The sequence below is a fragment of the Ceratotherium simum genome, chromosome 6 (assembly GCF_057802395.1).
Source record: "Ceratotherium simum simum isolate JZ-2026a chromosome 6, ASM5780239v1, whole genome shotgun sequence".
NCBI lineage: Eukaryota > Metazoa > Chordata > Mammalia > Perissodactyla > Rhinocerotidae > Ceratotherium > Ceratotherium simum.
In genome coordinates this window covers 68,232,371-68,376,549 of record NC_141905.1, presented here as the reverse complement: position 1 = coordinate 68,376,549, position 144,179 = coordinate 68,232,371, and the positions used below count along the sequence as shown (strand labels likewise).

The 144,179-nt window shown below is 37.4% G+C and overlaps 1 protein-coding gene and 1 long non-coding RNA gene across 2 annotated transcripts; one reads left to right on the top strand and one right to left on the bottom strand.

The window, feature by feature from the left end:
• Positions 1–51,814: 51,814 nt before the first annotated feature.
• Positions 51,815–74,464, bottom strand: LOC147916892 (uncharacterized). The gene is made up of 3 exons (XM_087432975.1): positions 74,226–74,464; positions 63,676–63,738; positions 51,815–52,215 (listed from the first exon to the last, which is right to left on the bottom strand). Exons 1-3 carry the CDS (start codon positions 74,350–74,352, stop codon positions 51,935–51,937), a joined length of 471 nt encoding a protein of 156 aa, XP_087289101.1. The 5' UTR covers positions 74,353–74,464; the 3' UTR covers positions 51,815–51,934.
• LOC147916891 (uncharacterized) lies at positions 73,851–118,370 on the top strand. The gene is made up of 3 exons (XR_015552580.1): positions 73,851–73,956; positions 116,313–116,361; positions 117,972–118,370. It is a non-coding gene; the product is annotated as an uncharacterized LOC147916891 (long non-coding RNA).
• The last annotated feature ends 25,809 nt before the right edge of the window (positions 118,371–144,179 follow it).

Below are 144,179 nucleotides of genomic sequence, written 5' to 3'. Positions count from 1 at the left end.
GATTTTAAACCAGGAAATTTTACTCCAGGAATGCTAAACTATTACACTCTTCTCACGTTCTCCTGGCACGTATTAGGGGAATTAGAAATATCTTTATATACATCAAAATACATATATATGATTATGTCAATTTTTTTCTATTTCATAGGATTGACGTAAATTTCACGTTAAACGGCAAATATGAAGGTGCTTGTAAAAGTATGTAATATTATTCCATTGCGGCATGGCAAATTTAAATGTCTGCAGAGACTATGCATGAAATATAAGCCCAATCTAAAGGCAGGTCCAGCACATTGTTGCTATGAAGGAATGCAGCCCCAGATTTGCAAGATTTCTAATTTTTCAGGAAAATCTATGAATCCTTAGTTCGATTTATATTTTCTAACTATTAAACAGGGGCTTAGATTAAAACAACAACAACAAAAAAGAACTGAGCCTATGAAGGTCAACAAACACGCCTAGAAGCCGCTGGCTGGAGACATCTGTACCATATAAGTAGGAAATCTTTCTGTCACAGTTATTGTACCAGAAAACAGGAGATATATACTAGTTATATAAACCTTGGTAAGGCATATGACCTCCTAGGGCCTCAATTACCTCTACTATAAGCTATTCTCCTAATGTCCTACACACCTACTCCTGCTCCAAGTTTAAAATCTCAGATATTTATAACAAAACTCAGGGTATTGAATTTGAGCAGTTTGTAAGATGGCTGGGGAGATGGAAAACACTTACATAAAAAAGACATGAGGATTCTCTTGTAACAGGTGACAGATAAGTTCAAATGGGCCCTCATATGCATCTTTGGTCTCATTTTGCCAAGTGAAAACAAAATTAGGTTAAGTCAATGAAAAATTCAAAAGTTTATCCAGTGATCAGAGCCCAGGAAGTGTGCAGGCAGCTGGAACTCTAGCAGTAGGAATATATCTGGCAAGGATTAAGTAAATTTAAGCTTGGGATTTGGGGATTGGCAATACATTAGTCTGCATGAGACAAGACTTGAGGAAGAACTGTGAATTCAAATAGATAATGGCTATCAGACACACAGGGAGGTTAATTTCTTTCTACATGACTCTGGAGGTTTGAATTTGCATCAGTGAATGAGGGGTACTGGATCCCTACTGCTTTGGTAGAAGAAATCACTTTTTAAAACTGTTATATATAGACAGAGATGCTTCAAGAAGTATTTTGAGTTCACTGTTATTTTGAGTATTTAAATAGAGGTTACAAAAATGCTTAGCAACAATATGGCAAAAGGGACTTCAGCAATGGAATTTAGGATGGGGATGAATAAGACAGTGGTTCACAAGTTTGATTGCCCATCAGACTCACCTGGAAAGACTATTAGACATACTGGGTTTACTGTGTAATAAACACAGTATTTAATTCACTATGTATGGGATAGAGAATAAAAAACACCTATTTCTCATCAAACAACTCCAGATGATTCTACTGAATCCATCTATCCGCAGAAACACTGGAGCAGATTTCCTTAAGCCTTTTATATCTCTGGGATTATCAAAAAGAAAAAAAAGTGACCATTAACATCTCTTGAGCAAATGCTTTGTTCCAGGTACCGGGTACTTGCGTTATATTTATTTCGTTTTATGCTTACCCATCCCTACTGTTTTATAGATGATGAAAGTGAAGTTTCAAAAAGTTAAATAAGTGGTAACCGTGTGATTATCGGGTAAATGAAGGAGCAGAAATTTGAATTTGGAGGTTTATTCCAAAACCTCTTAACTCATGGATGTACCATCCACAGTGTGTTTCACTGTGCCTTAGAATCTGCTCTTGGAGACAGGGATCTGGCAAGGTGTTGGGTGGGGCGACACTCTTAGGAAGAGACTAATGCCCCAGGTCTTCAAGCACTTGTGTCTGTAATGTTCTCTCCCTTGATCAGAAAAATTGCAGCTGCCACCTTACCCTTGAGCACTGAGGCGCCGTCTATGAGTATGTGAGTAAATTAAATCGAAGAGCAAGGGCAAGGAGAAGATGAAATAGGCAAAAAAACGATACTATTTTCTAAATAGAATACTATTTATCTGATTAATGCTTGAGGCTGACTCCCACATTTAATGAACACTCTCCTTAGAGCAACGCAGAATTCTGTAATGAATATGGAAAAACAAACGCAGCAAGCAAGATGACCTGTTTCAGAAGGAAGTGGGGCAGGGCCTGCAGTCTTAAACATTTTGATTTTCAGTATCTCCACAGCTGCAGCAAGGCAGAACAGTTATCTATGTGATAAGCAGAGACTTTTGTTTACTTCTTTAATTTATCCTTTTCTCTCAGAAAGGACAAGGAAAATGTGAAGGGATTCCTATTCATAACAAGGAGACCAAATTTTGCTATTAAAATGGTCTTCAGGTTGTTAAAATTGGCCTTGGACTTGGCTCTTCTACTCATTCTCAACAAATCGATGTCCAATCTTTGTTGCTTCCAGCTCTTATAACAGAGATACTTGAAGACGCCATGAGAAATGGCCAATGATGCATATGTGTTGCAGAATTGCGAATAGCTGACGTAAGTTCAGCCCACACACACACACACACCACACCAATTACGTTGACTAAAAGCACTATAAATATACTTCACATGATTAAATAAACTATTGAATTTAAAGATAATCATCTTTTAAGAAACAACAATGGGACCATTGTGTTGTGCAATTTTGCAATTGTTGATTATTTTAGGGCCTGCAGTTACAGGGGTATTATCAACAAAGAAACCATATGACATCTAAGACACGCCATGATATTTCCTTCTTTACTAAGGCCTTAGGATATATTGATGTACTATTTATGGTGCAAAATAGATGTTAGCTCTCCAGATAGATTGACAAAATCCCTCCTAATAAATGTAATATACAGGGAAAGAGAGAAAGGAGACCGGGAGACCAACTAGGAGATTGTTACCACAGGGTAGTCAGAGTAGACGGGAATATATGACTTTGAGGCTCAATTCAGAGACAGGGTTTCTCTTGTTACCATGAAAGACACAATAATCTCCCAATAAGTGTTTACTGAACTGAATTAAGTCTGGCAACTATTAGATAAGGGAGAAGTTAAACCTGATTTTAAGTTGAAAGCCAACATATTCATGATAGAGGACCCAGGAGGGGTGGGGATTTGGGGGTACGTGAAAGCTGGTAATTTTGCTTTTGACTGAATGACTTTGCCAACACTTGTAAATGCTACAAAGACTCAGATAAAAAAACATGAAAGAACGTAAGAAGAGACAAATTGTGAGTTGTCAATACTGCACCAAGAAGGTGATCTCCACATGTATGGAATATGGACTTTTAAAATTTGCTTGGCCCTCCAGTTGTACTTAGGAACAAGGGAATGAAACTTGGAGCCACTCTGGCTTAGTAGTCTCAGTTTCCACAAGAGTCACCATTGCTTATAACAACCATCACCCAATGCACTACGTTGAGGGAAATGCTTTCTGTCCTGGAAGAGAAAGACATAGAAGTAAAAGTTGAAAAACATACATATGCATCTTAAAGTCAAGAGTCGATTTTACTGTGAGTAATGATGCCTATCAGCAGAATGAGCGTTTCATTTTATTGTCTCCATTGACATGGTGCCTACTAACATAATTATCATTCCTTAAAAAAAGTCTCAAATTTTCCAAACATATGGACTCAGAAACGTTACCTAAGGATAGATTTACATAAAGATGGCTAAAGTGTTTTGCTTATTTCTTATTTATTTGAAGTCCTTTCACCTCATGAACTTTAATATTTTAATTAGAACATAGAAACAAATTGATATATCTCATCATCAGGGATTTAATGCTCCTTTATTTACTTTTAAATACCTTTTATCTTAAATAGTTATTTCAGATTTTTAAGCCTGAAAGCATAATCCTACCTCTGCCACAAATATCGTGTCTGTAGATTGCCATGTCTGTTTCTGTGTCTCAGCACGGTTTGGTTTCCAGCCTTCAGCCTTCCACTTAACAGAAACTGGATTTCTGGTAAATCTAATTCACGGATGGTGAGCAGAAGACACAGCTAACTCTCTTTTATTGGTCCAAATTGGCCTCATTGAAAATCACATTAACGTTTTCTCTGGACTTAGCTCTTGCCCTTTGTTTCCAGAAAAAAATCCAAGAAAGTGAGTAATATTCAAGTCGTAGGAAAGAGGATTTATGTTTCCTTTAAATCATTTCTCTAGTTTAGCATGCCTGGTATGTTTATTCCTTTGGGTGTATAATAAAATGATATCTGTTCCATTGTACATTGTGTTGTTCCAGAAAGGAAATATTATTGTTTCATGCCAGTATGGACTTTATTTCTGGATACCTAGTTAATTAATATCTTTGCATTCACAGTTAGGTCATCTCTTTCCATGGTTTTTCATGCTGTTCTCAAAAGGGGGTGTATGCTTTCCTATTTTGGTCATGGAGAATGTTCTTATCTTAAACTTAGTCATCCCATTTCTTATACTTAAAAGACCACATTGTGATATCAATTTTGAACCCTCCTCTCCATGTCCTGTGTCATAGAACATAATCTCAATTTCAAAGACTCTGTGAAGCACAGGTAATTTGACTGCAGAGAATACATACAGACTGAAGAGAGTCAGGAATGCTGGTGATAAAGAGATTCCCTTTTAATAGTTGTTTTTCTTGCTTTTCCGGAGGTAAAATGCAATTTTTCCTGAGAACCTCCATCAAAGTTGAGATTCTGGGAGCACCCCTCAATACCCTGTCTGTGTTTAGTCAACTAGCCAATGCATGCCAACTATTACCAACTATCTCATGTTTTTTATGACCTTTAATTTAACAATGTTTCATGCTGAGCAGATGCTCTGCATTCCTATTCTGTACTATTTTTATCCTTGCATGGTGAAATAGCTCCATGTCCTCAAATACCTGATTGGAATCAGGCACTTCTACCACGAGTAAGCCTCGCTATGGCACATTACAAAACAAAGACACAACACAACCCGAAATGGTGAGTTGCTGGTAGTTTATTGAAATTACTTTATAAGTGGTTTACCTTTCTAAATGGTTTCATTATTTACATTAAAATGATGTTTGGAATCCAAGTGAATAAGGCATCCAATTTATCCATGAATTAATGAGCAGAACAATTTGGAATTTGTTACTTGAGTATTTTACTGCTTTTAGTGTATAGGATCATCAAAATATCCTAGGGGCAGTGATATACGTTTGCATAAACAGCAGCTCAATTATCTCTGTCCAAGAAGTAAAAAGTTTTACAAAAGTTACATATTATGTATTACCTACATCCTCTGAATCAAGACAATATGGGAAAGGGGATTGTTCTAGAAGTGGTTTAATTCAGATAAAAAGGGAAGAAAAGAGTGAGAAGGAGATAGGTTGTGAGAGGTAAACTGCAAACTGACAGTCAAAATCTGAGTTTTACTTGTGTCCACAAAAATTGCACTAGTAACTGCCAAGTAATCCTGAGCAATTCAAAGAGGAATGCTGTTGTCTAGATGCAAAAGGAGGAGTTTATGAAGATGACCCTTGCTGGGATGAACAATTTTGCCGAGAATCTGGGAAAATTATATATTTATATCTATATATCTGTATGAATTTGTGTGTATGTCTGGGTGTATTTGAACCTCTCATGTGTATTCTCTAATTGATTCTTAATTTTAGACTATTCTGAGAGAAAATTAAAAACAAGGGAAACAAAACTCCTCTACAATGGAAACAGAGCTTAACACTGAAGAAGTTGCCTCAGGGTTAAGAATATCATATTCTTAATTCTGGAGGTAATCATCTTTTTTGAAAGAGAAATGTGGCCAAACTAATGAGAGACTGTTCTGAAATTCCAGATGGGAAAATAGAAATATGTCTCACATTCATATTTGTTACTTTTGGAAAGGTAGAAAAATTGGCAGATTCATCAAAATGAGGCCTTCAACATTCCATCACAATTTTGATGTGGGTAACCCATCATATTCACCCCAAATTTTGGCTTCTTAGTGGCAGTGTCCTCCACAATAAATGATTGGTTAGCATTTTTGAAGAAAAGTACTATGTAGAATTCTTTGAGGGAAAATCAGTTTTTAACTACATGAAGAGGCTGGAATCGAAATCAGATATTCTTGTTATGAGCCAAGGCTTGGCTAGATCACAGTTATTTGGGTCCAGGATTCTGGTAGGGTGCCTGGATTGCCAGCTCATGATGTTAGTCAGAACTCAGCTGGCTGGCAAAATATTCCAGTCAGTAATAGAAGACAATTGAGTAAATAACCTTCACTGAGCCAAGAACTCTCCATTCTTTACAACCTTTCCCTCCATGACTATTCATTCTCTTCTCTGCTAAAACTGGGCCTTCCTTGATGTTTCCAAAATTCACAGAAGGAAATGTGTTCTTTGAACATCTTCGGTGGACTAGATGCTGGCACTAGTGATTCCAAAGTGAATTAGGCCCAGTCCCTGTCCCCAAGATGCTTACACTCCTCTGAAGGGAAACAAAATAGATAAACTACTATAATGTTATTGGTAAGAACTACTATAAATGGATGTTCAGGTTATAATGGGAACAAAGTGGAGAAATGAGAATACAGTGGGATGTGGCAAGGACACTCAGCAATGGGTCTCTGAGAATGTGTGGCCTGTACGTTGAAAAATGAATAAGAGCTTTTAAGAAAGTAGAAACTCAGGGGAGGGTAAATGATGGACAGAATATTCAAACTCATTCTATTTACAGAGAGTCTGTTCTTTACCAAAGCTCATATATAAAAACAGAGAGGAGGGGAATTGACTAAAGGTGACAAATTATAATTGTTTTTTGCATTTTTATAGTAGGGATATATAAGAAAGTAGAACTATCACATAATCCAGCAATTCCACATCTGGGAATATCTCCAAAGGAAGTGAAAACACTAACTCAAAAAGATATCTGCACTCCCATGTTCATAGCAGCATTATTTACAACAGCCAAGGTGTGCAGACAACCTAAGTGTCCGTCAATGGATGAATGGAAAAAGAAGATGTGGTGTATATACATATATACAATGAAGTACTAATCAACCATAAAAACCAAGGAAATCTTACCATTTGACAACATAGATGGACCTTGATGGCAGTATGCTAGGTGAAATAAGTCATATGGAGAAAGACAAATATTGTATGATCTCACTTATATGTGGAATCTAAGACAAAACAGAATGCCAAACTCATAGAAAAAAATATCAGACTCGTGGTTACCAGAGGCAGAGGGTAGGGGGATAGAAGAAATGGAAGAAGGTTATCAAAAGTTATAAATGTCCAGTTATAAGATAAAATAAGTACTAGGGATGTAATGTACCACATGATGACTATAGTTAACACTGCTGTATGATATATGGGGAAGTTGTTAAGAGAGCAAATCCTAAGAATTCTTATCACAAGGAGAAAATTTTTTCCTTTTTTCTTTCCTTCTTTCTTTTCTTTTTATTGTATCTATATGAGAAGATGGATGTTAGCTTAGCCTATTGTGGTAATCATTTTATAATATATGTAAATCAAACCATCATGCTGTATGTCTTAAACAGTGATATATGTCAATTATTTCTCAATAAAACTGAAAAAAATAGAGAGAAATAAGAGAATAGCAACTATAGCAAAGAGGTAGGAAGGGGCTAAATCAAGTAGCATCATCCAAACTGTATTACAGAGTTTGGATTTTACCTGGAAAGCAATGAAGTGTCATTGAATAGTTTTCAGCAGTGTATTCCATTGAGGTCAACTGGGGTTTGGCTACATTATTCTACTATTCTTGGATGAGTTGGCTCACATGTGTGGGGACAGATGGCTGTTGGCTGATTTAGGCCAGCCTTGGCTGGGACAAGAGTAACCTGAATGCCTTCTCCTGCCTCTTATTCTCTAGCAGCCTAGTCCAAGCATATTCTCATTATGAAGGCAAAGATACAAGGGCACAAGCGGACATGCACAAGTGCTTTTACAAGATTCTGCTTGCGTCACATTTTCTAACACTGTCCAAAGCAAGTCAAACAGATGAAGACAGAATTGAAAGGTGAGAGATCATACTTTGCTTCTCGATGGCAAAGATGTTAACAAAAGGTGGGGTAAATAAAAGGGGCCAACAATGACATTGATATGCTACAGTTTTCCGAAGTGAACACATCAACTTGTTTTCTCTCCATTATTGTTTAAAAGTTATAGTTACTCCACATTCTTACCAACACTTGGTATTTTTTGCTATGTAAAATCTTCTTCTTCTTTTCTTCTGCCTCCTCCTTATCCTCCTCCTTCTCATCATTATTATTATTATTATTATCATCTTAGATCTTCTGGGGGATATGTAGATGTTTTGCATTGCAGTTTTGTTTGCACTTGCCTAACGATTAATGAAGCTGAACACATTTTCATAGCTTTATTGGCAATTCAGGTATCCTCTTTTATGAAATGAAATGTCTATAAAAGTTGTTTTTTGCTGTTTTTTGTTTTGTTTTTGTTTATTTGTTTTGTTCAGTTGAGGTTTTTGTCCATTTTTTTCCCCATTGGGTTGTGTGTCTTTATTTATAGGACTGGCTACAAGTTTTATTTATAGGGCTGGATATAAGCTGATATTCTCACTTTAGAAAACTTTATATACACATATTTATGCATATTTCATATATATATAGATATTTATACATATTTCATATATATATGAAATACAAACACATGTACTTCCTCTCTCTTTCTCTGGGTTAACTTTTCATTCTCTTTATGGCATCTTTAATGGCAGAAGTACTGAAACAAGTCCCTTCTGCAGTGCGTCAGGCATTGTTTATTGTTTTGCTCAGCCCTGTGCTAGGGGGAGATACATGTGACCCTGAGTGGAAGAGAGCATCCTTTCTCCATAAAGATTTTGTGGTCCAGCTTAAGGGTCAAGCATAATACTCCTGAGAGGAAGCAATATAAAACCAAATATAATTTTGAGCTACTGGCATTTAAAAGCCTAATTTAGAATCCTGGCTCTACATGGAATAGCTGTTTGAATTTGCATAATTTATTCATCTTCCTTGAGTTTCAAATTCCTTGAAGAAGGCATTTTGTTCATTCCTGAGACCTAGGACCATGTCAAGCAAAGGGGATAATTCACCTCTTAAAGTCCTGTCCCAGCTTGGGAGAAAATCTCTCCATCTTAAGAAAAAAAAGTGCTAGAGTGAAAGGGTAATATTATCTGTATTATTCTTTAATAGTTCAGAAAGAAATAGAAACACACATAAAGCTATTTAGAGCTAGGCTGCGTGTTTTTGCTTACTGTTACAATTTCCCAGGAAGCAAAATTGAATCTGTTAAAGTGCCTTGTGTTTTTGATGAACATCTATACATCTGTTTCATATTGCAGAGCAGGGAGAGAAAAACCTCTAGGGGAATATTATTAAGAATTTTATACAATGGCAATCTATCAGGAAAGGCCAGTCCTCATTAAGAAGAATGAAACCTGAGAATTGTTGGAAGTCACTTCACAAGGTAAGGTGCACAGAGGAGAAAATTAAAACCAAGAGTTCCTAGAAAGAGGAACATTCTAAATATATGCACAACCATCTCACCCTCAGATGTTAGGTCTTGTTCCAAGGTCAATTTCAAAGTCTTATTTTGAATGAAATTTTTATTCAATCTGTAATGCATTGAGATTGCAGCAAGTAGATCTCATAGAGAGAAATGTCTTCCTTCAATGACATGGAATTCATTCATTCACATCTCTGAGCTATTTAAAGGAAATTGTCCATGGCTTTATATCATTAATTTAAAGCTGCTCCAATTTTTTTGTTGTTAGTATGTTTTTAAGCAATGTAAGAACGAGAATAAAAATGCATTTGAAAAGGTATATAATACTTCTCATATTGTTGAAATTGGGACTTGAGAGAAATTTGTCTCTTGATATGTATGGTAGACCGAATAATGACTCCCTAAAGATGTCCATGTTCTAATTCCCAAAACCTGTGAATATGTTACCATACATGTAAAAGAAACTCTGCTGATATATTTAAACTAAGGATTTTGAGATGGGAAGATTATCCTGGATTATCCCGTGACCCCAATGTAATTGGAAGTGTCCTTATAAGTGGGAAGCAGTAGGTAAGAGAGAGGAAAAGGCGATGTGAAGATGCAAGTGGAGATAGGAGTGAGGTGGCTACAAGCTAAGGAATGCCAGCAGCCTCTAGGAGCTGGAAGAGACAAGGAAGTATTCTCCCCTTGAGCCTCCAGAAGGAACCAGCCCTAATAACACCTTGAGGTTAGCTCTGTAAAACTCATCTCAGACTTATGATTTTCAGAACTGTAAGACAATAAATGTGTGTTGTTTTAAGCTACTAAATTTGTGGTAATTTGTTACCAGGAATATGAAACTAATACAATATATTACAAGTTTTATGGATGAGATGGAGAGTCAATCCTCTCTTACACTTATCAAAACCTGTAGTTCCCCAGCCTAAATCCTCCAGTGGGGATAGTAATCAGCTCTAACTGGTGAATATTGAGCCACAGCTTTGTGTAACCAGGTCATAGTGAAAGAGAAAATGTCTCCAACACCCACGCTAAAAGCTGCTCTGTGGCTGGTCACCAACATGTGTCAGGGAACTCTATAAAGAAACTACATTATGCCTCAAATAAAAAACAGAACTCAAGTTGTTCCTCTGAATGATATGTTCCTGTTAAAATATGAGCACATGGCCTTCTGCTTCTGAGAACAATGGAGTAATGGCTATCAGAATTAACCTCCCACTATAAGTAAACAGGATGCTGTATACAACATGTGAAGAATTTTCTTTCAAGCATTGTACAACAAACAGCTCAGAGATGTGATCCTTGAATGAAGAGTAACACACAGGTGAACTCCACATTTGTGTGAGCTTTGTGTCTGGGACGATCTCTAAACATGGAGAGGTGAAGCCCAAAGGCAGAATAATGGTCTTGCTGGGCCAAACAAAGATAAGAAATTAGGACTGAGATACTGGCTGCACTTTGCAGGGAGAGGAGTTGGAGTAGAGGGGTTATCAGAGAAGTAGCCCCAGATGTCTATGTCAGGGTCTCCTTGCATCTCTGGCTGAACACTGAGCTTCACATGCGTAGGACAAGATCCTATGAGGCATCATAGGGAAGAGCTACTGAGGAGCTGTGAACCTAATGGAGATTCTGTGGTTTGCACAGTGCTGGTGATATTAAAACTCCAATCAGCCAGGGTGGAGAGACGTCACTGAGTAACCTAGGCATTTATTTGAAATTCCAGAAAAGCCACATTTTAGAAGGAAGCTTTCTCTAACCCTATATTAGCCCTACACTAGACCTACCCTAACAATGCCCCAAATTAATCTTCAACAGAATCAAGCTAAGCCACCGTTTATTAACTGTTCATCAGAACAAAACTTGAAATTCTTTAGATAACAACTTAATTCAGACTCTCAACAGTATGGCATCCACAGTGTTGAGTGTGGCAGTCTTGGAAGCTCACCATTCAGACTTCCCTTCAAGAAATAACTTGCTGTCCAGCTGCAACCAGGAGAGTTAGCTGTGAGCCTCAGGCTGCAGCACCTTCACGATCCAGCTCAGCTTTTGATCCAAAGCTGAGCTCTTCCAGGTCAGCCCTCAGCCAAAATAAGGGTCTCGAATAAGTGCTTGGGCTTGTAATAATTGTCTGGGGTTGTAGATCAAGCACAACTAGTCTCTCTACTTTGGCTAGTTGGAATTCTATTATCTACCAGCACTGTGCAACTTCTGCATCCTCCATAACCTAGAACCATCTAATCATATTTAAATTCTCACTTTTCATCACTGTGATACCAGATAATTTCCAAGTATGGTTGCTTCTCCTTCCCTAGTATCTTCCTCTCTGACTGCTTCCCTTGACATACAAACCTTCAGTTTCATGTACCTTGCCCAGGTTATGCCCTCATTGTTTCTTTCCCAGATTATTGTGAAAATATCATGCCTGGTCTTTAGAAATGTCTGCTGTTGTTTTGTACTCCAGGAATTTGCGGTTTTCTAGTTACTTTGATCCAATATTTTCTCATGAAAAATTTCAAACATAAAAAAGTTGAAAGAATTTTGCAGTGAATACCTATATATCTACCATCTTTATTATGCAATTAATATTTTATAGAGCTTCTTGTACATCCATCTATTCATCTGTTGATCCATCGCTTTTTGCTACACTTCAAAATAAGTTGTGGTTTTCAGTAGTTACATCTGAATGTTTTATTGAATGCATATCATTAACTAGAGATCAATATTTTGCAGTTCCTTGTTTCTTATGAGATAAAATTAATGTACAATGAGGTACACATATTTTATATTTTTTATCTACATCGGGCAACAATGATGGCTTTGGCAGGTGATGGGGAAAAAGTAACAGCAGAAGAAAGGAGCAAAAAATAATGATTATTCCTTTATAAAAAAATCATAGTTCACATTTACTCACATAAGCACCTACATGAAATTATTTGAAATAGTTATGAAATATTAGTTATAATATTGGGGTAGTAGATTTGGGGAGGATTTTAAATGAATTAATTTACTTAAATTACTATTTTATGTTATTTTTGTCAGAGTCTAACATAAAACTTTTTAACAATAAATTAAAATAAGAGATATTGTGTGCTATTGGCTGTCTTTAGGGTATCAAGGGACAAAATTTGACACTGACTTGAAGGAAATGAACATAAAGATTGGAAACACAAAAACCAGGAGCTTAACAGAGACCTTAGGATGAGAGACACAGAATGGGGACATGCTTTGCTTATAAATGCCAGGAAGTAGTGTTGATGGTTAATTAATACATGATAATTTGGCTTTACTAATTTAGTTTTAATGTACTGACTTTGGCACTACATATTGAATATCTGGAAGATGAGGTAGGCAAAATATTACACATACCACAAATACCTGGAGGTAAAACAGAGGGAGTTCTCAATTACATTTAATTACTACAATACTATTATTAATATTATCATCACTGCTGTTACTATTGCTATAACTTTTATGTCAATATTTATTGCATCTAACAGGTTGTCAGTTTTTGGTGCCAAATAAATCTATAGGTATTATTTATAGGTTAATATCTATAGATAAAAGATTGTTTCATAGAGCCCACCTTCTTAAACACTATAAATACTATTTCATTAATAGGCTGCTTAACTTATATTAAGTGACCCCTAAGAAATACTGTCTTATAAATAACATATGCACTTTTAAAACTCAACAGATTTGGGGTTTAATCATAATTACTGGAAATCAAGCTGCCAGATGTTTGAGATGAGCTAGCCAAAGTTATTTCATAAATAAAACCCATAAGTTCCCAAGTTGTGAAGTGCCTTACCCAGTTAATAGAGGAACTGGCGTAGAAAAGTTTTTCAGTTCTGAAGGTGCTCGCCTTTCTCCTGCTGCAACTTGCCTGCCAAGTTCAACCTTAGAAGATCTACGTTTCTTTCTTCCAAGAATGTTATCACAGGCCCGGGGCATTCTGAAGAACTTTGGAGACAGGGTCATGGTAAATGCCTCTAGTTTTCTTACACTTGAGGATGTGCCCATTGACCTTTGCCTTTAAGAAAGGCAGAGCGACAAAGAGGGAAATGTGATGGGGGAAAAGTACTTTGGAAGGAAATATATTCTCTTTTATTTTTAAAATAGCATTAATTGTCTTTAAATGATTATAAATGTGATGTTTTGTTTAAACAATTTGGAAACTGCATAACAAAAGCACATAGAAGAAAATAAGAATCATTATAACCTCCTCACACAAAGATGAACACCTTCTGGTGTAAATATTTCTGGTTTTGTACATATGCATAACAAATAACGGATAATGATATGGAGGGATATATAATAATACATATACTCTCCAGCTAGCTAACTAGCATTTTTAGAGAAAAAAAGAGCATAATTTACATTATTAATAGAAATTATTATAGTGATTACTTTGAATTCCATTGAAAGAATGCTGTACCATAATTTCCATATACATATATGCCCATGTACATGTGTGCGTATCTTTTTCTTTTTTTTTTTTGTGAGGAAGATTAGCCCTGAGGTAACTTCTGTTGCCAATCCTCCTCTTTTTTGCTCAGGAAGATTGGCCCTGAGCTAACATCCGTGTCCATCTTCCTCTACTTTATATGGGGGACGCCTGCCGCAGCATGGCTTAATGAGCACTGTGTAGGTCGGTGCCTGGGATCCGAACCTGAGAACACCAGGCCGCCAAAGCAGGGCATGTGAACTTAACCACTACGCCACTGGGCCAGCCCCTGTATCTTTTTCTTTTAAGACTTTATTTCTTTACAGCAGTTTTAGGTTTACAACAAAATTGAGAGGGAAGTACAGAGATTCCCCTTACGCATAGCCTCCCCCTATTATCAACATCTCTCGTCAGAATGGTACATTTTTTACTAAGGATGAAACTACATGACACATCACAATCACCCAAAGTCCACAGCTTACCTTAGGGTTCATTCTTGGTGTTGAATATTATATGAGTTTGGGTAAATGCATATATATATGTATATATATATGATAGATATATACCTATCATTATCATATCATACATAGTATTTTCACTGCCCTAAAAATCCTCTGTGCTCTGCCTATTCATTTCTCCACTACCTTGCCCATGCAGCCAACAAACACTCATCTTTTTATTGTCTCCATAATTTTGCTTTTCCAGAATTTCATATAGATGGAATCATACAGTATGTAGCCTTTTCAGATTGGCTTCTTTCACTTTATAATATGCATTTAAGTTTTCTCTATATGGTTTCATAGTAAGATAAGACATTAATAATAAATTTTGATGTTTAAATTATATCTTAATATTAGTGAAAATTAGTATTTAATATATTTGCTTTTACATATATTTTGGATGTTAATCTATTATAATATTTATTTTCCCTTATTGATAGTAGGAGCTCTTTCTGCATTTAGTATAATAACTCTTTTCTCTCATATGTATTTAAAATATTTTCATCTGATTTTTTTTTATCATTCATGTTGGCAAAGGTTGTGTTTCTATTTGTTTTAGGAGTGGAGAATGACAGAATCATTCTTTCTAAAATCAATACTTTTGCAACATGAAAAATCAAAATTCGTCTGCCCAAATCACTATCTTATTAGAGAATACATTCCCATAGAATGGAATTGGTGTTTGATTGTTTGTACCCTTTCATCAGGCATACCTGTTTCACAATTTAAAGTGCTCTCTGCCCAACATTTAAAGAGGTTGATGTTCTTGCATACCAAGCAGTAAATCTACAGGAAAACTGCCCATAAAGTCTCTTTCAAGGTGCTTAGTGAGATAGGCTTTGGAGAAATAGAAAATCTGACCTATATTGATTCTCTGTCCTTTGAGAAATAGGCAGCTTGGGCTTGATTAACGAGCATTTCCCACCTCATTTGTGTCCAAAATCTCTGAAATTGACATCTGAAAATTCTCATACATTGTTCCAAAGTAAATTACGATGAGTACCTTATCTGGTTGTGGTATCTCTTTGCCTCTGACGGCCAAATGCTGTATTCTTAGCCATGCAGAAAACAGCCAATTTGGGGAAGAAGAAAAAGGAACAAAAACAAAACAAAGCAAATCAAACAAAAGAGTAAAATATGATAAATATGCTCTGAATCTTAGACCACAGCTATATTTGAGATTATTTTTCTTGGTTTCCTGGCCTCCCAAATGCCTTTTTTAATGTTTACAAGAGAGTAACAGTATCAATATAAGGTAACCAATAGGAGAGAGGGGATTTTGTGTCATTACTCTAAGATTAAAGTTGCATGCTCTATTTCATGAATTTATACTTCAATATCCACACTGATATCTAGAATTAAAGAACCTCAGAAATGTAAAGAATCTTATAGTTATGTTAATAGAGTGGTTTCTATATAAGGGTATGCATTAAAATCATCCTGGAATATTCTTTTTTTCCAAAATACACATGTCAGGCTTATACCCTAGAACAAGGATTAGTAAACTTTCTCTGTAAAGAGTCAGATATTACATATTTTAGGCTTTGTAGGCCATGCAACCTCTGTAGCAATGACTCATCTCTGCCATTCTAGCCCCAAAGCAGCCCTAGATAATACCTAGACAAATGGATGTGGCTGTGTTCCAATAAAACTTTATTTATAAAAACAGGTGGTGATCTAGATTTGGTCCATAGCTGTGTTTTGCTGATCTCTGCTCTATAAGGTCAATTTGATGTGCCAGTGATTTAATTGGCGGATAAAAAACAAAATCATTTGTCTTCAGTGGATGATTGCAGAAACCAGAGTCGCTCTGATGCATCACCCACATTGTCTCGAATAAATTAAAAAAATGTTAGATGCAAAAAGAAAACAGAAAATATCAGCCACAGTGAAGAGGAATATTACTCTAAAGTAAGAGAGTCACAAATTGCTCAAATGTTGAAATTAACAAAGCCTTTAAAATAACTTGATAAGTAAGTTAACAGACCACTGAAATGATGACTATATAGGGAAAGATATTAGGAGTTGAGGAAAGATAATGAAACATAAAAAGGAACCAAATTTAATTAGAATTAAAGAATACATTTTTCCCAAGTTTCTCCAAGACCAGCAACTCTGAGATCTAGGAAGTTCAGTTGAATCCAAGCAGAAGAAATAAACATATGAACAAACAAAAATCTATCAAGAGACATCTTAGTCAACTGCTGAGCACTGAAAATGGAGAAAAACAGTGAAAGCAGAAGGAGAATGAACCATATATAGTATAGAAAGAAATAAAAATACAAATTCCAGCAACTTCTCACCAGAAACTGGAGGCCAAAGACAATAGAATGACATGTTTAACGTGCTAGAAGGGAAAAAAATACCTGCCGACCTAGAATTTTATACTTTGAGTGCTTTATACAGCTAAATCTACCTGAAAAGATCAGGAAGGACATATGTTACGACGCTGTTGGAGCTGAAACTTCAAATGAGAAAGGTTACCAAGTGGGTCTTGGATGAAAGGGAGGAGGGCAGTCTCAGCAGAGGAGACAACATAAGCAAAGTCATGGCAGCATGAAACGGAAGCGCATGTGATACAAATGGCAAAGAGGTGGAGTGATTTGTCCAATACGTGCGAAAACTCAGTGACAGAGCTTATTTTCAAGTTCAATGTCCTTTCCACATCTTCCTCCCTGGTTGTAAATATCCAGACTCTGCCTGACACACTGCTTCAAGCTTCTTCTTCTTCTTTTTTTTTTTTTTGTGAGGAATATCAGCTCTGAGCTAACATCCATGCCAATCCTCCTCTTTTTTTGCTGAGGGAGACTGGCCCTGGGCTAACGTCCATGCCCATCTTCCTCCACTTTGTATGGGACGCCGCCACAGCGTGGCCTGGCAAGCAGTGCATCGGTGGGCATGGTGGCGGAGCGCACGCACTTAACGACTACGCCACAGGGCTGGCCCCTGCTTCAAGCTTCTTGAATGGAATGCTGCCTGATTGATTGCCCTCCAAATAGGTGCTCAGAGCAAATTATCATCTTTGTTTTATATTTGTGCCCACGGTTGTTTTCATTTTGTGTGCCATTTATCCACTTGGAAAATTAAAACAGTTATGATAATGGTAATAACATCATTTGAATAATCAAATGCAATTGAAAAGTAAATGCACCAATTTAGTCTGGACTTGAGCTATTGTAATGTGCATTTACATTTAATGCCCTTTATGTGTCCCTCAACACTGTGATGGGATAAGCTCTGTAATTTAGTTGTATCGGCAAATTTTCTTCCCACCATCACTATCCCTATATTTGAAAGGGAGGGAGAACAATCAACTTGATGTAAACTGATTATAAGCAAATTATGCTAGGGCTCAGGTAATGAAGGATGGGAAATTATAATTGCGTTCAAACTATTATCACGGGAAGGGCTATATTGGACTAGTGTAAGTGGATGTGAAATAGACTTGAAACTGGATTTAACAAAGCAAATCTGTCCTTTTGTACGCTTCCTGTGGTCTTGCTGCATACTACAGTATATTGTGAAGTTTGGATATTTCCATTTTGGCTGCTCTATAAATTCTCATAATATTAGTTGAAGTTAGCGTCTGCTAAAATTTTTAGTTTTTTGTACAGAAAAAACACAATATGCTTGGAAGTTGGAACTCTAAGACTTGTATTAAATCTATGTTTGCATGTCAAAGATGTTGCTTTCATCTACATTGTGTATTATCTGAGATAGTTGGGGACCGGAGAACAGAGTGTGACTTGTAGTTACGGTTCTCCCAGGTCACCCTGTAAGTGTCACCAGTTTTGGAGACTGGCTTACTCTCCCTCCAACAGTAATTGAGCTGAATGTAGAAATATTTTCAAATGATCAAATGAGGGATGGCACTTGGTTCTGGCACCTGGACAATTTGCACCAATAAATAGGGACTCAACACTTTCTTTCTATCTTCATTGTTCTGTATAGAAAAAAATAAATAGAATCCTTCTATATTTGTTTTCCACTCAAGATCTACTAGACATTTCAAAATGAGTGTACTGCAATAACTAATTTTCTATCTAACCACTTTACACAGTGAAGATATACAACTTGAGGCTATTAGAATAACAATTCTGCAAACTGAAGACTTTTTCTCTTGAATGTATTTATATACAATTGCTAAAAGTATTGAGTGGTGTTAGCTAAAGCTATTTAAAGCTCTTGTGCCTCTGAGCAAAGGATGTGTTCTCTTATGTAACCTGGTTGTTCCTGTGGGTGGAAAGGATGGACTTCTCTAGATTTCTCACCCTGTAGATTCTTGATATAAATAACAAAGTGAATCAATTATACCTGGTCCACGAATGTGTCCTCAGATGCTCTACTCTCACCAACTTTAGACAAGTTTTTTCCCTGTCTGTTAGAACTAACAGGGCTGAAACAGTAATTGAGGTTTAAATATTTGGCATTTTATTTTTCTGGAAGATTCCATGGAATAAAAATATCTTTGTGCCTGGGCTGATTGACAATTAATCCACTAAATTAACTCCTAAATCTATAGTCAACAGAGATGGAAACCCAAAATAGTGATTATTATCAACATATGTTATTATGTACCTGGCACCAAGCTGAGTATCTTATAAACATAAACTTACTTGATCTTCACAATGGCCCTATGACATAGTTATTACTATAATTCTAATTTTATAGATAGGGAAATTAAAGCTTATACATGTTATTCAGGAATTCAGTTGCTTAAGAAAGTAATGGAGACAAGAATGCCAACATCAAAATCCATACTGTAAATCAGGGCTCTGCAAACTAGACTGAGGGCCAAATCTGGCCCACTGCCTGTTTTTGCATGGCCTGTGAGCTGTTTTTAAATGACTCAAAAAAAACAAAGAATAATAATATTTCCTGATCCATGAAATTTATACTAAATTTAAATATAAATATCCATAAATAAAATGTCATGCAATACAACTATGCTCATTTATTGCCCATGCCTGCTTTCCTGCTGTAATGGTGCAGTTGAGTACTGGCAACAGAGACCATATGTGGTTCTCTCATCACTTTGCACTGCTGCTTGGCACTCTACAACTTGGCGTGATACCGTTATAACTTGTTAATGTTTTGGTGCCTCATATATGGCACTCAAATATGGAATAAAATATCAAGATATTTTATTTATCTTTTTGATTGCTAGTGCATACTCACAATGTGAAATAAGAAGAAGAAGAAGAAATAATGTTGTGGTTTAAAGGCACAATAGAGTGTGCATTATTTTGTTATTGAATTAGATGTCAAAGTTTTGTATTTATTATGCAATAGCATTATAGCTATTCTAAAAGAATACCATATACATTGATATTACCAAACTAAGCACCTATCCCAATATCCCTACACACTGGGAAGCAGTGTTTAGAAAAGCAAGAAAACTCAAAACAGAATATCTCATCACAGCGGAATTTCTTCACAAAAATAGAAATGAGACTGCAACTGAAGTGTCTGAGTGACTCATTTGTTAGCCAAGTAAAGAAAACGGTTTACCAATGGTGAGTTAATTAAATCCTGTTTGATTGCAATAGCAAAAGAGATGTGTCCAGAGAGAAACAAACTTGTTAAAAACTATTTGCCTTCTTTGAAAAAAATTAACTAAAGAGTTGTGGAGATTGAGAGCAATATCAATGGTCAAATAAAAAATAAAATGGATGATTTTGAGTTGTTTTCCATGACTCTTGATGAGTTAACAGATTTTACTTTTTCCAGGAGTCAATACTGAGTGTGAAGTGATTGAAGAATTAGCCCCTATGAATAGCCTGCATGGAATAACTACAGGCAAAAATATTTTCAAAGAATTTGAGAAAATACTAACTGATTAAAAGCTGAAGTGGAAACTACTATGATGTGTTACAACTGATGGTAATGAAAGTATAGGTAAAGCATAAAATGCTTATTTGGGCAGATTTACAAAGCCCATGAAAATGTAAGTTGTTTAAAGCTTATGTTTATTATATTATTCATCAGCATATGCCATATGGAAAATATTTTAATCTATTGTGTGGTGTTGAATCAGTACTGTTAACAGTGAACTTCATCGCTCTAGTGGACTTAAACCTTGTTCCATGAATTTTTGTCAGAAATAGAAGCTGATTTTCTTAACTTGCTTTACCACACAGCAGCTTGATGGTGTACCAGTGGTGAAGTTTTATTACGGTCTTAGATGTCAGGGCCAAAATTGAAATTGTTCTGAATGAGATCTGCCCTCAATCATTACTATTAAACGCTGACTGGCTGTAGAAATTAGCTTCTCTTGCAGACTTGATAATATTTCTTAGTGATTTCAACCTAAAATTTCAAGGCAAAACAGAGCTTATATGCAAAACTTATATTGGCTTAAAGTCATTTCCATAAAAACTAATGTTGTTTGAAGCACAGGTAGTATCAACTGCCTTATAACCTTCCGTGCTGACAAGAGTTAAAACAAGAAGTAAAATCATCATTCTCACACAAATTTTCGGTGCTCAGTCTACAAATTTCCAAGTTTAAACTATAGTTCCAACAGCGTGCGTCAGACCTTAATACAAGTGCAACAAACATTTCTATATTTTCAAATCAATTTAACCACAAAATTGAGTAGCTTCCACCTAACCTTCATATTGGAAATGATTAATCTGCAATATTATGGAATGCTAAAAGGCAATTATCAAGAGAAAAATCGAATAGAATTCTATAGATGCTTTCCAAGAATAAAATGTACTCAATTAAAATTATATGGAGAGTGACATCACCAAGATGGCAAAGTAGGAGACCCCAGCCTTCGTCTCCCAAAAAAGGTCTACAATTAGACAGCTATCCATGAACGAAAACAGCTCTGGGAGAGCTAAGGGGTCCACTTAAGAAACTTTAGCAATACAGTGGAACAAAAAACCTGAGAATAACCACACAAAAAGTGAAGGAAGAAAAAGCTTCATTTTGCGTGCATTATCCCATCCCCCAGGCCGGCACTGCTCAGCACCAAGAGGAAACTCCCCAGCTAGAAAGAGTTCCCCTCACTTGGAAAGAGAAAGCAGAGTGAGTGAGCAGCTTCCCCAACCTTTTGGGTCACCAAACAAAGGACCTACTTTGGTTTCACCCTACCCAGAGACCAGCAGAGCTGAGATGTATGGAGATGGCTAGGAAGCAGGAAGAAGAGAAGGGGCTACCAGTATCAGCCATGCAGCAGGAGCAAATGTGATTTCTGGTGATGGGCACTGCAGGCAATCTCAGCAGCTTTCACCACTGAAGAAATGAATGGACAGCACAGCCACCATGGGCCCCCTGCAGATTTAACCAGTTTTTACCCTAAAGGCATTCACGTGCACAGACACCAGCCATGCGATTCCTTGTCCACTCCCTCCTCGTTACCCCCACCAGAACTCAAGATCCACACCTGCCCCAGCCCAGGCTTCTGTGGCTGCATGAATGCAAAATGCCAGCCTAGACCCCATGGCTGACTCCCACTGCTGTGTGTGCACTTGGGGCTAGACCCTCTAGCTGTGCACCTGCACGCCGCCGGCCTGACCTATATTACCATCTTCTACTGCAGTGTGTGCATCCGTGGCAAGAGCCTGCAACCATGGAAGTGCATACCCACAGCCAAGATCCCCACAGCTGCTTGTGAACCCAGATTCATGACTCCCTTCAGTCACTTGCCTGCACCACTAGGCTCACCTGTAGCTAGGTCCCCTAGCTGTGCACCTGTACACCCCTGGCGTGACCCTAGTCACCAGCATCCACTGCTGTGCACCCACCCATGGCAAGACCTTGCAGCCACAGGAGTGCATGCCGACAGCCAGGGCCCCCACAGCTGCTTGTGGGCCCAGATTTGGCCCTATTTCCAGTCACTGGCCTGCACCACCAGGCTCACCTGTAGCTAGCACCTCCAGTTGTGCACCTGCATGCCTCCAGCTGGACTCTCAACACTGGCCTCCACCGTCGCGCACCTGTGGCAAGACCCTGCAGCCATGGTACAGTAGTCTCCCCTTATCTGTGCTTTCACTTTCCTCGGCTTCAGTTACACATAGTCAACCGCGGTCCGGAAGCGGAAGATCCTCCTTCTGAGTATCGTCAGAAGGTCAATAGTAGCCTAATGCCATATCACAGTGCCTACATCATTCATCTCACTTCATCTCATTCCATAGGCATTTTATCATCTCACATCAACACAAGAAGAAGAGTGAGTACAGTACAATAAGATATTTTGAGAGAGAGACCACATTCACGTAACTTTTATTACAGTATATCATTATAATTGTTCTATTTTATTATTTGTCATCGTTGTTAATCTATTACTGTGCCTAATTTATAAATTTGACTTTATCATAGGTGAGTATAGGGGAAACATAGTATATATAGGGTTCAGTACTATCCATGGTATCAGGCATCCACTGGGGGTCTTGGAACATATCCCCTGTGGATAAGGGGAGCTACTACACTGCACACCAATAGCCAAAGCTCCCACAGCTACTTGTTGGCCTTGCTCAGGCCCTGTCTCCTATGACTGGCCTGAACCACTGGACTCACCTGTAGCTAGTCCCTCCAGCTGTGCACCTGCATGCCCCTGGCCCAACTCCCATCATCGTCCTCCACTCCTGTGCATGCACCTGAGGTGAGACCCTGCAGCTACAGATGTGCTTACCAACAGCCACGGCCTCCACAATTGCCAGTGCACCTGCAGTTGGCCCTGGCCCCCACCATTACACATGTGTTTGCAACCAGCTCCTGCCACTACACAGGCTCCTGCTGCTGGCCCCCACAGCTGAGTAGGTGCATGCCACTGGCTCCAGCAACCACCGCTGCCTGCTCTGGCCGCTAGCCACTGGACCCAGAAGCACCTCACTTTAAAATGTTGATACTTTTGGGGACAGCACCCTAGAGGTCCTGATTCATTGAAGATATAATTGATACTCTCAGAGCCATTCCCCATAGTGGGGATTGATTAGAGACTAAGGCACTTTTCTCTTGTGATAGAACACGCGAGTTGCTGGGCAAATAAGACTTTAGGGTAGAAAGAGGAGTGGAGGGCCAATGCTTAATTCCAAATGTTCTGTCCTTCCAAGTTGAGGCTTTGTGCAGTTGCTGAGACCAGGCCAGGCCACCACCTCCACCAGGTGTTCACTGGGAGCTGAACAACATTTGGAAACCATCTGTATTGTGCTTTGCTATTGAACCCTAGGGGCACCATGTCTCACTTTCCCAAAGCACCTTTGATTGATTGTCTCACCAGGCAGTGCAAGCAGATGAACCCAACTCCTATCCACTAGATCCCAGTTGGTTCTGATTATACTTTTTTGTTAAATACGATCTTATCCATCTACGTACCTCAGAACCTCTCACTTTGGTATCAACTTCTGGCTGGAGAGGTTGTATGGACTCCGTACCACAAGCCAGATGGCCCTCCCACTATTAAGAGACAGAAGTTTCTTTAAATTTATGTTTTCTCTTCTTTATTTCAATCGGTTTATAAACTAGCCTATCATAGAATTTTAATACCTGAGTTGTGAGGTGAAAGACAATATTCCCCATAGGAAGAAGTTTATGATTTTATTGGAAATTTAATATTAATTCCTATACATTACACAATTAGAGAAGGATTCCAGGAACTGTCCTATGTGCTAAAGGAAACACTTTTTCTGTTTCCTACACAACCCACCCAACCTTGCCTCCCACATTTCCTAGAACTCTCCACAAATCTCCTACTTACAACAGTGCATCTTGATCAATTCGCAATTGATTGGAAGAGGACTGGACATTTGAACCAAACTGAGTTAATACGAGTTTTTGTCCCACTAAACTGGAATTCCTGTGAATTTCTGTTGGACACTTGAACTGCAAGGATATGGAAGGGGCAAGCCTGGGTCAAGGGCATGGTGTAGCACAGAAAACATGTGTGAAAAAATGGAATAAAAAAATGTCCAAAGGAAGGTAGAGATGAGGGAAGGGGGGAAGGAAGGAGAGAGAGAGAGCGTGCGAGAAAGAAACATTTTTAATTCCTGAAGCCTTCCAGATCATGTTTCAAGTCCCTCATAAGATCCAAATGCTTGACCTGCTCTTGGATTTGAGGAAATATCCTGATGTCCTTCAAGTACATTTGCAAAAGCTAGTTGAGTGGTGTGTGTTACCTTTAATCAAAGGAGATGTGACTAAGACAGATGCCAACCTGCATGGCTTAGAGCACACTAGTAAGCATTCATAGGAAGGAGATATTTACCCAGTCTGGAGCAATGAGGGAAGTCTTCTTGGGGAAGAGGAGGGGGCTAGAGACGGACCTCAAAGACTGAGGAAAATTTCCACAGAAGAGGAAAACGAAAGGACATACTGTGAGAACAGTATAACCAAGAGAAAAGAGCCAGGAATGGATATGCTATGTACAGGATGATTAACGTAGACGATTTATTAACGGGATTGTAGTACATTTAGGCTTGAAAAGCAGAATTTGTCGAGGACTGTGTTTGTTGCCCCATGTAATTTTTACTTCAAAAAGTCAAGGATGCAGCAGTGAAAGACATAACTTTTTAAGAACCATTTTTCGTTCCCAACTGGAGAACCCTCTCTATCTTCATAACTCTTACGGAATATACTTTACTTCTTTCCCACCATTGGTAACATGTTCGACTGAATTATAAGTATTCCTGTACTTTTCATATCTTCTCTATTAAACACTACGTTCATTCAAGTCCAGGGGGATTTTATTTTCATAGTATATGATATTAATGGTTTGAACCAAGCTTCTCTAAACTCTATGGTGCCAGGAGAACCCATATTGTGTCCTGTTTAGAAAGGCATGTTTAGGTACTGAACAGCCTTATACAGAGTAATTGATCAAAATATTTGCTGAATTTTAAAATTTTATTTCTTCTACCCTCCCACAAATTATGGTATAACTGAGGATTTCTATGAGCATTTTAATGGTATTTCTTTCTACAAAACAATTAGGAGAACTGTGAGCCACACTCAGTGTGTCTTCTGATATTTCACACAAGATAATTTTTGTGATACGTTTTAAAAACCATCAGATAAAACATGTTGAGCTAAAAGAAAATATTTTCATTTTGCTGCTTTAAATCAATCTTTTGTTTAATACTAAAAAATATACTTAATCATTATACATTCAAAAACCATGTTATATTTATAATGTAATTTCTGAGACAGATGCATATGCCATATTCATTTTATAGTACAATAAATTATAGATATAAAAACTCAAATTGATACTTTCAAGTTGTCATAGTGCAAACCTTTTCTTTAAAAAAATTCCTTTTTTTAAAATTTTTATTTTTATTTTCATTTTGGAAGATGCTATTTTCTACACACCTTTTAGAAGACATAAATATATCTAGGCTGTAACATTTCCTGACAGGCATTCAAGCACATTCGCTCTTTACCTATATCATTTCTGTACAGATAAGGCTATTCCTGCCCTCCCATAAATGATTTTAATGATTAGCCCATGAGAAGGTATATCTAATTATATATTTACTACATGAAAGAGATATTTTCCAATTTGACTTTCACAGCATTTTGAACAACTTCGCACTTTTCTTTTAGCATCTTAAAGAAAGTTCTGGTGACATCAATTAATAGTAATTCCTGTGTAAGCATAAGAACATAGTAGGAGGATAATGTCAGAATGATGGAGTATGGACTTACAAAATTTCTATACTTCATAAAATCAAAGAGAACACTGGCAAAAATTGTGAATGTCAACTTTTTGAGAAGTCTGGAAATTAGTCAAACACTTTCAACAATCCATAAAGCATTTGTTCAAGAAAAAATAATGGTTTTGTCTCAGTAAGAATAACAAGCTTTGTGGTGTTTTAACTTATTCTATCTCCATCCTTTTCTACCTGGCTCAGTGGTAACCTTGAAAACCAACAGCTCTATAATCACAGTGAAAACCAGGCGCCTAAGGGCCACTGGGGCAAAACTGAGTTGAAGTTCCTCCAAAAAAACTGGGTTGAGGTTCCTACAAAGCTCCATTCCCAGAAAAGTGTCATTATTTGACTTATCTAGAAATTCCCCAGAAAACTCCATTTGCAGGATTTTTCTTTACTTGACCTCATGCAGAGCCTACCTAGTATGGACAGCTTTTTCTCCTGGGATACTTGTCAAAAACAATCAGTGGTAATTGTTTAACATTTCAGCTGCCAGATGTGATGATAACAGTTAGAGCAACAACAAAATGGTCAAAAAAACCTAAAAGGGAAATCTGGGGAATGAGATGTCCATAAAGTTCTGACATATTCCTGAGAATCTGAAAGGCCATGAACATGGATAGGCCTATATGCATGCTCAAGAAAGACCTGAGAAAGCCCTAAGATCTCACCTCTGACTGACCTTGAAGGTCTGCACAAGCAGGAAGTGAAGACTAAGGCAGAATTGTAAACTGCCTACCTGAGCATTGAAGGTATGCCCCCCCATGCACACAGAATCTCTTGGCAAAGTCTGGGGGACTTATTCATTCCAGGCACTTAAGGCAACATCTACCCAATCATTAACTGACACTAAGCTAATTGAGCAGAAACTACATTGGCCACAGAAGACAAAGTGTACAGACTTTACAAAGTTAGATCAGCAAAGTCACTAAGCAAACAAACAGTATCAACAAGAATAAAAACAACAAACAGCAACAACAACATATCCAGAGGAGGAAAATCTGATTTCCAGAGGACTCACGTTATTCTATTTAAAACATTCAGTTTTCAACGAAACAGTTATAACACATGAAAAGAAACAAGAAAGTATGACCCATACACAGGAAAAAATAAGCATTCGCTAGAAATTGTTCTTAATGAAGCCAAGATACAAAATTTATTGAAGAGGGTATTTGTTGCCCCTTTTCATTTTACTTCAAAAAGTCAGGGATGCAAAACCAAGAGACTTAACTTTCTAAGAACTGTTTCTTATTTCCCAAATGAGTGTGTTCTCTGTTTCTGTATTTTAAATATATTGAAACAACACAGTAAACCATGCATAAAGGACTACAAGAAAATATGAGAACAACATGTCACTATGGAAAGAACATCAAAAGTTGGAGACTTTAATACTCCACTTTCAATAATGGGTAGCAAAACAAGAGACAAGATCTACAAGGTAATAGAAAACATGAAAGGCACTATAATCCAACTAGACTGACTAAATATCTATGGAGCACTGCCATGGCCTGGATGTTTGTGTCCCCCTAAATTCATATGTTGAAATTCTAAACCCCAAAGATGATGGTGTTAGGAGGTGGGGCCTTTGGGAGGTGCTTAAATCGTGAGAGTATAGCCCTCATGAATGAGATTAGTGCCTTATAAAAGAGACCCCATAGAGATCTCCAGCCCCTTCCACCATGTGAGGACACAGCAAGAAGAAGCATGCTATGAACCAGGAAGTAGGCTCTCACCAAAACTTAACCATGCTGGCCACTTGATCTTGGATTTCCTAGCCTCCATAACTGTAAGCAATAAATTTCTGTTGTTTATAAGCTACCCAGTCTGTGGCATTTTGTTATAGCTGCCCCCCAAAAAACAAAGACAAGCACTCTATCCAACAACAGAAGAATATGTATTCCTCTCAAGTGCACTTGAGTCATTCCCCAGGATAAGCCATCTGCTAGGATATAAAAAACGACTAAGTAAAATTAAGTGGGTTATAATCATACAAAGTATATTCTCTAACCAAAATGAAATAAACTTAGAAATCAATGACAGAACAAAATTTTGGAAATTCACAAATACATGGACATTAAGCAAACATTCTCATTAATAATCAATGGATCAAAGAAAATAAATTAGAAAATACTTTGATATGGACAAAAACAAAAGCACAACATACCAAAACTTAAGGGATGCAACTAACGTAGTGCTTAGGGGGAAATTTATAGTGTAAAATGATATGCTAAAAAAGGAAAATCTGAAATTTATAATCTAACATTCTACTGTAAGAAAGAGAAGTGAGTACTTTGTTGCAGCAGTTAGGGGAAAGTAATTCAAATTTTGGTATCAGAAGTGGATGTGTTGCTGTAACAAATATCTCAAAATGTGGAAGTGGCTTTGAAACTGGGTAATGGATAGAGGCTGGAATAATTTAAAGTGTGTATTAGAAAACCCCAGATGGCCTTGAAGAGATTGTTGGTAGAAATATGGAGGTTAAAGTTGCTTCTAGTGAGATCTCAGATGGAAATGAGAAACATGTTATTGGAAATTGGAGGAAAGATGATCTTTGTTATAAAGTGGCAGACAACTTGGCTGAATTGTGTTCTAGAGTTGGGTGGAAAGTATAACTTGTTTGCAATGAACCTGGATATTTAACTAAGAATATTTCCAAGCAGTGTGCAAGGTGTAGCCTAGTTTCTCCTTGTGGCTTGTAGTAAAATGTGAGAGGAAAGAGATAAATCGAGGAAGGGACTATTATCTAAAAAGGAACCAAAACTAGATAACTTGGAAAATTCTCAGCCTATTAATATTGCAAAAGATACTAAAGCACACTTTGGAGAAAACACCAAGGATGTGGCTAGAAAACCTTATGCTGAAAATATTAGGCCTGTTGCATATGACTCCAATCAACTATCTCAGCAGAAGCCAGCAACAGAGATAGGATTATCAGAAAAGGATCTGCAGAGTACCCTCAGTTCTAATAGTGTGGATCCCCTTGACATCCATAGAAGACTAACAAAGTTTTTGAAAATGTCATATCAGCAGAAACACTGCCAGCTTGGATGGAAGGGGACAGAGACAGGACAAAATGAAGGGAGCCTGTCAGACATTCAAAATCCTAAAGGAGGAAACAGGTTGAGAGGATGAGGCCATGTCTGCCCTCGCAGGTCCAGAGGGCAGAGCCCCAGCCGCTTCCATAGGCAAAGAGGGTGGGGCAACCAACACCTCCGTTGTTGAGAGCGCAGTGCCATCTCAGAGTGCTCAAGGGAATGGGCTGCTGCCATAGGCCAGAGCAGTGGGGCAACTCCTCAGGACCCAGAGGACAGAGCATCTAGCCAATAAGAATTGTTCTCAGGACTTGAAATCTAATGGAATTTGCCTTGCTGAGTTTCAAACTTGTTTGGGACCTATGACCCTTTATTTATTCCAATTTTTCCCTTTTGGAATGTGAATATGTATCCTATCTGTGCCTGCTCCACCATTGCATTTTGGAAACAGATATCTTGTGTTCTAGTTTCACTGGTTCACAGATGGAGAGAGATGTTGTTTCAAGATGAATCACACACAGAGTCTCACCTATACCTGATTTAGACGATGAGACTTCCGAATTTTTGAGTTTATGATGTTTAGATGAGATTTTAGACTTAGAGTTGATGCTGCAGTGGAGTAGGACATTGGAGAATGTTGAGATGAGTAATGCATTTTGTACGTGGGAAGGATGTAAATTTTGGGAGGTTAGAGGGAAAAACTTCACTGGGCTGAATAATGTCCGCCCAAAATTCATATCTACCTGGAACCTGTGAATGTGAACTTATTTGGAAATAAGATCTTTGCAGGTGTAATCAAGTTAAGATGTGGTCATAATGGATTAAGATGGGCCCTAAATCTAATAACCAGTGTCCTTACAAGTATAGGGAAACCTGGACATGGAGACACACAGAGGAAGGAAGGCCATGTAAAAATGGAGACAGACATTGGAGTGATGCAGCTACTAGCTGAGGAACACCAAAGATTGCCAGCAACCAAGCCCTAGAAGGTAGGAAGAGACAAGGAAGAGTTCTTTTCTAGGGTCTTCAGAGGGAGCATGGCCCTGCCAATAGCATGATTTTGGACTTCTAGCCTTCACAAGTATGAGAGAATAAATTTCTGTTGTTTTAATCTACATGCTTTGTACTACTTTATTACAGCAGGCTGAGGAAACTAATACAGTCTCTAACAAGAAAAGCAATTGAATTAGTCATCAAAAACTTACCAAAAAGAGATGCCCAGAATTATATGGCTTTGATGAGTTCTACAAAATGTTTGATGGGAAATTAACACTAATCCTTCACAAAGTCTTCCAAAATTGAAGAGGAGAAAATTCTTCCCAACTTATTTTGTCAGGCCAGAATTACCCTGACACTAATAAGCAGACAAGGGTATTATAAGAAAATAAAGCTACAGACCAATATCCCTTATGAATATAAACTCAAAACTCTTCAAGAAAATATGAGCAAACCAAATCCAGCAAAATATACAAAGGATTATATACCATAAAGAAGTGAGCGGTAGTGCAAGGATGCTTCAACATACAAAAATGAAACAATTCATATACTGTATTCATAGAATAAAAGAGAAAAATCACATGATCTTCTCAATTGATGTGGAAAGAATATTTGACAAAATCAAGCCCCTTCCACGTTAAAAAACCTCAACAAACTTCAAATAGAGGGAAACTTCCTCAACCTAGTAAAAGGCATCTATGAAAAAACTCACAGCTAACACCACACTTAATGGTGAAAGACTGAAAGCTCGCCTCCTAAAATCAGAAACAAAACCGGAATATCCATTCTTCCCCGTTCTGTTTAACATTATACTGAAGGTTCTAGGTAGAGCAACTAGGCAAGAAAAATAAATAAAATTCATCAGATTGGAAAAGAAGTAGTAAAATTTTCTGTATTCACAAATGAAATGATCTTGTATACAGAAAATCCTAAGAAATTCACATACAAAACTTTCAAAGGTAAGAAACTATGGGGCTGGCACGGTGGCGTAGAGGTTAAGTTCGTGCATTCCGCTTTGGTGCCCCGGGGTTTGCAGGTTCGGATCCTGGGCGTGGATCTACTCACTACTCATAAAGTCATGCTGAGGTGGCATCCCACATAACAACTGTACAACTGTGATATACAACTATGTACTGGGGCTTTGGGGAGAAAAAAGAAAAAGAGGAAGATTGGCAACAGATGTTAGTACAGGGCCAATCTTCCTCAAAAAAAAAAAAAAAGACCTCAGGTACATTATGTGAAAAGAAAAAGCTAGTAAACTACTTCAGCAAGGTTGCATGATACAAGATAAATATACAAACATCAGTTATATTTCTATATACTAGCAATGGTTATTCCAAAAAAGAAATTAAGGATAAAATATTTTTACAACAGCATCAAAAAGAATAAAATACTTAGAAATAAATTTAGCAAATTTATAAGACTTGTACACTGAAAACTACAAAATATCCTTGAAATAAATTTAAAAAAACCTAAATAAATGGAGAAACATATCATGTACATGAATTGGAAAATTTATTATTGTTAAGATAGTATTACTACTCATGTTGATCTATAAGTCCAGTACATTCTATATCACAATCCCAGGTTCTTTTTTTGCAGAAATTGACAAGCTGATCCTAAAATTCATATGTAATTTCAATGAAACTAGAATATCTGTAACTGTCTTGAAAAAAAGAGCAAAGTTGAGAGACTAACATTTCCTCATTTCAAAAATTACTAGAAACGTCAGTGATTAAGACTGTGTGGTACTGGCATAATTATAGATGAAAAGGTCAGTGAAATGGAATTTTGAGTTCAGAAATAAACCTTCACATTTAAAGTCAACTGATTCTTGACAAAGGTGGCAATATAACTTAATTAGGGAAAGAATTGTTTCTTCAACAGGCGTTGCTGAGACAACTGGATATCTGCATGCAAAATATCAAATTGGAACTCAACCTCACACTATGCACAAAAGTTCACTCAAAATGCATTAAATACATAATGTAATTACTGAAACTATAAAATATGGGCATTAATCTTTGTGATCCTGGATTAGACAAAAGTTTCTTAGATATGACTAGAAAAAAAAAGATATATTGGATTTCATCAAAATTAAACCACGTGCGTTTCAAATGATATTATCAAGAAAATGAAAAAAAATCTAATAGAATAAAATATTTGGAAATAATACATTTGTAAGGGACAAGTATCTAGAAGATATAAATAACTCATACAGCTCAACCATAAAAATATTACTCGATTGAAAAATGGGCAAAGTATTTGAATGGATATTTCTCTAGAGAAGTTATCCAAATGACCAATAAGCACATGAAAAATGCTCAACATTATTAGTCATGACGGAACTGAAAATTAAAACCAGAAGGTATTACTTTGTATCTACCAGCATGGCTGTAATAAAAGAGATGGATAATAACAAGTCTAGGACAGGAAGTGTGGAAATTGGGACTGAAATACATTGGTGGTGGGAAGGTAAAATAGAGCAGCCACTTTGGAAATTGGTTTGGAATTTCCTCAAAAAGATAAACATAAGATTACCATATTTCCCTGAAGTTCCATTCCTGGGTACATAACCAAGAGAAATAAAAACAAATGTTCACACAAAAACTTGTACATGAGTGTTCATAGCAGCATTATTCGTAATAGCCAAAAAGTGGATAAAACCCAAATGTCCAACTGATGAATGGATAAACAAAATGTGATATACCAATATGATGGAATATTGTTCATCCAGAAAAATAATGAATTACTGATACATGCTACAACTTGGATGAACTTGAATAGGTTAAACTAAGTGAAAGAAGCTAGACACAAAAGGCCGTATATTGTCTGATTCTATTTATTTGAAATATCCAGAATAGGTAAATTCATAGAGGCAGAAAGTAGATTAATGATTATCTGAGGCTGAGGGAAAAGGATTACGAAGAGTGACTACTAATTCATAAGTTTTTAATGGGCTGATGAAAATATTCTGGAACTACATATTGTTGACATTTGCATAAGTTTGTGTATGTGCTAAAAACCACTGAATTTTATATTTCAAAAGGATGAATTTTATGGTATGAGAATTATATCTCAAAAATAGCTTAGAAACATATATGGTATGAGGCATGACTTAAAGTAAGCACAGGACAGGACCCTTCTCTTTGTAAATTACTGAAACCATTAATCTATTGCTTTTGTTCAAATCATTTGACCATAAAGACACTGCCTCTGCCGTGGTTTCCTCTGTGGTGGTTCTATTTTCTTGTGATTTCACTATCATAATTCTTCCTTTTCTTTTTCTCCCATAGAAACATTGTTAACAAATTCAGTTTTTAGAAGTTCAATTCTATTCAACTCGATTAAATGTTTAGAAAATTTTTATGAAACTATATGTCAGATATTTTACCAGCAACTGACGATAAAACAGTGAAAAAAACCAACCATATTCCTTGCCACCATTGAGTTTTCAGTCTAGATAGGGATAGATAGATGTTATTTAAGTCAGTAAACAAAACCAGTGGAACATTTTTGGAGACTATATTATAAAGGATTAAAACAAGCAGGATTGCATGGGTAATCTTGACTAGAGAGTAATGATAATACATTTTGCTTTATTTATCTCTTATTATATGCCTCCCAACCACTATATTCAATTGAGATGTCAATTTCTAAAGAAATAGTCCATTTTAAATTAATACTCAGTTGATCATTGCCAGTCAACCACCTGTACTAGATTTTGGACCTTCAGAGATATTAAATTTGTGGTGAAAAAAATGGAGAAAAGTTTATTGGTAGATGTTCAAACAGTTGAACTCAGTGGGAAGTGTGATACAAACACTGTGGTAAGTAAATTCATTCAGCTATAGTCTAGAGATCTAGAGATGTCCTGGTGGTCAGATCCATTACCACCTGGGTTAGTCAGTTTCACTCAGTTTCCAGACTCCACTCTGGATCACAGCTGATCATTGCTAGAACATCACTCCTGCTCCAAAATGCTACATATATGAGTAAAATATATAAGTATATCATATATATGTAAATCATGTATGACTTATATCTATCTATATATATCATATCTATATATCTTTATATCTATACAGAATCTTTATATATATCTATACAGATATATCTATATAGATGTCTCAAGAAAGAGAACATCAGAAAGAGACAGAGAGAAAGCAAGCAATTTTTAAATTCTAAGCCAATAGCATAAATTTTGCATAGACTGACTAGATGAATGGTCCATTTCTTTAACATTTAGGGTGTTTTAATGACAATGAAAGCTCATGATTCATACTATAGTCCTATTTTATAATTTAGAATATTCTCATACTATGTGATATTCTCACGTGTGATAAAGCACTGTAATTAAGAATCTTATCAAGTTTGTGCATTTAATCCTCATTGCATGGGTTACAAAACAAATATTTGGACTACCATTTATTTATGAGTATTCTTCAGTACCAAGGGCCTTCTAATCAAGACTCTGAGCCTATTACTTTTAATTATACTCTTCCTAATTAAACCCAATCAACTATCTCCTGAAGAAGCAGTTTAATTTTTTGCTAGATCCACCATACTAATGAATCCAAATAAAACTCATTACTAACGAATCCAAACTAAATTTGTTGTCCTTTTTCATAGTTGAAATCCAGTATAATCGTCATAGTCCGTGTCTCTAACAAACCTTCTTCCATTGGACGTTCCTGATGACTGTCACTCAGTTGCCATTGATCTTTTTTTCTTTCCTGAGTTCCCCAAATTTTCTGTGTCTCATATATGGTACAATTTGTCTTCTATAACATTATTCTACTTTCACTGGACTGTAACCTCCTTATAGGCAGAAATCTTCTTGCCATTCATTCATCCCTCAATCTTTAAATTATTTAGGTCCCTGCCCCTAAATTTGAATCCTAGTCCTCCCAGTTAGCCTCAGCAATGCAGCAAATGGTCTCCTCTAAGATTTTCTTTTTATCATGGTCTTAATAACTATTATATCAAGAAGAAACCTTGAAAGTGTTTGAACAGAAATTACTTTGGGGGAAAGCGCTAGGGGCGGGAGGCTCTTCCCCTTGATGTCTTCCAAGGTGCCTCTGGAGTAAACAGAGGCACAGAGATTAAGTAACTCTTTTAAGTAGATACAGCAAGGAAGGAGGGAAGCAGAAATTCTGGCTCGGGTCTGTCAGAATCTAGGGCTCAAGCTCTTAACTTCTAAACAATCTATCCTTGACAATAGGGTGTAGAGAGCATTTTTTAATCATGTTCATTGTTTCCACTGTTTGAGAGAGTTCTGGTTCCCAGTCATTAAGAAATCTTCAGTTAAATTGGTGCATTAATTACATTTTGCTACTTTTTATTGAGCTGAATAAATCAAAACTTCTCAAACATTCACACATTTCCAGTAATTTTAATAAAGATAAAAATTTATGTGCAAGATGAAGAAAATGACTTAGATTATATAGCTAATTATCTCTAGCTGGGTTGCTTTTAAACCCAATTCGTTTTAAAATAGCCTGTTACACTTTATAAAAATCCTTTTTTTTCCCTTGAAGACAAGTTTAGAGGACTTATATTTTTATTTTTATATTTAGGAAACAGTATGACTCAACACTTCACACCTTCATCTTTATAAGGGAAATATCATGAGACAGGTGTGGAAAAATCTGTCTCTATATGTGACAAAGATAATTGCTTAACCAAACTTCAGTCAGGATCCTGAACCTCCTCCTAGGCCCATCTGTGCAATTCCTTGTAAAATATAGTTTTAGCAAGAACTCTACTGAGTCGGTTTAACTAGAACCCCCATCCTCAATATCTGATCATGCTTGATATCTGATCAGGTTCCTCGTCTGCCACCATTCCCCAGGTGATGTCTGATCACTCTGGCCTGTCTTCAGCAAGAATCCTGTTAGGTCAGATCGATTTAGCCAGAACTCTCCTTATGTATCCACTGACCCTCACGCTGCTCCCTGGCTATAGATTCACACTTGCCCACAATGTATTTGTAGTTGAGCCCAATCTCTCTCACTTACTGCAAAATCCCGTTGCAGTGGTCCCTATACCTATCATGATGATCCTAAATAAAATCTGCCTTACCATGTTTAACAAGTGTCATTGAATATTTTTTTTCTTTAACACACGTCAAGGTTCAGTTTTGGAAATTGCAGCAAGAGTCATTATTGCTTGCAAGAAAGAGAGAGGTGAGCACAGTGGTTCTCTCAGCATGAAGGGCTCAGCCTCTTGGGCAAGGGCTAAGGAAATACTGCAGCTCTGCCAACTTGCGCCTCTCATGGGCAGCTTTAAATCTCTCCAGTGTGGACCAGGTGTGTAGAAGAACCTGGAAAGGGGAAGAAAAGGTGAACGTTGAGAAACCAGGAAGAACTGTATATCATAGCTCACAATATTGACAGTACTAAACAGACAATAATTCCAGAAATAGTAGGCAACATAAATATGCTGACCCCTCTCCCAGAACTAATTAAAAATATTGACGGATTACCAAATAACACAGCTACTCCCAAAAGACTACAATACTCTGGGAATAGTAATAGGTAGAAATACATCTCATACTTTCATTTTATAGTTTTAACATGGAAGCCACAGGAGGAAGAATTAGATGAGAGAAAAATTCATTTATTGGCTCCAAAGAATTTTCCATTTCACTAATACAAGAGAGAAATGAGACCCAGATCTGTCAAAATTCTGAAGAAATAATATGCAAATTTCCTACCTTATTAAGAATCTTTTACTAGACAGCAAAAAAAAAAAAGAATCAGATAAAATGTAATTGAGTTTGCTGAGCCACTGTAGGGATTTTGAACTTGCAAATAGGTCAATTGCCAAGAGAAAATTATACATGAAAGAAAAATCTAGCGTATTACTATTTAATAAGTCAAGTGAGAAAGTCTTTTGCATGTAATATCATTATATTTACCCCACACCTTCTCTGGATACTGATTCATTCAATTTTATTCTTTAAAGACATTTTCCTGTTTTGATTTCTGCATAAGCAGTGATCACAAATCCACTAGCAAAATAAATTTTTCAACTAATTTTAGCCTTGTATATTATGATAATTCCAGCAGTCAAACAGTAGATGTCACCTAAAAACAAGAATAATTGAAGTAAAACACTTTGGCAACAGCTCCCAATTTGTTTAAGGTGGAATTTTCTCCCTTTCAAAATTTAGAGCAAATATTTTCTTTTTGCTAGTGTAATTAGTGATCAAAATTATTGTCATCTGCTTTTTTAACATGGCTTGATTAAATGAAATAAATACACAATTATAGGAACTGTGAAATTGTGGAATTGGTGGCAGAGGATTTTTGCTGATCTTCTGTGCATGAAATAGTGAAGGGAAGGATATGTCATCGAGATAAGGAGAAAAATGGAGTATGGGAGTCGAGTGTGAATAGTATTGAACCTCCCTCCCAGCTTGGGTTGTATTCTGGAATATTTCAAATAAATCAGTGTTCATTTGACACAATTTTATAGTAGCCATCTTAATCCCATTGCATCCTACATTGGGATGATGATGATTATTATTTGAGCTGCACATCTACCTTGTAGGAATGAAGAAAAAATATATGGATGAGTCAATTAAAGCACAGAGAAATTAGAAAACTTGCAAAGGTCACAGTGCAAATTAATGGCAAGAATCAGGACTAATTGCGATTTACTCATTAATTCTTTTGGAAAAGCATTTCATAGGCTCATAGCCCAATATTATTAAAGATAATTTAGTCCAGCCTGTAATTACACAGATGTAAGATCTATGGAAAAGGTAACAGACCTAGAGCTGCAAGAAAGGACTAGATCAAATATGGAAAGTCTAGACTCATTACTTTAATTCACTCTTGTGAATGTACTCCTTAACTTTACAAATGATTTTGGAATTAAATTCACAGTATTTCCTGCCACATCTGCACTTGTGGACTTACTGTGGAACAGGCTTCAAGGCACAGACCTGACTTGGCCCTGCTTCTCTAGACGGCTTGGAATTGAAGCAAATTTCTTAAGTGTCAGTGCATGTGAAACCCACATGTTGATGAAGTGTGACAACTAACATCATCAAAATACGACTTTATTTTTCTTTTCACCATCTCTTTAAAATATGTTCAAGTCAGGGATGAAAAATTCCAAACCGATACCATTTACGCTCACTCTTTGGCAGAAGAATAGTCCACATCCACTTTAAGCCACAAAAAAGTCTCATTTCAGAAATGAGAATGTCTAATCCAAGATATTAATTAAAACTCTGAATTTTATTTAGCATTAAAACCTCTCCTCCTTCAGTGGGAACGGAAGCCTGCAGTGTGGGAAAGGAGAAAGGATCAGCCTCTTGTCTAATTCTTTATCTGTTCTTTTCCACCCTCACTCCAGCCTGCTGGGCACATTCTGACACCTACAGGATTGGGCAAGGGTGTGGGTAGAACCGTGAAGGAAAGTGAAATATTTTATTGAAACAGTACCACAGTAAGTTGTTTTCATGGTCTCTGGGCCTCAAATGTTTGAAGCTGATTCTTCTTTTTTTGTAGTGCTATTAGAGACTCTTTACAGTTTGTAGTTTTTCTTTCCAACTGCAGTTCATGTGACCTGGACAAGCAGATGCATTATTTTATGGATGACAATTTTCCCTAAATTAAGCAATCTCTAGAAATACAAAGTCTCCTTTAGTTTTTTGCTACTGAGATTTGTGCATCCCTTGCGGTGATCTAATTAGACTAGACTCATTATGAATCCAGACTGGTTCTTCTTTACAGATGGCCTCCATCTATCTGTAGGAAATACCTACACATCCCTTGTTCTGACCAACTCTTAGAGACAGGCTGATTGCAAAGTAGCAGCCCTCTCCTGGATGTCCCACAAAGGAGTGCTTCTTGGGCCTTCTTTCTGTCCTTTGTGGGAGTCACATCAGCCTAGACGCAGGGTGACCTCTTTCACTGGGAATTAGATGAAACAAGTAGGATGCCCTGAGCCTTCCTTTCAAGGTGGTAGGCAAATCAGAGCACAACAACAGCTTTTTCCAAGGAAAAACTATTCTCAAATATTTCTTACAAAAGTCTCTCTTCTTTCCACTTGCCAATCTAGTTTTATATATTTTATCCAGCTGAGAAATCCAAAAGTTCTAGAATTGATTCACAAAATTGCCTTTTAATGTCTGCATATGATGATGTGAAACCTCACTTTGGAAATTCTCCTGTCTTGTATATTGGCACCTGGTTGAATTTCATTTTTAATATCTTGCAATATGTGATTTATAGTCGAAGCTGTGGGTATATGAGTCTTAGAAAAGCAGTTCCTGCAGCAAAGTAGATGTTTATTAGACGTTATTAGATGTTGAGATAATAAACAGATGGATAAAATCAAATTCAGCCATGCTGCTGGTTAACATCATTTGTGAGTTGAAATGGAAGATCTTACCCCCACTTTAGCACTTGCAATGGAGTTGATTGAGAAAGGGAAGGTATTTACAAAATTTAATATAGGGATTGCTCAGTCATGATTTTTATTTACCTCTCAAAACTTGCACAATTATAATTCTCTAATCAAGTGGTGTCCTCTAAACCAAATTAAAATTTTAGGCATTTATGGTTGCCATAACAATTTTCAAAATGAAATTTTAAAAGGCAATATTTCTTTTATTTAACTTGGAATGTCTTCATATTAATATGTTTGCCATATTATTTACCAATTGGAAAAAAAGTGCTTTTTTCTCTTGAAGCCATTCATTTGATACAATCATTCTTGATGAAAAACTGCAAATACAATTTACAGATCATTACATTTGTAATCGTCATTTCCCCATTATTATTCCTTTTGCTCCATTAAGCTCTTCCAGAATCAAGTGAAGAGCTATAGTGACAGTGATGGGCAAGAATATTTTGTGCTTTGTCAATTCAAATAAAATCCAAGCTAGTAAATGAAAGGCTATTTTGTTAGCAAGAATTAACATCTAGTGATGTCTAAAAAAAGGATCTGTGTATACACAATCACAAGTAGTGCTGATAGTATTTTAAAGAGTATTCTTTAAAAAAAAATCCTTCGTTTCTTTGACATGGTTTGAGTACATCCAATGTTTTTATTCTCTTCAGTTTTCTATCATTGGTTGTATCTGAAACTGACTTGAAATACAAGACACTTTATAAGACATATTAGGTGACTGGGTATAAAATAAAGCCAAATTATCCATCAAGTATGGGAAGACCTATAAAGGAGAAAAGGGAGCAAAAGAGAATGATGTTACCTAATGCTCACTTTGTAAGATTGCACCATTAATGACCGTGCTATTTACTTGATCATTGTTCTTTCAACACAATATCAAATTGAAATGGCAAATATACTTTTTCTTTTAAATACTTTATACAATCATATTTGTTTGCACAAAATAACTAAAAGTGACCCAGGGTGCTTATAAGAGGGCTGGAAATAATAACTGCCCAATAGTTGCTATCTGATAACAGTGAAGCATGAATTGTGGGAAAGACTGTCTGGGTTCTAACCCTGCCTTCTCCACTAAGTAGCTGTGTGACTGGGGCAGTTATTTACCTTAATAGTACTTGAGACTATTATTGGTTAAACAATAGCACTTACCTCAGGTAGTTTTTGTTAAAATGAATGAGATAGTGCATGTAGAACATGTAGCAAGTTCCTGGCACATAGTGAACATTTGACAAATATTAGGTAGTGATAGTTTTGTAGATTGAGCTGCTGTACACGTATCACTCAGTCAGTCAGCCATTATTTAGTGACCACCACAGGGAGCCAGACACTGAGAGAAGCACTGGCATCAGAGCAGACTGACAAGCAGTCGTAGTCTCTGTTCTAAAGAGCTTTACACTTGGTACAGCAGATAGACAAAACACAGAGTCAAATGAAATAACCGTAAATTTTAATAAATTTTATAAATAAATAAAGGGATGAAATAGGGAAAAAATTCGTGAGGGATCTATATCAGTTAGGGTATTAGAAATGGTATCACTAGGAAGGGAACATTTGCTATGCCCAGTGATCAGTTTAAGAGATGAGAGACAGCTGTGTGAAGACTGTGAGGAACAGCATCCAAGTAGGTAAACAGCATGTGCAAATGTAATGAGAAGGGAAAAATGCTAGGAACATCGAAAGAACTGATTGACAAGGGAGGCTGGAGCGCATCGTGAGTGGAGGAGGCATCGTGCCTTGAAGATATAGCCAGGGTTCAGCTCACTCAAGACCTGGAGACCATTGTAGGGATTTTGGATCCCATTGTGTGGAATGGGAACCCATTGAAAGATTTTAAGCAAAGGTGTAGCATGAAATATGTTTTGTGCTGCTTTGTGGACGAGAATCTCCAACTGTTTCGCATCCTAATCAGTTAGTGGAGGAGGTAAGATTTGAGCCCGGGGAGTCGATCTCACAATACGTGCTTGGCCATTGTGCAATGCTGCTTCTGCTTCTACAAATATTATGTCTAGGCTCTTCTGATAGGCACTTTGGGTCATTTTTTAGTTACCTTGTACAAAAAAATCTGGCTGTACAAAGTTTCTGAAGGACAAAAGTGTATTTGCCATTTCAGTTTGCTATTGTGTTGGAAATAACTTGGTTACTACTCATGTAATTCTATAGTGTGGGCATTAGGTAACATCGTTTTCACTTTGCTGCTCCTCTCCTTCTTATAGGCCATCCTATTCTTCATTTGGCTTCATCTTGCACTAAATCACATATGTCTGGTAATTAGAACACTTTTTAAAATAATTAACAGAATACTTGGTTCCCAGTGGGTACCAGGGGAAAAATTGTCTTGCATTTCAGATCAGTTTCAAATAGAACCAATGCTAGAAAACTGGAATGAATAAAATATACTGGACTTGCTCAAACTATGTCAAAGAAATGATGGATTTTTTTTTTAAAAAGAACACTTCAAAAATACTATCAGCTCTGCATCTGATTGCGTATACACAGGTCCTTTTTTATACATCACTGGATGTTAATTCTTGCTAACAAAATAGCTTGTCATTTACTAGCTTGGGGTTTATTTGAACTGACAACACGCAAACTATTCTTGCCCATCACTGTCACTATAGCTCTTCACTTGACTCTGGAAGAGCTTAATGCAGGAAAAAGAAAAACGATGATAGGGAAAAGATTACAAATGCAATGATCTGTAAACTGTTTTTGCAGTTTTTCATTATAATGATGGTACGCTCTGAGTGACTTTAAAAGAAGAAAAACACTTTTTTTTAACAATTGGCAAATAATAGGGCAAATATATATTGATATGAAGACATTCCAAGATAAAGTTTTAAAATTTATTTTCAAAACTGTAAAGAGCAGCCATAAATGATGAAAACTTCAAAGTGGCTTAGTGGGTTTATCTGATTAAAGAAATGTAATTGTGTAAGCTTTGAGAAATAAATCAAAATCATGACAGAGCATCTCTATATAAAATTGGGGAGACATATTTCCTCTCCCAATTGTCTCCAATCCAAGTGCTAGGTTGGGAGTTTGGATCTGCCATTTTTGTTTTAAATTATATATGTACTGAAGTTAGCAAATGAAATAAGTAATTGAAGGTTAATAAAAGTATATCTTTTTTTACGCAAAAGTAAGTATACCTAAATTTCTATTATTTTTATCCTGTGTCTGTTGTCCTACGCTGCTGCTGAGTTAATGTAATCCATGTTGGAGACAACTGTAGAAAAGGGATTGGAGCAGAGTAAGAGTGGACGTAGGGGGTGCAGCAATGCAGCTGCTGTGGTTGTCCAGATGAAAATTGCGGATAGCTTATGATTCTAAGGACTGCAAAAACATTGGAAGGGACTTCAGTTTGCTACAGGCAAACACACACAGAGGATCTCACATTACCCTCCCCTCACCACAGGCACATTTAAACCTCGCTGGTGCCTTCCATCTCTGGGGGGTCCTCCAGGCTGGGACACTCAGATTGTGCTCTGGGTCAAATCAACCTGCAAATTCCCAAAGACCAAGAGCAGAAGGGACGCCTCTCTTACCTCCACACACACCCAACACACACACACACCAATAACACTGACAAAGTTCCTGCAGCTCTGGAGACAGGCTCCTGGGGGACAGGCGGCAGCAAATTGAGAAGAGGTGGGGTGGGGTCTGGGACCGGGTGGCGGCAGCACCCGCAGACCGAGGGAGAGGGTCACGGGGGCTGTGGCGCCTGCAATCCGAGCGCAGCCCGGGGGCCGCAGCTCTCTCCCTCCCGCCCGCCCCGCCTGCCAGCCCGCAGCCCCTCCACCTGTGCCTTCCGCCCACCTCCAACCCTGCGTGGCGGTGGCTCGTCCCCTTCAAGCGGCCTCCACCCGCCCCAGCTCTGCCTTCGCTGACCCCCCTCCGACTTGAATGGAGTCGGGGTCCCAAGCGCCCTCCCCTACGGCCGCTCAGGGGAGATCGCTGCAGCGCCACTCAGCTTTGAAACATCTCATCGGTTCAACGTGGGGAAAAGGTGGGAAAAGTTGGGGGGCGGCGGCGCGATCTCTCCAGCCCCGCTGTGCGCGCCGCGCGCCTTCCACCAGCCGTGGGCTCCTGCTCCTCTGCGGGGCGGGAGGTGGCGGCTTCTGGGGCCCCGCCACACTCGGATTCAGAGCTGCTGTGAGTCGGACTCGAGCGAGTGGTGGTGAGATTTCAACTTGAGGAGGCGAGGCAGGGCTCCTGCCAAGCTCCTGGGCGCCCGCTACAGGAAGCGAGTGGAGAGACGGAGGGAACCGGAGCCCGGGAGGAGTCCGCTGCGCCGAGGGAGCAAAGCGAGACCAAACCCCCAGCTCCAAGGAGGAGGCGCTCAGGCGGACCAGCAGCGGGGTTTCTCCAATAGAAGACTCAGCACAGAAACAAGCCACGGTCCTCTGGTGTGGTAAAAAAAAAAAAAAAAAAAAAATGCAGAATGAGTACAGAAGGCTGGGGGAAAGATATAAAGTGTAGAAAACGTTCAAGTCAGAGAGGGATCAAAAGAATGGAGTCGGCTGAAGGCTTCTGAATTTGAGAGAAGCTATGAACTAGAGCTTTCATCCAGATTCCTTGGAAATAATAATACCTGCTGAAAAAACTATTTCCATCCCTTCTCATCCCCATCTTTTTCAAAGTCCAAGTGTCCAGGAAATTTCTAAGCAAGATGAGCAGTTTACTTCCAGTCTATTGCCTCGAAAATGCACAGATTATCCATCCTGGTACCTTTCCCTATATTTTCAGTTGTAATGTAATTGCCAGAAGCTTTTTCAGAAAAGTGCTACTTTAGTTAGTTGTACTCATCTTCAGCTTTTTATTGAGTTGTGTACATTTAAAAATAATAACCTGCTCATTTTTATTTCTTTGGTACATAGGTATATATTACGTTAAGTCAGATCATGATGATAACATTTGGTGCGATATCATCCACAGGGTTTACCTTACAATTCAACTCTTTTTGGCTGAGGTTATGATATTATATGGTTCCCACGAGTGGTTTAATCAAATAATTGAATCAGAAATTCTTTCCATTCAGGTTTGAATGACTTTGCCTTTACTTCCTAACTTAATCACCATATCTTTCATATCATAACCCTGAAAATTAATCCTCCAATTTGAACTTGGATCTTCTTACACTAGTTGAATAACTTTCCTGCTGCTTTAAGTTATTAATCGAAGTTCTGTATTTAAGCAGAAAATTTAAATTCTTGAAATATGTAAGACATTAAGCAAAGATTCAAAGAACTTTGGACTTGAATCATGTCTGCCATTTAATGCTGTCCAAGTGGGAAAATATCCCTTACCCTTTTGACTTTTACATTTGTTCATATTTCGAAAGAAAGATCTTGGAAAGATGGTGGAAAAGAGAGCGGATCTTTGAAAATCAGAAACTCCAGTTAAGAAATGGCACAAAAGGGCCGGCCCTGTGGCTTAGCGGTTAAGTGCGCGCGCTCCACTGCTAGCGGCCCGGGTTCGGATCCTGGGCGCGCACCGACGCACCGCTTATCTGGCTATGCTGAGGCCGCGTCCCACATACAGCAACTAGAAGCATGTGCAGCTATGACGTACAACTATCTACTGGGGCTTTAAGGGGAAAAAAATAAATAAATAAAATCTTTAAAAAAAAAAAAGAAATGGCACAAAGTACAGCTAGGTTTTTGTCTAAAGTGTTCTAAATCCTAGTGAGGCTTATTTGTGTCAGGACGCAGGAGGAGAGTGATGGGATGAGATTTCTGGGATATAGAGCAAGTTATTGTATTTGTTAAATATTTGAGTATTCAAAGCGTGTTTATTAGTGAAATCTCTTTTCTCTAAAGCCTTATATTCAATCATGACACACACCCCCCAACACACTAAGAGGTGGTTTTTTCGGTATATGCATCCTCGTTGAGAAGGAAGGGCTTATTTTGTTCTTCTAAAATAATATGAAAAATACTGTTCTATCTTTTTGTGTTTCTTCATCATTGTGTTATTTCTCTAGCTAGAAAATGTAGACAGTGATTCTATCTTTCCCAAAAGGGAAACACTGACCAGATAGCATTCCTGCAGTAACCAAAAGTCATGGCAGACCAGAGCGTGAGGATGAATCACACCAGAGCAAGATTAATGGCCATCTTTGAGAGGCGTGTGTTTCTCTTTATTTTGGATGGGAAAGATATTCAAAAGATGTACATGAGACAAAAGTGGAAACTACTATGTGATGTTTACTATAAAATAATAGAATCTGTTCTAAAGCATAGTAATAAAAAATAGGGTGTGAATGTCCTATAGAAGAACATTCATACATTTTTTAATAGCTTAGTTTGAAATAATTTTAGATTTACAGAAGAGTTAAAAAGAAGGTGGAGCGAGTTTCTGCAAACCATTCACCTGGATTTCACATATGTTAATATCTTACAAAACCATGGTAAATTTATCAAAACAAAGAGATTGATATGGGTGCAGTACTGTTAGCTAAACTGCAGACCTTATTCTCCTCCAATATGGGACAGTTTTTTAGACTTGTTTTTCATGATACCGATACTTTTTAAGAGAATTTGTCAGCTGTTTTGTAGAATGTCCCTCAATTGGAATTTATCCGATGTTTTCTCATGAATAGAGTTATGGATTTTTGAAAAATAATTTTTACTTTAGTGCAATTGTAGATTTACAGAAAAATTGAGAAGACACAGAGGTACAGAAGGTTCCCATATACTCTATACCCCGTTGCTCCCATTATTTAATTTCTTACATTAATACAGTACATTTGTCACAATTAATGAGCCAATGTTGTTACATTATTATTAACTAAAGTCCATACTTGGTTCAGATTTCCTTAGTATCTACCTAATGTATCTTTTCTGTTCCAGGATCACATCCAGGATACCACATTGCGTTTAATTGTCATGAATCCTTATGCTCCTCTTGGCTGTGACAGTCTTCTCTGGTTTCCTTTGTTTTTGATGACATTGGAAGTTTAGAGGAGTATTTCTCCGACATTTTGTAGAATCTCCTTCAATTAGGATTTATCTGATGTTTTTTCATGATTATGGATGCATATGTATTAGGGAGGAAGACCACAGCAGCAAAGTGCCATTTTCATCACATGATATCATGGCTACGTACTATTATCATGAATTGTTACTGTTGGTGTGAATCTTTTTTTTTTTTTTTTTTGTGAGGAAGATCAGCCCTGTGCTAACATCTGCCAATCCTCCTCTTTTTGCTGAGGAAGATTGGCCCTGGGCTAACATCCATGCCCATCTTTCCTCCACTTTATATGGGACGCCCCACAGCATGGCCTGCCACGCAGTGCGTCAGTGTGTGCCCGGGATCCGAACCGGTGAACCCCGGGCCGCCGCAGCGGGTTGCGCACACTTAACCGCTTGCACCACCAGGCCGGCCCCCCGGGTGTGAATCTTGATCACCTAGCTGAGATAGTGTTTATTAGGTTTTTCCAAGTTTTTCAAAAAGTTACTCTTTTGTCCCCCTTTCCATATTATGTTCTTTGGAAGGAGGTCATTATGCGCAGTCCACACTTAAGTAGTGGGGAATTCTGCTCCCCCACCTTGAGACAAGATATCACTGAAACTAATCCAGCACACAGGGTCTATTCTAGTCTTCCACCTCTGCTTATTTGTAACTTCTTTCTCCTCACAGTGAAAAACTGGCTCCCATTATCTACTATTTATGCTATATCTACTTTTTGGTTATATCCTAGTACACAGGTAACGTAGTTTCAGAATTGCTGCCCCATACTCCTATGATAAACAAAATTACCAGAGTGTTTTCATACTGTTTTTTTGTCTAGCACTACAGTATCCGGTCAAAATGCTGTTCCCTAGAGTTACTTACATCAGCTCCTTTCCTCCCACCCTCTTCAGTGAGATTATATTAGTTTAATTAATGCTAATTTTAATACAACTAAATTAATTCATCACAAGTTTCCATCCTTTCCTGAGATTTCTCCACATTTATGATTAACATTTCTTTTAATTTGAGTTCTCTGCGGTATACTGTTTTCTGAGTTTTGACAAATGCATAGTCATGTATCCACCACTCAGAACCATAAAGAACAGTTCCATCATCCTAAAATTTCATCTGTGCTGCTATTTTGTAGTCAACTCTCCCCTCTTCCCTCAACACTTGGTCGCCACTGATCAGCTTTCCATCTCGTAGTTTTGTCTCTTCCATACTGTCACATAAACGCAGTCATGCAACATATAGCCTCTTGGATCTGACTTCTTTCACTTAGCAAAATACTTTTAAGGTCCATCTATGCATTTATATGAATTAACAACTCATTCCTTTTTATTGCCGAGTATATCCCATTGTATGGATGTAATACAATTTGTCCCCTGTTCTAGGACATCTTGGTTGTGTCCAGGTTTTATAATTAAACCTGCTATAAACTCTCTTCAGAGGATCGTTACAGAAGTGGTAAAGTTTGTGTTAGGTCTAGAAGGTTGAATTGCAGCTCACCAAGTAGCAATGTTAAATGAAAGACTTGAATGTTGGAAAAATAATGAAGAAAAAGAAAAGAAAAACTTGAATTTCAACCCAGACTTTACCACTCAGTCTTGGGAAGGGCTTTCTGAGTCTCAGTTTCTTTATCTGTCCAGGGCTATTGCAGGAATGAAGGAAGATGCTGCCCACAAAACATCCCGTGTTTGGTAAAATGCTGTGCTGGGTTCAACTAGCACTTTTTCAGCACACCCAGGATGCCAACCACTGTGTTGGTAGTGGTTACAAGAACAGATGACCCAATGACCCAATTCCTGGATCTAAGTCTAAGACTTTATGGAAGCCAGATCTCAAAAAAGGAGAAACACGGAGGATGTGGTATGAACACAGCACACAGATGTTAACAAGAGCCTCCATTGTGCATGTTGGGCTAGTCAGTAGATGGAGATGCAAATATATAGATGTCAATCCTTAGAGTTATTGTGGGCTACTGGAAAGAGCATGAGCTTTGGTGCCAAAGAGAATAAGTTCAATCTTCTTATTCATGTGGCTATTAAATAAATCAATAGTCATGGGCAAGTCACTTCACTTGTCAGAGCCATAGGGATTTGCAATTGTTAATCACTGTATAAAAAGTACTTGACACATTCCCTCACTCACTTATTAACATTAGTAATTAATGTTATTAACTCAACAACTATTAACATTGTTTATTGACATAGATTAGATAGAAGGACAGGAGATAAAACCACAGATACATGAAATGAATAATTTTGGATGATGATATTTAATATTTAAATGTCATAAATATTGGCTATTTAATAAAATAGGGTGATGTGATAGGGAGTGACAGAAGAGGAAACAGACTGGGGGTTGAGGAAATACTTTCTAAGGAGGGAATATTTTAGCTGAAATGTGAATGATGAAAAGGAGTCAGCTACACTCAGTGTACTGTTACATAAACGTAACAAATGATCATTACAGAACTCACCTTTTTGCCCAGAAAAGTAGGTATCAAATCATCAGATCAGGAAGGGAACTTAGAGATAATTATAACCTATGATTATTTTATGTTTGGAATGTGTCATAATTATCTGAGGAGTTTGTTAAAACGGAGATCTCAGGGCTCCAACTCCCAGTTGCCCTCTTAGTCGAGCACAGAGCCAAGGTCTAATTTCTAAGTTTGGCAAAACTATCCAAGTCCAGCTTTCTTTCCAGCTCATCATCCCATTCGGATTCCAAAGAATCAGCAGATAGGTTGTTATTGCGCTTCCAGTAGCCTAATTAAAGAGAAAGCTGACAGTATCCTAAGGTCCTGAAGGGTAGAATCCAAAAGAATGCCCTGAACTTGTGCTGACTCTTGACCATGAATCAGGCCCTTCCAACTGCAGCCATTTCTTCTTCTCTGCTGGCCTTCCTGCTGCCTAAAAAGACTAATTCTACGAAAATACCGTGGATCACTATTGCTTGGATCATTAAAAATAATCCCAACTGCTTGGACCCTACCTTGTATCAATAACGTTACTATTAATGCCATCAATTTAATCAAACAGATTTGATTTGTATGGCCCTTGTTACATGTCATGAGATTGCCACTCTAAAAGACCGGGTCAGTTTACTGCCAGCTTGCTCAGGGTACCAGTATACCTCAATCGTGCATAAAAAGGTTTTTAATCAATTTTTTAGCTTGAAGGAACTGATGCTTATTTTATCTGCATACTTTTATTTAATAGCTAATTTCATTTTTTTCCCTCCAAGTAGCTTAACAAATTCTTTAGATACTGTTCCAGTTGTCTTTTGTTAAGCTCAGTTCTCCCCTCTCTTCTTCTCAGTAACTGGGTTATAGAATTCTATCTGCAAATCTTTAGTGGGAGTGGCAAGAAAATTGTGAAGCTGAATTCCAAGAGGGGTGAGTGCAAGTGCGAAGGTAATCCATATACTGGGGGCTTTTCCTGGGCTGTGAGAGGCACTGTCCCTAAGAAAATGCACTCTGAGCTCCCTGCTCTCTGTTGCCCTTCCCTTCTTACTTCCATAACTATGAAAGAGATGCAGTGATGTCAACATTCAGAGCAGCCTCAGAAAGGGAAAAAGCCCCTAAGAGTTTTCAGCCCAAGGCACAGCAGGAAAATGAGGGAGACCCAGTATTTCTCTTTTGCCTTGGAGACAGTAGGCATTCACAGGTTATGGGTTCTTATGGGAACCCTAGCTTTGAGGGAGAGAGAAGGAGGGAGAGGGAGAGAAAGGGAGAGGGAGAAGGGGAGGAGGAGGGAGAGGGAGAGAGGGAGAGAGAAAGGAAACACATGTTGTGTTAAATTTAAAATTACAAAAAGTGGTACACCGAAGTGAAAAACTAAAAGTTGTCCCCCTTCCAAAAAGTTTCCAATATTATATTTAATGAGTTTTTAATAGCTTTACATTATTTTCTTTAAAAAAATAAAATAATGCTGTCATATATAAAGTATTATAAAGTAACATAATGGAGACTAGTGGACTCAAGAATCCATCTTTTAATATTTTGCCATATTTTAGTTTTTTTCTTTGCTTATTAAAAAATATACACCATCAATTAAGTTGGTTGATTTTTGTAACAGAATGGAATCATACTGTTCATATTTTCTAAATTTGTACATTTTATTCAATAATAGCTCACATATTTTTTTCAAATTAGTATATAAAAGATAATGTTTCTCAGCCTAGGAGGCACATCATAATCATTTGAGGAGCTTTGAAAACACCACCCACACCCACACCTGCAAAGATTCTGATTCAGTTGGTCTGGGGAGGGTTAAAAGTCCCCAGAGGAATCTAATGGGCAGCCAGGCTTGGGAACTATTGATGTGGCTATGCCTTTTTTTCCCCTAAATTACTGTTGAATGTGCCATAAGTTACTTTTTCACAACGCTGTTGATAGATATTTAGGTTAGGTTCAGTTTAACATCATCTGGTGTAGTTATCTTTTCTCCTGTGTTTACATACTCTGAGTCCTAATGCAGCTGTCTGACCACAAGTCTGATAGGAGAGGTGCTCCTAAAATTGTGGGACACAGACCCATCGACCTAATTTGCCTTGGCTTGAAGCTAGCTTTGATAATTAGGAATCATGGTAAATGATGTGAGCTTAGAAAAGGCAGGTAATGACCCAATGCAGGTGTGTCTACTCAGGGCCAACCTGCAGCTTAATTTCTGGCAGGCCGCCGCTCTCTGATGATTTGGGCTCATTTAAGCTCATTACATGGCACCTGGTGCCCAGACTGCCCCGGTAGCTCAACCGGCCATTTGGCTTGGGTGACAGCATCACCAGTTTTCCTGCTTCATAGATTAATGTTCGGTTGCCTGCTTGTCTTCTGAGGCATCTCCCAGAAGATTCTAAGGAAGTAAAACATGGGCCAAATAAATGTTAGATCCTTTGCTGTGCTACTGGATACAAGGGAAGAGGAAATATTCAGTTTTACTGGTCAGCCTCACCAAAATTAACATTGCATGTAATTGTGACCTGATGTGCCCTTATTCTTCAAAATTTTTGTCTGTGCTTTAACAAAAAAACAAAACCTCTGAAAGAAATGCAAAAGAAAGGAATTAAATTTAAGGGAATGAAATTTTTATCTAGGCTTGGTTTCTAGGAAGGCTGGTCTCTGTAAATGAGAATTTATTTGAAAGGAATATCGGTTGCATAGGGACAGGCTGGAAATGGTGTCTTCGCGGTGTTTCTGTCTTCCTCCTGTGCCCAGGGTCTCCCCTCTGCTGAGAGTGCCTGGAACCAGGACTCTGGTTTTAAATTCCAGCCTGAGCTTCTTTTCAAGAAAAAGCAATACTTCTAGATACAATGGTCATAATCGCTGGCAAAAAAATGTATTTGAGGCAAAATTTATCCTTCTCCATGCTTGGCAAGGCCTGAAATTTATTCATTTTTCAACATATATTTCTTGAATGCCTGACATTAAACAAAGCAGGCATGGTCTCTTTCATAGTAGCAGTCTGGTGGGAAAACAGATGAAAACATCACAGTTGGAATATAATTCCAGAAAAACTCCCCCCTTTCTCTCTCTGTTTTTCCTCCTCTCCTTTCTCCCTCCTCCTCTGGCTTCCCTCTAGTCCCTTCCTCCTCTCTGGCACCCCAGTGAGGAAGGGCGCTTGGAGCTCCTGGAGATAAAGTATCTGGATCTGTGAGGAAATGGCGTGATGCATCTCCTATACAGCTGGGTGAGCAAGTCTCACAACCTGCAAGAAAGAGAAAATGAAATTGTCCTGAGTGACAGACCAGCAGCTAAGTCGTGGGGATGAATGGGAGGGGGGTGCACTGAACTAAGAACCAGGCTGGGAAGATGGATGTGCAGGATGGGTGTGGGAGGGTACCAGATTCGAATATCTGAAATCATAAGTCATATATATGGTTTTACAAATATATTTTGCCAGCCACAATTCATTACTGAAGAAATGAAATGCAAGTAGCCCAAACTGTCCCTTGGAGGTAGTGAGTGCTTGGCTCAATTCATGAATTGAGGCTGAAGAAACTTAAAGACAAGTTTACAAATGAATCACTCCCCAGAGGATGTTTGGGGTCATGATAGATTTTTAAATTGTAACAGAGCAAATTGTTCTGTCTCAGACCACCCCTTGAGGCATCATCAGAGACGGACTTCTGGATTAAAAGGGCCACATAATGACCCTGGAGGGAGTGGATGGGTGCACAGCAGGAATCAATAAACTTTTTCTGTAAAGTGCCAGCTAGTAACTATTTTAGGCTTGGTGGGCCAGATGGTCTCTGTCATGATTACTCAACTCTGCTGTTTTAGCTTGGAAGCAGCTATAGACTGGATGTGGCTGTGTTCCAATAAAACTTTATTTACAAATATAGATTACGGGCCAGATTTGGCCCAGGGCTCTACTTTGCCAACCCCTGCCTTAGTGAAAGAGCACAGGTCTGGGAGGCAAAAGATGTAGGTGTTAATCCCAGCTTTGCCACTATCTCTCTGAGGAGTGACCTTGGGCAAGTCACACTGTGTCTCTGTGTGTACTCTCTTCAAAGGAAAATAATGAAAGCTTCGATCTCTGGGTTGTGGTGAGAATGATATGAAATTACAGCTATGGAAATCCTTTGGGAGAAATTTTAAAAGCTGCATACAATCCTAAGGAGGTGTCCAAAGTCCTATAGTCCCACTTTGGCATCAAAGAGTAAGATTTCTTATTGAATGGGAACAACTGCTTGCTATCTTCACTAACTCTAAAGTCAGAAGCACATTTCGTGTCCTCCTGCCTCTCCATCCAGGCCCTGTCCTCACTTTCTTTCTTGTCGCTGATGTCCCAGGTTTAGCTCTAGGTACATCAGCTTTTCCTTAAAGCCCCACAGCCACCGTATCAACTCTCCTGCAGCCACGCCAAGGGTGGATTAACATCTGTGGCCCATGGAGCTCCACACATTCCCTCATTCGTTTCAAAGCCCATCTTCCCTGTTGACAGGAGCAGGCATTTTACATGCTCTGATTGCAGCTGTGAGTGTGGAGGCATTAAACTGTATTTAGGAATAAATGGTAAAATAACAGTTGACAGGGAAGCTTTTTAAAGATCCCATTTTCTGCATGTTTAATGCGTCTCCAGCTTTTAGGGAGCAGCCAGGGGTCTATTATGCCTTGGAGGGCAAGGCTGGAAGCAGTTACTTCCACTCTCCCAGCAAACATTTTCATTTTAAAGAAGGAGTCCTCTGTCCCCAGGGAGCAGGGGCTACCTTTGAAAGGGTCAGTGCTCCCTTTGGGGGGAGATGGTGGATATATTGCTAAGATACAGGGAAGCAGGGAAGGAGCTGTTGTTTACTGGCTGGGGCCTCAGGCAAGCTTTTTACCCTTTCAGGCCTCTGTTTCTGAAGGTGAGTTTTGGAACTGTGAAATTGCTTCTAACTCTTCATCTTCCTTTGATGACTCTTCTGACGTCAATGGGGAAAGATCTAAGACTCCATCTTTGCTTCCCAGCAGATATTGATCCCATTTCAAGGCCCCCGTGTGTAGGTGGAGAGAAAGGCAAGGTGGATGTGTCGACTCAACCATACACAGAACTCTGATATCCTCTTGAGGTTCTGATTGAGTGCCCCTATTCACCCCACATCTCCCAGCTGGAAGCTTGAGAGGAAAGAGGTTGTCAGGGCAACAAGGCCCTTGCTATGGTCCTGGGAAACCAGGAGAGGGCCTGAACCAGGCCAGAAAAGTCAAGCATTGGGGCCAGCCCACAGTAGGTGTTAGAAAAATAATTGCTGATGGACAAAAATGGATACCCTTTCCACCTCTCCTCACCTCAGTGAGAGGAGACCAAACTGCACGGCCTAAAGTCCTCCAAGGGGCCATTTGCTCCTCATTGACGTCCTGATCAGAGAGTGTGGCTGGACCTTAGTCTGTAGGAGTCCATGCCTGCCTGATATCCACAGTCAGCTGCATTCCTTCTTGTATTATTTCTTTTATGTATTCCTTCATTCAGCATTCACTGAGTATTTATTGTTTCAGTGCTGATTGTTCAGTAATGCGCAAGACAGTTACGGTCCTTACCTTCATGGAATTTACCTTCTAGTTCATGGCTCAACCTACCTGGACCCTCCAAATTACATGACTTCCAAAAAGCCTTTCCAGGCCAGCTCACAAGAAGGTGTTTCTTCCTGTGCTGTGAGAGATTACGATGGTTTCTATCACTGGAGTACCATAGCAAGTGACATTTCCTCATCTGTAACATGGGCATGATGTTTTCTGCTCCACATAACCCACAAGATTAACGTGGGATAAATTCCATTTGATAAATTTTAAATTACAAAGTGTCATGCAAACTTAAAACATAGACTTCATTGCTCTTATCTGTATTTAATATGTATATTGTTCTTTGTTTCAAATGAATATCCCTCGACACTCCCCACCGCACACACCACCTCCACCCATGATTTAAACACCCTTAAGGCAACATCAGTTCTCAAGTCCTCTTTTGTATCCTCCACAGCAAATAATGGTGCTGGGCAAGTAATAAGCAATCAAGACTGCAGAAAGGAGGGAGAGAAAAGGCCACCCCGCCCAGGTTTTGTCTTGAGAGGGACTCACCCTGTTGGTGGAACCTGGCACTGTTTGCCCTTGGGGGCTTCACAAACTTTTATGTTTTCTTCCAGATGTTTACTCACTCTGTTTCCTGCTCTTGATGTCCAGTTCCAGCTCTAGTTCCTGTTTCTCTTGCTGCAGATGTTGCTTCGTAAACCTTACAGGTTTTAGCCAACAGAAAGCCCTCCCCGACTTGAGTACAGAGAGAATTCCCACAGCTAAATTAATCTGGTTCAATTTACAAAAATCCACGAGATCATGAGCTTTGTGATTGTGCCTAATTAATCAGTCAATCAATGTATATTTAAACAAAAAATGGCATCATACTGTAATGCTACTTTGTATCTTCTTCCCACCTCTCACTTGTCAAAATATCCTGGTCATTTTATGATGTCACTAAATCGTATTTTATTTGACTTTAAAAAATCATTTCATTAATTTGTTATACCAAAACTAATATTGTACTCTTGGGTATGTAGGTTTTATAATTTACTATTTTAAGTAAAGCTGTAATGAGAAATTTTAGTGTTATACCATTGACTCTTGCCTAATATTTTTCATGAGAGAAAATGATGAATTTGAATCACTGGATCTAAAAGTATACATATATTTATAGAATTTAATTTTGAGTACTTCTTGCTGAATTATTTCTTCAAGTATTTTGTGTTGACTCTTTTTTTCCCCCTAACACAATGACTGTTTAGCTTAGTTTTTAAAATTGTATCTCAACGTGATAAAAAGCTTTTTATATTTTAAGTTGCTAAAAAAGTGTTATATCAGACATGGCCAAGTAAAGAAACTTGAAGCAAAGCTTGGAAACAGCTTTCAAGGTTGTCACACTGATATAAGTTTTAATGAAGTGCGAATCAATCCAACAGAGGCTTTACCTTATCAGTGATGTTTGCCCAAGGCAAACATTATATTGCTTTTGAATCTTATCAGACTTATCAATTCAAATGGAATCCTTTCTCCCATTTTTGAAAATCAGGCCAGCACCAGTATATTATTTTAAGTGTAATGTGTATGTTTATGTATACATGTGTATGTGTATGTGTGTGAGTGTGTGTATGTGTCTGTGTGTATATGTGTGTGTGTATATATAGCTATATCTATAGCTGTATATATAAGCTATATCTAAATTTCTCTTCCTGGATCTCCTTCGCCCCCATGCAGTTCAACAGTCTTAGATGGCATGGAAAATTAAGTATAATTATTATTATTATTATTTTTGCTGAGGAAGATTGGCCCTGGGCTAACATCTGTGCCCATCTTCCCCTACTGTATATGTGGGACGCCTGCCACAGCATGGCTTGATAAGCAATGCATAGCTCCATGCCCGGGATCCGAACCTGTGAACCCCCAGCCGCTGAAGCAGAGCGCACAAACTTAACCACTATACCACCAGCCCAGCCCGAAGTATAATTATATTTTTAAGAACCCATTCCATGATGATGTCTCATAAATGCCCAATTTTTTAATTGCCCTTTCTCCTCCTTCCCCTGTTCCCTTCCCCTCCCTCCCTCCTGGGTTTCCTTCTCTCTCTCCTTCCTTTCCTTCCTACTTTCCTTCTTAAGAAGTCACAAACCTCAGCTTAGTGCTTCATAATAGACTTTGGCATGACTTTGGAACAATCTGGGCCCATGATTTTGCAATTAGAGTACAAATGAAACTGGCCTGGAAAAAATCTTGTTTCTGCTCACACACCATTGTTACTAGATTTTCATTTGATTAAATATTAGAGTCAAAGTCATATGATATCAGATAGAGCTGGAAGGGATTTTGAATAGCGGATCCAACTTTAGGCTTTTTATTGATAATTAAGGCTCAGGGAGAAGTTTTGTCTTGGGCAAATTCACCAGGTAAGTTGGTGCAGACCTGGACTAGATTTCAATTCATTTTGAGTTTTAGCTTAAAACTTTCTTTTTATTACTTCTCAATTTCCTGTTGTTTGAGTTAAATAATTATTCATTATCCCCTATTTCTTTTAGGTGCTTACTTTTTTCCCCTCCTTTATTTTATTCTGCCTCCCTCTGCCTCCCTCCGCTCCCCTTGCTATCACCTCTAGAAACTCAGAAGAGTTGAAAGGTAGAAGGTCTTGGTCTCTGGTTATATCATTGTCACTCTCTATTCTTGTTTCTTCCTGACCTTCTAGGCTAAGCTATGGCCAAATGTACAACCTCTTCAACCTTGGCAAACAGTTGTGCAAAACCCAAGTCTAGTTTTATTTCCCTGATTATATAGAAAGCATTGGCTTTATTTATGTTCTTTCCCATTAAAAAGAACAACAGCATTTTTCTCTTAGACAATACACAATTCATGACAATCTGTTTTTCTGATAGGATACCTATCAGAGGTGCAGTGATACCTCAGTGTGATTTCCAGATGGTTGGACCCTGAATTGCCATCTAGCACATATTTACTAAGTGCTTTCTCTCTGCCAGGCACTGGGCACAACTTGGGAGAGTCACTTTATCTCTCATTGGAGAAAATAAGAAGTACTGGCATGGGACACAGAAACCGGGATCTGAATTTGGTAATTAATACAAACACGGCTGGGAACTACACTTCCCAAAATGAGGAACTTGCATTAGATTGGGAAGGGAGATAAGAAGAAGCTGCCATTACTATCCAATGGCCATAGTGGTAATATGGGTGATATGCAGCAGTGTCTGGTGGGCTCCGGGTTCCAGCTCCTCTTCCTGAATATTGGCCGCTCTGACCAACAGCAGTCCCAGCCAACCAAGTGCATGACTATAGTCCCTCCAAAAGGGTTTTTTCACAGAGCTCTCTCTCTCCAGTGCTACTCTGGTATTAGCCATACACAAGTTCAGGAATTTTTTGGCAAGCATCAACCTGCCCACCCACACCAGTGCTTCAGGCTGTTGTGACCAGTGACTTTCTCTGATCCTCTGACTCTCTTCTTTCAGATCTTCATTTCCAGCTCTTCCCACGTGTACAAGCTCTAATTTCTTTTGTCAGCCTCTTGTTGCCACAATGCTTGTAGTGGCTCTGCTTTCCTGACTAGTCTTCATTGATCTAGTAAAGAAACTTGATTATAATTTTGAGCCCGATTTCTTTATGTCGTGGAGTGGGAAAACGGAATTTTTTTCTTCTTTTCTTGCAAGTAGGCATTGCCTTTACACTACCCGTTTACCATTGATAGTTTACACGTTCCTGAAAAAAAAACAAACCCGATACTGTGACATTCTGATGCCATTGGAACACTGGTCCCTTTGAATCATCCAAGGGTAGCATGGTGGTCCCTTACAGAGCCAGCGAGACAAGCTTCAGACAGTTGCGAGTCTGTCACTTTGTTTGTTCTACTATTTAGCCTTCGTTTATTTACAGAGATTTATTAAACATTTACTCTGTGTAAGGAGTTGTTGAGCTAAACACTGAAGTTATTTGAGACCAGGGACGTTTGTGTGTGTCTTTTCATTTGTTTGTTTTATGTTGTTGCTGTGTTGTTCTATCTGTGTGGTAGAGGATACTGTGTCTGGAGAAACCATGAGATCTACAAGTTCATGTTGTCATTCCTATGCAGAACACCAGTGTTTGGAAGCGATGGCCTAATCCTGGAAAGTATTCAAGGGACTAGACTCATGAGAGTTGGGTAGCAGAAATGGCAGGCAGAAAATTGACATTTTGCCTGAAAGATGTTCATAATATCAGAACTGAAAAAGACTTGAGAGATCTTTCAGCTCAAGCCATATTTTACAGATGAAGAAAGAGGCTCAGAAAGGAGAGGTGACTTGCCCAAGGTTACCCGGTCAGGAGTCAGCATGGGAATTAGAACTTGGGTCTCTTGACTTCCAGGGTGGTCCTCTTTCCTCTGTGTTAGACTTCACATGAAACATTAAAATATACATCATTGCTGTACATTTGTTATGTGCTAGAAAAAATCTAGTTATAGATTTTTATCTTATTTATTCCTTATAAGAACTCCATGAAGTACTGCTGTTGTTCCCATTTTACAGATGAGCCCCTGAGATAAGGGAGTTGGCTTGAGCTCGCTCAATTCATAGGTGAAGAACTTGGAGTCTATTTTGGACCTGTTTGAGGATAGAAACCCAACTTTATAGCATTTTCTGTTTTAATTCTCACAAGAAATAATCCTCAGATTTGGTCCCGTTATTTTCTATGTTTTAGAGATGGGGAAACTGAGACACAGAGAGAGTCAGTAAATTAACTTTAGTGTTATAACTAGTAAATGTCAAGGTCAAGGTTTGAAGCCAGCCCATCTGACCCCAGAGTCTCCTCGCATAATGAATTAAAGAATGACATGGTTGGGTATGGATTGGCTGGCTGGCTGGCTGCTGGGGTGCACATGGTGCTCTGCCCCCTCTCAATTTAGGCAGAATCAACTCCCCAAAGACTAGGGAAGCTTTGAAAGGAGAAAAGAAAAGATCTGTTTTCTCACCATTCAGCAGCATCATACATTAAAGGCAGGGCCAGGCTGATGTTCTGGGCATTGGCCAAGAAGGAGCCGTGAAGAAACAGTTTCCTCTCTTAACAAAGTTCCTTATTTAAAGGGGCAGACAAGGTCCTGGCGGGGCTTTCTTTGCCCACTCAAACTGAAGCCTAGTGCTGCTCATCCCTGCCCGACTTTAGGAAAGCCTACCCTGACGTTGAGAATAATGTTGAGTAGAGCCCCAGCTGGTGGACAGGAAATGTGAGCAAGAAGTCAGTCTTTTAAGCTACCTAGATTTGGGAGTTGTTTGTTATTATATAACCTAGCCTGTCCTTGTCACAGCCACCCAGATGTGTGTGTGTGAGGGAGAGGAGAGAAAGATGGAATGGGGGAAGAGGAGGAGGAGGGAGAAGAAGGGTTAGAGTCCCTGTTTTTGGTCTTTTGTTTTTAACTGAACAAACAATTGCAAACTTTAAATATGTATTGGAATCTATTGGGAAGCTTCAGGGGCACCATTTCATTGAATTCATACAAAACCCCAATTTATCCTGTCCTATTCATGGTCTGATTTTACAAAAGAAGACACTGAGGCTAGGTTTGGTTAAATCTCTCAACTAAGGTCTCACAGTAAGTAAGCAGAAACCCAAACCTAAGGCTGCCAGTAAGGTTTCAATTTTAATTACTAAACTGTATTACTTTCCTGTGGTTGATCACCAACCTGATATTGACTTTTTTTTTTTTTTTTTTTTGGTGAGGAAGATCAGCCCTGAACTAACATCCATGTCAATCCTCCTCTTTTTGCTGAGGAAGACCGGCTCTGAGCCAACATCTATTGCCAATCCTCCTCCTTTTTTCCCCCCAAAGCCCCAGTAGATAGTTGTATGTCATAGTTGCATGATATTGACTATTAAATTATTGCATTTAGGGATTCTGACTGAGCCAGAATAGACAATTAGTTCTACTTGTCAGGGTCTGCCCCAGACATGGTGAAAACTGAGAAGATAAACAATTCCTAATGTATTCTCAAAGAGGGTATATCTTCTCTGGTAGAGAAGATGAGATAAAAAGATGACATAAAAAACTACAGTGAGGTAAGTTATAAATGCCATAAGAAAAGAATATACAAAAAGCTAGGGAAGTCTAGAGCAATGAGGGATTTCTTCTGCAAAGCATGAACTGAAGGCCTTTTATATAGTTAGTATGAGTCTGACCAATTAAAAAATGCACAGGAAAATTGTGAAACTAAGCATAAAAGTGTCTATAGTATAGCCTTAAGTGGATATATTTTATCAAAAATGTTGTCATTAAATAAATGAACTTGAAGCACTTTAGTCTTTACTGTAAAGGTTAGTTACTAGATGCGTTGATAGTTAAGAGGTCTGTGAAGATGAAATGAGGTGATGCTGGGAGATGAGGGATTATAAAATTTTCAAAGAATTCACTGCTAGGTCAATGACCTCGAGTATGGGTAAAATAGCAATGGCAGTACCAATAGCTGCTTTTAGTCACAGACATGGAAATTAGCGTCACTAGAAATTAACAACAGATGGAAGTAGACACTACAGCCATGACCTAAAATATGGTCTGATCTTGGGTTATTTCCTACTATCTTCCTGGAAGAAAGGAGCCATCTTTTATCAGCAGCTATTGCCGATTTCCAGAAAATAACTGACTGTTATTTAGAATCTGTAGTTTTCCAGAATAAAAAGTAAGAGGAGCACTTTACTTGATGTTTTTGTCCTGTGAACATAGCACAGTGAAGACAAACCATCACTTTTTAATATGGTAAAACTTTGACACTTAACGTTTGGCTGGAATTTGAATTTAACTTTCTAGTAATTCCCTGTCTAAGGCATCCCCAAAATATGGGTTTGTAACTGCTAGTTAAGCCTTGTCTTTGGTAAGCACACTAACTTGAGGCCACCTGATTGTATTTATTCTCCCCCTTACTTCCTTAGTGCCCCTGCCTTCCCCTCACCAACATCTCAGTGACACGTGTGAAGAAGGGAAATGTGTGTAATTTCATTGGCCAGTCTGACAATAACTCCAGTGTGCTGTCTGGCGGCCATAGTGGTAAGATAGCTAAGGGTGTGGATGCTGAGCTCAGGCTGCCTGTGTTAGAATCCCAATTCTACTTCTTACTAGGGCCAATGCCAAGTCTTATTGACTTTTGAAGCAGTTAGGACTATATACATTCTTTGGAGTCAGATTTGGGATCCAGTCACAAATCTAACCCTTAATAGCTGGGTTTCTTTGGATAAACCACTTCTGTTCTCAGACCCCAGAGCTGTATGGTCCTGGTGGGCTTTACTTGGGCTTAGGCAGTACTTCGTGAGCAGGGAATGCAGGGGAAATTCTAGGTCAGCTAGATAGTCAAATAGTTTGGTGATCTATGGACCAACAGTTCTGCCTGGTGGATGCTCTGCGGAAGGGAGTATTGATCAGAAGTTTCATCCATTTGGCATTGAGAACTGGTTTCTAATCTTCACCATTATTTTCCTTTCTGGCAAGTATGTACTAAGCCTCTCCTGGGCTCCAGGGTCTCCAGCCATGTGTGTGCTCTCTCACACAGTCTAATAAACTAGACTATTAGATTAGAATCTCTAATTAATCAGAATTAATCTCTAGTTCCAGGCACTTCTGGAACTAGAATTTTCTGGAAATGCCAGGTGTGTGTGTGTGTGTGTGTGTGTGTGTGTGTGTGTTTATGTGCATTTATCTTCATAGGGTCTGAGCACTAAAGTTCTTATCTACCAGCCTATAATGAATGTAGTAAAATGCTGCTAGGTCTTCTTGACAGCTAAATAAAGAGCCAGAGCTGGATTTGTATTTGCAGGAAAAAGTTTGAGTCATGATGAAGAGCTCTGGTCCCTGTGTGCAGCAAATTGTTAGTTTAAATAATACCTAAATTATGTCCCCTGTAGAGATGTTGGATTGGGTGAGGCTTTCTGCATGGGTTATGTTGGAACCTTGAAAGATTTTGTAAAGATATGACTGGTCTGCAAAGATTTTGATCTCTCTTTCCCCTAAGCCAGCAAATGATAGTAGTGAGGAATCTCTTTTGGAAAATGGAGTTAGTATACTTAAGTGAGAACTTATTTGATGTTGTCCGTCAGCCTGCAGCTCACGAGGTTGCGATCCATATTACTGAAATCTAGGACAGCATTTGAGCCCATCTATACTTTCTAGATTCTAATTTTCTTAGGGATTGACGACTGTAGGATAGTGAATAGTAAGAGTTGGGGAGGGTGGGAAAGGGTATAAAGTGAGAGAGATTGCAATTTCAGAGCTTCTCTACCTCCATGACTTTTTGTCTTGAAAACTATTTGCAGGATAGATATTTTGGTACAAGTAATGGCACGTGAAACCATTCACTGAAACTAACGGGTAAATTGGCTTGTCTCTACTTTATATAATCCTTCTGTCTCAGCAAACAGTATTTATTTTCCACCAAACAGTATTTACTTATTCCATGTTATAATTCTAGATGACAGTAGCTTGATATTCTGCTTTGGTGTTGTGTGATTACACTCATATGTTTCTGTCAGATCTTTGCTAAATGAGAGTTACATGATTGCTTACTCATTCCTAATTTATTCTTTGTTCAGAGAGAAAGAAAAGACAGTATCTCAAATAATTTTGATGAACATCACGGTGGGCAGAGAGTGGAGATATCAATAATGATCTCCCCTAGGGAAATATCAGTACCCAACCAAAGACTTGTCCACAGTCTGTGCTAACGAGAAGAGAAATATACCCCAGAATGGGTTCCACGGGTGTTACATAAAGCAATGGATTCTGTAAACAAATTATAAATAAATAAAATAAACACATTTGAGAGACATTGGATTAAGATTTTTTGTTGTTGTTATTACTACAGGATTACCAAAGCCTTTAATATGGTAATGTGAATTAAAAATCCTCTAATTTTTTTCTGGGTCATTTTGCAGCCTGATTGTTCTGTGAGATCCACTGGAAATAGCTTGTTTAGATGGCTTTTTTTTTAATTGTTACATTCAAATTCATAAGTAAGGTGGGGACCTGATCATCACAGTTTGAGCGTGACAATTTTCATCTCAGCGATAGTCTGAGTTCCATCAGAGAGAGTTTTGAAATGCATCAAGAGTAGTTACTACCCAACAGTCATTCTTTGTTCTTTTCCCCAAATTACTTGATTTTGGGGGGATATGGTTATAATTCTTTTACCTTTCGTCAGATATTTGCTTTCCAAGCTTCCTTTGCCTTTAGGAGTGTCCAAGTGACCCAATTCTAGACAAAAAGAAATGAAGAGACATCTGTTAGGAGGTTTCTGGGAAATACCGTAATTTCTAATAGAAGGCAGATGGGAAGGAAGAGCTCTTAGATGTTATCTCTTTCCCCTTCTTCTCGCCTTGAATGTCTTTGGCATTGTGTGAAGTGCCATCTTGGGAAGGTAGGACAAAGCCAACAAGAAGGGTAGTTGATCATGGGTTCTGATTACATTGTTGAGGTACTGCCTTAATTCTGTAACCACTGTCCTCCAAATGACTTGTTAGCTAAATGATGAAGTCTTTAGGTTTAAGTAGCTGCTCATCAACTTTCCTGTGACTTGCAGCTGAAAACACCCTGACTGATATATACTTTAATTTCTTTTGTTCTTCATTGTTGCCACTTCTCTCCAATTTATTTCTCTAATTTCTGCTCCTCAGATTGAAAGTGTTTCAAGGAAGCAAGGATCTTTCTTTCCCTGTTTCATAAGTGCCCAAATTTAGTTTGTTTTGACTTGTTTTCTCTTTTCATAGACTGGTCAAACATCAAACCAGAGAGCTTTTTCTAAGAGTACACCCCCCACCCCCATATTCCTTAAGATGCTTGAGATAGGTCTTTGTTCCACCCCATAAGAAGAAATGGGCAAAAGAAAAAATAAGATGGCATGCAGTATACATATGTGGCTAATTAACTAGAGCTAGTATTCACTTTGCAATTGTAATTACTGCTGGGTTAAGTTGTAGACATCTCTCCTGCATTTCAAATAGAATTTTAGTAGCAAAGACTCAGCTTGCACAGAGTCTTTGAGAAACACATCCATTGAGTTGATTGAGGTCCGCCTTTTATTCTCTTTGCTGTTATGCTCTCTTTCCTAACAGCTGGGCAGCCTGTTGGCAAGAGAGTTGTCAGGAACTGGGTTGCAGTTTCCTTAGGTCCTAGGGGAATCACTACATAATGATGTATAATTTAAGATTCAGGGAATGCAAACTGAGATATGCTGAAAAACAATTGTAGGCTACTGAGGATCTCTTAATTTACGGCCATGTTGTGCATAGTGGCTAATGTATTCCTTGCCATGTCTTACTAAAATTAACTAACACTCATATTCCCAACTCTCCGCTTGGCACAGGGTAGCGTTTTCTCACTCAGTATACCCTGAAGGAACTTAAAGTGACCATATCTGCATTACGAGAGTTTGAGGAGCTGGGAAAATAGAAGCAGAGCCTTGAGTAAATTTCATCTGCCTATCTACTTATTAACCAATAGTGTACCTAGTGTTTTTGATGTCAGAGTGTATCATTTTTTAGCAGCCCTCTCTTCTATGTGAAAAAATTATTTTATTAGTAATCATTAAATGAAATGAGCAATAAAAATAATGGCCAAAAGGGGCCAGCCCAGTGGTCTAGTGGTTAAGTGCGCACGCTCCACTATGGCGGCCTGGGGTTCACGGGTTCGGATCCCAGGCGTGCACTGACATTCCGCTTGTGAAGCCGTGCTGTGGTGACATCCCATATAGGGTGGAGGAAGATGGGCACGGATGTTAGCCCAGGGCCAATCTTCCTCAGCAAAAAAAGAGGAGGATTGGCATCGGATGTTAGCTCAGGGCCAAACTTCCTCACCAAAAAAAAAAAAAAAAAGGCCAAAAAATAAATAGAGAGTGATTCATTTTCTTTTATTGAACTTTACGTGTATAATCATAACAGTAAAAAAAATAGAAAATATTTATAGTACAGAGAGGAAAAAGGAATAAATTAATACTTTTCAATGACATTAATGTATTTGTTTGAAAAAAGCTTACATCTACATATGGATGTGTGTTAACATTGAATGATAACATTATAATTTTTTTTCAAGCTTTGCTTTCTGCGAATTTGTCAATGACTCTGTAAAAATTATTTTTCTTTGCATATTCTTGTTCAACTCATTTGGCACTTGGCTACCTTTGCTCATATTTAATTTGAGAAACTTCTTTATTTTAATTTCAAAAAGTTCCTTCTACATGAAATAACAAATATATAAATAGGAAAATTCTTAAACCTAAGGTAAGCTTGTCATAGGTTAATAAAAATACCAAATTACAAATGAATCAAGAAATTGCATGTCTTTGGTTCTTTGAGATTTACTGTAGCCGCTTTCAAATGTCTCTGCAGTTAATAAGTCTACTAAAATATCCTCACCAGAAAATTCATCATAAGTTTATTTTAGTAATTTCTGAAATTTTCTTTTTCTGCAAATATTCATAGAAAATGACTAAATAATAGAAAACATTGAAATTTGACTAATTTATTTAGAATAAATGTCCAGTTCTGGGAGTAAGTAGTCAAAGCTTACAAATATTGCCCATTTGAGTTCTTCTGCCAATGAAAGTGTTCACTTTCTTATTAGGACCTTTTGAATCATTGCCAAAGTGTTGGTTTGCAAAGTCTGGAGCTTTCTGGGTAAAATCTGAAGCCGGCCCCTGTACACAGAGGCCAAGGAGAGACAGAAGAAAGAGGCAGACCTCTCCAGATGGGTAGGAGGCAGGTTTAATAAGCAGGGGACCTTACATACAAGGCTTGTCTTGGGTGGCTTCAAGACAAGTAGATCTCTGCACCAGTCACCAGAATCTTTAAAGTCTATATAGAGGCTTTAACTGGATTCAGTCATGTATACCGTCCTGTTGGTCTCGACAACACCTTGCTCTCTCAAGGCTGCATTCTTAAACAGCTCCCACTGTGGGGACTTGTAGGCCAAACATACATTCCAAGGACAGGGGAAGGAGTGAGGAGCCTGAGATTGCGTGGGTCCAGCTCATGGGTCAACCAGCCGTCACGTTGACCTCTCTATGACCTTCTCTAAGGCAAGGTAAAACTCGGCATTTGCTTTCCTTCATCTCTATGTCTAGAAATCCTGCACAGTTGCTTCTCAAATCTTGTTTTCCAATGTTAAGTCACAGCCTGTTCTTTTTTATTGCAGATAGCCACATGTGGAAATACTTGTGGTGGTGGTGGGAGGGGGAGTGTGTGGAGTTTAAGAAATAAACAAGACTCTGGGTCAGATAAAAAGCTGTTGAATACATGTGATAGCAGAATCAATTTAGTAGTTTGTGTTGCTAACTTCCAGTGATCACCTTATTTAAATGACTAAATATTGTATTAAATTCTAAAACTTTGGTTTTTTTATGGGAAGCTTATTTATTTATCTTTTTGTTTGTTTGTTTCATTTTTTTCCTAACTCTATACAGAGATTTGACTTCATCATAGAATATGGACATCTCTCATTTATTGGCCCCACCACCACATGGATCTATCCCTCTAAGTTAAAAGCCAAAGTAATACTTCAGGGTAAATGCAATTTCTTCTTAGTAGCTAGATTTGCATAATAATACCTGTAAACTTTTACAGGTTACAAATTATGGAGTGAGAAAAAAGGGAAGGAAGAGTCCTTCTTGTTTCCCATAGGGAGAAGAAAATTATTTTGATTTTTTTATTGAAAAATTTGTTGTACATCAAGGAAGCAGAATTTCTTGGGGCTGAACAGTCAAACAAAAGTTTCTCGAGGTCAAAAGGTCTATATTTATGTTGCCCAATAGGCTTTGTCAAGACATTCTAGAGAGATAAAGCAGCATGATATACTAAATTAGTAGCAGATCAGTACTTGTTCTGGTTCCATCATTGACAAGCTCTGTGACCAGACAAATCACCTTATATCACTGAAAACCAGTTTCCCCAAATTATATGAGAGATTTGGACTGGACAGCCTCCAGAGTCTTTGCCAGATCAACATCCTATGAAATGCTCATCTTTCTTTTCTTAAAAACCCCCAAGCAAAGCAATTGCATACCTTGCTCATTAAGGCATCTCTCAACTTGTGGAGTCTATAAGCATCTTGTGTACACCCAAGTTGCTTAGGATATGAGATAAAAGGGAGGTACATCGCAAGAGAGAATTTGACGTGGGCCCCATCTATACTTCTCCGTCAGTTGCTCTATTATCTTTTTTTTTTTGTTTGTTTGTCTGTCTGTCTGTTGTTTCTTTTTTTTTTTTTTTTTTTTTTTTATTGCAGTAACATTGGTTTATAACATTGCAAAAATTTCAGGTGTACATCATTGTACTTCTATTTCTGCATGGACTACATCATGTTCACCACCAAAATACTAATTACAACCCATCACCACACACATGTACCGAATTATCCCTTTCACCCTCCACCCTCCCCCCTTCCCCTCTGGTAACCACCAATCCAATCTCTGTCCCTATGTGTTTGTTTATTGTTGTTATTATCTACTACTTAATGAAGGGAATCATACGGTATTTGGCCTTCTCCCTCTGACTTATTTCACTTTGCATTATACCCTCAATGTCCATCCATGTTGTCACAAATGGCTGGATTTCGTCGTTTCTTATGGCTGAGTAGTATTCCATTGTGTATATATACCACAGCTTCTTTATCCATTCGTCCCTTGATGGGCACTTAGGTTGCTTCCAAGTCTTGGCTATTGTGAATAACGCTGCAATGAACACAGGGGTGCATGTACCTTTGCAAATTGGTGTTTTCAAGTTCTTTGGATAAATACCCAACAGTGGAATAGCTGGATCATATGGTAGTTCTATCCTTGATTTTTGAGGAATCTCCATACTGTTTTCCATAGTGGCTGCACCAGTTTGCACTCCCACCAGCAGTGTATGAGAGTTCCCTTCTCTCCACATCCTCTCCAACACATGTTGTTTCCTGTCTTGTTAATTATAGCCATTCTGACAGGCGTGAGGTGATATCTCATTGTAGTTTTGATTTGCATTTCCCTGATAGTTAGTGATTTTGAACATCTTTTCATGTGTCTGTTGGCCATCCGTATATCTTCTTTGGAGAAATGTCTGTTCAGGTCTTTTGCCCATTTTTTAATTGGGTTGGTAGTTTTTTTGTTGTTGAGATGCATGAGTTCTTTATATATTTTGGAGATTAAGCCCTTATCAGATGTATGGTTTGCAAATATCTTCTCCCAATTGTTAGGTTGTCTTTTCGTTTTGTTGATGGTTTCCTTTGCTGTGCAGAAGCTTTTTAGTTTGATGTAGTCCCATTTGTTTATTTTTTCTATTGTTTCTCTTGCCCGGTCAGATGTGGTGTTAGAAAAGATGTTGCTAAGACCGATGTCGAAGAGCGTACTGCCTATGTTTTCTTCTAGAACTTTCACAGTTTCAGGTCTTACATTCAAGTCTTTAATCCATTTGGAGTTAATTTTTGTGTATGGTGTAAGGTAAGGATCTACTTTCATTTTTGCATATGGCTATCCAGTTTTCCCAACACCATTTGTTGAAGAGACTTTCTTTTCCCCATTGTATGTTCTTGGCTCCTTTGTCAAAGATTAGCTGTCCATAGATGTGTGGGTTTATTTCTGGGCTTTCGATTCTATTCCATTGATCTGTGTGTCTGTTTTTGTGCCAGTACCATGCTGTTTTGGTTACTATAGCTTTGTAGTATATTTTGATATCAGGGAGTGTGATACCTCCAGCTTTGTTCTTTTTTCTCAGGATTCCTTTAGCTATTCGGGGTCTTTTGTTGTTCCATATGAATTTTAGGATTCTTTGTTCTATTTCTGTGAAAAATGTTGTTGGAACTTTGATAGGGATTGCATTGAATCTATAGATGGCTTTAGGAAGTATGGACATCTTAACTATGTTAATTCTTCCAATCCAAGAGCACGGAATATCTTTCCATTTCTTTGTGTCTTCTTCAATTTCTTTCAGAAATGTTTTATAGTTTTCGGTGTACAGATCTTTCACCTCTTTGGTTAAATTTATTCCTAGGTATTTTATTCTTTTTGTTGCAATTGTAAATGGGATTGTATTCTTAATTTCTCTTTCTGATACTTCGTTGCTAGTGTGTAGAAATGCAACTGATTTTTGTACGTTGATTTTGTATCCTGCAACTTTACCGTATTCCTTTATTACTTCTAAAAGTTTTCTGGTGGATTCTTTAGGGTTTTCTATATATAAAATCATGTCATCTGCAAATAGTGACAGTTTCACTTCCTTTCCAATTTGGATCATTTTATTTCTTTTCCTTGCCTGATTGCTCTGGCTAGGACTTGCAGTACTATGTTAAATAGGACTAGTGACAGTGGGCATCCTTGTCTGGTTCCTGTTCTTAGAGGGATAGCTTTCAGTTTTTCACCATTGAGGATGATATTAGCTGTGGGTTTGTCATGTATGGCCTTTACTATGTTGAAATACTTTCCTTCTATACCCATTTTATTCAGAGTTTTTATCATAAATGGATGCTGTATCTTGTCAAATGCTTTCTCTGCATCTATTGAGATGACCATGTGACTTTATTCTTCATTTTATTAATGTGGTGTATTACGTTGATTGATTTGCGAATGTTGAACCATCCCTGCATACCTGGAATAAATCACACTAGATCATGGTGTACAATCTTTTTAACGTGTTGTTGTATGCGATTTGCTAGTATTTTGTTGAGGATTTTTGCATCGATGTTCATCAGTGATATTGGCCTGTAATTTTCTTTTTTTGTGTTGTCCTTGTCTGGTTTTGGTATCAGGGTAATGTTGGTTTTGTAGAATGAGTTAGGGAGCTTCCCCCCCTCCTCAATTTTTTGGAAGAGTTTGAGAAGGATAGGTATTAAGTCTTCTTTGAATGTTTGGTAGAATTCACCAGGGAAGCCGTCTGGTCCTGGACTTTTATTTTTGGGGAGGTTTTTGATTACTGTTTCGATCTCCTTACTGGTGATTGGTCTATTCAAATTCTCCACTTCTTCTTGATCCAGTTTTGGAAGGTTGTATGATTCTAAGAATTTATCCATTTCTTCCAGATTGTCGAATTTGTTGGCATATAGTTTTTCATAGTATTCTCTGATAATCTTTTGTATTTCTGAGGTGTCTGTTGTAACCTCTCCTCTTTCATTTCTGATTTTACTTATTTGTGCCTTCTCTCTTTTTTTCTTGGTGAGTCTAGCTAAAGATTTGTCTATTTTGTTGATCTTTTCAAAGAACCAGCTCTTGGTTTTATTAATTTTTCTATTGTTTTTTTGGTCTCTATTTCATTTATTTCTGCTCTGATTTTTATTATTTCCCTTCTTCTACTGATTTTGGGCTTTGTTTGTTCTTCTTTTTCCAGTTCCTTTAGGTGCATTTTTAGATTGTTTATTTGAGATTTTTCTTGTTTGTTGAGATAGGCCTGTATCGCTATAAACTTCCCTCTTAGAACCGCTTTTGCTGTATCCCATAAATTCTGGCATGTCGTATTTTCATTTTCATTTGTCTCCAGGTATTTTTGATTTCTTCTTTGATTTCTTCGTTAACCCAGTCGTTGTTCAGTAGCATTTTGTTTAATCTCCATGTATTTGTGGCTTTTCTGATTTTCTTCCTATAGTTGATTTCTAGTTTCAAACCGTTGTGGTCAGAAAAGATGCTTGGTATTATTTCAATCTTCTTAAATTTATGGAGACTTGTTTTGTGGCCTAATATGTGATCAATCTTGGAGAATGTTCCATGTGCATTTGAAAAGAACGTGTATTCTTCGGTTTTTGGATGGAATGCTCTGTATATATCTACTAGGTCCATCTGTTCTAAGGTGTCGTTTAAGGCCAATGTTTCCTTATTGATCTTCTGTTTGGATGATCTATCTGTTGGTGTAAGTGGAGTGTTAAAGTCCCCTACTATTATTGTGTTACTGTCTATTTCTGTTTTTATGTCTGTTAATAATTGCTTTATATATTTAGGTGCACCTACATTGGGTGCGTAGATATTTACAAGTGTTATATCCTCTTGTTGGATTGTTCCCTTGATCATTATGTAATGCCCTTCTTTGTCTCTTTTTACAGTTTTTGTTTTGAAGTCTATTTTGTCTGATATGAGTACTGCTACCCCAGCTTTCTTTTCATTGCCATTTGTGTGGAGTATCTTTTTCCATCCCTTCACTTTCAGTTTGTGAGTGTCTTTAGGTCTGAAGTGTGTCTCTTGTATGCAGCATATATATGGGTCTTGTTTTTTATCCAGTCAGCCACCCTATGCCTTTTAATTGGGGCATTTAGTCCATTGACGTTTAAAGTAGCTATTGATAAGTATGTACTTACTGCCATTTTTAACTTTTTTATTTTTTTCCTCAGTGTTTAAGTAGTCCTTCTCTGTTCCTTACTTCTTCTATACAGAATTGATGGTCACTTTAGTCTGACCTCTGTCTGAAAGCTGTACTCTTTAACTACCCTCCTCCCTCCTTTTATGTTTTTGATATCATATCTAACCTCTTTTTTGTGCATTTGTATCCATTACGTTCTAATCGTGGAAATAGATAATTTTTCCTATTTGTGGTCTTCTCTTTTCCCCTTAAATCAGTCCCTTTAACATTTCTTGTAACACTGGTTTCTTGGTGACAAACTCCTTTAATTTTTGCTTATCTGGGAAAATTTTGATCTCTCCTTCCATTTTGAACGATAACCTTGCTGGGTAGAGTATTCTTGGCTGTAAGTTTTTTCCTTTTAGCACTTTAAATATATCGTGCCATTCTCTTCTAGCCTGTAAGGTTTCTGCTGAGAAGTCAGCTGATAGCCTTATGGGGTTTCCTTTGTATGTAACTTGACATTCTCTTGCGGCTTTTAGGATTCTCTCTTTATCTTTAATTCTGGACATTTTGATTATGATGTGTCTTGGTGTGGGCCTCTTTGGGTTTATCTTGTTTGGGGCTCTCTGTGCCTCCTGTACCTGGATGTCTGTTTCCTTCCTTAGGTTAGGGAAGTTTTCATCTATTATTTCTTGAAATAGATTCTCTGCCCCTTGTCTCGCTCTTCTCCTTCCGGGACACCTATAACACGGATGTTAGTGCGCTTGATGTTGTCCCAGAGGTCCCTTAGACTGTCCTCACTCTTTTTAATTCTTTTCTCTTTTACCTGTTCACCTTGGGTAATTTCTTCTAGTCTTTCTTCCAGCTCACTAATCCGTTCTTCTGTATCCTCTACTCTGCTTTTGAGTCCCTCTAATGAGTTTTTCATTTCCAGTATTGTATTCTTCATTTCTGATTGGTTCTTTTTTATATCTTCCATTTCTTTGTTGACATTCCCACTGAGTTCATCTATTCTTCTCCCCAGATCAGTGAGCATCCTTAACACTCTTAGTTTGAACTCTCTGTCAGGTAGGTTGCTCATTTCTGTTTCACTTAGTTCCTTTTCTGGGGTTTTGTCCTGTTCCCTTACTTGGAATGTATTCTTTTGCCTCCTCATTTTGCCTCTTTCCCTGTGCTTGTGTCTACGTATTAGGTAGGTCAGCTACGTCTCCTGCTCTTGGATAGGTGACCTTATGTAAGTGATGGCTTAGGAGGCTTCCAGTGTGCTTCCCTCAGTTCTCAATGTTCCAGGGGTGGCCCCTATGTGGGCTACGTGTGTCCTTCTATTGTGGCCTGTTAGCTCTCCCTATAGGCGCCCAGGGAGGCTGAGTTATGCTCCTGGCCAGCTGTTGTAATGCTCAGCTGCTTGTAGTTGTTGTGAGCCCTTCAGTCTCTTTATCAGGTGTGGGGAGCCCCAGCACAGTTGGCTGTAAGTTCTAATACCACATTTGTGTTGCAGTATTTCTTTTAAGTGAGTAGGCCCCCAGTGTGGCAGGTTGTTAGGCTCAGGGCCTTAGAATTGCTGTAAACCTCTAGCCTATTAGGTCTCTTGTTAGCTCTCTGAGGATTGCAGCTGGGTGGGGCTGGCCTCAGGCACAGGAGCACCCAATTGTTTCAGGCTTTGGAAGGTGGGGCAAACCTCCTATGTGGGTCTTTGAGAAGCACAAGTCTTCTGCAGCTGACAAGCCCTGCTGCCCACAGGTCCACACACACAGTCAACACAGTCCTGCCCCGTGTGAGCGCCCGACCTCCCAAGCGGACCCAGTCTCTCCACGGCGGGAGCCCCACACACTCCGCCACCACCCCACACTCTCCACCAGCTCCTTGTGCACACCCTGCCCCGCTCAAGTCAGCTCAGTTGCCAGGCTGCAGAAAATCCAGTCACCAATCTATGCAGGCCCACACGTTGCCTGAGGGCTTGTTGTTAGGTGGGGCCAGTCTCTAGGGTGGGCTGCCTGCCATGGCTGAGCTGGATTAAATCGGTGCTCTAGCGGGTGGAGCAGACCCTGGGCTAGCAGGTATCCAGGGAGACTCCAATGGCGTCTGTGTCAGCACGCTCACACCAGGCCACAACAATGGCCGCCGCCAATGTCCCAGTCCCTGGAGAGGTCTCACCCCTCACCGAGATGCACTCAGGGCCTATTAGGTGAGTCTCTTGTCACCAAAGCAGTGTGCACCTTTCTTTCTGGTGATTTTAGGATGCTTTCTGGAACGGGTGAGTTTGTGCGCGGGCCCTTTAAGAGCCAGTTTTAGTTTCTTTGTGAACCTGGGTTTTCTGGGGGTGCTCCCCAATGCTTTAGTAGCAGGCAAAGTCAGATATTATGCCGCTGGTGTCGATTGTGCTGGGTCCACAAAATGCCCACAGCGGGGGCGCTCCCCGGCTCAGGGCCCCGCGCCTCCAGGGAGGCTGCGTACCTGTGAGCTGCTCCCGGCGGCCGTGACGCTGGCGGCTTGTGAAGGCGGCATTTTTCCTCTCCGGAAGGGAGTCTCTGCCTCTTCCACCCCAGTTAGGATTGTCCGTTGTTGCAGGAGTTCCTCTCATCCAGTTTTCAGTTCTGTCTCAGGGGTAATTTTTCCACGAGTAGTTGTAAATTGGCTGTGTCCACGGGAGGAGGTGAGTTCAGAGTCTGCCTACGCCGCCATCTTGACTCCGCCTCTCTCTGCTCTATTATCTTGTCTTTGGTGTATGGGGAATGGGCGGTATATTAGTTAAGCATGCAGACTCTGGAGTCCTATGATCTGAACTGGAATTGAGGCTTCCCCACTTACATATTGTCAGAGCTTCATTGTTATTTGAGCTTGTCGGCTTAGGTTTTCTCATCAGTGAAACTGGGACGATAAATATTCCTATCTCTTTAGGTAGTTAAGGATATCAATTGAGACAATCCATAGAAATAACATCATCCTCATGCTTTTCCATGAATATTTTTTCCCAAGACATATCCCCATGGTGATAATTGTGCTCATGTTACAAAGTTTCCCCTTGGCTCTTTGTGTTGGCTTCAGTCAAGAGAACCCTATGAGTTGCTTTTTAATTCTGACAGTAATGCATTCCTTTTTTTCCAGAAATATTTATTCAGCACCTTCCCATGTTTCTCACAGCTTAATGTAATAGCGGAACTGAGGAATGTTTATAAACCCGGTTTCCCTCTTGCCTAATCAAGAGTCTGTTCACCCGGATTTCATGTTTATGGGTGGCAGAGTCCAAATGTTCAGTACCACGGAGAGCTTCCCTAAGTGTGAGAGTTGGAGGTGGTAGAAGGAATAGATGGACACTAGACAGGCTGTCCCTCTCCAGCAGGGCTTCTGCGATGTTCACTGAAAAAAAGTGTAAGCTGAGAATGTAAACAGAGCTGAATCCTGGAGGAAACTGGGCTTTTAATTTGTGCAGAGATATTTTTTAGGATGAGAAAGGCCTTGCCTTCCAGCGTTACACAGCTGCAGTTTTCTTCTCTTTTCTTCCCAACTTTTAGATTCTATTTGTCTCCTATCCTTAGATCCCCATCTTCAAACCTATCAATTTTGTTCTATTTACTGTCCTTCCTCTTTTCATTTCTATGTAAAGAACGCTCCAAAACATGCATTCAAATTTTTATGTAGTACTTATTTTATTATACTAATAAATCTTCGTTTTATTTGCCAAAGGGCCATAGTGGATGTGAAGAGTTTGTATGTAAATGAAGAAAACACTTTGTCATTTTAATTATACAGAGCTATATATAAAAGCAAACTAGTTCTGGATGAAAGAGAAGGTAGGTTGGGAGAGGAGTTCTTCTTCGGTTATTTTCATAGATCAATTTGAGGTTGTTGTCTCACAGGCTCCAATCTGGTGGGGTATCTCCCCTCTCAGCAGGAAAGGAGGGGATCTGTCCTTTTCTACATGACATTTAAATACTCTCACTCACCCCAATGTGATATAAGTAAAGACACACACAGTTGAAGAACATTGAAGCTTTCCGTGAAGAATTTCAGTCTTTTCACTGGTATGGTGGTTCTCAAATCTGGATTTATATTAGAATCAACAGAGGGGCTTAAACATTTTCTGATGTCTGGGCCTCAACCAGGAAAAGAATATGTAATTAAAAATTGGTAGGAATAGGGTCTTATCATCAGTATGGTTTTAAAAGCATCCAGGTGATTCTGTTTTGTAGCTGAATCCTGAACAACTTGCTTTCGGAGGGATCTGCTTGATAGCAGCATGGAATAGTTCAGGAGCATTGCTGCACCAAGGAGAAGTTTCTCAATCCTTCCTTTGTTACACAAAAACTCAGGCCCATATGTGTAGTTCAAAGATAGTTTTTTTGTTTTTTTTAATTGTTGTCATAATAGTTTATAACATTGTGAGATTACAGTTGTACATTGTTATTTGTCAGTCACCATACAAATGCACCCTTCATCCCTTGTGCCCACCCTGGTCAAAGATAGTTTTACTGACATAGACACACACACTCACACCACCGACACAGGCACACAGACATGCTTGGAGACACACATGTATAGCCCCAGATATACCTTCAGACACATTTCAGGATGCTCACTGACACAGGCACACAGAATAGACATACACATTCACAACATAGGTGCATAGACACACACACAGACACAGGTATACACAGATACAGGCATATAAAGATGCACAACACACGCAAAGACAGACACAAACAGAGACACACGTAATAAAGCTTACTTGCGTAGACACAGCTCTAAGCACACAGACTTGCCCACAATAAAGATATTCAAGGGTTCACACAGAGAATCATCCATTCAGAGACACAGACGGACCAGACAGGATGGAGGCCATAAACAGACATGAACAGAGAGATACATTCAAAAAGTGACTTTGGAAATTTTTACCTGTTTGCTTGGTACAGGGTCTTGGAACATCATTAGGAGTCATCTGCTGCCTCTCTATGGATGTGATTTGGCCCAGCTCAGTGCAAGCTCCCAGACCCCACACTGAGATGGGTATTGTGGAAGGTAGAATGGCAACTTAGCCTCCAAGGAGGAAACTACTCAACATATCAATGAGAAAGGAAATTCTACTGAAAATTTTCCTACCCTGTATGGAGTACTGCCAGACACCTGAGTAGCAGACCAAAAGAGACATAAAAATGATAACTAATAAATAATAATTGAATGGCATCATACATTTCCCAAGTGTTTTCATACTTTCAAACTAATTTTATTATACCTACATTTGTAGATAGCTTATAGGTTTGATCTCAATCTTATTTGATCTTCTGAGCAACTCGATTAGATGGGTAGATTTATTATCCTCATATTGTGATATTAGAATTGACATGATTATTCTTACTTTACAAACAAAAAAAAAAAAGAGGTTCAGAGAGATTAAATATCCTATTCAATGATATTCCAGGACAAACCTAATTCCTAGTTCAGGTCAATTTCACCATGACAATGAGCTGTACAGGACTCGACCAGGTTAGATACTAAAGACCCAGTTCTGGAAATAAAACAGCAAATGCATGCCTCAAATAGACCTAGAATCAAGTGCTCACCCCCTAGAATACAATGGGGGTACATGTCTGAGATATGTGCAACTGTTCTCTCTAGCACATAGATCGATGCCATCATCACAGATGTAGAACCTACTTCATCCTGGCCTGTTGGGTGTTAATATGATCTGGACTTTGGGGGGAGGTTTCTGTCCATTTGCCGTTTTCTATAAATGTGTCTGGATGGAAATAAAACTGGATGGGAAGGCATTTGGTCTCATCGACATGTGGAGTTATCTTTTAAACCTCTCCTCTCTGTCAGACTGTAGACATAGCTGTGTGTTCAAAGATGTGGTTATAAGATCTCCTGCCAACAAACAAACAACTGTGGATTTATTGAGCAGTTACCATGTGCTTTTCCCTGAGGCTGGATCTGTGCTAGACACTAATGAGAACCTCTGTACTTGAATGGCTTCAGTTTTTATTTAGCAGACAAGTAGTGATTAGAAATTATAGAATGATTAGACAAAGATAAATCAAAGGAGACAAATTGAAGGCCAATGAGATGAATTCAAAGTGTAGATAAATTTTGTTTGACTTTAAACAAATTACTTTAAAATGAATTGAATCACTTTCCAATATGTAAAAATAAAGATTTTAAACATATAAGTAAATACAAATTTCTAACAATATTTATATTTGTATAATTTTGAATGATTAGAAACTCTGGGCCTACATTCCCACAAGGCAAAGACTGTTAGGAACTGCTCCCGTCTCTTAACTTTGTGTGGTCTTAATTCAGTCCCACCTCACCCCTTTGGGTCACCTTTCTGATGCTGAAGGTCTGTGGGTTTATAACCTCTCTTTAAGCAATAATTAAGTCCAAACCCAGTGACTGATGTCTTAGGAGTCCAGGGAGGAGACAGTCAGGGAGGGCTGGAGCACTCAGAGGAAGCTGGAACAAAGGAAGTGGGAACTAAGTTGTCCCGTAAGAAATCAGGATTTAGACAAGGGGAGGCCTAGATGCAGGGTACTTGAGAGCAGAGATCCTGAGAAGAGGCAGAAAAGTAAATGCAAAGTAAATTCCAGATGGATTAAAGTTCTACAAATGAAAATCAACCTTTAAAGCTTGAAGACAATATAGGAGACTCTGATATCAGGACTTGGAAAGCTTTTTTTTTATACAGAAGCTTTTTTTTTTTAGACAGAAAAATCACAAACCATAAAAAGTAATGCTTACCATTTTCAAAATTAAAAAATGTTTTGATCCAGATATAAACCGCAGACTTGGAATACTTCCTTAAAATGAATAAAACTGGCAAATAATTATATAAAGAATTTACAAAGAATTTCTACAAAACAATGTGAAAAGGGAAGTTAACAAAAAGTACACAACATAATGAAAATGCCATTCCAAAAAGAGGAAACATACACAGTCAGAGAAGATATGAAAGCATCCTCGCCTCTCACACTATCTGGGTTATATAAATCAAAATACAGTGAAACTTCATTCTGTAATAATTGTATTTGAAAAATTCTGAGCAGTTGGCAAGGATGTGAAAAGATGATAACTCTTTTAGACTGCTGGTGGGAATGTGAATTGGTAAGATCCTTTTGATTGCAAGTTGGCAATATTTTGTAAAGTTGAATATTCGTTATACACTTTTGAACGCAATTCCATATGTGTGTGTGAGTGTGTGTGTGTGTGTGTATCTCCTACAGAAATTATTTCATATTTGCACAAGGAATCATTTGGAAGAATGTCCAATGTGGCATTGCATGTAAAACCCAAAGTAATGTTCCTCAGAAAGACAATAGCTAAATAATTGGTATACACACTCGAAGGAAAAACTATGCTGTAGTAAAAATGAATGGACTGGTACTATATATTTCAACTTAAACAAGTTGAAATCTCAGGTTAAAAGAAAAATAATTTCTAAACAATACATACTGTGTAATACTATTTATATCAAATATGAAAACATACAAAACACAGCAAACAAACCAATAAAAGACTGAATGAAATAGTCTGTGGGGAAGAAATATTTTGGACTAGAAATAGGTTGTGTGGCAGAAGATAAGACTGTCCTGATCTGGCTCAGAGACTCAGGGATGCCTGGAGTGGGGAAGCCTGTGCAATACAGGCTCTGTTGCTGCAGCTTTGTGAATCACTCTGCTTTCATTATCTGATCAAGCAGCCCTTGCCTCTGTCCTCTTTTCAAAGCAGTTACCTAGGGGAAAATAGCTGTTATAGATTCATGTGTAGGACACTATTCATGTCTGGCTACTAAACCTTATCTGAAGAAAGATCCAAGTCTCTGAGAGCAGCCAGCTCTGAGCGATAAAGGAAAGGCAGAATTACAAGCCGTTTGTCATTCTTCTTCCACCTGGGGGGAAGGTGCAGAAACTCACTCGTTGAGATCATTCGCTCAATCAGATAAACATCACCTACGGCTTGGATGTTTTCCGTGGCCTCCTAAACTGCTCTTCCTGACCTTCGTGCCTGCCCACAGTCTCTGCCTCCTTCACACCAGATGAATCTCCTGATAACCTAGCTCTGACAATTTATGTCCAGTTGTACCTTCTGAATAAGGTCCATGTTCTTCACCCTCGAACACCTGGCTCCAGCTTCTCTTGCTAGTTTTACCACCTGCTCACTCCATAGATGTTTGCTGAGAGCCTGTGTTGTGCAGGCTTCTTTGTGAGCATTGGGGACTTAAGGAGAGCAACAAGGACAAGCATGCTTTCCTCAGAGTGCTGTCATTCCAGTGGGGGACACAGACAACAAACACAAACTACAAATAAGATGATTGCACACGGCGTTAAGTGCTATGCTTTCAAGCAAACAAGTGTGGGACAGTGAGTGAGTGGGGACATTAGATAGGGTGGTCAAGGAAGACTCCTTTGAGAAGATGACATCTGAGCTGAAATCAGAGAGATGAGAAAGTATCAGCCATGCAAACATCAGTGAGATGGATGTCTCAGTTTTCTTTCTAATATATACTCTGGCCTAACTGGCCTCTTTGCCCTAAACACACTCTATTGTTCCTGATCGCTGTGCTTTGGCCCACGCTATTTCCTCTTCCTAGAACGTGTCTCCTCTGATCTCCACCTGTGGGAGCTCCATGCTGTTTTAGATGCCACCTCGCCCATGAAGCCTTACTGATCCCCCCAGCCCAATGCCATCTATCTTAGCCGTCAAGACTTTAGCGTTAATGCTGGGATCTTCTCTTGTTTAGTCAGGACTAGCCTGATTACATGTGACGCAAGCTTAGCTGGGCTAAGAGTAAGCACACAATGGTGAAATGTATTGGTTTAGGTAAAGAAACCACAGAATGAGCAGAGGTAGAGCTAGTCCCAGGGATGCCTGTGTGTTGGGATCTGTCAAAAGGGGAGGTGCTTCTCTGGGTTGCTTTTTGTCTGCTTGTAGTTGCTAAAAGCATCACCCCAACTGTACTTCTTTGCCTCAGCAGCAGCAGGGCCTTCCTGTGGCAGCAGCTGAACCCTGCTTGCAATTTTCCCAACACTTATGGACTCTGCTTCTTCATGCCTTCCTCAGCATCCTCTCATACTGACCCTCACGCACCTCCCAGACCCCAGTATCAGCAGCCCAGAAACGCATCTTGAGAAGTCTAGGTCCCGGGTCCATGTGATTCCTCTTTCAAGTTCAAAGACACTTCATCAGGCGGCAAGCAGCCTCTCCTCAGAGGTCTGGGTCCTTATCCCGTGACACACATCTCTTAAGAGGCAGAGAGTTTCAGCTCTTTTCTTCATATTTCTAAATTTTAATAATTCCAACTTCTTCCCTTTGTTCCCTCATCCGTAGGGGTGGAAGTGCTTCCTCATTCACTGTCCCCATTATACTTGAATGTCCTTTTTCTTTTAGTGCTTTCAGTTGCCTGGTTATAACCTTATACCTAGTTAATAAGGCTGTATATCAAATTCTCTCTGTTGAAATAACAAATGTGGTGGTTTCTGTCTAATGACAGGTCCTCACATAGCTGAAGAAGCATTTCCACAAATTCTCAGAGCATTCTCAAATACAGTGTCACACAGAAAACACACCACCAAGTCTTCTACATTTCTAATCAAGTCCTAATACCAATTATTTTTCATATTATAATGCAAAATAATAAAATAATGAATGAAATTCTAAGTAATTCTAGTAAGTCATCATTCTAATGACTTACTATGTGTGTGGGATAGGGTGGTCCCTGAAGGTATCTGGGAAAGAGCGTTAAAACCACCCTTGAAAAACTTGGGCGGTGCTATGCCTACCCTTCTGAGTGATGCCATCAACGAATGGGCAGTGTCCGTCCTTGTGTTCAGCTTGTCTCTTACAATATTTTCAATCAGTCCAAATGTACTTTGCTTTGGAACACAAAAGCCTTGACTTTCTTGAGAGGAAATACGTTTCATCCTCCCTTTCTTCTTTTAACTGGTACAAATATATAACTTGACACCTTTCATCCCATCCCCAAACCAAACCAACACAACTGCCTCGGCACATGGCGTTTTGTTTGTACCTTTTAATGTACATGTTATATCTAGCCTTCCTTTATCGCTAGGATGGGGATAAAGAAAATAATGTTAATTCATAAGTGTTTGCAATTTGCCTCCCTCCCTGCTGACTTTTATGGAGGAGTAACTGTTGATTTCTATGTCAGCTCCTAGGTCTTTCTTTATGGTGTAGAATGCTAGTAAAGAAGATTAGAATATTTGAAAGGGGCCACAGGCTTAACTTGATGTGGATGACAAATAACTAAGTCACAGAAGGCAGAGGTGGGAGGATAACACAAAAGCCTGTTTGGGCTTATGGCTAATTTAGGAAAAGATGTTTTTCATTTGTATTTTTTAAGGAGATTTTGGAATGGAGGAAAGGAGAGAGATTTTGAAGTCCTGCAGCCATGCATGAGTGAGGGAGGTTATGTGTGAGAGAATTTAAGGAGGTTTGCTGTGGGTTATGAATGGGATCCCCATTTGGTATACATAAATAGGCTTCAGGGAAAATAAATATTAAATTTCAATGATTTATGGTTGTCACACTGAGGTTTCTTAAAATATGACTCTATGCTAGAGCTCCATGCTAAAAAGCAGCTTGGTTTGCTATGTTTTATATTGTTATTTGGTATTTTTCTAGTTCACCTTTCTGCCCCCAATACAATGGATGTTTCTGGAATGCAGAGGCTTGGCATCTCCCACAGTGCCTATGCCCATCCTTGCACATATTACTCATTTCATGATTGTTAAGAAATGATTTTATTATTATTATCATCTAATATATATAGGGATCAGTCATTGTCTATCAACCCCCATGCTGAGATTTAATCCTCACAAGCAATAATGTGTGGGCATGATTATCATTTCCACTTTTCAAGAGAAAACAGAGGTTTCTAGCTGTTAAGTACCTGGGCCCAAAGTCATGCATCTTAAAAACATTTTTAGCAAAAATTGTCAGTCAATAAACTTGAAGTACTCTGGCCATTTCATTCATCAGAACATCTTTACAAAGTACATCTCTCTTAAATTCATTGTGCTACAGTTTCCTACTGATCAAGTGGGAGACATCAGAGGCTGCCAGGATGGACTTGTTAGTTTTTGACAGGTGAGCCGCTACTCATTTCCCAGGATATTTCAGCCCTTAGGTTGGAGATATTAGAACCCCCTCCATTTTCACTTACTGACAGGTCCTTCATCCACCTCTACCTCACCCCGCAGTCCCAAAACTACTAGAAGAAGAGAAAACGCATAGGTCTATCTTATTGTTTTGAGGGAAGTGCTTTTTCCCGTCATTGTTTTTTTCTTTCTAGCCACCAAGAAATTTACTTTTGTAAAGTATTAGAAAGATGGTTCTGTGAACTGGTGTGGAGAAGCTGTTCATGGTGAGAGACGTAACATTGTACCAAAACAAGTGACTGAAAGAAATTCAGGGAAAAATACAAGAAACATAAGAAGAAGCCTCTCTGCTGGATATCGTGACAGTGGATAATTTGGTGGAGGGAGAATTCTGGGGTCGGTGGGAGGCAGGTTTCTCAACGAAATGTGTGCAGTTATTATCCCAGGGCATTTGCTGCCCTCATTAGCATCCCCTGCTTGTCCCCAGCTCAGAGATTCACCTTCACTTTCCTTTGGCAAAGGGAGAGGCATTTCAAGATATTGGTTCTCAACATCTGGAAGAGAGAAATCTCTTAATACATGGTGAGTCAACGAATAAAAGAATTCAGGAATAAATTCACAGACAAGTAGTTAGACCAGATGGAGGATTAACAACAATAACAATAACATCACCATCACCACCATAATTTATTAAAATATACTACGTGTCAGACCCTGTGCTAAGTGCTCATCCATTTCCCCATTAAAGCATTACAGTAACCACAGAGATAGAGAATACTGCTAGATTTACCTCACTAATGAAGATATGGAGGTTTAAGGGGGTTAAGAAATGTGCTCAAGTTTGGTAGGGCGTTAAGTAGCAGGTCTGAGATTTGAACTCAGGTCTGTCTGAATCCACTAAACTGTCAGACTTTGGAGAAACCCAGTCTTGTTGTTATTATTTCTATTATACACATGAGCAAACTGAGGTTCAAAAAGATTGACTACCTTCTTCTCAGGGGTGCAGGTTGTTCAAGTCAGTTTGACCCGGATTTGACTCCCAAGTCTGCCTTATAAAATACATGATCTTGGACATTTGTTTACCCTTTGGAGCCTCACTTATTATAATATCTATAAAATGTAGTAAAAATAATACCCAACTCATGGGGTTGTCGAGATCATTCAAATGAGATAATACATGCAAACTCCTTAACACAGGGCCTAGTACTTAGAAAACTCAATCAAGGTTTCACTTTCAGCTTCTCAGTGTGTTCACACATCCAAACACACATGCAGAGAAAAGGGGGTTGGCAGTGGCTGTATAAATTCGGCTAAGGACTGAAGAGAGGCTGCTGTTGGGGTGGCAGTATAATTCCCAAATGTTCCTTAAGAACTGACACTATATATTTATCTCATCACCCATTCAACACAGTCCTGGGTATGCAGCAGGAGCTCAATAAATTCATGTTAAATTGAGTAGCATTGGATCAAAAAGGAAATACAAATAAAGTTAAATTTAATTAAAATAAAGCCTGGAGGCTCTAAACTCTTACCAGGAGACATTACAGATTTTCCTACAGAGGTCATATTGAGAGACATGGACACATTTTTGTTTAGGGTGTTATCCGGAGAGAGAGAGGTTAAATTAAAGCCTTCTTGATACTGTTTCTAGCTGTTAAATTACTGATGTTTCTACAAAAGGAGGGAGGAGGGAACTGATTTCTTGCATTACCACATGCCATGTCCTCTACATCAACCTACATTGCTCATTTAACCCCAGTTCTTGCATAACAAACCACTCCATCATGGGGCTTAAAATGATAACATTTCTTTTGTTCATAAATCTGAAGGTTGGCTGGGCTCAGGTGGGCACGGGATTTCTCATTAGGCTATAGTTAGACAGAGGCTGGCTCTGGGGTCAAAACAAAAGCTCCTTCAACTACATATATGTCACCTCTGTTAGAAAGATTCGGATACCTGGGGGCTATCTCCCCTCCCCTCTCCTCTCCTCCTTCCCTCCCTTCCGAGTCAACTTTCCACATGACAGCCTTAGGGTAGACTGAATTCTTACATGGCAGATGAACACTCCCAGAGTGAGTCTACCAGAAGTGCAACACGGTCTTTTCTAACCTAGCCTCAGAAATCATGCCACATTCTATTAATCAAAGAAGTCACAGAAGCCATTCAGGTTCAAGGGAATCCATCTTTGATGAGAAGAGGGTCATACAGTTTGTAGACATGTTTTAAAACCACCAGAGGCCACCGTCTTGCCAAAGTTATTCACATTTCTCCCAAATATAATATATATGCACTACCTCTTAAGATACCCAATGTTATCTGTTGTAGCATCAGGCTGAGGCTCGAGGTCCATTACCCCAGCATCTAAACCAGAGACAGGTATGGATGAAGCTTCTCAAGTGCGATTTCTTAAGTTCTTGAGTATAGCTCTTTGTAACCTTCTTGGCAATCTGAAGGCTTCTGAACTAAAGAGACAAGCTACCTGCAAACGTTTTGTCTTGTTTTCTGAAATGCTTCTATTTTTATGGGCTTTGTACTTTCTGGCATTTCTCAGTGTTATAAGATGAGCTCTAAAACTTAAAAAAAAAAACAAGAACAATACAATGTGGTTCATCACAAGTGCTTCTTCACTCACATGTCTGCCACCTGGGCTGGGACTCAATTAGATAGGTGCTAGAACAGCTGAGGGTCCTTGAGTCTCGGTCTCTTCCTACCTCCCTCTCTGTTATCTCAACATGGTATTCCCACATAACAGCCTCAGATAGGTTGACTTCTTAAATACATGATGCTACATTCATATAATGGGTCATTTTACAACCATTAGAATTTGTAGTTTTAGAGTCTTAATTATATATGAAAATACCCTCTATGTAATACACGAAATAAATCAGTGTACCAGATTACGTATAAAGGATCATTCCACGAGGGAACGAGATGGAAATATATAAAATGTAACAGTCATCTCCAGGGTGTCACATTACAGACTATTTAAAATTTATTTCTATAAATTTTCTGTATTTCTACATTTTCTACAAAAGGCTTTGTATTAATATACAGGAAAGAAGTGAAAATAAAATAGAAGCTCATAAATACTAAGGAACTTTCACAAGGTTCAAATTGCTGTAAGTGAGTTTTTCAATTGAGATTTAAGCCCAGCTCTCTCCTACTTCCCAGCCCAATAACTTTCCTCTCAGTGTTGCACTTGCTTCCTATTGGAAGAACTGGGATCACTTCTACCTTAGTTAATAGCACTTGCTCTATACATATTCTTTGTTTGGCTTTAAATATTCAAGCCTCCTGTCTTGTCCACCCACACTTATTCTGCACATAGGGAAGGCATGGTGAATAATGTGTCTATGCCTTAGGGTGAGTATTCATGTCCCATGTCCTTTAGCCTTTAGAGAGCACAGGACTCATTGTCCTTTAGATATCACTTGCATAGATTGTACATTTGACTCATATATCTTAACTGGCCTCTCTGGACTCAGTTTATTTTTGTGCCAACCTCTATAGCAGCTGCCAGCCTTCTCCTGCAGTGTTGCTTTCCCAGTTGTAATATTTTCTTGCCTGTCTGGCCTTGCTCAACCCACACCAGCCTCACACATCCACCTCTAAGTGAAACCAGCCTTCAGCTTTTCCTGTGCGTGATCGTGGAGGTCTGTACCCCACTGCCTTCTTTTTCAGATAGTTTTAAATATCTCAGTTTTGAAAGGTCAAAATTCAGGTCAAAGGCTAATCAACACTCAACCTAAAAGTAAAATGTTAGCAAGTTTTTTTCCTTAAAAGAAAATAATCAGCTGTTGGACCTCTGTTAACAACTTTATTATCAGGTGCTAATAGGTTTGGCATGAGGGCAGTTTTCCATAAATTTAATTCAATAACGATGGAGATTAAATTTTCTCATCTGTTTAGGCTACTTCAGGCTGTCATTTCAGGCCCCTTCATTAAAAAAAAAAAATGCCCAGGGCATCAAAGGAACTTGTTAAGAAGACAAGACTGGTACAGATGTCGATGACCAGGGGCCAGCAGGGTATTTTTGAAGTGTCTCTCTCTTCGAAGGGCAATTTCTCTTCCTCATCTGAGCTTTATTCCTTCTCTTCCTTCTCCCCATCCCCCTCCTTTCTTTCCAGGAAAATGCTAATTTGTCTATAGCCATATCAATCTTAGCCATCATGCTGTTTGCGCAGGAGGCTCTTAGAGATGCGGTCCAGGAGAGGAAAGGGTGGGCTAATTTATTAATGAGAATATGTTTCTCTGAGTCGCAATTTATACTCATGAATACAACCACACAGGTGACCATATTGTATATTTTTCTGCATAGCACATTACATTTGTCTTCATGAATAATTACACCTTCTTTTATTTTTCCTCTGTACAACATCATGAGATAGGTTGTGCAAGTGTTATAATCTCCGTTTTACAGATGAGGAAACTCAGGCTTGGAGGAATTAAATGACTTGCCTTTCTTTTCATCTCTCATTCCTGGAAATCATTTTGCACACTGATGCCCAAATGATGTTGATGCACTACAGACTATGTCATTCCCCTTCTTAAAACCCTAGCACTGTCAATGGAATAACATACAAACTCCTGAGTGTGGCTTGTGATATTTTTCTTGATCTATTTATACCTCTCATAAACATAATCTCATACAACTACATACTGGAATATCCAGCCAAAAGCATTTATTTATAGTAATTGCTGACCTATACAGCACTTACTATAATCCAGGCACTTAATGAATGCTTTACATAAATCATCTTATTCATTACAAGTATGTGAGGCATATACTATTATGATCACTATTTTACAGATATATTCACTCGTTCATTCTACAAATATTTATGGCATGTCTCCTATGTGCCAAACTGTACCAGGTAGTAGAGATACAGCAGTAAAACAAAATGGACAAAAACTTATTGGGTATTTTTTAATTAAACATTTCTTGCTTTAAAAAATGTTTTATCTGAGGATCTTTTAAAATAGTGATCTCTAGTGTATTTAAAATACAATTTTTCGAAAAACTCAAACTTAATTTAGGAGTAAAACTTTTTCTTTCCGGTTAGTATAAAAAGGGACATTGGCTCGTAAACCACAGATTTCTCCCCAGGACTAGATGTGTTGAAAACTCAGCTTGTTTGGACTAAACTGCATTGATTCCCTATACAAGTGCTAGTTTGAGAGGCTGACATTTGTTTGTGATGCGTAAAGCAGTCAAAAGACAGAAAAGTACAGCCCAAGCTTGTAGCATACCTTATTATCTCTGCAAGTGCCTCCAGGAAATGGATGTCTTGCTGTTGTTCACACCACTCCTTTTCTACCTTCGCCCCAGCCTCACCTCATTTCTTGCTGGGTTTCACATGTCGTTTTCAGTCTTTGAAAATGACATGCTAGGCCAAAGACTGATGTTTATCTTCTTGATCAATTTGGTCAAATGTCCAAAAAATGTGAAATCAACTATTATTCTGAATTATAATTTCTACCTCTAGGAGGATCTATTATGTTCTGGGAACACGTGTGTGTATCTAAATCATCCAAATCATGTAGGTAGAGGGGGAAGGTTTTGTATAGCAACATCCTCTTAAGATCTGGGGCTCTGGAGTCATATACTTGGGTTGGAAGCCTGGTTCTACTACTTTACATAATTACCTTCTTTGATCCCCCAAATAAACAAATAAGTAGGTAATATTATCCCTGATTTCCAGATGAAGAAATTAAGGCTTAGAAAATTTATGCAATTGGTCAAATTTGCACAATCTGCAAGGGTTAGTGGTGGAATTGTACCCACGCCTGTCTGAGTGTAAAGCCTAGCCTCTTAGCCATGGTCCTGTACAAAGGATGACTGATGATCAATCCTTGTCTCCCTCATCCGTGTACAATACCCCTTGATAAAATTATAATGCTGACCATCTAAAACTCTTCCTAGTAAGCACAACTGAGAATTACAGAGACTCCCCCAAGGGAAGTTAATAAACTATTGAATAATGAGTTTAAATAATTTCAATTTCTTAAAGATGAATTCTTAAAAATAATCCTATTACCAATTCTTTCATTATTAATATCACGAAATTATTTATGTTACTTTTCTACACATCAGCTAACATCCTAATGTACTTTTCTAATAATTTAAACTTAATGTAAATAGCAGTGTGATTGTTGTCTTTGCTGTTTGATCATCTCCAGAATCTCCCTGCATTTCCACTTTCACGGGTCCATAGTATCCATCAAATGCTCTACTTTCTTGCTGTACCAAGTTGAATGTGCTCTGATATAGATCTTCCTTATATAATATATAATAATATACTTTCATTTCTTCAATAAGCCAGTTTTATTAATATATTTATTAAGCTAACATTAATCTTACCTCAATGAGAACTCGGCTTTGCTTCCAACTTGTACTCCAATATGAAGGTTCAATTCATTTTCAAATTATTGCCTGCTGCACTCTGTTCTTTCAAATTAGATGCTAGTTAATATTCTTTTACTTGCTCATTTATTTGAAATCTTCCTTTTTTAATGTCAGGGCCTCTGAAGATATGTGTATTTCATTAATGATTCTGAAACAAAGCAGTAGTGTTGAAAATTATAGCAGTTCAACACCTCTACTTGGCAAAGACGCAACATCCTAGAGGTATTATTAACTTGACAGTAATTTAAAACTGCTGTAGTGTCATTCAGATAAAGATGCACTATAATTTTAATAAATTTATGAATTGAGATAAATAAATGCTTTAAAGGTTCTTTCCAGCCTAGAGATTCAATACAATCACAATTTGAGGAACAAGAAAATAGATATTTTTTTTATGTATATTGAATAAAATTTAAAAAGCTGGAACTTTTTAGGGAAGAATGGTTTATTGCAAATCTTTTATGTCTCAATGACTTGTTTTATTTCATCTTTTATCACTTCCAATTGGTGGCATTTTAGTCTCATTTGATAGAAGAGATAACAAGTAGAGTGGTTAGGTGACCATCCAAGGTGGATTAAGGGGAAAACTGCAGGCATCAAGGCCCATGTGTGCAAAGACTTAACCTAAAATGGAGGTGACTGAACATTGGAAAGATGGGAAGAGTGGTCTGAGCAGAGGCCTGTGAGACAGACAGGGCTGGCACATGGAGGATTTTCCAGGAAATGTTAAGTATTTGGGGCTTCAGCCATTACACACTGGAAAGATCACTCTTGCAGTGATAAATGTATGATATATATATGATACATATACTGAAGGGTGCAAGGCCAGAGCCCATTTAGAAGGCTCTTGGAGTTGCCAAAGCAACATGATGGCGGTGTGGACCTGGCAGTTGGTAGTAGAAGTGGGAAATATGTGGCTTTGAGAGGGATTTTGGAAATAAAATGATAGAACTGTTTTGTAGTTGTACAGTGATAGTGGGGAATGTTGGTGAAGAGTGCGTTGAACAAGATTCCCAGGTACAGGCTTGCAATACTGGGGGGAGATGTCAACATTTGTTGAAATTTGTAACACTAGGAAAGAACCAAATTTTCAGAAAAAGATTGTCAGTTTGTTTTAGGACATAATATTATGATTGCCTTTGAGACATCTGGAATGGGTAGCTGGATGTACAAACTCAGAGTTCAGAGAAATTTGTTGGATGGAGATTTAAGTAAGAGAGGAAAAGAAAGGAACACTTCTTATTTATTGCAGTGATTCTCAGCAAAAACTCTGCTTAATCTCAGTCAGAAGCTTCCTCATGTTTAGTCTTAACTCAATGCGTTTTAGACGTTAATGAGTATTTGAATCACCTGGATGTCAGTGTAGTGCGAAAGACGCAAGATTGAGCATCACACTGCCTAGGTTTAAATCTCATCTCTGTCATCTTTTAGTATAAATTTTATAATTTAATTAAATCTGTCTGTGCCTCAGTTTCCTCATCTGTAAAGTTGGATATAATAGCTAAGTTATAATGTTTCTGCTCAGGGCAAATTAGGTAGTTCATGCAATGCTCCCAGAACACTGCTTAGTGCATCTTAAATGCCCAATAAAGGTCAGCCAACATTTTTAGCCAGGAGTTTGATAAAATGAATATTCCTGAAGGTCAGACTAGGATTTACACGCTCACTAAATTTGAGAACCATTGAGTTCCAAAATAAGTATCCATTTATGAATTAGTCTGACCGTGCCCCTGCTTCAAGGTAGATAATGGATTTGAATTAAGGGTTTCTGGTTACAGTGCATTTCTAACCAGAGGTGTGACCTTAGGGAATTTTTAAAAATACCCATTTCTGGATACTACCACAGACTTCCTAAAGCATGACATATGAGTCAAGAGCCACAGGAATATGTATTTGAAAATAAATTCCCTATGTACTTAGTGATATGCTGACCCATAGCCTAATTTGTAAATAATTAAATGACTGTATTTATATGACCTCCCGAGATTCCTTTCTCCTCTTCGTGTCTATATGGTCAACAAAATATGTGTTCCCCCTTTCAGAGTAGAAAATTTTTGCTGAAAGTGGGCTGTCTGGGTACCAATGACATTTCCCATCTCCTTTGCTTCTAAGTATGGCTATGTGACTAGTTCTTGCCATGGAATGTGAGCGGAAGTAGTGTAACTTCTGGGGCCAAGCTGAGAAGACGTAGCCGTTCGTATTTAATATTATATTTCCTGTCTAGCTGGCTGGCAACAGAGGATGATGAAGCCCTAGGGGATGCTGGAGCCAAAAGATGGAAGGAACCTGTGTGTTTGAACAACCACGTGCAGGAAGAGTGCTTACCCACATGAAATATCCATAGGGCTCTTTAAGGATAAAAATTAAGCTTCTATTTGGTTAACTCATAAAAATAGTGGGGCATCTTTGTTACAGAAAGTTCTATTACCCTCAAGAGTTTTCAACATGAAGCTTTTCCCGCCTCTAATTCTGTGATGGTTAAATTTTATATGTCAACTTGACTAGACTATGGCGTCTACTTGTTTGGTCAAGCATTAGTCTAGATATTGCTGTGAAGATATTTTGTAGATGTGATTAACATCTACAATCAGTTAGCTTTATGTAAGATTACCTTTGGTAATGTTCACGGCCTTATCCAATTAGATGAAGGCCTTAAGGGCAAAACTGAGATTTCCTGGAGAAGGAATTTTGCCTCAAGACTATAACATGGAAATCCTGCCAGTTTCCCATCTGCTGGCCTGACCCATAGATTTCAGAATTGCCAGCTTCCACAATCACTATATATATATATACACACACACCTCTATCCTCTTGGTTCTGTGTCTCTGGAGAACACTGACTGATACAAAGTCTATATTCTTCAGAGGATGCATGATAACGTGTGTCTCCATCATCATAAACATGTACCTGTAGTTCATACACTATATGCTAGGGATTGTGCTAGACCCTGAGGATGAAAAGAATAAGACCATCATTTGTTTGGTGCTTAGACTATAACCCAATTCTGAATAAATGTTATCATTTACATCATTGTTGATTTTATATTTTGTGTTGCTCTAATATGCAATCATTTAAAAAATGTGCATTTTATAGACTCATTTTAATATTCCAAAATACTTTTTAATATTGGTACCTTTATGCTCAGCATGACTCCTCTTCTTTTTTAGCTTAGGAGGGTTTTAGTGGTTAGTTTCCTTTAAATAGAAGATAGATCTCTATTTTATAGCTGTATATACAGCCAATTACTGGGTTTTATAAAATAAAGTAATGTGCTTCTAAAACATTATTTAAAATATAATTTTTAAAAACCCTCATAGACAAACAGTATAAACATAAATATTCATAAATCATTATTCTCTTAAATATGTTGGTTAAATTTACATAGAGATGAAAGTCGAAATTTGTGAAGTGCTATTTTCTGTTCATGCTGATGGCTTAATACCAGTCATATTTCATGGTTGAGGTCCCTGAACAAAGTGGCCTACATTTCTCCATCTGACTGAAAACACGTGATTCCTATCCACATGCAGACGACACAGGGTTCAATTACAAACTAGCTTGAAGATGACCTGGAGAGATGGGTTAGAGAGGGGCTGGGGCTTGGAAACTACATTTATATGAAGTTAATTCATTTGACTTGAGAAACTTATAATCAACCTGTCTCCTCTTAAAAGAGAGGTTATAATTACTGAGGCTTCATGCATGGTACAGTTTTTGATCAGCACTGTCTCAGCTATTCTCTGTTAGGAAAAGACAATATTTTCTTTGCCCAGAGGTTTATCGCACAAGTGCATGGGTATACACACAGACACGCACATGCACACACACACCCCTTTTGACAAGGCTCTTTCACTCATGGCCTGACTATAAGCAGATAAGAGACCCCACTCTTTTATTCTAGATTTACTTTTTAATTTCTTTCATTTGGGATTAGGTAACAGGAACTATGATTTTCTTTCATTTATTTTCAAAATCAGGTTATTTAGCACAGCCAGCTTATTGGTCTACTTTGATCCCTCAGGGAATAATGATTCATTAATATCCATAATGGGCCCCCCTCAAACTGAGACTGGACAGATCTCCAATTCACAATAATCTTCCCTCCTGATTTTTGCTCTTCCTGCCTTTCCTACCCTATTTGTGTGACCTTGACCCAATAACTTGAACTTGATCTTTCATCAACTACTAAAAGAGGAGCTGTAATGCCAGTGTTCATAAAAATCTCACTGTCGTTACGTGGGATGATAATCTTCCTTGATCTCTACCATATCTGCTTCTTTTCCTATCACTATTAATTCCAGGGAGGGCCAGCTACAGATGTTTGCAGTCTTGTAAAGTGACCTTTACAGTGGGACAAGTTTAGCCTCACACAATAGACTAAGAGCAAACTTAGAGAGGGAGAAGCATGGGGCAGAGGATCAATGGAAAAAAAGGAACAGGTGTCAATAAACAAGTCATATGCCAGATGGTTACCAATCAGAGAGTATTGACCACTTTAGTACCATTGAAAATGTGGGCCCCAGCCCATCAGATGCACCTCAGGTGCTTTCTAAACTCAAAGCCCCCTGAATCAGAACCTGGGGGCTAGGCTTGGGAACCTACTTTTTTTTTTTTTTTTTTTTTTACAAGTTCCCAGTGTGATCACGAAGGACACAGAAGTTTGAGAACCACTGGCTTAGGATATGCCTATCACTGCGGGAGTTTTGGAGAGAATACAAATGTGTAATGACTCAGCTGCTGCCAGTTACGGATCTTTACTTTACAAAAAGTAGTTGATAATTTCCATCCCCATCCCTCTCCTCACTTCCCCAACACCCACAAGTGTGCTTGAACAGGATGAACATGGCTACCTCTTGCTTCCCCAAAAGACTTGGGATATTGTAAAACACAGCCTTGGTACAAAAACAAATGTTCTTTAAACCACTTTAAATCTTTTTGGCAAATAGGTCATCGCTTATAAACAAAGTAGATAAACAATAAAACCAAGTATATTCTAGAAGCCTCAGGCCTCCTACTCTCTGATCCATGGGCAAGAGGAAGCTCAATAGCCTCCAAAATATCATGAGCTCTACAAAGTAAGTGAGAAATACAGTTTCTATAGGTGGATAATATAGATAATATAATATATTTACTACTTATAAGCAGATAGCCAGTTTTGAAGCACCATAATAACTATTTACACTTTTATATGTGTTTTAGCAGTTGCAAGATATGTTTCTTTTTCACTGCTTGAGCTCTGTTGATCAGTGCTGCAATATTGATTTTTCATTTTTGCATTGGATAAGAATCATGCAACACGTGTCCATAAATTCAACCTGAACATTTCAGAGTCAGGAGTGAAATCTTTTTGCAAAATCAAAAGTTTCTCAAAACTGAAAGTTTCTCATTCTCTGATGATTCTAGTGTTGTCATGAGGCTGAGGGAAAAGGCTCATTTTCACATTTACTCTATATGTGATTTTGTAGCTACATATTTACACGCACACAATCATATACATATACAAATACACTCTTCCTGTGTAGAATCTGACATACTATTGTGGGAAAGCAAAATTTGTGACAGGACTATCATACCTGGTTCTCTAAAATGATAGGCTAAACTCTGGTGTTTTTCATCACCAAACTGTTTTTCTTTCTTTCTTTTCTTTTTTTTTTTTTTCTATAAGGAAAGCCAAAAATGTAAGAGATGTTTTTAGATTTAAAGCAATGGAAGTGTTGTCTCTGGAAAACAGAATGGGTACAGAGTTTGGCTGACTGCCCCTCTTTCTTTGTCTCTCTGATTATAAAATCTACTGTTTCGGGGCATTTGTGTATTAATGGTATATGAGTATTTGTATATGTATGTGACTATATGTGTGTGTGTGTGTGTGTGTGTGTGTGTGTACCAAGGCTTGTCAGGCTCAGGACTAAGTACTTTACATACATTTCCTTTCATCTCAACAACCCAGTGAGTTACGTATACATGAATATGGAGAGGCTGAATGAATTGCCCAATTCACCCAGCTAGAACAGCAAAAGCAAATTCATTCATTCATTTATTCATCTCCTAGCCATTTATGAAGCACTTATGATATGCCATTGTTCTAGGTGCTGGGGATATAGTAGTGAACAAAACTATCTTGGAGTTAGTTGTCTTCTTGGAGTCTACATCCTAGTGGGGAACACAAATGATGTCTCAATAAAAAAGGCATTTATAGTAAAGTGCTGTGGAAAGACTAACAAGAGAAAGAACTAGAGCTCGGTAGAGCTTACTTTGGATGTAGTGGTCAGGGAAGGCCTCTCTATGCATATGACGTTTTACACAGAGACCTGAGTGAAGTGAGGGGGTAAACCATGGAGGCATCTGGAAGATGAGATTCATTAACACGGCATATAATGTCCTTAAGAACTGGCCCTGGCCCACTTCTGAAGTCCCATATGCTTCCTCTCTCCCCTCATGCTCTAACCTAGCTTGAACACCTCTTGTTCTTCAATGAGCTCTGTGCTTCCTATTTCAGGGTTTTCATTCACGTTCTTTCCACTTTTTTCTGCTTGAATATTCTCCCACCCAAATCCTTTGAGTTAGGTCTAGCTATGGTATTTTTCTCTTGCCGGACATGTCTTTAAATATTCACCACAATCAGAACAATAGAAAAGATGCAAGTAGGAGTCCTCTTCTCCTGCACGGAGGGCTGGATGGGCAATGGGGGAAGGATGCGAGTCGCTAAGGGTCAACCACTGCTGTTAATCTCTAGAAGTTATGTGCAAGTCAGTACTTGCTTACACATTTACGCTGATCTCACTTTAGTGAAAGAAATGTATTTGCTGATCTCTAAATCTGGAATAAAACACATCGCCCCACTATGCCAGACTATGGTTCACTCGTTTCTGTGTTTGTGTGTTCTTGCGTTTATTTGCATGTTTGGTTAGGGATGATGTATGAGAAAATAGACTTATCCTTAAAATTTCAGGGCTCTGCCCCAATTATGTGCAATTTCTCATAATCTATACAGACCAATTGCTCTCACATTTATTATTTAAAACTTTATTGAATCAGCTGATAATTTTGACTCTGTCGCCTCTCAGATTAAAGTGAGATTCTCATTCCTTTTCTTTGCCTTAAATCTCTCTTGCTCTAGTGACGGGCATCTTGGGAACATCTCTTTCAAACTGGGGAGCAGGAAGGAGCACTAGAGTGTAACTCAGGAGACAAGTTCTCTCGCAGTTACTCCATCTCCAACTTGTGGGGTGACTTTGGGAGAGATCCCTAAGTTTTGGAACCACAAGTTCTTTATCTGAATAATGGGACAATAAATCTGACCTATATAATTCAGAGACCTATTATGATGCTTCAATAGACTAATAATTGTGAAAGATGATTTTATTATTTCATGGACTTGGATCCATTCCATCTCAACTTTAATTCTTTTGGTCTATAGCAATGTTTATATTATTATGATTATTGATATTGTTGTTGTTATCATCATCACTAAAGCAATACGTTCATAGTGGAAACAAATCCAATAATACCAAAAGCTCCATGATGAAAAGTCTCCATCCCACTGAACCCCAGCTGTAATCTCACTACCTGGATACAACAAATTTTAATCATTTTTCCTTTTTTTATGTTTATATCACAATGTTTCAGTAATATTTCTATATCTCTATTTCTTGATTAATTCATTTTATTCATTCATTCTATTTATATTCTATATTTTTCCCAAATCCTTTTTTTAAAATGCCTCTTTTCCCCCTATATCTACTGAGTCTGAAGAAAACAAAAACATTTTCCTCTTTTATTTCTAAGACACAGGGATCCTGTCCATGAAGAGCATTGCTCTGAGGCCAAAGGGAAGCCTGCTGCTCTCAGTAGCTTGGAGCTCCCTGAGAGAACGCTTTCAATGTATTGTTTATTTACCCTAAAGTGGGACAAAATATGAAAACACATTCAGAACATTCTGACACAGTATATCCCAAACTTATATGAGAAATGTGCTGCCCTGCTGAGTCACAATGTAATGGTTTTTGAGCTTCAGTGAGTTTGAGTCTTCTTTGACTTAAAATTTTTTTCTTTATGTACCTTTCCTTACCAATATTAACATGCACAATTGGACTTGAATTCCTGCAATTGTCAAAATAAATAAGATGAAACACAAATTTCAGGGTTTTTTCTGTTGCCCCCGGGTTTGTTTTACAATCCAATTATTCACAAAATGTGGCATTTCACTTTTTTCCTTAGGGCTGTGGATAAAGACTTAGCATAAATCAATGCCTCATTCTTACCTGGAATTGCATAGGAAGAGGGTCTCTCAAGAGGTTCAGAGGTATTTGGGAAAGAAGATATTTCTCATAAGGAGAAAGGAAAGGATGGCTTAAATTTCAAAAGAAAAGATTCAAGGGAAATTAATGCTCTTGTGGAGAAAGTAAGATACCCCATTTTGCTGAAGATTGCACAACACAAAGAAATAAATATTTCACCTGAATACAATAGAAAAAATACTTGATGCACCAAATTTAATTCATAAGAATTCTGCTGTAGAGGAATGGTTAGCAAAATCAGCTTCATCCAACTAAAAGAATTGTTTAGATTAAATATTAATTAAGGGATAAATTAGCTGGTGTAAAATTTGTCCCTTCAGTTTCCTGTTTAAAAACTGCTTTTGTAATAGCGGCTTAATTTTTCTAGGATTTTATAAAGAATGTTGACAGAAAATTACCATAATTCTATGCACAAGAAGAAGCATATAATATGAAAAACAATGCTCTTTTACTTGAATAGAATTTTTACTTTTTTTTTTTTTTGGTGAGGAAGATTAGCTCTGAGTTAACATCTCTTGCCAATCCTCCTCTTTGTGCTGAGGAAGATTGGCCCTGGGCTAACATCCGTTCCCATCTTCCTCTACTTTATATGTGGGATGCCTGCCACAGCATGGCTTGATAAGCGGTGTGTAGGTCCGCACTTGGGATCTGGACCTGCGAACCCCAGGCGGCCGAATTGGAGGGTGCGAACTTAACCACTATGCCACCAGGCCAGCCCTGAGTTTTTACTATTTTTAATGTGCTTTGATATTTGTTCCTTAATTTGGATCTCATGAGAACTCCAGGAAATGGTAGGGCAGATGTTAGTGTCCATAGGTGTAGATGAGTAAAAACTGAGTTTCACGGACAGATTTGTCCATAGTCACAAATGAATTAGTGGCTTACTCTGAACTAGAATCCACTCTTCTTTATCTCTAATCTCTATGATATTTTTACAAGAAATAAAGCTCTAGCTGGAGCTAGAAAAACACAGCATTACATTCTCTTTTCTCATTAGCCAATCCTTTACCCTTCTTAAAATTTACTTGAAATTTTATTTCTCCAAGAATTTCTTTGTAAGTTCTCTTACTCCATCATGATATCTTCCATAATTAATGGGAAGATTCTGGATTATTTTCCTGTATTGATTATCTAGTTTTTATCATCATAATCACTATCATCTTCTTCCTCCCCGCAGGTTGTAAACACCACTAAAGCAGGAATGGGGAAGGCAACGCAGCTTAGGTATTTAGAGCTTAGGTAAATAATTCAATGAGACCTAGAATCAAATCCCATTCTGGCACTTCACATGGATGACTTTCAAAAAGTTATATAAATGCTGAGCTTCCTATTCCTCATCTATAAAATAATACCTACCTATAATTAACATTAGATTTCTTAAATTCCCCATCCACTACTCATTTATGGTGGGGCTTTCAATCAAGGGATCCCACTTTTTGACCCTTAGGTTGGGCATATGACCCGGACTCGCCAATAAGGGAACCTCATTCTCTTGGCTATGCAGTTGGTTAAAGGATAGACATGTGACCCAAGCAGCATCAATCAAGACACTTTCTCGGAACTTCCGTTCTTGAAAATGCCAGGGTGATTCTTTTGCTAGCTCTAAGTATCCAGTTTCTCTGCCATATGGAAGAATTGTGTTCATAGCATGAGAAAGTGAGATCAGAATATAAAGAGAAGTGGGGAAGGAAAAAGAGTGAGTAAGCATTTTCACCCACCCTTCCCAGTTCCTTGAGATGCTAAAACCTCCTCATTGCATTTATTATGATTTTATTTCTCTTAGTATAGCTAGGATGGGGCTTCTTTCAATTGCATTTCAAAGAATCCTGACCAAAGCATTATTTTGTAAGGTTGTGGTGGAAATTAAATGAAGTTTCATGTAAAGTACTAACTATAGTCCCCAGCACATGGTAGGCATGCAATTGATGTTAGCTAAAAAGATAATTGTGAAATTATTGATAGCGTTGATAAGAATATATTTTGTTTATTTTGTTCTTGAAAACTTTCAGGACAGCATGCTGTATGTAGCAGGTGCTCACTCAATGATATTTACATGACTTGCTTCCTTTCCTTTGTAAACAATGAGAGAAATGATGAATTTGAATTGGAATAGAACTTTGATTCACATAGATGAAATGTCCTTTTATATTTTGTCAAATATAATCATCCCTGATTACCTCTATTTTAATTCGTTCTCATGATAGATGGTTTAGGATATCAAGGTCACAGGACACTAGATTAACACCAAAAGCCAACTGGTTCCCCATATAAGAGTAATGAACAATTGGAACTTGAAATAAAAAAAATATATATGTAAACAGTACCAAAAAAATAAACCAGCACTTGGATATAAATCTAACAAAATAGGGATAGGATCTTTAAGCAGAAAACTATAAAACTCTGATGAAAGAAACTAAAGCTGATTTAAATAAATGGAAAGATATTCCATTTTTATAGATTTGAAGACTCAATATTGTTAAGATATCAGTTGTTCTAAATTTCATCTATGGAATCCATGTAATTGCAATAAAAATCTCAGCAAGCTAGTTTGTAGATATAGGCAAATTGATTGTAATGTTTATAGTTAAGACAACAGATGTAGACTAGCAAACACAATACTGGATAATAAAATGAACTTCAAGGACACACACTACTACCCAATTTCATGATTTATTATAAAGTGATAGAAATCAAGAAAACATAGTATTGGTTAGAGAATAGACACACAGATCAATGGAATAGAACAGAGAGTCCGGAAATAGAGGCACAAATGTAGTCCACTGATCTTTGATAATGGAGCAAAGACAATTCCATGAGGAAAGGATAGTATTTTCAATAAATAGTACTAAATCAATTGGATGACCACATTCAAAAACAATGTATCTAGACATAGACCATACATCTTTCACTATAATAAATTTATGATGGATCATAGTTCTGGATGTAAGACACAAAACTATAAAAATTATAGAAGAAAACATAGAAGAAAATCTAGGTGACCTTGTGTTTGTCAATGAGTTTTAGAGATATCAAAATCATGATCAATGAAAGAATAAAATTGATAAGTTGGACCCTATTAAATTTCAAAACTTCAGTCTGTGAAAGAAAGCATTAAGAGAGTGAAGAAATAAGCCACAAACTGGGAGAAAATATTTACAAAACACATATTGAGAAATAACTTGTATTCAAAATATATAAAGAATTCCTAAAACTTAACATTAAAAAAAAACCAACCCAATTAAAAAATGGGCAAGTGATCTGAACAGACACCTCACCAAAGAAGATATACAGATGGCAAGTAAGTACGAAAAAAAAGATGCTAATATCATTTGTCCTTACAAAATTTCAAATTAAAACAACAATGAGCTACCACTACACAGTTATAGAATGGCTAACTATAACTAACAGTACCAGTTGTTGATGAGGAGGCAGAGCTACAGAACTATCATTCATTGCTGGTAGAAATGTAAAATGATAAAGCCAATTTGGAAGACAGATTTGAAATTTCTTGTAAAGCTAAATATAGTCTTATCACACGTTCTAGCAGTTGTGCTCCTAGGTATTTACCGAACTGATTTAAAAATGTATATCCATGCAAAAATGCACACAAAGATATTTATAGCAGGCCTATTTATAATTGTGCCAAACTGGAAACAACCAAGACGCCCTCCAATAAATGTGTGGACAAATTATGGTATATATTTAGAATGGAATATTAGTCAGCAATCAAAATAAATGAGATATCAAACCATAAAAAATGGATGAATCATAAATACATATTGCTAAAAGAAAGAAGATAGTATGAAAATGCTATGTATTGTATGATTTTGATTATATGACATTCTGGAAAAGGCAAAACTATAGAGACAATGAAAGTGTCAGTGGTTTCCAGGGATTGAGGGGAATGAGAGTGTTGAATATTGAAACAGTGGATGTTTTATGATGGTGAAAATATTCTATATGGTACCGTAATTATAGATACATGACTCTATGCATTTGTCAAAACCCATTGAACTCGATAGCTCCAAGAGTGAACCTTGATATACACAAATTTTTAAAAAATCATTCAAAAAGTAAAAAGAATTCCAAGATGGAATTCAGAATATGACACAACAATCTAACTCTATTACAAATGTATGAAACAACCATATTCAATGTGATGACGGGGGAAGTCTGACCTAAGTAACTGAAAATCAGTGGGGTCAATAAGACTAAAGGAAAAACAAACTGTACAAAAGCACTGTATTCTGGTGATAAGGTAGTTTCCCACAAGCATACTGGATAACAATTCTGTATACTGAAAATGAAAATTAAGTAAATAAATGGTGGATGGCGGAAGCCATGTTTCTCAGTGTTGGAGTAGGAGTTTACAGATATGCAATCAGAGGAGACTAGAATGATACATATAGCAATAGATTAGAGTTGGAGAAACAATGTTTAGCTTAATATAGATAGATATAATTACATATAGGAATATTTATAGATATGTATATCTAGATGGATTAGTATACACACATATATTTCTTACTATATCAGCTGAGAGGGCCTAGGAACAACAATACTTCAGCAGTAGCAAGCACACTCAGCGCCCATATCTTGGTTTCAATTCCATTCTCCGTTAAAAGGAACCAAGGTTCATTAGAGAAATGCCTGATTCTAGGACTAGGGCAGGGAATATACAAGAAAAGCCTGGAGCATCTTACAATGTAGAAAGTAATAGAGTGCTCAAAAACAAAAACAAAAACACAATGATGGGGACATGTTAAAGGGACACAGAAGCCAAATAAAGGAGTTTCCAAAGGCCAAAGTTGGAAAACTTTGAACAGTGAATTAAATAAGGCTGTATTGGATTATAACCCAAAGTATAAGGTAAATATCCCTGATTCTATAATAATATAAATAAATGAATGAATAAATAAATAATTGAGGGAGAATAGGCAAATTTCCCATGCTGAGGAATTCCAAATAAATTATGTAGATACTCTACCCTGAAAGAAGTGAAGCATGCCTCCCAATTCCTTAAGTGTGAGCTATACATAGTGGCTTCTTTTTAAAGAGTACAATATGGAAAAGTGAATGGAAAAAGTACAAACTTATAGTGGATAAACCTGACTAAAACTACCTTGGCCAAGTGACCAAGGTCAACATCAACAGTGATAATTTATGTGGCTAGTATATATACCCTTGGTCTGATATAATCAATATGGCACCTTACCTTTATGGTCTTCCTCCCAGAAATTTATAATCCCAGTTTAAACATGAGAAATAGATTATACAAATACCAATAGGGGGTATTCAATAAAATACCTGATCAGTAGTGTTCAAAACTATCAAGGTCAACAAAAACAAGACAAGTCTAAGAAACTGTCATAGCCAAGAGGAACATAAGGAGATGTAACAGCTAAATGTATAATGGTATCTTCGTTGGGATCCTGGAACAGTAAAAGGACATTAGATAAATACCAAGGAAATTTTAATAAAATGTAGACTTTAGTTAAAAATAATGTATCAATATTGGTTTATTAATTGTGATACATAGATCATACTAATGTAAGATGTTGACGATAGGTGTAACTGGCTGTGGATACATGGAAATTTTCTGTAATGTCACTGCATTTTTTTTTTGTAAATCTAAAACTATTCTAAAAAATCAAGTTTGTTTTTTAAAAAAATAACTACTAAAAAAAAAGCAGGCATCAAATTTGCATGGTCATTCCATCAGAGAAAATATACAAATGGCAAATAAGCATATGAAAAATTCTCAACATCATTAGTCATTAGGGAAATGCAAATTAAAACCACCTGCGATACCATTATAAATCCATTAGAAGAACTAAAATTTAAAAAGACAGGCAAAGCCAAGTGTTGACAAGGGTGTAGAACAAGCAAAACTCTCATACGTTGCTGGTGGCATTGCAACATATAAAAGCCATTTTGAAAAAGAGTTTACGGTTTTTTAAAATGTAAACATACCCCTAACATAAGACCCAGAAATCACATTCATTGGTATTTACATAATTGAAGTGAAAAGAGACTCATACTGAATTTTCATAGCAACTTTATTCACAATATCAAAAACTAGAAACAATCCAAATGTTCATCAACTGATGAATGGATAAGAAATCAGTGACATGTTCATACTGTAAATCTTTCTCAACAAGGAAAAGACACTGTAAATACATGGATGAATTTCAAAAGAATTTTGCTGAATATAAAAATCCAAGCACAAAAGATTAAATACTGTAAAATTCTATTGATATAAAATTCTAAAATATAGCAAAAGTTTAGTAACAGAAAATAGATGAGTGGTTGACAGGGGTTAGGATTCAGGGGTGTGGAATGAGTGTAAAAGGACATAAAGGGATTAATAAAAATTGTCAATATTATGATCATAGTGGGGATTACATAACTATCTATGTTTGTTAAATCTCATCAACTGTATACTCAAGATTGTTGTATTTTATTATGTGTGAATTATACCACAATAAATCTGACCTTAAAAACTGGACAAAAGAAATAAAACTTTACACAAAATATGTAAAAATAAATAAATAAAACTTCTAGAGAATAAAAACATGATGTCTGAGGTGAAAATCACACTATGAAAGACTAACAGCAGATTATACACTGCAAAAGAAAAGATTATTGAACTTGAAGACAACAACTAAAACTATCCACAATGAAACATAGAGAAAAATGAGATTATAGAAAGTGATCAGAGCTCACTGATGTTATGAGACAAATCAAACCTTCTAATATATGTTAGCTGGAGGCCCAAAGAAGATGGAGGGGGAGATATTTAAAGAAATCATGCCTTATAATTATGCAAATTTGATAACAGTATAAAATCACAGTTTCAGAAAGCTTAAGGAACCCCAAATACAAGAATCTTGAAGAAAACTCACTGAGGTGCATCAGTGTAAATAGTGTAAAACCAGTGAAGATAAATTTTAAAAGCATCCTCTAAAATTAAAATAAACAAACAAATAAATAAGAACAGAAGCAAAAATACAGTTCATAAGCCAGCAAAAGTGATATAATAGAATCACAAAAAATATTTAATTAATCCAAAAGAATGCAGAAAAAGTGGGAAAATGGAACAGAGAACAGATGAGACAAAAAGAAAACAAAGAGCAATATTATAGCAACTTAAGTGTATCAATGATCACATTAAATGTAAATAATCTAAATACCCCAATTAAATTCAGAGATTGTCAGGTTGTATTTAAAAATCAAGACTCAATTATACATATAGTGTGGAAGATTGTCCCTGAGCTAACATCTGTGCCAATTCTTCCTCTATTTTGTATGTGGGATGCTGCTGCAGCATGGCTTGGTGAGCGATGTGTAGGTCAGCACCTGGGATCTGAACCTGTGAACCCGGGGCACTGAAGCAGAGCACATGAACTTAACCACTACTCCACTGGGATGGCTCCCAAGACTCAATTGTATTTTGCTTACAAGGAGCTCACTTTAAATATAAACACACAAATAGCTTAAAACTAGATGGAAAAGAACATACCATGCTAAGACTAATTACAAGTAGCTATATCAATATCAGAAATTGAATGTTAGAGCAAAGAATATTACCAGGAATAAATAGGGTCATATAAAAATGATAAATGGATAATGTATCATGAAGGGATTTATACCAGGAAGTCAATGTTGGTGTAACACTTGAAAATTAATTATTGCAATTCACCATATTAATAAATTTACAATAAAATCCACATGGTTACTACAATAAATGCAAAAACAGAGCTTTTAACCAAATCACAGAAGTATTCAGTGATTAAAAACTATCAGCAAATTAGGAATAGAAGAGAATGTACTCAAACTAATGAAGGATATGAATGAAAAAAACTGTAGTTAACATCACATGAAATGGTGAACATTTGATAATTTTCCTCTAAAATTAAAATTATGGCGAACGTTTCCACTCTCACCACTTCTATTCAACATCATACTAGTGGATTTAATAAAATAATGCCAGAAAAGAAATAAAAGGCATCCAGATTGGAAAGGGAGAAGTAAAACTATCTTTATAGTGCATCATGCAGATTCTCTAAAATAAACAGATAAAATCTCCTAGAATACATATGTGAGTTTAGCAAGGTGACAAGATCAACATACAAAAATCTATCATATTTCTACATACTAGCAACAAATATCACGTTTTTGTGTTGAGATACTTTGAAATAAACATGATAAAAAGATGTCAAAGTGCTATGCACTGAAAACAACAATTACTTCAAGAAATTAGGGACCACTTAAATAAATGAAGATGGATAATGTGTTCGTGGATCAGAAAACTGAATATTAAGCTATCAATTTTTTCAAGTTGGTCTATAAATCCAATGAATTCTAATAAAAAAATGCCAGTAGGCTTTTTTTTTTTTCCTTTGAGATTTCCTCCTCAAAGATAGTGGGAAATCCAACCAGGGAGAGAATAGAATTTGGTTCTTACCCTGAGTTATCAAAGAAAGTTTTAAAGTATGGGTCACCATGTTTTTGCATAAGGGTTGAAAGCAATGATATTGTGAAGAATAATATAGATATAAGAGATGAAAGCAAACAGCAATTCAGAATTTGGTTAAACAGATGAGTTTGGGGGATAAACCCAAAACAGATGTCAACGGATATTAAGTATTCCAAGTCTTAGCAGACAATAAGTTAAGCCAAACTCTAGACATCTAACCACTATGATTTGAACCATATTTAATTTTAAGGTATGTCAGCCAGAAATTTCTTATTTAGAGAACTCTATCAAATTAGAGGTAATTGACTCCAGGAATAAAATGACGTTAAGCTGCAGCCTTGATAACTAATTGAGCTTACCTGACATAGCACAGTTGTCACTAGTTCAAATTCAAATATATTTTTCTTTATAATTTGAAGACAATTCCACACTTGCCATTCTCTTATGATGTTCAGAAATATCACCTTTGTGGGATAATTAATCAAATGACTATCTCTGTGTGAGAGAAAATGCATAAAGCCACTTCGAAGAGATATGATGTGAACTCTACTTATTGTGGTTCAGCATAGTTAATTTCCATTATTAGCTTAAAATTTACTATTTCATCAATAATTTTTTAAAAAATTTATATGTACCTACTAATATTTTTATAATATAAAATCCCATAATCCTAATGCTATCTTAGGAGCATAGGACTAGGTGAAGTGTTCATAGACATGATACCTAAAGTGCACCCCAAAAAGAAAAAAATAATAAATTGGACTTCATCAAAGTTAAAAGCTTTTGCATTGAAAAAGACCTTATTAAGAAGATGAAAAGACAAAGTATACACTGGGATAAATTATCTGCAAACCACATATCTAACAAAATCTTTATTCTAGAATATTATAAAGGAGTCTGTAAACCCAACAGTAAAAATTTAAAAAATCCAATTATAAATGGACAAAGGACCTGAACAGTCATTTTACCAAAGAGATGATATTAAAGAGACAATTTATGCATTATTGGAGTCCCAACAAAATAGAGGGAGAAGGAAGCAGAAAGTTTATTTAAAGAAATACTGTCTGAGAAATTCTTAAATTGGGGAGAGATTTGGACATCAAAGTTCATGAAACTCATTGGTCCCCAAATAAAGTCAAGTAAAAGAGATCTTCTCCAAGACACATTATAATAAAACTGTCTAACATCAAAGCCAAAGAGAGAATTTTAAAAGCAATAAGTGAAAAGACAAATCCTGACACACAGGAGAACCACCATAAGGCTATCAGCGGATTTCTCAGCACAAACCTTGCAGACCAAGAGAGTGTGGGATGGTATCTTCAAAGTGCTTTAAAAAATCTGCAACACAAGAATAATTTACTCAGCAAAGTTGTCCTTCGCAAATGAAAGTGAGATAAAGACTTTCCCAAACAAACAAAAGCTGAAGGAGTTTATCACCACTAGGTCCGCTTTACAAGAAATGCCATAGGTGGTTCTTCAAGTTGAAAAAAAGGACACTAGCAACATAATAACATATAAAAGTACAAAACTCACTGTAAAGGTGAAAATATAGTCAAACTCAGAATACTGTAATACTGTAACGGTGGTATATAAATCACTTTTAACTCTGGTATAAAAGTTAAAGGACAAAAGTATAAAAAGTAACTATAGCTACAATAATGTGTTAATGGATACACTATATATAAAAGATGTAAATTGTGACATCAATAACATAAAATGTACTAGGAGGAGAAGTTAAAGTGTAGAGTTTTTGTATGAGGTTGAAGTGAAGTTGTTATCAGTTTAAATTAGACTGTTAGATCTACATGATGTTTTACGTAAGCCTCATGGTAACCACAAATACAAAACCTGTAGCAGAATACAAGATAAAGACAAAGGAACCAGAGATTACCACTACAAAAAATCATCTAATCACAAAGGAAGATAGCAAGAGAGGAAGAAAGGAACAAAAAAACTACAAAGCAGTCAGAAAACAATTAATAAAATGGAAATAATAAATCCTTACCTATCAATAATTACTTTAAATATAAATAGATTAATTCTCAAATCAAAAAAGATGGAGTAGCTAAATGGATAAAAAAAAACAAGACCCATTTATATGCTACCTACAAAACAGTTGCTTTAGAGTTAAGGACACACATAGGGTGTGAAGGAATGGGAAAAGTTATTCCGTGCAAATGGTAACCAAAAGATAGCAGGAGTGGCTATATCTAAATCAGACAAAATAAACGTTAAGTCAAAAACTGTCAAAAGAGACAAGGAAGGTCACCACATAATGATAAAGGGGTCAATTCCTCAAGAATATATAAAATTGTAAATATATGTGCACCAACATAGTAGCACATAAATACATAAAGCAAATATTAACATAAATGAAGGGAGAAATAGTCAGCAATATAGTAATACTAGGAGACTTCAATACCCCACTTTCCACATGGGATAGATCATCCAGACAAAAAATCAATAAGGAAACAATAGCTTTGAACAAAACTACAGATGAAATGGATATAACAGACATGTACAGAACATTTTGTTCAACAACAATAGAGTACATATTCATTTCAAGCACACGTGAAACATTCTCCAGGATGGATCATATATTAACCCACAAAAAAAATCTTAACAAATTTAACAAGATGGACATTAACTGTCTTTTGTGACCACAATAGTATAAAACTATGAATCAATAACAGGAGGAAAAATGGAAAATTCATAAATATATGGAAATAAAAAACACACTTCTGAACAATCAAGGGTGAAAGAAGAAACCAAAAGGGAAATAAAAAAATATCTTGAGACAAATGAAAATGGAAACTCAACGTACTAAAATTTAAAGTATGCAGCAAAAGCAGTTCTAAGTGGGAAATTTAAAGTGACAAAACGCCTACATTAAGAAAAAAGAAAAATCTCAAATAAACAACCAAACTTCACACATCATGGAATTCAGAAAACAAGAACAAACCAAGCCTAAAGTTAGCAGAAGAAGGGAAATAATAAAGATGAGAACAGAAATAAATAAAACAGAGACTAGAAAAACAATAGAAAAGATCAATGGAAGTAAGAGTTGGCTTTTTGAAAAGATAAACAAAATTGCCAAATCTTTAGCTAGGCTAAGAAAGAAAGAGAGAGGATCCAAGTAAATAAAATTATAAATGAAAGAGGAGACATTACAAATGGGTCATGAGACTATTATGAACATTTATATGCCAATAAATTGGACAACCTAGAACAAATGGATAAATTCCTGGAAACATAAAACCTACCAACACTGACATGAAGAAAAAAGAAATCTAATCATACAAATAGTGAGTAAGGAGATTGAATCAGTAATCAAAACCTCCCCCTAAATAAAAGCTCAGGACCTCATGGCTTCAATGGTGAATCCTAACAAACATTTAAAGACAAGTCAAGCATTACCCTCATACCAAAGCCAGATATGGAAACTACAAGTAAAGGAAAAGACAGACCAGTATTCCTGATGAAGATACAAGTAAAAATCCTCAAAACAATACTAGCAAACCAAATTCAACAAAGGATCATATACCATGATCAAGTGGAACTTATTCCTGGGATGCAAGGATGGTTAACCATAAGCAAATCAATATGATGCACCACATTGCAGAATGAAGCATAAGAATCATATTATTATCTCAATAGACACAAAAAGTCATTTGACAAAATTCAACATCCTTTCATCATAAAAATGCTCAACAAATTAAGTTTAGAAAGAATGTACCTCAACATACTAAGATCCATATATGAAAAGCCCACAACTAACATCATACTGAATGGTGAAAAGCTGAAAGTGTTTCCTCTAAGATCAGGAACAAGGCAAGGATTTCTACTGTCACCACTTGTATTCAGTATGTAATACTGGAAATCCTAGCCAGAGCAATTAGACAAGAAAATGAAATAAATTGGTATCTAAATTGGAAAGGAAGAAGTAAAATTGTCTCTGTTTGCAGATGACATGATCTTAAATAGAAAACATTAAAGACTTCACCCACAAAAAAAAAAATGTTAGAACTAGTAAATGAATTCAGTAAAGTTACAGGATACAAAATCAACATACAGAAATCAGTTGTGTTTCTATACACTATCAATAAACTTTCTGAAAAAAGAATTAAGGAAACAATCACATTTACAATAACGTCAAGTAAATATACTGAGGAACAACTTTAACCAAGAAGGTGAAAGGTCTGTACACTGAAAACAATAAAACATTGATGAAAGAAATTGAAGACACACATAAAGGAAAAGATATTCCATGTTCATGGATTGGAAGAATTATTATTATTAAAATGTCCATTCTACACAAAGCTATCTAGAGATTCAATACAGTCTCTATAAAAATTTCAATGGCATTTTCCATAGAAATAGGAAAAACAATCCTAAAATTTGAATGGAATAACAAAAGAACTCGATTAGTCAAAGCAATCTTGAGAAAGAAGAACAAAACTGATATGTCACACGTCCTGATTTCAAACTATATTACAAAGCTAAAGTAATCAAAATAGTATGGTATTGGCATAGAAACAAGCTCATAGATGAATGGAACAGAGTAGAGAGCTCATGCATATGTGGTCAATTAATTTATGACAAAGGAGCCAAGAATGTACAATGTGGGAAGGATAGTCTTTTCAATAAATAATGTTGGGAAAACTGGATATCCACATTCAAAAGAATGAAACTGGACCCCTGTGTTGCAGCATATACAAAAATCAACTCAAAATGTATTAGAAACTTAAATGTAAGACCTGAAACTGTGAAACTCCTAGAAGAAAACAGGGGGTGTAGGTTTCTTGACATTGGTCTTAGCAATGAATTTTTGGATTTGACATCCAAACAAAAACAACAAAAGCAAAAATTAAGTGAGACCACATCAAACTAAAAATCTTCGCACAGCAAAAGAAATCACCAACAAAATGAAAAAGCAACCTATGGATTTAGAGAAAATATTTGCAAACCACATATCCAATAAGGTATTAATATCCAAAATATATAAGGAATTCATATAACTAAATAGCTGAAAATCAAATAATGCAATTAAAAAACGGGCCAAGGACCTGAATACACATTTCTCAAAAGAAGACATGCAAATAGCCAGCAGGTACATGAAAAGGTGCTCAACATCATTAATCATCAGGGAAATGCAAATCAGAACCACAATGAGCTATCATCTCACATCTGTTAGGACGGCTATTATTGAAATGACAAGAGATAACAAATGCTGGCAGGGATGGGGAGAAAAGAGAATACTAGTACACTGTTGGTGGGAATGTAAACTGGTACAACGACAATGGAAAACAGTGTGAAGTTTCCTCAAGAAATTAAAAATAGAACTACTCTATGATCCAGCAATACCACTTCTGGGAATATATCCAAGGAAATGAAATCAGGATCTCAAAGTGATCTGCACCCCAATGTTCATTGCAGCATTATCCACAATAGTCAAGATATGGAAACAATCCAAGTGTCCATCGATGGATGAAGGGATAAAGAAGAAGTAGAATATTATTCCACAAAATGGAATATTATCCACCATAATATAGAAAGAAATCCTGGCATTTGTGACAATATAGATGAATTTGGAGGACATTATGCTAAGTAAAATAAGCCAGCAAGAAAAAGACAAATACTATATCATCTCACTTATATGTGAAATCTTTAAAAAAGTCTAGGTCATAAAAGAAGAGAGCAGAATGGTGATTACAAGAGATTGGGGGTGGAGGAAATGGGGAGATCTTGTTCAAAGGGTACAAAGCTACAGTTATGTAGGATGAGTAAGTCTAGAGATTTAATATACAGGCATGATGACTATACTTAATAATACTGTATTAAACACTGGAAATATGCTGAGAGTCGATTTCAGGTACACTCACCATCCACACACAAAATGATATCTATGTGAGGAGATATGTTAATTAGCTTAACTGTGTTAATCATTTCACCATGTAGATGTATATCAAATTATCATGTTGTACAACTTACATACAATTTTTATTAAAAATATATAAATAAAAGAAATTTTTAGAAAGCAGAGATACAAATGGCAAATAAACGTGAAGATATAGTCAAAAACATTAACCATTAGAGAAATGCAAACTATAGCCACAATGATATATCACTGGATTTTTCACACATTGCTGTTAGGTGTATAAAATTATATAACTACTGTTGAAAATAGTTTAGCAATTTTATTTAAGACTGAACATTCACTTACTACATGACCCAGAAATTACACTCTTAGGCATTTATCCTAGATACAAACGCACAATCATACAAAAAAGTACATGATTGTTCATGCCATGCTATTTCCACACTAAAACATGTATGTGATTGTTTAAAGCAGCTTTATTTGTAATAACAAAACCTGTAAACAACATAAATGTCCTTCAAGAGGTGAATAGTTAAATAAATTCTAATGCAGTCATTCATTGCTTAACCATGAGGGTACATTCTGAGAAATGCACCATTAGGCGATTTTATCACTGGGCAAACATCAGAGAGTGTACTTACACAAACCTAGGTGGTATAGCCTACTACACATCTAGCCTATATGGTACTAATCTTATGGGACCAGCATCATATATGTGGTCCATTGTTGACAGAAATGTTATTATGCTGTGCATGACTATATATCTACACGATGGAATACTACACAGCAATAAAAAGAATTAACTAGTGATACACACAAACACCTGTATGGATCTCAAAAATATCATGCCTAGTGAAAAAAGTATATCTCAAAATGTTTCATAATGTATGATGTCATCTCTATAACATTCAGGAATGACAAATCTATAGAGGTAGAGAACAGATTAGTACTTGCCAGAAGACAGGGCAGGAGTGAAGGGACAGGCATGCTAATACATACCAGTAGCACAAGGAAGTTCCTTTGTGATGTTGGAGCAGTCTGTATTTTCATTGTAGTGGTGGTTACATGAATCTATTCATAGGATAACATTGCATAGAATTATGCACATACACAAATGCATCTAAAAAACAGTGAAAACTGGGTAAGATCTGTAGTTTAGTTAACACTATTATACCAATGTCAATTTCATGTTTTTTGATATTGTATTGCAGTTATATAAAATTTCACCATTGAGGAAATCTGGGAAGAACTCTCTGTACCATTTTTGCAAATTCCTGGTCTATAATTATTTAAAAATAAAAAGTTAAAAGGATACTCATTATAACATTAATTCATGTTTAAGATTTTTATAATATAAAATTTTACAACTCTAATGCAACTGATTTAATTTTTATATCCCTTTTATATCCCAGACAATGCACATATGTTTTATGTTGTTATACTTGATTATATAACAATTCAGTGCTTTTTTATCTTCTAATTGCAATATATTTTAAACATTTCTTCAAAGAGTAATTTGATATTTACGACTTTGATTTTAATGGAAACCTAATATGCAATTACAGTTATATAATAAAAATAAATTTGGCAAGTCATTAGACATGTTGATTTTGCAATTGATTGATACTTTGAAAAGTCACCTTAACTATATTTGCGTACATATTCTCTTTCTTTTTTAAAATTAGTAGATTTTATTTTTATAGCAGTTTCAGGTTTACAGGAAAATTGAGCAGAAATTACAGAGTTCCTGATATACCCTCTCCCCTCCCAGAGTTTCCCCTATTACTAACATCTTGCATTGGTTTGATACATTTGTCAAAATTAATGAACCAATTTTGATATACTATTATAAAATGATGTTAATACTTTATATTAGAGTTCACTCTTGGTGTTGTACATTTGTATGGATTTTGAAAAATGCATAATGTCATGTGTTGCCATTACACTATTGTACAGACTAGTTCACTGACCTAAATACCCACTGTGCTCAACGTATTCATCCCTCTCTCCCTTCTCCTGAACCCTGACAAACGCTGATCATTTTACTGTCTACAGTTTTGCCTTTTCCAAAATGTGATATAGTTGGAATCATACAGTATGCACTCTTCTCAGACTGGCTTCCTTCACTTAGCAATATGCATTTAAGTTTGCTTCATGTCTTTTTTGTGGCTTACTAAAACGTATCTTTTCATATGAATGTGTCACATTTTATTTATTCATTCACCTATTGAAGGTTACCTTGGTTGCTCCTAAGTAAGTTTTGACAGTTATAAATAAAGCTGCTATAAACATTAGTGTGCAGGGTTTTGTGCAGACATTAATTTTTAATCCATTTGGGTAAATGTCACTGAGTGTGATTGCTGGATCATATGATAAAACTATTTAGCTTTGTAAGAAATTGCCAGACTGTCTTCTAAACTGTCCATACCATTTTGCATTATGACCTGCAGTCAATGAGAATCCCCATTGTTCCATATCCCGGCCAAATTTGGTGTTGTCAGTGTTTGCATGTTAGCCCATTCTAATAGGTGTGTTATGGTATCTCGTTGTTTTAATATGACATGTGATGTTGAGCATATTTTCATATGCTTATTTGCCATCTGTTGAACCATCTTCTTTGGTGATGTGTCTGTTCAGATCTTATGTCCTTTTTTAATTGGGTTGTTTGATTTCTTATTGTAAGAGTTCTTTGTATATTTTGGATACAAGCCCTTTATTAGATCCATGTTTTGAAAATATTTTCTCTCAGTCTGTGGCTTGGCTTTTCATTCTCTTAACAGTATCTCTTGCAGAGCACAAGTTTTAAATTTTAATTAAGTCCAACTTATCAATTTTTTTCTTTCATAGATTATGCTTTGGTGTTGTGTTCTCTTTTTTTGTTTGTTTTGAGGGAGATTGGCCCTGAGCTAACATCTGTTGCCAATCTTTCTCCTTTTTTCCTTTTTTCTCCCCAAAGCCCCAGTAGATAGTTGTATGTCATAGTTGTACATCCTTCTAGTTGCTCTGTGTGGGATACCGCCTCAGCATGGCTTGATGAGTGGTGCATAGGTCCGCGCCCAGGATCTGAACCAGGAAACCCCAGGCTGCCGCCGATCACGGGAACTTAACCACTACGTCACTGGCTGGCCTCTCTTTTTCTTTTTAATTTAATCATTCCTTAGGAAACATTTCTAGGAATGATCCTGCTATACGAAAGTTTTAGAGCACTAAATAAGACATTAAATTGATAAGGATTCTTCCCATTGATTTCAGATTTTAATGAGTGTCACTTGAGGACAGAAGACATGTCTTATTTTCTCTATTTTTAAAAGGGTGGAACTGAGAGAAATAAAGTGAATTACACAAAAATTAAGGCATTCAGTGGCAAAGCCAGGTCTAGAACAAATATCTTCTTGTTCTTAAATTTTCACACTAACCCAGGGAAAATAAGTTGATCTTTTATTATTTGTTCATTTTATTTTGCTTAAAAAGTGATTATTGATTACTTTCTAATTATTATAGTATTTCTAAATTTGATTACACAATTTTTAAGGGGAGATATCAAGGGAGGAGAGAAGAGAAATTTAGTCAATATCTTTGAGAAATGTATTATATGACGATAAAACAATAAAAAATGAAAATAATGATGGATAGTATGTGTTAAGAACGTCCACTTAAAATAGGAACAATAGTAGTGTGAATTAATTTAATTCTTATACAACTTTTGAATAATTGACTGCAATAATCCCCAATTTTCAGATGAATAACTGAGTCTTAGAAAAGTCAAACAGCATATAAGATCAAGATATCACACAGTAATTTTCAGATTTGGAATTCAAAACAGAGTGCTCTTATTCTTAACGACCATATTCCTGTGTCTTCCCATTGATACAAAATAGAGCAAATAGCTAGTGGATACTCTGGGATTATCAGTAACAGTTTCTGAGTGGTAGGTTTTAATTTTTATTCTTTTTCCCAGACTAGGTGGATGACTTGGTTAAAGCCTTGAGACTAATATTTTCTTGAGCTTCTCCAATAAATCTGTGATTCTGTGGCATAGGTCAGTGGTTAAAATCCATATTTTTATTAAAGAAGATGGTGTCCTGTAGGCTTGAATGGTCTCAGTTTGTATCTCAAATACGTATGGAGATGGATGCCCAGCTATTTCAGCTGTGGATAAATATGTGATTCACTGTGTCTGATAATAAGCAATCATGATTTTTTTAATGCAAATCTCACCCCTTTTCCTTAATGAGAATGGTTTTGTTAATCTCATTGTTCTGACATGCCATCTATTACAGTGCTGGTTATTTAGGAAAGAGGTTTAAAAAAATAGTATTTTCTCTTCACTCACTTCCAGATGGCTTCATAATTGGTTATTATTTTTGCAGGTGTTTTAAGGAAAACCTCAGGATGCAAGCCAACAAAACATCAAATAAGGTAATAAAAGTAGGCTTTTTCATTGAGTATTCATTATGTTAGAACAAATATGTTTTATATCAACTGCAGGTATGGTAGACTATGAGTCAAGTACATTGTGATTTTGTAAACTACATGTCAATTATTTGGGATATAAATTGATCTTTTTTTCTTTTTGGGAGATGAGAGTCTTTGGAAATGAATCTAGTCATAGCCACAAATCAAATGTTCTTTTAATTTCATTTTCAGAAAAGTCATGTAATAACACTCTTTTGCATTTTTATATTGTTTCATGGTTTAGAAGTGTTTGACTACTATCCTGGGAAGAAAGCCAGGCAGTTACTATTATCCTGAGAACTCTGTTGAGGAAACTGAAGTTCAGAGGGGTAACGTGATTTATTATAATGTCATTCAGCTCTCCAATGGACAATGAATTCAGACTTCTGACTCCTAATCCAATCCTCTATACATTATTCCAGTACTATAGAGTCTCCTGGATACAGGATCCCTGATACACATGCAGATTAAAGATGTTTCCCCTCTTGAGAGGGCCGTTTCCAACACCCAAGTCTGTAGTAATACAAAAGATAGGTCTTGTATGGATCCTTTTTCATTTGACTCCAACATACTTTGTTTTCATGAAAGGAAGCAGGGTAAGTTTTCATTGGAAATTTGGAATTGGGCCATAGAGGTCATGAAATTCAACAACCTGTCCCAGCTAAAAATATTTCCTATACTCTTCCTGGAGGATGTGTTTCTTGCTTTTGACAGAAATTTTCTAAAGATGGGATGATATATTTGCATTTTTTGTAATTTCTGAGTTTAAGATATTTTCTTCCTAAAGTAAGTCAATATTCGTTTCCCTCCACTTTTTTTTGTGTGTGTGTGAAGAAGATTAGCCCTGAGCTAATATCTGTTGCCAATCTTCCTCTTTTTGCTTGAGAAGAGTTGGCCCTGAGCTAACATCTGTGCCAATATTCCTCTATTTTGTATGTGGGTTGCCGCCACAGCATGGCTTAATGAGTGGTGCATAGGTCCGAGCAGTGTGTAGGTCCGAGCCTGGGATCAGAACCTGCGATTTCAGTCGGTAATGGAATTTATTGTACTGAGATGGGACAAATCTCATGGTTAGTTAAAAACATAACAAATTGAGGTATTATATTTAGGAAAAATTATATAGCTCATTAGACTCTTATTGGGAAACAGACACAATAATAACACTACAGAATAATGTCACTCTTAGGGCCACAGAGCCCAGTGTGAGTCCAACAAAGTTTATCTGAGGAACCAACTCATATTGACCTGTTTGTGCCCCCACTAGGAACTCCTATCCCTGATGTAGATATTATAAAGATAAAAGCCATGAGAAACGTGACAAACCGTAATTAGGAGTGCTATGACCTGACATCCAGCTAGCTTCACTTTTGGGTAAAGTCTGGGGTGAACAGTGGGTATGTTGAATCAGTAGATGAAGATGAAATCATAAGGGCAAAGTTTCGGATTAGGAATAAAAGTTGTACTGAGCACATGGGTTGAGGATCCCCTAGGGTGCTGAAGATCTATTGAAACCTCTGCTGACTTGAGTACATGAATTACCTGCTTTAGGAATCTCTCTTGTCTCAATCTTTCAGCCTGATGCCGTTGCTGCGTGGAAGGAGATCCGTGAGGAAGCAGCCGTTTTAATGTGAGGATCTGTGGCCAAGATAGAAAAGATGGTAGAAAAGATGGCCAAGATGGGTAACTTATTTTAGGGTCACTCAGCGTTGCAAAACTATTCTTGAATTTGGATACTGATATGAAGCACCTGACTGTGCTGTAACTTTTTTCAGAATAGGTTTAGGACACCAATAATTATCCCCACTTGTGAAAACAGGATTTGGAATATATCCTTACTGATTTTTCTGTCTATAAGCAAAGTCAATGATTTATTGTAAAAATATGGAAAATATAGAAGGAAAAAAAAAAGAAAGTTTATGTGATACGCATATATATGTAACTAAAGAAAATGCTCAATAATCTTTTTTTCTGTAGACCCTTCCATTGTTTTTTCTATGCATATGCATGTGTGCTTTATCTAGAACCACATTTTATTACATTGATGTTCCCAAGTGTCTACTCTTTTGTAAACTGGTTTCTCATTTAACATTTCATGTATTTTTATGTTATTAAGTATTATTTCAGATCTCAATTTTTAAGTGCTGTGTATTATTTTACCATTTTCATGTACTGTAATTTATTTTGCCAATGCCCTATTGTTCCAGTGTTTTTCTCTGTTATAAGCATTCCATGTTCATAAATTTTTATTATATTTTTAATATTTCTTTAGGATAAATCCAAGTTAATAGAAATATTGAGACAAATGGCATAAGTTTTTTTTTTTTAGGTTTTTAATCTGTATTACCAAAGTTCTATTCCCATGATCCAGGGCTAATACTAGGCATTAATATTAAAAAGTAAAATAAAATAAATAGTTTTGAAATTTTCTAAGATAAAATGGCATTTGATGCCATAATAATCTGTGCTTCTACTATAGCAGCTAAATATTACTGACATTAAGATTCCTCTAATGCTTGATACTGGCAGCTAATATCCTAGAGCAGGGATGGGAAATTTGGGTTCAGCTGAAGGCTTTGACACTGGCTTGCTACACAATCTTTGTTAAGTTTCTTCATCCCTGCCCCTTAGTTTTCTTATCTGGAAAATGGAGGAAAAAATAATCCCATTCATTTCTATTTCATCACCATGCTATGAAAATAAATGAAGTTACCTCCCAAATCTTTTTCAGACTTCAGCTATCTGGGAAAGGTCTAAAGTTCAATACTCTTATTGTATTATTTATGATAAAAACAGGAAATTCATATTTTTATGTATTAGAAAACTATAATATTACTGAAAACCTGACAAAAATCTGTTTAGAAGTAGTTTGTGGTTTTAGAGGTATATGTCAAGAACTGTGCTCAAGTTTTCACGTACAATTAACTACAAAATATATATTATGGTTTTCCTCATGATTTAGATGAGTATCCTGAGGCTAAGAGAATTTAAATAACCTGTGCTAGGTCATACATTCAGTATGTAGTTATGTTTTGGCTCAAATATATGGATGTTTGACTCTAATGAAATGTAATATTTGCTTTGATGTCTTGGAATAAGGCCCTAATTTGATTCAATGTACCATAACCTCTCAATACCCAAATTTATTGTTAATTCCAGGATAACTTCCAGTATCTGCCTGGACCTTCCTATTAATTTTATATGTACTCAGGAATGCAAGCGAAATTGATAATAGCCTAAACAAAGTATAAATGGTTGAGTATGTCAATGGATAAAAAACAAAATTACGATTTCCTTCAAAATACATAATAAAACCAAACATGGTTGGCTTTTAATTTATCAGTGCATCAGAATTCTTTCATTTGTTTAGCTGAAGTTTAAAGCTTAGAAGGGTCTTAGACATCTTTCTCATTCTCTTACTTCCTAGCATGCATTAGAAAAGAGGAAGTGAGGGAAATCAAAGCTAGCCCTAGTCTGGAGGTTCCTGATTCATAATCCAGTGCTTTTCAAGCAAATAATTTTTCCCCTTAGACAAAAGTTGATTAATCTTTGTTCCTAAGAGGATAATTAACTGACTGCATGATGGTATATCCATGAGAAATTTTACTTATAGCTCACAGTACCAGAAAATTGGAAACAACATAAATTATCCTGAGTAGGAGATTTGCTAAAGAAAATTGAGTTCTGAAGAAATAATTTTGAGGACATCATCGAGATAGCAACATAGAAGGATTCTGGATTTCTCTCCTCCTACAGACACACTGAATATACAGCTACGCAGACATCAATTCCCTGTGAAAGAAATCCAGAAACTAGTTGAGTGACTCTTATGTATCAGGTGACTGGAAAAAATGCCCACATTGAAGTGAGTAGGAAAGGTTGAGACATATTCTCACCCTAAACCCACTCCCAGCACAGTACCTTGCAACCAGAAGGGAACCCCCACAAAGAAAATCCTAGGACCATGTGACTTCACTGGTGAATTCTATCAAACATTTAAAGAAGAAAAAGATACCAATTCTTTTCAAACGCTTTCAAAAAATTGGAGAGCAGGGAACAGTTGTAAACTCATTTAGAAGGCCAGCATTACCCTGCTAGCAATACCAGATGAGGACTCTACAAGAAAAAAAATTATAGGCCAATATCCCTAATGAACGTATATGCAAAATTCCTCAACAAAATATTAGCAAACTAAATTCCACAGTGAATTAAAAGGATCACACACCATGATCATATGATCCTCTAATAGATGGAGAAAAAGCATTTGACAAAATTTAACACCTTTTCATAATAAAAATTCCCAATAAATCATGCATAGATGGAATGTGCCTCAACATAATAAAGTCCATATATAGTAAACCCACAGTTAACATGATACTCAAGAGTGGAAAGCTGAAAGCTTTTCCTCTAAGATCAGGAACAAGACAAGGATTCCCATCCTCACCACTTCTATTTAACATAGTATGAAAGTCCTAGCCAGACCAATTGACAAGAAAAAGAAATAAAAGGCATCAAAATTGGGAAGGAAGAAGTAAAAAATTGACCCTGTTTACAGATGTCATGATCTTATACATAGAAAACCCTAAAGACTCCACCAGAAAACTGTTAGAGATAGTAGACAAATTCAATGAAGTTGCAGGATACGAAATCAACATATAGAAATCAGTTGCATTTCTATATAGTAACGATGAACTATCTGATAAAGAAATTAAGCAAATAATCCCACTGATAATAGCTTGAAAAATACTTAGGAGCAAATTTAACCAAGGAGGTGAAAGATCTGTACACTGAAAAATATAAATCATTGATGAAACAAATTGAAGAAGATACAAATAATTAGAAAGACGTTCTGTGTTCATAGATTAGAAGAATAATTTTTGTTATAATGTTCATAATAGCCAAAGCTATCTGCAGATTCAATACAATTCCAATCAAAATTCAAATGGTATTTTTCATAGAAATAGTAAAAACAATCCTAAAGTTCAAATGGAACCAGAAAAGACTGCGAATAGCCAAGGCAAACTTGAGAACGAAGAACAAATCTGGAGGCATCACATTTCCCTATTTCAAACTATATTACAAAGCTATAGTAATCAAAAGAGTATGGTATTGGCAAAAAAAACATGTGCTTAGATCAATGGAACAGAACAGAGAGCCCATAAATAGACCCATGCATATGCGGTCAATTAATTTTCAACAAAGGAGCCAAGAATATACAACGGGGAAAGAATATTCTCTTCAACAAATGGTGTTAAGAAAACTGAATATCCACATTCAAAAGAATAAACCTGGACCCCTATGTTACAGCATACACAAAATCAACTCAAAATATATTAAATACTTAAATGTAAGACCTGAAACTGTAAAACTCCTAGAAGAAAACATAGGATGGTAATCTCCTTGATATTGGTTGTGGCAACGATTTTTTGGATTTGCGACCCAAAGCAAAGGCAACAAAAGAAAAATTAAAAAGTGGGACTACATCGAAGTAAGTCTTCTGCACAGCAAAAGAAACCATCAACAAAATGAAAATGCAACCTATGGAATTGGATAAAGTACTTGCAAAGCACATATCCGATAAGATGTTAATATCCAAAACATACAAGGAACTTGTATGACTCAATAGCCAAAAAGCAAATAATACAACTAAAGAATGAACAAAGGACTTAAGTAGCTATTTCTCAAAAGAAGACAGACAAATGGCCAACAGGTACAAGAAAAGATGCTCAACATCACTAATCCTCAGGGAAATGCAAATCAAAACCACAGTGAGATATCATCTCACCCTTGCTAGAATAGCTATTATCAAAATGACAAGAGATAACAAATGCTGGTGAGGATGTGGAGAAAAAGGAACCTTAGTACACTGTTGGTGGGAATGTAAACTGGTGCAGCCACTATGGAAAACAGCATGGAGTTTCCTCAAGAAATTAGAAATAGAACTACCATATGATTAAGCAATACCACTTCTAGGTACATATCCAAAGAAAATGGATAGCTTTTGGATAATCAAGAAAAATGTCAGTGTACGAGAATTCTTGGCTGGATATTTTCACACAGACAAATTGGATCACTAAACCCAGATCTTAGCTTGAGCCCAATAATATCATATTCCTCAAAATGGAAGTTTCCTTGATGACTTTTTTCGTCTAACTCTTCTGACTTGTTCCATGGGGATCTCACCCTTGAGGATAGAGATGATGTATATTTTTTTACATTTGTCTTTAACATTTTTATATCGTTTGAATTATTTGCAATAAACAGTAATCATTTGTATACATAGTAAAGTGCTATAAAACAACATAGAAATTTAGATGTGGTGGGCCTCTTCAACTTTCGAAAGTGTTTGGTTAAATGTTGCATCTGGCCTTTTACTGGCCAGGACATCTTTTCCTTCATTTATTAGTTTTGCAATCTTTTATTTGTAATTTTGTATAGGTAAGTCGCACCGTAAAGTTTCCTTTTCTTTCTTTCCTTCCTTCCTTCCTTCCCTCCTTCCTTCCTTCCTTTCTTCTCCTCCTTCCTTCCCTCTTTCCTTCCTCACTTCCCTCCTTCCTCATTTCTCTCCTTCCTCACTTCCCTTCTTCCTCACTTCCCTCTTCCTTCTTTTCCTTCCTCCCTTCCCCTCTTTCCTTCCTTTCTTCCCTTCTTTGCTTCCTTCCTTCCTTTCTTCCTTCTTTCTCTCCCTCCCTCTGTTCCTCCCTCTCTCCCTCCTTTCCTCCTTCTCATCCTCCCTCCCTCTTTCCCTCTCATCTTCCCTCCCTCCTTCCCTCACTTTCTTTATTTCCTGCTGTTATTAAACATAGGGTTTGTGTGACATTTTCTAAAATTGTAGCAAACCCTCTATATAGAGAGTAATAGGGCTCAAAATTGTCTGTTTATAAATAAATTTTATATTTATATCCTTGACTGAGAATGTTCTCTGATTTAATGGCATTTATCATATTTAATGTAGAAATGGTATGAGAGACATTTGAAGATCAAGATGGTGGTGTAAGCGGACTCTGAACTCACCTCCTCCCGCGGACACAGCCAATTTATAACTACTCGTGGAAAAATTACCTCTGAGACAGAACTGAAAACTGGATAAGAGGAACTCCTGCAACAAAGCACTATCCTAATTGAGGTGGAAGAGGCAGAAACTCCCTTCTGGAGAGGAAAAACGCTGCCTTCACAAACCGCCAGCTTCACGGCTGCCTGGCAGCAGCCCACAGGTACACAGCCCTCCCTGGAGGAGTGGGGCCCTGAGCTGGGCGTGCCCCGCTGTGGGCATTTTGTGGACCCAGCACAGTCAAGACGAGTGGCATACATCTGACTTTGCCTGCTACTAAAACGTTGGGGAATACCCCCAGAAAAGCTGGTTCACGAAGAAATTAAAACCTGCCCTTAAAGGACCCATGCACAAACTCACCCATCTCAGCAAGCAACCTAAAATCACCAGAAAAAAAGGTGCACAGTGCTTTGCTGAAAAGACTCACCTGATAGGCCCTGAGTGCATCTCGGTGAGAGGTGAGACCTCTCCAGGAACTGGGACATTGGCGGCGGACATTGTTGTGGGCTGGTGTGTGCGTGCTGACACAGACGCCATTGGAGTTGTCTCTGGGGCCTGCTAGCCCAAGTCTGCCCCACCCACTAGAGCACCAATTTAATCCAGCTCAGCCAGGGAAGGCAGCCCACCCTAGGGACTGGCCCCACCCAACAACAAACCCTCAGGCAACTTGTGGGCCTGCATAGGTTGGTGACTGGATTCTCTGCAGCCTGGCAACTGAGCCCACTTCAGTGGGGCAGCGTGTGCACAAGGAGTGAGTGGAGAGTGTGGGGCAGTGGTGGAGTGTGTGGGGCTCCCGCCGTGGAGAGACTGGGTCCAATTCAGGAGGTTGGGGTGCGCACATGGGGCAGGACTGTGTTGACTGTGTGTGTGGACCTGTGGGTGGCAGGGCTTGTCAGCTGCATAAGACTTGTGCTTCTCAAAGACTCATATGGGGGTTTGCCCCACCTTCTAAAGCCTGAAACAATGGGTTGCTCCTGTGCCTGAGCCCAGCCACACCCAGCTGCAATCCTCAGAGAGCTGACAACAGACCTAAAACTAGAGGCTTATAGCAATTGTAAGCCCCCGAGCCTAACAACCTGCCATGCTGGGGGCCTGCCCACTTAAAAGAAATACTCCAACACAAGTGTGGTATTAGAACTTGCAGCCAACTGTGCTAGGGCGCCCCACACCTGATAAAGAGACTGAAAGGACCACAACAACTACAAGCAGCTGAGCATTACAATAGCTGGCCAAGAGCATAACTCAGCCTCCCTGGGTGCCTACAGGGAGAGCAAACAGGCCACAACAGAAGGACACACGTAGCCCACATAGGGGTCACCCCTGGAATATTGAGAACTGAGGGAAGCACACTGCAGGCCTCCTAAGGCATGACATATAGAAGGTCACCTATCCAAGAGCAGGAGATGTAGCTGACCTACCTAATACATAGACACAAGCACAGGGAAAGGGGCAAAATGAGGAGGCAAAGGAATACATTCCAAGTAAGGGAACAGGACAAAACCCCAGAAAAGGAACTAAGTGAAACAGAAATGAGCAACCTACCCGACAGAGAGTTCAAACTAAGAGTGCTAAGGATGCTCACTGATCTGGGGAGAAGAATAGATGAACTCAGTGAGAATGTCAACAAAGAAATAGAAGATATAAAAAAGAACCAATCAGAAATGAAGAATACAATACAGGAAATGAAAAATTCACTAGAGGGACTCAAAAGCAGAGTAGAGGATACAGAAGAACGGATCTGCGAGCTGGACGAAAGACTAGAAGAAATTATCCGAGCTGAACAGGTAAAAGAAAAAGAATTAAAAAGAGTGAGGACAGTCTAAGGGACCTCTGGGACAACATCAAGCGCACTAACATCCACGTTATAGGTGTCCCGGAAGGAGAAGAGCGAGACAAAGGGGCAGAGAATCTATTTCAAGAAATAATAGATGAAAACTCCCCTAACCTAAGGAAGGAAACAGACATCCAGGTACAGGAAGCACAGAAAGCCCCAAACAAGATAAACCCAAAGAAGCCCACACCAAGACACACCATAATCAAAATGTCCAGAATTAAAGATAAAGAGAGAATTCTAAAAGCCGCAAGAGAAAGTCAAGTCACATACAAAGGAAACCCCATAAGGCTATCAGCTGACTTCTCAGTAGAAACCTTACAGGCTAAAAGAGAGTGGTACGATATATTTAAAGTGCTAAGGCAAAAAACTTACAGCCAAGAGTACTCTACCCAGCAAGGTTATCATTCAAAATGGAAGGAGAGATCAAAAATTTCCCAGACAAGCAAAAATTAAAGGAATTTGTCACCAGAAACCAGTGCTACAAGAAATGTTAAAGGGACTGATATAAGGGGAAAAGAGAAGACCACAAAAAGGAAAAATTATCTGTTTCCATGATAATAGGGTAAAATGAGGTTAGATATGATATCAAAAACATAAAAGGAGGGAGGAGGGGAGTTAAAGAGTAGAGCTTTCAGACAGAGGTCAAACTAAAGAGACTGTCAATTCTGTATAGAAGAAGAAAGGAACAGAGGAGGACTACTAAAACACTGAGAAGAAAAAAGTTAAAAAATGGCAGTAAGTACATACTTATCAATAGCTACTTTAAACATCAATGGACTAAATGTTCCAATTAAAAGGCATAGGGTGGCTGACTGGATAAGGAAACAAGACCCATATATATGCTGCATACAAGAGACACACTTCAGACCTAAAGACACTCACAAACTGAAAGTGAAGGGATGGAAAAAGATACTCCATGCAAATGGCAATGAAAAGAAAGCTGGGGTAGCAGTACTCATATCAGACAAAATAGACTTTAAAATAAAAACTGTAAAAAGAGACAAAGAAGGGCATTATATAATGAACAAGGAAACAATCCAACAAGAGAATATAACACTTGTAAATATCTACGCACCCAATGTAGGTGCACCTAAATATATAAAGCAATTTTTAACAGACATAAAAACAGAAATAGACAGTAACACAATAATAGTAGGGGACTTTAACACTCCACTTACACCAACTGATAGATCATCCAAACAGAAGATCAATAAGTAAACATTGGCCTTAAATGACACACTAGAACAGATGGACCTAGTAGATATATACAGAGCATTCCATCCAAAAACCGAAGAATACATGTTCTTTTCAAATGCACATGGGACATTCTCCAGGATTGATCACATATTAGGCCACAAAACAAGTCTCCATAAATTTAAGAAGACTGAAATAATACCAAGCATCTTTTCTGACCACAAAGGTATGAATCTAGAAATCAACTATAGGAATAAAATCAGAAAAGCCACAAATACATGGAGATTAAATAAAATGCTACTGAACAACGACTGGGGTAATGAAGAAATCAAAGAAGAAATCAAAAAATACCTGGAGCCAAAATGAAAATGAAAATACGACATGCCAGAATTTATGGGATACAGCAAAAGCGGTTCTAAGAGGGAAGTTTATAGCAATAGAGGCCTATCTCAACAAACAAGAAAAATCTCAAATAAACAATCTAACAATGCACCTAAAGGAACTGGAAAAAGAAGAACAAACAAAGCCCAAAATCAGTAGAAGAAGGAAAATAATAAAAATCAGAGCAGAAATAATGAAATAGAGACCAAAAAAACAATATAAAAATTAATAAAACCAAGAGCTGGTTCTTTGAAAAGATCAACAAAATTGACAAACCTTTAGCTAGACTCACCAAGAAAAAAAGAGAGAAGACACAAATAAGTAAAATCAGAAATGAAAGAGGAGAAATTACAACAGACACCTCAGAAATACAAAAGATTATAAGAGAATACTATGAAAAGCTATATGCCAACAAATTCAACAATCAAATATCCAAGAAATGGATATTTCTTGGAATCATACAACGTTCCAAAACTGGATCAAGAAGACATAGAGAATTTGAATAGACCAATCACCAGTAAGGAGATTGAAACAGTAATCACAAACCTCCCCAAAAATAAAAGTCCAGGACCAGACGGCTTCCCTGGTGAATTCTACCAAACATTCAAAGAAGACTTAATACCTATCCTTCTCAAACTCTTCCAAAAAATTGAGGAGGGGGGGAAGCTCCCTAACTCATTCTACAAAACCAACATTACCCTGATACCAAAACCAGACAAGGACAACACAAAAAAAGAAAATTACAGGCCAATATCACTGATGAACATCGATGCAAAAATCCTCAACAAAATACTAGCAAATCGCATACAACAACACGTTAAAAAGATTGTACACCATGATCTAGTGTGATTTATTCCAGGTATGCAGGGATGGTTCAACATTCGCAAATCAATCAACGTAATACACCACATTAATAAAATGAAGAATAAAAGTCACATGGTCATCTCAATAGATGCAGAGAAAGCATTTGACAAGATACAGCATCCATTTATGATAAAAACTCTGAATAAAATGGGTATAGAAGGAAAGTATTTCAACATAGTAAAGGCCATACATGACAAACCCACAGCTAATATCATCCTCAATGGTGAAAAACTGAAAGCTATCCCTCTAAGAACAGGAACCAGACAAGGATGCCCACTGTCACTAGTCCTATTTAACATAGTACTGCAAGTCCTAGCCAGAGCAATCAGGCAAGGAAAAGAAATAAAATGATCCAAATTGGAAAGGAAGTGAAACTGTCACTATTTGCAGATGACATGATTTTATATATAGAAAACCCTAAAGAATCCACCAGAAAACATTTAGAAGTAATAAAGGAATACGGTAAAGTTGCAGGATACAAAATCAACGTACAAAAATCAGTTGCATTTCTACACACTAACAACGAAGTATCAGAAAGAGAAATTAAGAATACCATCCCATTTACAATTGCAACAAAAAGAATAAAATACCTAGGAATAAACTTAACCAAAGAGGTGAAAGAGCTGTACACCGAAAACTATAAAACATTGCTGAAAGAAATTGAAGAAGACACAAAGAAAAGGAAAGATATTCCATGCTCTTGGATTGGAAGAATTAACATAGTTAAGATGTCCATACTTCCTAAAGCAATCTACAGATTCATTGCAATCCCTATCAAAGTTCCAACAACATTTTTCACAGAAATAGAACAAAGAATCCTAAAATTTATATGGAACAACAAAAGACCCCGAATAGGTAAAGAATCCTGAGAAAAAAGAACAAAGCTGGAGGTATCACACTCCCTGATTTCAAAATATACTACAACGCTATAGCAACCAAAACAGCATGGTACTGGCACAAAAACAGACACACAGATCAATGGAATAGAATCGAAAGCCCAGAAATAAACCCACACATCTATGGACAGCTAATCTTTGACAAAGGAGCCAAGAACATACAATGGAGAAAAGAAAATCTCTTCAACAAATGGTGTTGGGAAAACTGGATAGCCACATGCAAAAAAATGAAAGTAGACCCTGACCTTACACCATACACAAAAATTAACTCCAAATGGATTAAAGAGTTGAATGTAAGACCTGAAACTATGAAACTTCTAGAAGAAAACATAGGCAGTATGCTCTTCGACATCGGTCTTAGCAACATATTTTCAAGCACCGTGTCTGACCAGGCAAGAGAAGCAATAGAAAGAATAAACAAATGGGACTACATCAAACTGAAAAGCTTCTGCACAGCAAAGGAAACCATCAACAAAACGAAAAGACAACCTAACAATTGGGAGAAGATATTTGCAAACCATACATCTGATAAGCGGTTAATCTCCAAAATATATAAAGAACTCATGCATCTCAACAACAAAAAACTAACAACCCAATTAAAAAATGGGGAAAAGACCTGAACAGACATTTCTCCAAAGAAGATCTACAGATGGCCAACAGACACATGAAAAGATGTTCAACATTGTTAACTATCAGAGAATTGCAAATCAAAACTACAATGAGATATCACCTCACGCCCGTCAGAATGGCTATAATTAACAAGACAGGAAACAACATGTGTTGGAGAGGATGTGGAGAGAAGGGAACTCTCATACACTGCTGGTGGGAGTGCAAACTGGTGCAGCCACTATGGAAAACAGTATGGAGATTCCTCAAAAAACTAAGGATAGAACTACCATATGATCCAGCTATTCCACTGCTGGGTATTTATCCAAAGAACTTGAAAACAACAATGCGTAAAGATACATGCACCCCTGTGTTCATTGCAGCGTTATTCACAATAGCCAAGACTTGGAAGCAACCTAAGTGCCCATCAAGGGACGAATGGGTAAAGAAGATGTGGTATACATACACAATGGAATACTACTCAGCCATAAGAAACGATGAAATCCAGCCATTTGTGACAACATGGATAGACATTGAGGGTATTATGCAAAGTGAAATAAGTCAGAGGGAGAAGGTCAAATACCGTATGATTTCCTTCATTAAGTAGTAGATAATAACAACAATAAACAAACACATAGAGACAGAAACTGGATTGGTTGTTACCAGAGGGGAAGTGGGGAGGGAGGAGGGCGAAAGGGATAATTTGGCACGTGTGTGGTGATGGGTTGTAATTAGTATTTGGGTGGTGAACATGAAGTAATCTATGCAGAAATAGAAGTATAATGATGTACACCTGAAATTTATACAATGTTATAAACCAATGTTGCTGCAATAAACAAAAAATTAAAAAAAAAGAAAAAAACAAAACAAAAACAAAAACAAAAAATGGTATGAGCGTAATTTTGTTTCTCAGGAAACAAGATTTGCCTAACAAGTGAAATGCAATGTAAATATTAGTATTAATTTTCAAAATATTTTCTGTATATTTTTGTTGAATAAAAGTGTCAAATTTAGAAAAACATTTTCTTTTCCAATGAAAGGGATAATAAAATATTCATTTTAATAAGCTCATAAGAATTTCTGTGTTATGGGGATGGTCCAGCTCTCATTTAATGGAAGCAAGAAATTTTAGGGGAAAATTGCCTTTCTTTCTTGTTTTATTCTTGGTTTATCTGCAGAATTACTTTAACATTAACATATCTCCTCCCCCACCCTTGTACCAAGTGTTAGGAGAATAGTAATAACTGACCATTATTGAGTACAATGTGATTGACAGTAGGCTTAATTGATTCAAATGCATTTTCGCTTTTTTGTTTTTTCTCCCAGATTTACCTATGTAATTGACATATAACATTCTGTAAGTTTAAGGTATAGAACGTAATGATTTGTTATATGTATACATTGTGAGATGGTTACCTCAATAAGGTTAGTTAACACATCTATCACCTCACATAGAACTTTTTTTGTGGTGAGAACTTTTAAGATCTACTCTCTTAGCAACTTTCAAATATACAATACAGTGTTGTTAACTATAGTCACTATGTTGTATTTTACATCCCTAGAACTTACTATCACTTTTTTTAATTGAGGAAAAATTCACAAGCAGTGAAAAGCATAGAAAAGAATTGTAAAATTCAATGAGTTTTGATAAATGTATATACATATAACCTCTACTCAATCAAGATATAGAACACTTCCATTGCCCTAGAAAGTTCCCTCAAACCCCCTTCTAGTCATTCCCCACACCACAAGCAAACTCTGTTCTGATTTCTATCACTTTATATTATTTTTTCCAATTCATATAAATGGAATCATATACTGTACATCATCTTTCACCAAAAATAATGTTTTCTGAGGTTCACCTATATTGTAGAATTTGTTACTTGTTTGTTCCTTTTAGTTGCTACATAATATTTCATGATATGAATATACCATAATTTATTTAACAATTCTCTTGTTCATAAACAACTCTTTACAGGTTTTGGCTACCATTATTCCACAATTCTTTTCTTGAACATATGGTTTCACTCCTCATTTCATTTGAACTAAGCAAATGAAAGGGCTTAGGGTAGAAGTATATTTTGCCTTATAAGAAACTGACCGACTTAAAAAAATCTAGTTGTTCCACATCCTCAATAATATTCAATATTGTCCATCCTTTTAATTTTAGCCACTCTAGTGGGTATGAAATTGTATCATGCTGCAATTGTAAGTAGCATTCCCTAGATGAATAATGATCTTGCTATTTAACAGTCTGTACCTCATTTTCTTCATCTGTACAATGTGTTTAAAATGATGTCTTATAACATTGTAAGGATTAAATGAGATAATGTGTTTACAAACAGTGTCTAATACCTAGAAAGAGCTTAATAAATTATAGATAAATTAATAAATCTATAATTTATTAAGCTCATCAGACTGGGCTGCAGTTCTGTTACCCCTCCTCTCCTTTTCCCATTGTTTATGGTTTTTTCCATGCTCAGCCTACCGGGAAAAGAGTTGATTAATTTCTGTGCCATTTGTGGCTTCAAAACATAAGTAATACCCATTGAAAAGAGTGTGATTTACACTGTGTATGAGGCTGTCTCTCCGCTTTCTTATTCATTTGATTTTTACTTTTGAAAACTTAGTAGAGTTGAGATAGCTTCATTGGGCAGAATTCTCAACTTTTTTATTATGAAGGATTTTTTTTTTTCACCAAGCAACTTTTATTCAAATATTTCTGAAGATAAGCAGTACAGTGTCCTATCTTTCCACTGCACTTCAATCTATCCTGTTACTTCACATCCTGAAATACGCTATGGGCTGTATATTTCACTACCTTTGTATTTCATGCAACTGTATGTCTGTGATCACTGCTTTAACCGTAGTGACACCATAGTTTTTTTTTGTTTTGTTTTGTTTTTTTTTTTTTTTAAAGATTTTATTTATTTATTTTTTCCCCCAAAGCCCCAGTAGATAGTTGTGTGTCATAGCTGCACATCCTTCTAGTTGCTGTATGTGGGACGCGGCCTCAGCATGGCCGGAGAAGCAGCGTGCTGGTGGGAGCCCGGGATCCGAACTCGGGTCGCCAGCAGCGGAGCGCGCTCACTTAACCACCAAGCCACGGGGCCGGCCCCGACACCATAGTTTTTTAAAGCTTTGTTTCAGATTTGGAGAAATAATGTGTTACGAATTCAGAAATCAGTAACTCCCTCTCCTTGAGTCTAAAGGGAGATGCCAATGAATACTTCATTAGAACAAGGCTTTCTCTCCAGGCATTGCTGTAGCTAGAAATTGCCAGTTGATGGGGAAGGCAGTGACTAGGAGAGGGAGGAAGCAAAATGATGAACAAAGCCAGAGTGGCGACTCTTGTTAAAGGGGCCAAGGAGATGACAAAGGAAGAATTAGAGAATAAGAGAGAAAGAGCTCTCCTATCATCTAAAGGGGTACAAACAAAAAGGGCAGAGAATAATTATTTAGTGACAGTATGTAGAAGAGAGTGGAAAACTTTGTAATCACACACTGGAATCTTCCTCTAATGATACAATACTATTCAGAGCAGAATTCAGGCCAGAGGCAGGTCCCTCTTGCATCAAAGAGAAATAGAAGAGGGAGACAGTGATAATAGTATGTGGAGCACAATATAGAATCGTGATTATACATCCAGTCCTGGAATCACTAGTTCTCTTGTTTTCCTGCTGTGTGACCTTAAGGTAAGTTACCTCTGAGAATCTTGGTTTCCTCACTGAATATTGAGAATAATATTAGTTTCCACCTGCAGGGTTTTTCTGCTGAACAGAGGAGATAATGCATGTGAGTCACTTAGTGTGTGGCTTGGAATGTAGTCATTGCATGATGCATTTCAGCCACTGAAATTAATATATTTGAGGACCTGTTCTGCCCTAGATGGTAGACCAGGACTTTTCATACATTATTTTATTTAATTCTCAAAAGTGTGTAGCAGGCATCGTTACTCCCATTTCGCAGATGAAGAAACTGAAGGAAACTAAGCAACTTATTTGACTCTGAAGTTTGGTTTGTATATCTTTTCACCATATTCTAGGTTGTATCAAATATAAAATAAGGCTCTATTATACATTTTATAACCATAGTCCTGCCTATTTTATGGATAGCAGCATCTTAACAATTTGATGAGAAATTTAAAAAAGAGAAAGAACAAGGAGGGAGGGTACAGCAAGGCTTATTAATAGATATATTAAATTTACATATATATTTAAAATAGGACAGTCTCCAGATGCCACAAAATACCATTCTAATTGCAGGAAGAGGAAGCCCTCCAAATTGATTTATTGGTGAAGGGTCTAATGTTCAGCTCTCATTCCACTGTTCTTCCCCTTAATACGAATGAGAAATAAAAGGGATCCAGGAAGATTCTCTATTTCAACTTTGTGTTTAGACATATACCTATCCAACGCATTCAGAAAAGTTGATTTTTCTCTACTTGTGAACATCGCTTATGATGAAAACATCATTTAAAATTCTAAGTGCGGCTTCTGATCATTTTTGGATGTTTCAAGCCACAAGAAACTTAACAACAATAAAATGCCAGATAAACTTCAAAAATGTAGATTTTAAAAAACCCACCAGAGAGACAAGATGTAAGTAAAACTAAATGAAAGTAATTCCATAATAGGATGAATCTTTTCCAGAGACAGGAAACCCATGGCTATTTTCATCCCTGGGGACATGGCAGGTGGCAGCATGATCCCAACATGAAGACATTAAGGAGAATCCATCCAAATATTTAATGTTTCTATATATTTTTTTTTACTTTTAAACTTTAAAAATAAACTTTCAATTTTAGAATAGTTTTGGATTTACTGAAAATGCATGAAGATAGTACAGAGTTCCTTTATGCCCCTCAACCTGTCTCTTTGATTGCTAGCATCTTAATTTCTATAGTATGTATATCTTTCGATTTCACTCGCATTACACTAGTTGTTTTTCCTAATATACTTTTTTTGTTCCAAGATCTCATCTAGAATAATACGTTATATTTAGTTTTCATGTCTTCTTAGCCTCCTCTTGATTGTGAAAGTTTCTCAGACTTTCCTTGTTTGGATGACCTTGGCTCGTCCAAACAGGGGTTTTTGTCAAGTATTTTGTATTTTCAGGGGTACTTGTCAAGTATTTTGTAGAATGCCCCTCGGTTTGGCTTTATCTGATGTTTTTCTGATGACTTAACCAGGGATATGGGCTTCTGGGAGAAAGATCTCAGAGGTGAAGTGCCATTCTTATCACATCATATCAAGAGTACATGTTCTCAACATGACTTATCACTGATGATGTCGACCTTGGTCACTTGGCTGAGGCAAGTGCTTGCTAGGTTTCCCAACTCTAAAGTTACCCCTCCCCTTTCCATACTCTGCTCTTTGGAAGCTCAGCACCAAGTGCAGCCCTCCTCAACCCTAGCATGGGTTGGGGACTTAAGCATCACCTATTGGAGAGAAGAATATCTCTATAAATTTTGGGGAAGTCTTCTGCATGGGAAATTTGCCTCTTCTCTCCCATTCACATATTATTTAATTGTTTATTTATATCAATATGGATTCACAGATATTTACTTTATACTTTGGGTTATGATCTGGTACTACATTATATATTTTGATGCTCATACTGTTCTCGTTGTGCTCATTGGATGCTCTTTCAGGTAGGCATCTGTAATCCTTCGACATGCCCCTACCCTTTTTTTTCTTGATCACTTTTTTACCTTCTGGCATTACAACTCTTTTAACATTTTATTTTGGAATATTTTTATTTATTTTATTTTATTTTTTGGTGGGGAAGATCAGCCCTGAGCTAATATCCGTGCTAATCCTCCTCTTTTTGCTGAGGAAGACGGGCTCTGAGCTAACATCTGTTGCCAATCCACCTCCTTTTTTTTTCCCCCCCAAAGCCCCAGTAGATAGTTGTATGTCATAGCTGCACATCCTTCTAGTTGCTGTATGTGGGACGCGGCCTCAGCATGGCCGGACAAGTGGTGCGTCAGTGTGCACCTGGGATCCAAATCTGGGCCACCAGTAGCGGAGCTCGCACTTAACCTCTAAGCCATGGGGCCGGCCCTGGAATATTTTTAAATGTATGGAAAAATTGCAAAGCTAGTACAGAGGTCCCTTAAAACCTTCACTCAGCTACCCCTTTTGTTACCATTTCATATAGCCATGGTATATTTATCAAAACCAAGACATTGACATTGGTACAATACTATTAACTAAGCTAAAAACTCTATTCAGATTTCCCCAGTTTTTCCAGTGATGCTTTTCTTCTTTTCTGGAATCCAAACTAGGATACCCCATTGCATTTAGTCCTCAGGTCTCCTTAGTCTGCTCCGTTCTGTGACAGTTTTTCTGTCTTTTCTTGTCTTTCGGGTCTTGGGACTGTTGAAGACTAGTGGACAGGCATTTTGTATAGTGTCCCTCAAATTTGGTTTGTCTGATATTTGCTCATGATTAGACCAAGGTTATGGAGGCGAGGGAAGAATATCACAGAAGTGAAGTGTCCTACTCATCATATCACATCAGGGAATACATAATATAGGCGTGACCATACTGATGATGTTAACCTTCATCACTTGGCTAAGGTGGTGTCTGCCAGGTAGCTCACTGTAAAGTTGCTATTTTTCTCTTTACATGCTCTATTTGTTGGAAGATATTTACTAAGTCTGGCTCGAGTTCAAGGAGAGGGGAATGAAACTCCATATCCTAAAGGTGGGAATATCAAATAACAACCATCACAGAAATGAACTGTTTTGAGAAAGTCTTCTGCTCTTCCTTTCTCTGGGCTTCTCAAAATTGAGACCTACTGAAGCCTCTTGCCCAAAGCTTCTGGTGACTAGTCTGGAATATCTGCAGGAAATTTGGCATGTGGAAAATATAATGGCACAGTTTGCTTCTGGACAATGAATTGAAAATACATGCAGCTGGGTGGTGTCCCTGGCATTTGTTAGATCAGTTAAATATTTTACCTGTATACCCTATCTTCTCTCTCCTTTATAAGCAAGGTCCATTCTTGATTCCCATCCTAGAGGAGTTTGTCCATGAGGGAAATAATAACGTATAGAGAAATAATCCACAGTACTTTGTAGTCTTTCTCCCTATTTAATTGAACCAGACAATTTTACTCTAAAGTTGTACTATAATTAAGTTTTCATTACAATCCCCCTCTCCTTCCATTGTCCTTTCCTCATTGTGATTCCCTTTCAGACCTCTCTGCATTGACATTTGCTGACTCTGCCTTCCATGTAGCCTATGAGTGGGTATGGATAAGCAGTTTTGCCATCTATGGCAATAACCTTAAGAAGGTGCTTTGCCACAAATGGCTTTCTAATACTTCACCTAAATGTGGATCTTCTAAGTCTCCACTATAGTCTCTGCCCATTAATATGAATATCATAATATAAAAATGTAATGGTCATAAAAGGCGATGATGATGAACAGTCGTTGAGGAAAAGAGCAAAGCCATTTTGAGTTAATATTAAGCTTTGGCACCAGCATATGGTGCTGTACTGTATAAAGGGGACATGTGATTTCATTTAAAGCCCCAGATTTGGGGGTAGATTGTTTAAAACACAGGTCCCATTATTTAAGAAAGTTTAATTGCTAGCAAACTAGAGTTAATAGATTATTGATGGGTTTAAGGTTTAATCATAGTTGCAAATAAGTTTTTTCATAAGCTCTGCTATTGTGTATTTACTTGGTTTGGAGGCCAATTTAGTAAAAGCCCTCATTTGACATCATTTTCTCTTTGGTGCAGCATAGGCCCAGGGAGGATAGAACTCTGCATATCTGCAGTCCCTAAAGGGTATTAATATCTCTTCCTTTGTGAACACTCTCTTTTTAGAGGTTACTTTTCCTTTGTCCCTTCTGAGACTATAAATGCTTCCCAGTGTGGGTTTGCAAGCAAGAGTTAATGCTGGTATCCAATTGTACCATCACCTGTTAATGCCTGTTACGCTTGGCTAAGCTTCCAATTATGTGACTCTATTCAATATTGCGATGAGAGACCTGAAATAACATGGTGTTAGTGACCTCACCTGCTTCAAGGAAGGAGTTCTAATCTTTGAATATGTAACAAAAGGAATCTTTTGATAACATTTGGGCACTGAAGTCCCCGAATTTTGAAGAAGATAGTGGACTTTTGAAAAACTCAGTCTCTGAATCTCAATTACACACGCTAAATCGTTAAGAACTTAACTTTCATGTGTGAAAGTGAGTTTTTTTAATCTTCCAAGCTTTAGTGAAATTGATATCATGAATTGGATTCTTATGCGTAAAATGAAAGTTCAAAAGCTCTTTCAATAAATGCAATAAAGTGGTATAATGAAATAGTTTAACAGTGTTATGCTTTTCCTTTCTTCCACTACATTACCTTTCTTAGCTTGAGCCTGGTTGCTCTATTTCATAGGCAGCACACTTTTGAGAAGCAGCGTGGAGTAGAAGTTAGGAGTGGAGACTCTGGACCCAGGTCTCATGGGTTCAAATTTTGTTTCTGCTACTACATAGCTGTGTAACTTGGATCAGCCCTTAAGCTCCCTTGACCTAAATGTCTTTATCTGCAAAGTAGGAATAATGAGGGTTGTTATGAGGGTGAAATCAGTCAGTAGCAGTAAGTCTTAGAACAAGACCTGGCACAAAGTGCTTTTTACATGTGGATATTATTATATAAATTTTTGCCAGTATTATTTTCCTGCTACAATTATATGTAGTGGACGTCTGATGTTTTGTCTGCACAGCATCCCCTCCTCCAACTATTGCTAAAGAGTTTTTAAAATTTCCTTCTGAGGGGGCCGGCCCCGTGGCTTAGCGGTTGGGTGCGCGCGCTCTGCTGCTGGCGGCCTGGGTTCGGATCCCGGGCGCGCACCGACGCACCACTTCTCCGGCCATGCTGAGGCCGCGTCCCACATACAGCAACTAAAAGGATGTGCAGCTATGACATACAACTATCTACTGGGGCTTTGGGGGAAAAAATAAATAAATAAAATTAAAATTTCCTTCTGAGGAACAGCTCTCATCTACTCTACGTGTCTTGGCTAGATTATCCTGCCCTCTTCCAGCCATGAGACTTAACACACTGTAAATAAAGTCACACTTTAATAAAGCAATAATAAGGTCCTCATATTTTAGGAATAAAATTTTTTTTTTGCAAGAGAAATAATTTTTTTTAATTTTTTTGTTTATTGCGGTAACATTGTAAAAATTTCAGGTGTACATCATTGTACTTCTATTTCTGCATAAACACCAATTTGTAAAGGTACATGCACCCCTGTGTTCATTGCAGCATTATTCACAATAGCCAAGACTTGGAAGCAACCTAAGTGCCCATCAAGGGACGAATGGATAAAGAAGATGTGGTATATATACACAATGGAATACTACTCAGCCATAAGAAACAATGAAATCCAGCCATTTGTGACAACATGGATGGACATTGAGGGTATAATGCAAAGTGAAATAAGTCAGAGGGAGAAGGTCAAATACCGTATGATTTCCTTCATTAAGTAGTAGATAATAACAACAGTAAACAAACACATAGGGACAGAGATTGGATTGGTAGTTACCAGAGGGGAAGGGGGGAGGGAGGAGGGTGAAAGGGATAATTCGGTACACGTGTGTGGTGATGAGTTGTAATTAGTATTTTGGTGGTGAACATGAGGAATATAATTTTTAACTACCATTACTTACCTGATTTAATCATTAAATTTATAATTCTGTGCCATGGTATCTATGCTGAAACTCAATCCATTTTAAAATGTGACAGATAAGCTTCATGCAAGTTGGTGACAGTTCTGGTACTAAAAATTGTGTTTTCTTATGTTTACATAACCTGTGTAGTATTGAATCCTTTTCCACGAGGATCTTCGTAAGAAGAGTGCAGTCATCTTTTACCCTTACTATCTACACCCTGTGACATCAGATTTTTATAGGGCTTTATGTGAACTAGAATATTGTACTTTTTCTAAGCATTTATAAAAAAGATAACAGAATTGTTTCTTTAGGTACGAAATCTGTTCAGAAAAATAAGCCAAGGAAAGTTGACGGTATTCGTTAGGTTTTAACTGAGCGGAGAAGTTCCTTATATGACTTGTATAGTAAGGAAATAAAACACTAACGTATTGTGTTTTCAGTTTAAATGATTACATATTTTTAAGTTGCCAAGAAAAATAAACAATGTTGCACATTTGAAAACAAAAATGAAAACAAAAACCATCTGAGGTTTCCTGACTCTCTCCTAGGAATTTGAATCTTGGGCAGAGTGATCCAGAAACAGAATTGATGCATATCGAGCGTAGTGCCCTGAAGTATCTGTCCTGTTGTCCCTGTTCGCTATATCCCCGTGGTTGTCCTGTCACTGTCCTATTCTTCCTTATGTCCTCCACTACTCCTACACACGTAGCTCCTGTAAAAGGCACTTTAGGGACACCTGCTGTTACTTGAGCATGTTTCCTGGAAGTCTCAAACCCTACCTTAATTATCTGAATGGGCCTTCCAACCATTTACAGTATCTCGTTGGGGTGAATATTTTCTTTTATCTTGTTATATTCCAAAAGACATTTTAGTACCCAAAGGATGTGTTAGAGCTCTTCATACATAGGCACAATAGGAACCTCCCTGGCTTGTTTGTACGATACAAACCCAAATCCTAACATGTTTTCATTCATTCCCATCTCATTTTTCCCTATACTTTAATTTAAATCGTTTCACCTCTCAATCTTCCACACTTAATATTTTTTTGCTTGAGTTCAGTGTGCATTAGAGTAAAGATATTGTTTCTCCAATAACTATAAACAGAAGAGAATGAATGTGGTAATGACTAAAGATCTTCACTATATTTTATTACCTTTGAAGATCTTACTGAAGAGAGGAATCAATCTTTGGTATTCTGAAATATACTATGTTTATGTGTTTGTGTGTGATTTATGTAACATTTAGAGTATTATGCACTCAACTAATCTTCATTGAATGCTTCATGTATGCTAATTACTGTGTTTGGTTCAGTGATACAAATATAAATGACGCAATCCCTGCCATCAAGGAGCTTTTAATCTCTTGGGAAAGATATGTATCTGGCACGCTGCCAAATACAATAGTCTTTAGATCCAAAAACTTGTGATGTTGGATTCACAGTGCCTGCCAGCCCTCACTGGTTTTCATGATATATATCAACTTTCCCTTCCTTCACTTAAAAATCTCCTTATTTTATTTTTTGTAGAAGTATTCAATTTGATCCATTGCATGTCATCCATGTATTTCCAGTAACTCTCTCCTCTAAACCGTAATGTTGATTCATACAGGATTTGCTTCATCTAAATGATTTATACTACTCAGAATATTAGAGTATAGCTATTTAAAATAGGAAGTCCTGCCCATGGAAGACATTATCTAAAACACTGGTGAAGGACTCAGCGGTTTCTGACACTTCTGCCCAGATCTTTCTCCCCACTTCTCTGTACCTGCTTCTCCCTGTGTCTGCTACTGTGCGGTGGTTACCAGGGACCCATCACCATGTACAGATGGTAGTACTCACCTGAGTTGTGAGAGAATGGTTGTGTGAAATCGGAAGATATCCATGGAACCTAGGGGCTTTTTTTCAGGAGCTGGCAGAAGCAACTATCAAATGACATAAAAAATAATAATCACAAAAGATGCATGGGTCATAGCTCACCTTTGTGGAGAAATACTGGAAGATATTGTATTAGGACTTGATATTTTACTGCATATTTTTGAGTTTGATTTCCCTGTGATAAAATACCGTTGAACAAAGCTGGAAAATTTTGATACGATTTATAATAGTGAATCCCAGCAGTAACTGATATTATATCTTGGAACCATGGTTTAAAATATGACAAATATTAGTCCAATCTCCTCTCGGGGAGAAATGGTTTTCACTACATTTTCCACACCTGAAAACCAGAGGGAAGCGGCAGATATTTGTAATTCCCAGGAATCTTCAGCACCTTCTGAATAGCCCAAACAACACACTTTCCATTTTCCTTAATCTTCACTTTCTTTTCTTCATTGCCTTGCTTGTCTCAGGGAGTTGAGCCCCAGAAATAGTTGCGTAAATTCATCTATCCACTTCTTATCACCTATAAACTGTGAGCCAATTCTGTTCTTTGCCTAGTGTACCAAAAAGACTCTTTTATTTCCATCTTTAAAGGCAGATGAATGTTTTGGCAGCCTAATCATTACTAATATTAGGGAATAGGTATTCAAGCTAAAAATAATGGGGAAGGTGAAATTTGTGAGTATTTCAAATAAGACTGGACAAAGCCCTGAAGACCGTGCTGAAGGGAACAGTGCAGCATTGTCAGTAGGGCTAGATCAGGTGACCTCTCTGTAATGGGCCCTTTTTACCACTGCACTCACTTCTAAGATCCTATTATGATGGAAATGGCCTTGGCAAATGAGCTCCAAATGCATCCATGCTTTAAAAGTCATTTCATAACTGCTTCTAATCTGGCAATTTCAAAGTATAACCTCCAGATAAGTTTCACCATCTATCTCCACTATAGAACTTATTATTTAAAAAGAGTGTTTTCTGCATATTTTCCTTTATTGCATAATATCATGAAATTGTGCCCATTTTGGGAGCCTAAGTTGTAGTCTGTATGTTTCCCTAATTAAAAATATACTCCTGCTTTTCTTTTTAATGCTGAGGAAAAAAGAATCTTATCAAAAAACAGCTCTTTATGGTTTGAGGTCAAATGTGCAAACAATTTCTTAGGAAACATTAAAATAATTTAATAGGAGAGCAATAAATTCCCTTTTTATTATATATGTAAGAAACATCAATAGCAGTCAGTTGATATACTCACCATAAAGAATAGATGTCCCCTCAAAATAAATTCTAAAATCTAGTTCTACCTGTAAACTTCACGGAAAGGGTGGAAAAGAGCAGGGCAGTGCAGCAGAGTCACTGGACAGCATTTTCAGTGAGACATCCGTCACAATTGGGAATCCCATCAAGAGCATTCTCTTATTTTTGTCTTGCCAATATCTTATGCTATTTATGCTTCTCTGATAAAATAAGAAAGATTAAAAAATTCCTAGCCAAGCCCAATGAATGGTCTGCTGAATTCTTTTATTTCTTTAACGGTTTTATTGAGATATAATTCACATACCATGGAGTTCACCATTTTAAAGTGCACATTTCAGTCACCTTTATTATATTCACAGAATTGTGCAACCACCACTACTATTTGATTTTATAACGTTTTCTTCATCCCAAGAAAGAAACATCACACCCATTGAAGAAACACCCCATTTACCCCTTCCCCCAACCTTTAGCAGACACTAATCTACTTTCTATCTCTATATATTTGTCTTTTATGGACATTTTATATACACAGAATCATAAAATATGAGGTCTTTTGTAACTGGTTATTTTCACATGTGTTCAAGTTGCATCTGTCTCATAGCATATACCAGTACTTCATTCCTTTTTATTGCCAAATAATATTCCATTATATAGATACACCATATTTTGTTTATACATTCATCAGTTGGTGGACATTTGGGTTGTTTACCCGTTTTTGCTATTATGAGTAATTCTTTTATGAATATTTGTGCACAAGTGTTTATATGAAAATAGGTTTCTATTTCTTTTGAGAATATACCTAGGAGTAGAATTGCTGAATTAAATGGAAACTCCATATATAACATTTTGAGGTATTGTCAAATAATTTTCCAAAGTGGTTGCACTATTTTACAATCTCACCAGCAACGTATGTGGGTTTTAATTTGTTCATATCCTTGCCAAGTCTCATTATTGTTGGTATCTTTAATTTTAGCCATCTTAATGGATGTGAAATGGTATGTTATGGTTTTCATTTCTATTTCCTGAATGACTAATAATGTTGAGCATCTTTTCATGCATTCATTGACTACTTGTGTATCTTCTTTGGAGAAACAACTCTTCAACTATTTTCCCAATTTCTAATTTGATTATAGGCGTTTTTTAATATTGAGTTGCAAGACTTTTCTGTATATTCCGAATACAAGTCCCTTATCAAACAGAAGATTATAAATATTTTCTCCCATTCTATGAATTGATTTTTCACTTTCCTTTGAAACACAAAACTTTTTAAGTTTGTTGAAGTCCAATTTATCTATGTTTTTATTTTATCACTTGCTTTCAAGATTCTCCCTTTGTCTTTTGACAGTTTGTTTACAACATATCTAAATATGGATCTCCTTGAGTTTATCCTACTTATAGTTTGTTAAACTGCTTGAAGGAGTAGACTAATGTTTTTATCAAATATGGGAAGTTTTTGGCCATTATTTCTTCAAATAGTCTTTTTCCCCTGTTTTGTCTCTCCTCTCCTTCTAGGACTCCCATTGAGTATGTTCATACACTTGGTGTTGTTGCCCAGGTATTTGAGGCCATTTTCATTTTTCTTCTTTTTTTTGTTTTAACTCTGTCTGTTCTTCAGACTAGATAATCTCGATTGACTTGTCTTCAATTTTGTTCTTTCTTATACTGAAAATCAAATCTGCTGTTGATTCCTTATTGTTAATCTTTTGTTTAGTGAGTTCCCTGGCCTAATTGTGTAAAGTATGTGTTTCCTAATGTTTGTGGCTCCTTAAACCTCTGATCAGTATCCTTAGTAGTCAGCTAATAACCAGACAGAAAACTCCTTAAGTGACTTAACTGGAAAGTCTCCCAGTATTTCTCAAGTGGCTGTGTGCTGTGCTGCGACATGCCTTTGGTGCTCCACCAGCTCATAACTCTGTCTTAGCCTTAACCTCCTGCTCATGCAGAACCTCAAGTCAGACAGAAATGAGAGATTGGGGCTTTCGCAGTTTCTCCTAGGCATGTACATATCCCAACACATGTATGGGGCCTTTAAGATTCTGAGGAATACGTTGGAGCTTTTCAAATTTCCTATTGAATCTGACTTTTCAGATCTTTCTTTTAAGTTTTTAAACAAATCTATTGTTTGCCCTAACTTATATTA

Coding starts and splice junctions, on each gene's coding strand:
- LOC147916892 (XM_087432975.1), bottom strand. CDS start 74,352: ATGAGAGGAACTCCTGCAACAACGGACAATCCTAACTGGGGTGGAAGA. Junction 63,739..74,225: donor CCGCCGGGAGCAGCTCACAG/GTACGCAGCCTC, acceptor CTTTTTGTCTAG/AATTGGGTCACTTGGACACT. Junction 52,216..63,675: donor AAGCAAATATCTGACGAAAG/GTAAAAGAATTA, acceptor TCTTTCTTGCAG/GTTGTGAGACTTGCTCACCC.